A 144,179-nucleotide genomic window follows, 5' to 3' on the forward strand; every position below is an offset into this window, starting at 1 on the left:
ATAATCTTGTGTTTCCTGTACATTTCACATCAAAGTGCCATCAGGCTCCCCCATTATTGCCTGCAACACCTACTTTCTGTCATAACATATCTAATAGATAAAATGTCCAAGGTCAATACATCTTCATGGGTGTACACTGAATAAATGCAATACCTAAGAAACAACTGTTAATTTTCCACCCCCTTTTTCTCCCACTCCAAAATACATTTAAAGGCAAGTGACCAAGAATGATGTTACCATTAGGAAAGTCTTGGAAATATATATAGGGATACATACATAGCTCAGGTATAAAATAATCCTGTCAGGAACACTGGCCCACCATAGCCATGATTCTCAATGGGAAAGAGTTGTATAGCCCTTGTGGTGGGTGTGGTTTGGGTATACTCCCTAGTTCTTTCCCTTCTCCTCCTCTTTCCTCAAAACCTCCCTCAGAAAACTTGTCCAGTTCTATGATTCCTACAATTATTTCAATGGGATTGAATCTGAAGCCTAAGGCCCACATTTCCAAATGCTTGAACATTTTCACTTGTGTATTATACTACTAACTCTAACCTAAACCAGCTCCTCCTTTTGGTTTCCTCATGTCTTTTTATATCAATAACTATATTGGAGCAAACAAACTTTAAGCTAGTATTTATTTTTGGATCCTCATGCTCAGTCACCTCTCATACCCAAATAAAGCTGTCAAATCAGTCATTTCTGCCTTCAGAGGGTCTTTCATAACCTTCTCCTCTTCTCTGTTCCCATTGTCAATAGGCTTCATTAGCTTTCACCTCCAAATTCAGCTTCCTCTTTCTGGTATTCCCCCATTCCAATCTATTACCCATACTGCTATCATCTAGATAATCCTAACATGTGAATTAGTGTATGTCACTTCCTGGTCAGAAGCCTCCAAGTTTCCCCCTTGCTCACAGATAAAAGGCCGTACTTCTTAATCCAATATTGAAAGATCTCTTCACAATCTTTGACCTGTCCTTCTATCTCTGTTACAACCACCTTCTTATGCCCCATATGCCAGTTAAACCAGATTATAGTCTTTTGCCAAAACATCTTGTGATAGCAAACCAGTACTCTTAGGATCCTTAAATTTAGAATGTTCCAAAACTCTCATTATCATAGCTATAAATCTTTGATGTCCCAGAGCTAACTCTCCCATGAAGCTCTTCCCAACACTCTGACCTAAATATGTTCTAGCAATTCAGAACTTCATATACCACTGAATTAGTGCCTGTATGGTACTTCTCATCTAATACCCCTTATCCTCATATCATACCATTCTATATTAGATTATACTGCTTTGTTTCTAATTCTGTAAATATGACCTATAAGTGTACTGTTGACTCTTAAATTTCCAAAATCCAACACAAAGGTGAAAGCTCCCAAAATAGTAGGCCCTAAGAGATCAAAAGATCAAAGATGAAAAATATGACACTTGATTGAAAACAAAATGGAATCAAGGCAGCTGCAATTCTAATTCTGTAAGTAGAAATACAAAAGCCTTCTGTGTTTACATGGGTGGTGATACATTTATTTTATACTTTTTGCCATAATATGTTCTAGAAACTGGGTCATAAAGTATCATTTTCCCATAGGAACAGTGATGTTATTGGGGATTGTGCTTTTCAACAGAGACTCATTATCAAATAAATCATAGATAGGAATAACACGCAATAAAAGCAAAGATAACAACTGTAAATCCTTAACATTTAAAATGATAATATGAGCATTTTCAAATGGGCATCCGTATACTATGCATATTTGTTATGCCAACGGTTCCAAAATATCACAAATTATCTATGCTGACATAAAAATAGCTTTCATAAATCTCAGTGAAGTCAATATGCTAGCTATAATAAACCAAAGGTGAACTGATCATTTTATTTTCCATCTTATATTTAATAGGATGTTTGATGTTTGTTTTGGGGGAGGAGGGAGATGCAAATGACTTAGTCATACTTTCAAGATCAACAACAAAACCAACCCCCAAGCATCTCAAAATGGCAGAACCAATAATTTTCTCTTTATTTTTTTAATTTTTTAAGATTTTATTTATTTATTTTAGAAAGAGAGAGAATGAGTGGGGATAAGGCAGAGGGGAAGGGAGAGAGAATCCCAAACAGACTCTGAAGTGAGCATGGTTTGGCACTCAATCTCATGACCATGAGACCATGATCTGAGATAAAAATCAAGAGTCAGAGGCTCAAGAGACAGAGCCGAGATGCCCCCTCATTTTCTCTTCATTGATTTTATTGTATAATTCCTCAGACATTACAGCTATGTTCAAAGATAGTGCTAGATTTGGACAAGCCCTGTCATTTACCAACTGGGTGAGACACAGTCTCTGAGAATCTCAGTTACCTCAAAACAATGGCTACCTCACAAAGAAGAAAGAAAAGTCAAGAGACAATGTATCTTTGTTGTTTTTAAGCTGCAAAGTTTCATCAGGAATAAGTTATTATTGGGGCACCTGGCTGGTTCAGTCATTGGAGAGTGCAGCTCTTGATATTGGGGTTGTGAATTTAAGCTCCATGTTGGGTGTAGAAATGACTTAAAAATAAAATCTTTTTTTTTATTATTTTAAAGAAGAAACTATTATTATTAATATCATTCTTAATGTTGATGACACTTGGCTCACTATTAGCATGTTTAAAAGTGGAAAGTTGAAGAGGTATTTTGTCTCCTGGCCTTCTACCGCCTCAGTTTATTCAGATATACTTGTGTTCTTTTTAGTACAAAACAACACGGAGGTCACCATTAGTACTCTTCCCCCTCTCAAAGCTTATCTGATACCTTTCAGGGTACCTTGCATTGCACTGAAAAGTCATAAAAATAATTATTATATGTATTATATATATTATATAATATATATTATATAATAATATAGTACATATATTATATACTATATATATTTTTTAATTATAAAAATAATTATGTGCAAGAAAGGACATTTTGGTCACTATAGTGTGCAATTCGATGGACAGGACATTTTTCTCAATCAGTATAGAAGGAGAGAACTTTCTTGGTGTACAGGAGAATTCAATCTGAGTCTTTCCCTTCTAAAGAATGTACAACTTTCTTGAGATTGGTCTTCCAGGAGGGAAAGGCAAGCAACAAAGAAGGAAAGAAAGGCAAAGAGGTGTTAGTAAATACTGAGTATCACCATTTTAGGAAGCCAGAGTTGTGTTTTTGATACATCTGAAAGAGTAAGTGACAACTCTGCCCACCTAGCCTTCTCTACTCAGCTCCACACCAAGAGTAAAGAAGGTATTTGAACTGGATGGGAGAATCAAAGTGTGGGTTGGGGTACTTTCCTTGCTCCCATATGACAATTTTTGAAAAGAATAAGATTGTCCTAAGAGGAAGAAAAGATTTTAGAAACTAAGAGAGTGCAGAGGTGGAAGTCTAGAGCTGGTATATCTTCCCCCAGGATTAGGAAGGGCAGAGACTGCCAATTCCAGGAAGAGAGCCAATCAAGTCCACTGTCCTTACAGCTCCCCTATAAAGTACACACCTGGAAAGGGAGGCTAGACCTGGTACCCAAAGCTGCCAGTCTCAGTGAAGTTCCCAGATGCTATACCTTCTAGGAAATCATGTGGACTATCACCATATATGTTTTGCACCAAGCAGTACTTAAGGAGTTTCAGCCTCATTCACATAATCTCCATCAGTACCATTGTCAACCCCACTGCCAAATACCCAATCTAAATAAAACCAGTATGTTTTTCACATAAGCCCAGTTTCAATTCAGGTCATCTGGTTGCTTCCATCTAGATTACACCCAATCACAAACTGTTCCTAAGGGGAAATTCTTGAGCTTTCAATGGATTATCCAGCAGTGATGAACATAAACCAGTCTTCACCATATATCCTGGGACCTTTGTAAACCTGTGGATTTATTGTTCCACAACACAGTGAGATAGGGAGCTCAGAGCCAGACGTGGCAAAACTGATAATTATGATAGTAAGTTACACAACGAGGTATTTCTTACACTTAAATGGAGTGGAGTAAAAAATAATCACATGCAATATAATAATTGTTTAGCTTAAAATCTGTGTTTAGGCAACAAATATTTATGTCCTTCTTATATGTATTGTACTTTTATTCTCTATAAACATTTACTGAATTTAAAACCATTAAGCTCCCACTTCATTAGAGTCTAAGGAAAGGAGGAGATTTTTTGTACAGAACTGGAAGTATAATGGTACAAGGTCAAACCCAGTGGGGACAAGAGGCATCAGGAAGAGAGAATTCCAAGAAGGAAGAATTTCCACATGGAAAAAGAACTTCCACAAAGTTCCTCTGCTGTAACTCTATAAGGTTCTGTGTTCTCTTTTTCTAATAGAAGCCAATGCATTGAGACATTAGTAGGAATTTTTTACAGGTAGCTTTAAAAAAAACTCACAAAACTACTACAACAGGTTTAAGACAGAATGGCCTTGTGCACTGGAAGTCACTAAAGCAGAGGCTGAAAACTAGAAAGCAGTGGGTTAACTCAGGTCCAAAGAATTTTTTTTTTTTAAAGATTTTATTTATTTATTTGACAGACAGAGATCACCAGCAGACAGAGGCAGGCAGAGAGAGAGAGAGAGGAGGAAGCAGGCTCCCTGTGGAGCAGAGAGCCCGATGCGGGGCTTGATCCCACGACCCTGAGATCATGACCTGAGCCGAAGGCAGAGGCTTTAACCCACTGAGCCACCCAGGTGCCCCCAAAGAATTTTTTTAATGTGCACAAAACATTTATGGCAAATTTCAGGTAGGTGCCAAAAGTAAAAATCAGAAAGCTCACATAAAAATCTGTGATTTCCAGCTTTCTTTAAAAAATAGAAGACTGGACACATTGGGCTCCTGCATGTTTACCTTGCAACAATCAGCTGGACCAGGAAACTGCTAAACACTTTAGACACTGCCAGCTTACACCAGTCCAGCACCTTCAGTCCCTGTGGCCCACTCCATTTATTTTGGGAATTCACAGCCCCTGAAGGCATCTGAACTATTGAGCTCAGCTCCAAAGGAGAAGTGAAAAATAGTCATTAAATACGTGGCAACCAGAAATGAGGATGGCCAGAATTTGAAAATCAGCAAAGACTCTGATATTAACAGTCCTTTGCCCATTTTTTACACTAGCTATCATAAATGGAGCAGGCCCCTACATCAGTTTACTTCTATTTGGCTTTTTCCTTGCACTGAATTATCATGAATTATCATGTAAGACATATTTCTTCTCAGTTATTAATTTCAAAGAGATATTTAATGCATATAGTGACTAAAAGAACTGATTGAAACCTACCTCTCCTGGTTGTAATAGGTTAGACAGGTTGTTTTTAAATGAATGTCTCATAAAATGAATGTGTTCAGCTAGAATGATCATTTTCAGTTGGCCTCTTCCCATCTATACCATCTTTACTTATCTAGAATCTACTCAGCCCTCCAGAGATGTTCAAGTTCCACTGCTTCTACAAAGCCTTTCCAGACTTCTCCTTCCTTTAAAATTTTTGAGCTACTCACCACCACCACCCAAACTAGCATTTTCTAATTCTCTAATTGCTTTGCTTGGAGTGCATCAGTTCACTAGCCATATTTAAACAGAAAATTCCTTAAATAAGAAACTATATAGTTTAATTTTTAAATTCTCCACAGCATTTTACACTAAATAGGAATTCAATAAATTCAGTTTATTTGTTAATTATTTACTATGAATGAATACAGAAAATAAACTGTGTCATATATAAACTGGAAAATTTCCCAAGGAGCAACTTTCATCGGACCCCTCCAAACAAATTATCCTTATAAGGTAATAATTACCCTGATAAGATGGGCATCACAACTTGCCCATCTGATTCAGGCAGGCATAATGTGAATTATGCAATGAAGAGACAAAATACTAAATTACTGTATTACTTTGTACATGATCATTGCTTCCTTTCTTAGTTGAAAAACTCAAAAGGGAAAAAAATATAAACAAACAATAAGTCACTATAATAAGCTATTGCCCAGTGAAAGATGATGTTACCCATTAAAATAGGACATGAGAAAAATTTTCCCACCACAACTGAGAAAAGAAAATCAATTACTACTAGATGCTGCAGGTCAGACATTTGAAAAGTACAGTGAAAATCACCCTTGATCTTCTCCCACCCCTTGTTGTCATCAGAGGTTCTGAGTAACAGGAGACCAACATGACATGTGGGCTGGAATTTACCCACTTTCACAGGAAAAGTAGTGAGATACAGGTTCTATTTGTTCTGGTCAGACTCCTCCCCACCCCCCACTCCCCCCAACATTAAGGTTTTAGATATGTGGTCAGCAAATCAGTCCTTGTCTATTAAAGCACACAGGAGAAAAGAATAATTACGTATGAAATTATTTTTTGTGATTTTCTTAATTTCTTTATTCTCTATTCAATGAATTCAAGATATTTACACTTTAGTAAACTGACTTAGTAAATGTTAAACAGGTCTTAACAACTAGCAAGTTCTAGTGGATTGAAATTAAGTCAATTTTTAAAATGCGCTCCTGTGATGTAACCAACAGTTAATACAGATGTTTTCACTTAACCAATACTCTATGGAAAGAGAATTAGTTCTATAATTCATATTAGACACATTCAATGCTTGCGGTCTGAATCAAGAGGCAATGTAACCTTTAGGCTGGGGAAGGGATTGGGGACTTGGGGGGTGGGATGAATCATGAAAAACTTCACTTGGACCTTTCGGGAAAATCACAGCCCTATCCAATTTAAAAGCATGGGAAATACCGCTGAAATGCCTTTCAATTTCTCCAGGGAATGCCTATAAAACGCAACAAGGTTTTCAATCTGAAGGAAAGAACAAGCGTCTCAATTTTTCAAGTAGATTTTTTACACTGCCTTTTAACGGTTTCGATCCTTCCAATGGTTTGTTTTTATCTGGTGTTTTGAATCCCTGTTAATTCATCCTCCCGGACAGGAAGCCTGTCAGTCTACCCAAACGCAGCCTGAAGAGGGCTCTTGATTAGGCTCTCTACTTTAACCACGCCTACACAACCGAGCATCGCGAGGAATGGAAAGTATGCCCGGCCTCCTCACACCCTCACACCCCCATCTCCTCTACTTAGCCCCCAGTGTTTAAGCCCTATCTAGGTTTTCCCACATCCATGTCAAATAAAATGAGCAGAGATCAAACAGAACCAAAGAATGACAGGTGTAAATGTTTCTTTTGATCTAGGTCAAATCCCAGTTCTCTTAAATGGTCCTTTGAAAGGGAGATGCTCCCGATTAGCGAGCTCCAGAGAGACAGGATATGTTCCTCCAGGATCAGAACCAGGCATGAAAAAGACCTACGAGCGCAATTTCCTATAGTACTGTGCTCACCACAGCAAAGGCACGTAAGCCTTAGGCATAACGTTGTACTTAAAATGCTCCCCCATGTTCCAGCCAACTCCTAAAGTCTAGTAGGGTCGACTCACTAATTTCAAGGTTAGGGTGAAATGACGAAGGGTCCCACAAGCTTCCGCAACCGTCGGGGAACGAAGTCCTTACTTGGTCACACTTTTGGGTGGGAGGTCCTCCACTTCAAGGACCACGGGGAGTGGTGAGGGGGAGAGATTCCCTCCTCTGCGGACACTCCCCTACTCTCCCCCAAGGGGCGGGGCTCCGACTCCAGGTTAGCCGGCCAGGTAACCTGGACACCCATTTAGCAAGGGATTCCCCCAAGCTAGCCTGACCAATCGCGGTCGACGAACCAAGACGACCAAACGTGACGTAAGATGTGATTAAATTGGCGCGTCACTTCGACGTCAGCCTCCCACCTCGGACGTCCCGTCCCGGGAGCAAAACTCCAGCGACTTTGGGCCCCGCCCCCGTGAGAGTGGAGGGCGTCCAATGAAGGCGGTGCCGAGGGAGAACGAAGCCAATGAGACGAGGCCGGGGCGGGGCGCGGGACCAGAGGGTGGGGCGGGTGGCGGCGGTGGCAGCCCGAGGTCTGGCTCCGCGCAGTATATGACAGTACGTCAGCAGCGGGATGGCCGTAGCTGTGGCGGTGGCTGCAGAAGCCCAAGCAGCCGCGGCCGCAGTGGAGGCTAGAGCCCGAGCGGCGTCGGCGTCGGCACCCCGGGGAGTTTAAGATGGCGGCAGGGGGGGCGGCGGGTCTGCGGGAGGAGCAGCGCTACGGGCTGTCGTGCGGGCGGCTGGGACAAGACAACATCACCGTACTGCATGTGAAGCTCACCGAGACGGCGATCCGGGCGCTCGAGACTTACCAGAGCCACAAGGTGAGCGGGCCAGCCGGACAACCGGCAGGGCTGAGGGACGGAGAGAGCGCTCGTCGCCTCCCGGTGGCGCCCCCCCGGGGCTCGGGACAGCCGGCGCGGGGCCACGGAGCAGTGGCTCGCCTCAGCTGCCGTCCGCGTCCGCGGCGGCTAGGCTAAGCTGGGCAGGGCCGGGCAGGGTTGCTGACGCTGCCGTCCCGGATCGGCCGGGCGCCGGGGTGTTGGGAGGCGGACAGGCGGGCGGCCCCTGGCGGCAAGGCCGAGGCAGCCGCAGCCCGACTTGGGCTGCGCCGCCGCTGCGGGACTTTCCGACGGCGCCCGCGGGGTTCCTGGCGTTTTCTGTCCCAGGGAGGGAGGGGAGCACTAGAGACAAAATTGAGATGACTGCGCTGTCCGCGACGGGGGAGGGGGAGCGGGTGCAGCGTACCAGTAACGAATGCTGAGTATCGAGGGCAAGAGCCATCCGCGGTTGGGAGGTAACACATAGCCACCGCGGATCGGCAGGGACTCGGACACAGCAGCTCCGCGTATGGCGGTAGGACACACGTTGTACTCGCAAGGACTTGGGGAGCCAGGTACACCGCGTGGAGCGGGGGGGGGGGCACACCGTGTACTCGCGAAGGCTGGGACACGACGCTCCGTGTGCGTAAAGTGGGGGGACACACCTTGCGCTCCCAGAAATTCGGGAACACTGGCGCTTCGCCTTCTCGGAGAGGGACCAACACAGTAAACGGGGAAGGCACACACCCCAGAGCTCACCCGGGAGCAAGAGAAAGGTTCGCGGAGGCTCCTCGTACTCAAGAGACGCGCTGTGTGTCTCGGGCTGACTCCCGGCGATAGGGACATGGATCGAGGAAGATACACCGCGTCCAGGACAGAGCCCCCCCCCCACGCCCATCCAGCACCCCGTTCGGAAGAGACACCCGTGTATACACACAAACAACTCAAGTACAGCTAAGACTCGTACAGACGCACACATGCCACAATTGGAGAACAAACCCAGAAACGCTGGGTTTTTCCCCCTCGTTGGGGGGAAAAAATAAAAAAATTAAAAAGTTGGGGGTGGGGAGACAGAGAGCACACGCCATAACCCAGGGTTCACGGGGAAGCCGTTTACTAACGTGCAGCGTGTGGATGTAGAAAGGGAGGAATATATCATATGAGAGACGGGTAACATTTACTCAGAGAGGAGGGACAGTCGGAGGGATGTAGAATCTACAGGGCGTACCGACAAATAGCCTAGTCCAGTCCATACCAAGGAAGCATGCTTCAGTTAACTGAAACAGGCACAGAAGGCCAGAAGGACACCCAGACGCAGACTCTCGTAGTTACTCAGATAAAATTGGAGAACAGAATTAACATCTGTTGAGCTCCCACTAGTGCCAGGTACTTTAAATGCATAGAAGGAAGCCGGATTTGGAAGCAGAGCCCCGAGAAAGGTGTGAAACCTGGTTCAGTGGGAGCTTATGAAGCTGAGTGAGGAGAGACTCGTCTTCAGAGAAGTCCCCTACATAAAGGCACCCACAGAGGGAGGCACACAGTTGTACACAGCTTGGGAAGTAGGTGAGCTCATGATAGTAGAGATGTAAATAGCAGGAGAGACTCACAGAGTTGAACTTGCTCAGGAGGGCGCTCACAGGATTGAGTGACTGTGTAAATGTACATACACTTCAGGGCACAGGTGTTACCCACCAGCGTTGTGTATGGTGAAAAACACGCAGACTTAGGAGGGGAGGGCGGAATGTATGTACAGGGGGGAAAAATACCTTCCTACACACTGAAATCCCAGGGAAGAAGTCTCATTTGTGGCTGGGAAGTCAGTGTACACCCAGTAATAATGCAAGAAGATAAAGAAATGCAAACTGTATATGTCAGTGGCTGCTCCCAGACAGATGCACCTGCAGGGAAGGGACCAGCACCAGCATGGAGTAGGAGACCGGTATGGGGGAAGTCAGATAGGCAAACAGAAGGACAGAGGCAGACGGTGGAGAGAAACTCAGCCCTGCAAGATGGAGAGATAAGCTTGCCAGTTCCAAAGGGAGGGCGTGGGAAGGAATGATACTGAAGAAGGTAGGTCAGGGGTGTGAAGAGAAAAACACGCAGCCTGAAAAGGAAGAAACAAGCAGGAGAAACCCAGCTTTTTGTCAGAGAAAGACTGACACATAGAGGATTCGTAGATTCATCTCTGGGGGCAGTAGGTCACCAACCACCTGGAGGAAACAAGAGGCAGACTGTACAGTTGACTGCAACAAAATTGATAGACCCTATACACTTGGCAGGGAAGAGGTGGGTGAGGAGACCCACAATGAGGAGGGGAATGGTGCCCGGGGAGAGTGAAGTGCCAGAGGCCTCCAGTGCCCAATGGGCTTCTGGGCTAGAGTCACAAAGATTATTTGTTTTTCTACCTTCATTCTGCCTCCTAGATCTTACTGTGACATGCTTGGGATTAAGGTTGGAGTGCTTTAACTCCTGAAGTACTCACATTTATAAACCATTATCTTCCAAGAAATAGGAGATCAAAAATTCTCTCCCAAACCGCCACTTAGTTCTTCATTTTTTTCTCCTTTGTACTTTTTATAGTCAAAGGTACTGAAGTCCATGGCTTTTTTCACTAACTACTTCTCTTGCCAACTAATGTCATTACTACATTTTTCCATCTCTGTGCATGCAAATTAATGAGTCTGGTCATTCTGTACAGAAGCAGAGAAGAGAAAGGGAGAGGACTTTTCCAAGTCCTTCCATCTTTCTGAGCGTGGACCCAGGTAGATTGAGTTAATTCTGGTATTCCTTTTCTCCTGAAAAGCTGATTGTGGAAGCAGTGGCATGCAAAGAGAGGAAGAAGTAAGCTGACTTGGCCTATGCAGCTGGACGCTGCCTTGTCTCTGACCTAACCAGCCTCTCACCCCAGGCTCACTGTCATTTCAGCTACAAAATACTTTTTAAGGGCCTTGCAAAAGCAGGAATTGGGGTGAGAATGTTAATCTCCGGTGGCTAAGAAGTGGGAAGAGGTTGTAGAAAAACAAATGAGGCACCTTTTGGGTGACTACACTGTTGGTACTTATTGGTACTTATTGTACTTACTCTGGTGTATTCAGCTAAGTCTCCTACAAATGTGTTCTCGGTGTCCTTCCTCCTGGCTCAGGTCAGACCAGGCTTCCCCATCAGGGAGCTGCTAACAGTAGGCATATGTCTGAGCTTTCATCTTCCAGTTGGAAGATAACTTATTTGGTCTCTTATACCTTAGGCCCTTATCAGAAGTTGGGCTTATGACCTGAAATTGTACCAGCTGTTTGAAAATATGTTGACACATGCTGGCTAAATGGGAAGAAGTTTCTGGTGGTCAGGCCTCCTCCCCTTTGGGGAAGAAGGCTTTAATTTTCATATAAGACTGCTTTCACCATTCCTGTGCTCAGATGGGAAGGTTGATGCCTGACAAATGGCCTCAGTGGCTTTGGCCTGTACAAGGTTATGACTATTATTCCCTTTTTCCATGACCTTCTAAGAGCCCGAAATTTCAACAGTTTCCTAAATTAAGCATCAGAAAGCAATTTTTATCCAGATTACTTTGCCCACTAGATTATTTTTCTAAATTAATCCACTTGACTTAAGATTTCAGGGAGGTAAATTCAGGGATTTTACTAAACTTTGATTTAAGCATAATGCAGAAGTTCTTTAGATAGAATTGAACAAATACACGAAATTGTTAATGGTTCATAGAAACAGAATCTTTAATTGGAAATAATTCCTCAGGGGCACTTGGGTGGCTCAGTGTGTTAAACCTCTGCCTTAGGCTCAGGTCATGATCTCAGGGTCCTGGGATGGAGCCCCACTTCAGGCTCTCTGCTCAGTAGGGAGCCTGCTTCCTCCTCTCTCTGCCTGCTTCTCTGCCTACTTATGATCTGTCAAATAAATAAATAAATTCTTAAAAAAAAAAAAAGGAAAGGAAACAATTCCTCACTGTTTGAAAAGACAATCAAATCTAATTGACTATCATTATTCAAGTTTTCTATTTTTAGAGAAATGAAAAATGCTAACTTGAGAACTTTCCAAAATAGGGACTGGGTTGGGGGAGAGAGGAGGCATTGTGAGTCTAGGAATAGGAGTTAGAGTTGGAGTGAATACCTCCTAAAAGTTGTCTTCCACTCAATGTGAAAATAGAAACAGTTTCAAGTTGATTGTATATTAAAAAGTGTTAAATGGAAAGTAAATTTAGACATACTGATGCAGATATTTAGGATATATTGCAAAGCTACTTTTTTTTGTTAACTATAGATAATTTTAAATGAGAGGAAAGTTACTAAATAAAGTTACAAATTGTAACTTTGTGAAGTTACAACTTTATATTCATTCTAAATTGATGTATGTGATTGCATGGTCTATATAAGGGCTGCATACTTTAAGTGAACATATATTACTGTAATTATGTATTTCTCTCAGATGTATCCTAAAACTGTATTTAAAATTAAAACCCCAAATTCTACAATATATTTTAGCTAATTCAGTAATGTGTAGCTGGCTTAGTCAGACATTTTTAGTAACAAAAATCTTACCAAAATATTTTAGCAGATTTTGTCATTGCTGAGCCTGTTAATTTATTTTTTAAAAATTGTTTGGTCAAAGTTTCAAAGATGGTGGCTCAAACAATATCACCAGGTTTACCTATTACATAAAAAACCTTGCCTTGATATGTTTGGGGCAAGTCCTTTCATTCTCTGTGCCTAAAGATGAGAAAGCAGATGTGTTTAAGAAAGATTCTGTTAGCACATTCTCTTGTCAATCCTAATTATTGGCTTTAAATGCGTTTTCCTTCTTTGTTAAGTGTCTTCTAGAAAGATGATAGTGTTTTGAAAATTTGTACAAATACACTTATGTTTAATTTTGCATAAGGAACGGAGTTTCTCTCAGTGTTACCAGATATAATTATTTCTAATCAAAGCATAACTCTCCACAAAGTTACTGTCGTTCACAATAGCTCCCTTTGTATGTTACTTGGTCTTTTAGAATCACTGATTCCACAGGTCATGAGGTAGATGACTTCTCAGCTGGTCTATCAGCATTTGATTCATTGTGGTTAAGGTACAGAAAAGACTCCTACCTTACTTTTTCTTTATCTCCAGTTCTCTGCCTGTCCTCAAACAGTTTTGAGAATGTGTATGTGTTCATATAAAATACAGAAGACCCTGTTCTTAAGGCATCACTCAAGCATGGTCCAGACCTGTCAGCACAGAATTGCCACATAGGGCATGTTTATTAACTAAAACAAAGAGGTTTGCATTGTCAGATACTTTTTTTTTTAAGTTCACATAATGGATTAGAGAATACTACATCAAAAATTAATGATATACTATATGTTGGCTAATTGAACTGCATTGTCAGATTCTTTTTCCTGCATGTTTTAAATGTCATCAGGTTTAATTTTAAAACATTAATCTTACTGACTTTTACCTTAGATCCTTCTTCAGACTGAACTTGATTTTTAAATGCTTTTTATCAAATAAAGTCAAATTTGTACCTCATGTTGCAGTAAGTGTTCGAAACTTTTTATCAAATGATCAGGTGCTCAGTGCAAAGAAGGGTGCCCGTCCCAGTGAAAAGCAGTGGCCAGATTGCCTAAAAAGAGAGACAGGGAACTTTGGCACCCAAGTTGGAAGGAGAAAGAAAGAACATATGTGAAGGATTGGAACATGTTCAAGAAAAGGGTTTAAAAGGAAAAGGGCGTAGATTCTTGGAATGATTTATAGGAAAGCTCATGGAAGACAGTCACCAGACCCAGCCTTTCCATTTGCTCCATTTGCACTTAAAAAAACAAAAACAAAAACAAAAACCATGAAGGCAGTGCTCATCATAGTGCTTACTAAGTAATTTGTGGTAAAGCCAGCAGGGGAGGGAAATTAGAATTTCAGATGAACTAATCCTGGGTCATTTTTAACAATTTGCAGTGGCTGCAGAGAGGCTCAGCTGAAGAGCCTTGCACCAGCCCATGTATTTGCCCAGTGGGCCAAATGTATTTGGAGAACTTGAGAAGACGTCCCTAAAATGTGATGATATGGGCATTTCTATTTAAGATCAGCTAAGTTTTATAAAAGGAAATAGTGTATATAACCCCACATTTGACTGTCTTGCATACCTCAGTTCCATACTGCATTTCCCATGACTAATGCAAAAATGTAACAAAGAGGTCTGGAGTAGAATACAGTAAAGTAATGGCCGTATTTCCACAACCAAATTTAAGCTGAAAAAAAGAAAAAAAGAAAAAAAAGCATAACTCAGGACAAATGTACCCAGGAAAATTGCTCTTTCTTTTCTTTTGCTCTCTCCCTTCCTTTATCTCCCTATCTATAATTTCTGTTGTGGCATTATGGCCCTTGAGATCTATGTTAAATGTTGAAGAAAAACTGGTTTAAGAGTCTCCACTAATACTTTACTAGTAAAGGCCAAACTTAGTATTTCCACGGCTGGCAGTAATATAGGATATAAGAAGAGAGAATCTTAATTAATTAGGCTATATGCTCCTTAAACATTCATGAGTCAAATTGAACTCACCTGGAACTGAACTCACAGAGCATTTAGAAAACGTCCTCCGATCTTAAAGGATTTTGTAAGAGTTTAACAGGCAAGGACTGGATGGGAGATTACCTCTCCAGCAGAGGGAGGGACAGCTGTAGAAAAGTTAGGGTTGGGTCTGAGAATCCCATGGAATACAGTATTCTTAACCTGAAGTCAGTTGGCTTTAAGAGAGGGAAGGGAGATTAGAGCAGGTTAAATTTTATTCTGTCAGCACTGGGAAGATACTGATTAGAAATATAAGGTGATTTGAGCTGTGTTTTAGGATTATCCTGGCCTCAGTGTTCCATAATGAATATAAGGTGAATCTGGAAGGAAGTAGACAAGCTGAGAGGAGGTATGTGGTCCAGGCTAAAGATGCTTGGAGTCTAAATTAGGATGCTTGTGGGAGACATTAGAGATGAATACAATCTATAGATTTCAGCAGGTTTTGAAAGAAAATAGGATTGAATTGAGATTTCTAGCCATCAGCACTAAAGGTATTTCTAGTAAAAAAAAAAAAAAAAGGTCGGGGGGTGGGAATCAGAGGCAGTTGGGAGAGTGGGATGGAGAGAGGGGAGATAAAGATGATGGGTACAATTTTAGTATTTTGTTTGGTGACCAAGACACTTAGATTTGATTGTTTTTATATTTAAGAAGTTTATTTGGAGGTCTGAGGCTAGACTAGATCAGTGCTATACTGTTGACATGTTTCCTACTAACTCTGACATTTGGATGGAAATTTAGAATATTGGTGATATTTGAATGGATGCTAAAATTAAGTGAAAGAAATTTTTGCTTTTGTGTAGGGATTTTTTGTTTGTATTTTTATAGACTTTATTTAATAACCTTCTCTATAACTTGCACTTAAAGACCATCATCAGGCACAGATAATATGAAAATATAATATGAAAATATTATTTGAGTCTAACATGGAGATTAGACCTTCTGTGGTTTCTGTCTCTAGTGATTATTGAAACATTAAGTAACTCTATATAAAAGTGCCTGGATTTACATTTCAAGCCTCATTCTGAAATGAGTCTGGAGGCCTTGAAAGAGTCAGTGTCTTCACTTCCAAATTACCTCCATTTCTGTTTTGGTGTTTTGATTCTCCTCTTTTTGTTGTTGTTAGTTTCGTTGGGGAAAAAAAAATAATGTAACTACATAAAGCTTTTGTTATACATTGTAATGGACTAGGAATGGTGCTGAGTTCATGGCCCTTAGAGATAATTTTGTCTGAGGAATTTCCACTTGACAGTGAGCTTATTCAAAGGTGAAACCAGGCTTAAACTTACTGGTAAGATTCACTGAGATAATTCAGGATCTAGATATGCTTACCTGGAAACTTAAGTGTTAGCATATTTTAAAATACCTTTTATTTAATATCATTACTTTTGATTTCCATTATCAGAAATCATGATGCCTCAGAGGACCAGAAAACATATCCATGAGGTAGAAACTCAGTGGCAAAAAAAAACCTTAAGATTTTTAAGAGATTAAGAGGTAGGAGTCAGAATTATAATAACCAAATACTTATTTATTCATTTAGCAAACACTTGTTCTATCTGACATGTGCCAGGCATAGAACTACACACTGGAGATACTCATATCTGAGTAAGTCCTGGATGGTCCCTCCCATCAAGAAAGTGCTTGTGCTTTCTCATAGAAACAGGCAGCAGACATGTGAACACGTAATTTCAATAAAGTCTTTGTTCAAGGGGACACCTAAAGAGAGAAAGGTTACGTTTAAGGATGTTTCTGAAAAGCAGTGTCTGTTTCTTTACCTCATGTCCTCTGCTCATATCACTCTGGTTGGGTGGTCTCTACCGCACCTATGAGATTGCACCTGACTAGGTTCCTTCATTGGTCATCTCTCTGTTCCTCCCTTACCTGACCTTAGCAGCATTCCATCCTGTTAACCACTCCTTCCCGTTACGAAACACCTCACTGATTTTCCTCCTACCTCCTTGCCCATTCTTTCTCAGTCTCCTCTGTTGACCATCCTCTGTTTGACTGGTGTTTGAATGTTGGAGATTCTAACTCCCTTCTCTTTATCTGTTCATTCTCTTTCTGTATGCTCATTTAGTCTTATGGATTTAAATGTCATCTGTATGTTAATGACTTGCAAATACTGATCTCGAGCTCTGACCTTCCAACTCCAGGCACTTACTTACAATACTTCATCTCCTTATCAGAGTTTTAACAGTCTTCTCAGTCTTAACAAATACAAACAGAATTCTTGATTTCACTCATCAAACCTACCTCTTCAGAAATGTACCCCATCTTGGTAAGTGGCAGTATCTTGTCACCAGTTGCTTAGTAATTGACTAGTATTTCTTGACTTGTCTCCTCATTTCTTGACTTACTAGGTCAACAAGTCTGTGAATCTCCAAACATCCAAAGTCTAACCCCATCCTTCACGACTGCTCTAGTCCCAGTCATCTGTCAAGGATTTCCGTGGACTTCCAAGTCTTCCAGTCTTACCCCCCATAGTCCATGCTTCTCCACACAGCAGCCAGTGATCTTTTAAAAACATTTAATATATTCATGTAGTTTCCTGGTTTCAAGCCTTCTAATGTCTACCTTTGTAAACATGATTTAGATGGTTTAGTTTATAAATTTTTTCTACTTTAAAAATAATCTCAGTCTTCCATTCCACATTAATTTTACTGCTTCTCCTTATGTTCCAGAGATTCTGATCCCAAAGAAGAAATCTTCATTTGCATTTATAGTCAAATTTGACACATAAGCTTTTTATATAATCACAAAGCCTTCTCAGAAAAGAAAAAAAAAAAAAGACGGGATATTATGCTTCAAGTATTGTTATTTTAAAGCCTGGTTCACAGTAACTAACTTTTTAGCTGATTCTTCAGTTTAGATTTTGCCTTCCACATCTCTTTAAGAACTATTTGAAATAGTATATATATATATGTGTGTGTGTGTGTATGTGTTGTGTATGTGTTTTAATTTGGCCTGCATCAGATTGATACAGTTTTCCAGAAGCTATCTTTCAAAACAAGGATTATGTTGAATAAATTAGGTTTTTTTTACCTCTTCTCACTACTGTTTTGGCAATCCTTTTATATTTCATTCTTTTCTATGCTGTAGTGATAGAAGTGCATTATTCTTTATTGCACATGCACTGTAGTCTGGTTCTTCCAAATTTGTAGAGAAGTTTCTCATACGTGTGAGTTTGGATTACTCACAAAGCAAAATACTAGATTTTGTGAAACCTGGTGACTCTTATCATCTAGTAAAATTTTGGGGCAAGAAGGAGACACTGTTTAAGGTAGCTTTAGATTATCAATTATCAACAAATTTTTCATTTATGCTCTCATTCTAAATGTTACCAGCTTTTGACAAGAGCAAAATGTACTTGATTTCTTCAGAATCAAGTGTCTGATTTCCTACACTATTTACTGCTTTAGCTCCAATATTCTTTCTGTGTCCTCTTTCCCTGCCTAGATAATTTTTTTTTTATTACAGTGGTTAAAATACAATTAAGTGATTTTTGGTTTCTCTATCAGGTAATGTTTTAAGAACAGAATAAAATTACTTTCTAAAAAACAAACAAACAAACAAAACCACAATCACAATTTCTTAAACTGGTATAGTACTTCTTTTAAGAAAGAAAGAGGATCTTTAATAGAAAATGTATCCCAAGAAAAATCATAAATACTTTTTATTATTTACTTATATAAGTGACAGCAAATTCAAGTACCTGATACTTCCCTTAAGCTATAGTGCAGAACCAAAAAAACTATCAATGCTTACCAGTTCTTATTGATTCTTAAATTTATAACTTTAAGAAGTTTCGTATTTTATGTAACCATTGTTAAGGAGTGGCAGGAGAGATTAGCTGTGTAAAGTGGTGTATAAGACCACATTTCTTAAATTAAGACCAGGTTTGAGTCCCAAGCCACCTATTAGCTTTGTAATTCTCAGGGACTTACCTGAGAATTGGAAATAATAATATCTACCCCACAAAGATGTTCTCAGAATTACTGGAGGTGACAGTAAAAATGATTATAGTGTCTGACATATTTTAAGTACTCAACAAATCGTAACTAAGTAGCTGTAAGCAATTCCACTTAAAGCAATGACTTGACCCATCACCATTTCTAGAAAAACTTCTGGTTTTGGCAAAGTTCCAAAATTTATATTTGACTTTGGGAATTTTTTTGCGCTGTCTTTATCATGATTTATAATGCAGCTTAGGCACTCAGATAAATACCAAGTATTTAATAAATTCCTGTTGATTGAATAAATATTTGAAGTTAACTTTGAGTTACGTCAAAGTGGGTTTAGAAGGAAAACTGAAGAATATATCTAAACTGAGGGAATAAAGTTAGACCTTCCACAGTGTGTTTCTTAAAGAAATCACTCTTTTCTAGGCCCAGAATGCTATTTGTTATTTCTGTATATTCCTAAAACCAATGGTCGTTGATAAAGTCAAAGTAACCATAGATTTAATTTGTCTACATTGATAAGCAGTATGTAGATAATCAAGAGATAGTTATAATATCTTTTATAGGATAAATAACTTTCTTCTACTCAACCCCAGAAACCTTAGCTCTGCTCCTTCTCTACCACCCTCTATGTATCATATCAGAAATTATTATTACTCAGCAAAATTAAAATTACTTAATAATATTACTTAGAAAATTACATTATTACTTTTATAGTCCTGATAAATGGTGAGGAATAGTTTCTGGAAATAAATGGACATAGATTTCTTTGGTCATAGAGCAATTTTTGTTGCAGTAAAATTGTCTTGGAATGGTAAATGTCAAGAATGTAACAAAACTTGAGCAAAATGTATTGCCTGCATTTCTGTGCTTAAGAATGTCTTGCATTTCCCAAGAGATACAGAGGGTTAATTCAAGGAGCTCTAAAAACAGTGAAACAGCTAAGAGTTTAACAGAACCTTTTGACTACAAAACACCACCTTTATGAGGTTGTTGAAGCATTTGTCAAAAGGAGTTTCTCTAGCCATTTTCAGTCTGTGTTGTTTCTTGGCTGTATGAATATGCAAGATCATTCTTACTTATAGCTCAACTACTATTGAGTTAAACTCTAGAGTTACTTGATTTTCAAAAGAGCTACTTGGTGCAAATATTTAATTAAAGCTAAAAATCAAAAATTGAAGCCCTTGCTGAAACTCATTTGTAATGGGCATATACTTAGTTAGACATTTATTTTCAAATATACCTTATCACCTGTAATTATGTTATCTTTTAAAATTGAATTACAAATATATATATATAATGAGTTGAGGTCATGTTTGTGCAGTTAAACTTAGGCTAAAGAACATTTAAACAAGAAGCTAACATGCATGAAACATTTGCTTGTAGTGGTATTGACTTTTAGAATTTATTCCTGGTAGCTACCCTATTAACGTAGTGGTCAGATGCTTGATAAGTGGTATAGAATTCCAGCTGTTTCCTCTTGTTGCATTTTTTTTTTAAAGCATTCTAGAACTAGTAACATCTGGTAATTTACTAACATCTTCTTGTCTAAAACTGCATTTAACATCAGTAAAGCATTGGAGTTTCTTTCATGTATTTTTCTCTTCTGGATTGTCAGATAATCTTTTTTTTTTTTTTTAAGATTTTATTTATTTATTTGACAAAGAGAGATCACAAGTAGGCAGAGAGGCAGGCAGAGAGAGAGGAAGGGAAGCAGGCCCCCTCTTGAGCAGAGAGCCTGATGTGGGATTCGATCCCAGGACCCTGAGATCATCACCTGAGCCGAAGGCAGCGGCTTAACGCACTGAGCCACCCAGGCGCCCGGATTGTCAGATAATCTTAAAGGAGTTTTTTAGTAACAGAGATCTTAATCTATCCTGTTTGTCCTAAGCATCCATAACTATTCCATACATGAGCGTTTTATTACTTTTTAAATGAGGAACACATTTATATATGTTCCTTTGTTATACATGGTCCTTCTAGGAAAAAAAAAAGTTATTGTGTAGAGTTTATTTAAGCAGAAGCTGAAGTCTGGAAATTATAATGATTTTATGAAATTCATTTTCCTTGCAAACAAAATGCCACAAAGAAAAGAAAGGAAGAAAGAAAAACAAAAGAAAGAAAAGAAAGAAAGAAAATGCCAGAACTGAACTGAGCAGTCAAGGACTTTCAAATGTTCAGCACTGGGAAGTAACCTGTTAAGAGAGCCAAGAGAAGGAAAGTGTTCAGTATTTAGGATTCAGAGAGCTGGCTTTGAAGTCCAACTTTGCTAATCACTAGCTTGGTGTTCCTGAACAATACCCTTTACCTGCTGGAGAGCCATTTATCTCCTTCTGAAATGGGTGGTAATGCCTTCCTACCCCCCAGAGCTGGTTTTAGGAGGCTCACTTGAGACAGTGGATATAAAAATGCCCTGTCTACTACAACACTTACGTAAACAAAAATTATTTCTGTTGAGGAATCAAGAGGTACAGATAGAACTGTAAGCATATCAGGAGGTTAGGTTCTAAATTCAAGTCCTGAAACAAAAAACTTCTTAAAGTCAAAATTACTCTTGGAAATTCCTAAACTAATGTAAAGTGTGGTTCTATTATTTTGTCTATATAACCATAAATAGTAATCTGTAAAGTAGATGTGTATAGTAATATACTGCTCTAAAGTAGTATAAAAAAACATGGCCAAAATAATTTTAAAATAGATTTTTTCTTTAGCTAAGCATAATGTAGATAAATACTTTTAAGTTAATATATGTTAGGCCCTATCCTAACAACTAGGAGTAAGACAACCTATGAAAATAACATACCCCCCAATGTAGTGGAACCCTAGACACAGGCATCTGGAAAAACAATACTTAAGGAGAGTTAACTCAAAAGTGGGCATAGTTCAGAGTTAGCAAAATGGTGGCATCAGTGGTTTGGCTGGTAAAGGTTTCACATTTGAAAAATTGAATCCTTTTTCAGTTGGGTGTTTATTCCCCAGGTGCTTGATATTCCTTGTTGCTTTACATCAGTCTCTTTGACATTTACCTTCCTTGGGTCCTTAAACCCATTGAGTGTTTGATTCCTGATTTATCCAAAGAAAGGCCCACCTGAAGAAACTAATCTTAAATTAGAATGTTAAAAGTAAGTTATTAGTGTGGATTGACAAAATAATGTCTGGGAAGGCATACAGCTTGAAGGAAAAGAAGTAAGTAGAAATAGGAAGGAGTGCCTGGCTGGTTCTGCTGGTGGAGCATGTGACTCTTGATCTTGGGGTTGTGAGTTTGAGCCCCACGTTGGATGTAGAGATTACTTAAAAATAAAATCTTTAAAAAGATAGAAAAATGTTTATAAAACAAAAAGGGTTAACACAGCTGAAGCACCATTGGGAGACAGTGGAAGATGAAATTATGAAATTGGTTGGTCCTGTAGATGGAAGGTCTCTTTTCCATGTGGAGGAGTTCGATTTGCTCTGATAGAACCCACTGGGAAGGAACCTCTCCCAGCCTCATGACTGCTGAGGTGGTATTGAAGAGTTTCTGGTAGTTCTTTGAATGATGGGCAGTGTTTGGAAGGAACTGAAGGGAAGAAGGAAGGCTTTTATCTAGGTACTCAGTGATAGGGGCCTAAAACAGAGGTTTTCAAAATAGAGACTAAGAGCCTAATTCGAGGGAATCTGGAGCTGGCTGGCCAAAGATAAAGATTCAGAGCTGTGAAGTTACCTTTGCATCATTTTTCTTTGGTGCCTGATAATAAAGCTTTCAGCACATTTTATCATTCTTTCTGGGGAAAGTCTGCTCATTCCACCATCTCCTGTTTGCTCTGGGGAAGTCATATTAATTTAAGCCTTATCACTAGAGTATTTCTAAATAAAGCATCATCTGGAGCTGATGTCTAAATCCTTTTTCCTAGCCCCAGTCCATCTCTCCCTTTTTCTTACACAGGACCAAAGGAGCTGCTTTCCCTGAAAACACTTCTTTCAGCAACTCACTTTGTTATTCCAAAAATTAGAAGCCCCTTCAATTGTTTATCATGTCAAGGGCAGGACTTAAAGGCCATCCCTGAGGGAGTAATAGAAGAGATTAGGGCAGGGTTATTTTACAGGGTGATAAACCTTTTGAAATCCTGAGATCTAAAATTTAAATTACTGTCCTACTTATTCTGTAGTGTATAGAAGCTAAAACTGAAGACAAATTTTGAGGTCAAGGAAAGATTAGGCAGGGATGGCAAAGTCCAATTCTTATCCTTTGTGTTGTGTTTCAAATGTGAAAGAACTCTGTACACACACACACACACACACACACACACAGACCTGCCCTTTGCTTACACAATATCCATTCCTATCCCCTGGCTTTTCTGCTCAGGGCATTCCCTTTCCCTTCAGTTTGTCTTTTCAAGATTGCTGCTGAGATCCACTTTTCCATAAGCCCTTCAGCTTTCCTGTTTCTTCTAACCTGTATTCTTCTCTCCCTTTTTAGAATTCTTACTGACCCTCCCCAAAGTACTTAGCCTAGTATCTGATCATTCTCTTATGTTCCCCAGCTAACATGTGAACTCTCTGGCATGAAAGAGTAGGCCCCCATCATACTTTCGAGTGTCCCACAGCAGATGTGTGTGGAGCACAAGGCAGTAGAAGAAGAGCGGCATGGGAGAATAGGAGGATTGAGTCCTGGGTTCCTGGTTCCAGCTTAGTTACTAACGGCATGCTTGCCTTGACTGTATTATCTATGATTCGGAATTCTGTAATTTTAGCAGTGTATAATGGCTGAATACGGTTAGGGGTAAGGGAAAAGAGACTGTAAATTAATTTAAGGTTGTGAGCCCAGTAAACTAAAAAGATAGAAGTATGCTTGCCAGAAAAGTAGGAAGGAGGTGCCATTTTGGTTGAGGGAGGAGGGGGGAAAGGGCAGTTAGTATAGCGTTTGCCAGTTTTGCTGTCATTGAGTTTCTAATGCAAAATGTCCCTAGACAATGATAAGTACTAGGCTGTTGAGAGAAGGGAGTTGACAAATAGAGAAGAGATTAAAAATCCTCACCCAACTGGCAAAGTGAACCTCCAGGAGGGTGTGGATGTAGAGAGAGCAAAGTGAAGGGTGCTAGCTTTTGAAATGAAGGGCCTGATAGAAGAGCTAAGAGGACTGGTGTCTGAGTGTAAGGAATCTATGACATCCAGGGAGAAGTGAGCCATTTGACAATTGAGAAAAGTTAGCATTTGTTTGACTAAGAAGAATTGATGAAATTGATAGAGAATTTCAAATTCCAATGGTGAGCTGAAGACAGCTTCTGAGTTGCAAAAAGTCAGGGAAAAGTCAGGGAAAGTATAACCAGCCTCAAAGGAGTTTGGAACAAGCATTCCCCTAGACAAACATTGGTGACTTTGGATACAGGAAATCATGCCTGAGACTGTGGTAGATACTTACAGCATTTCCTCTAAATACACAACTCTGTGACAAAATATTAGTTATGAGGAGGACAAAGCTTGTTACAAAACAAAACAGTCTTCTAGAAATTACATTCTCCTGGTGAAGATCATATAAGAAAACTGGTAACCTGTTTGACCCTCCAGTAGAAACTAACCTATGATAAAATGGGAGAAACTGGAAACCACAGTTCATTATCAAATACTTCAATTTTCTATTTATAGTATCCTGTTGAGTTTTGTAAAGTTCCTCGAATTATCTCTTCCCTCCCTTTAGCCTTTTAAAAACATACTAAGAAACTAAGCAAGTGTGTTGTGTTCTTTTAATGTGAAATTGAGTTAGTATTATACTAATCATTTTTAGCCAAATTGTGTCATTTTCAAAAACCTGCCTACACTGCCCCCAGTGTACCTGTGGTTGTGTGATTCAGAAAAATGTCAGCAGTATGACCTGTTTATTAAGTCATCTTAATATGATGATATGTAAACCTAGTTACATAATGAAAAGTATTTTCATAGACTATGGCACTGAACAGATGCACAGATTTAAAGTTTAGACATTTAGTTCTGTGACCCAGTAATGAAGGTTGACTTATGTGTTTCTTATGTTTCTTTCAACAGAATTTAATTCCTTTCCGACCTTCAATTCAGTTCCAAGGGCTCCAAGGGGTAAGTACTCTTGCTGATTCAGCAAGAAAATCTAATATTCTTCTTACATACTATTATTTTTAAACTCTTAAAATTTGTTTTCACTTATGCCTCGATATAAGGTTGCTCATATTTTGTGAATTTTATGACCAAATGTAAATTTCAAATACCTTAATACACTTGAATTATCTTTTTCTGATTTATTTAAAAAATAATCCCAATGTACTTATTGAAGAATAGTTTTTTCCCCAAATCATGATTAATTGCATTTTTTACCTTTTTTTGAAGTATAATACGTGTCACAGTATTAAGAGAATTTTTTTTACAATTAACCGTAAGGAATTGCTAATTTCAGTCAAGTTATGATTATGTGATTGTTGTTACTGTTGATGAACTTTTGCTGTCTGTAGACTTAATTTGATTGTACATACTAAGAAATGTGTAAATAGAATATTGAGTTTTTCCAGTACGCAGAATAAATATTGTGTATCTTATTGCTGCATTTAGAAGTATAATAAATGATAAACTCCCAATAAAATACACCTATGAATTCTGTGTTTAAAATAGATGATAAACTTCATAGGAGTAGTGTCAGAATTATTTTTAAATTATTACTATTAATATTTAATATTAACAGAAAGTCTTAATCATTCCTTCCTCTAATATGCATTTCTGAATTTGTGTTTATATGTGGACTGTAGCATGGAGATTTGGAATATCTGTAAATGGATTTTAGAGCTCTAGGAATAAAAGCAAGCTGAGGGGAGATCATATTTCTGCTTATTATAAATCTACATTTGTGAATCTGTTTATTATGTCAAAAAATGCAAAAATTTAATGTAAATCAGTACAGTCTTTCTAACTTTATAACTTGAAAACATTTCAAGAGTGGAGTTTAACTGTATATCATTCAATACCATCTCTAAGAGTACTTCTAAATAATGCTAACTTGAAGGAGATGTTAGTGTGTGGATGTCAGAGCTCTGCTTCTACATGATAGCTTTACAATGCAGTCTTTTTTCTTTCTTCCCTAGTAACTGAGTGTTTATGAATGGGATCCTAACTGCAGCAAGCATCCTTCTTCATTTTGTTTTATCACTTTTTTTAAGAGAATTTTTTTTTTTTTAATTTATTTATCAGAGGGAGAGAGGGAGAGAGAGCGAGCACAGGCAGGCAGAATGGCAGGCAGAGGCAGAGGAAGTAACAGGCTCCCTGCTGAGCAAGGATGTGGGACTTGATCCCAGAACGCTGGGATCATGACCTGAGGGGAAGGCAGCTGCTTGACCAACTGAGCCACCCAGGCGTCCCATTGTTTTATCACTTTTTACGTAGTCCTTAGCACCTCCTGGCACGATTTTCGAGGTATTAGTATTGGTTATTTTCATCAGGCTTCTTAAGTTTTCTCACAAAATTTAATGGCATCAGTAATCTCTGAAAGGATGTTCCAGAGGCAAGCCTGAGTCTGTGATCCCTGGAGGGCCCCAGTGTTTTTCAGTAAAGGTTATCTGAAATGAGAATTCAAGACCTGGCAGACCAGAGTAAGGTTTGAGCTGCTTTTCCCTCACTAGCAGCTGTTAACCTTGCTTGGGATCTGCCTCTTCACTTAATTTTCTCTTTTCCCAGTTAGGACCTAAAGGCTAGGGAAATGCAAGAGAAGAACATTTTCTTAGGAGTACCAAGTTAGACTGAATAATGAGAAACCAACATGTGCAGGGTTCCAAACTCTTGATTCAGATACTCGCAGCTTTTAGCAGACTTAGAAAGAATATGGTTTTCTCTGGCACACCTTTCGCCCCCAAAAGGCCCCAGGCACCATTGCAAAGCTGGTGGTTGATATTTGAGACCTTGGAAGTCCTTTTCTCAATTCTACCTACCTCCCCCAGGCTTTCCTGTGTCACCTGTCCAGGCTTCCTCAGTTTATCTTCGCAAGCTTCATTCTCCCATCCTACTCCATTCCTTGCCCGGGTGTAGTTCACTGATAAAGATAACTTAGATGTAAATGACTGATAGGTTTAAATCTTAATGGGTGTTTGAATTTTAACAGATAACCTTTTTTAACCCAAAGGGATGGTTATTGTATTTAGAAAAGTGGGAGGAGGGGCAGGAGGCTATAGACTGAGAGCAATGGAATACTTGGCCCTACCTTCCTTACTTTGCTGGCCATCTCCTCTACACCACCCGAACTCCGCCCCCCCAGCCCCTTTTTTATTATTCTAACTGGGAACAAAATATATGGACTCAGCATTGTTTCTGAGCCTGCAGCTGCATTCCATCCACCCTTCCCCCCTTCTCTTTGCAGAGCTCTCACCAGCCCTTTGGGACTTAGTAAAAACAAAGAGTCATTACAGGGGAGAGAGTGGGTTGGCACAGCCTACAGGGAATATGCAGAGCCACAAATGTGAGGGTCTTCTGTACAGTACTCCTCTGTTATTCTCGAGAGCCATGATAATTTAACCTTGCCTTGCTGATTGCTTTAAAAGCCCTGAAGAAGTATGCTTACAGTATTCCTGGGTAGAAAATGTTCAAGACTTTTAAGAAGGTTTTTTAGATTTCCCACAAAAGTTAGTTTTTCTTAATAAGAAATTTTAATACACTGTTTCAGAAATTTTGAAAGTTTTTCTGCAAAGGATTTGGCAAATCTAACAAATTTACAGTCTTTTTACATCAAATGTGATCAGAAATGGACATTAACTATCATGATAGTCATATAGGCATATTTGAAACATAACTGGAGTACTGTTAAAAAATCATTTCAAAAGTGACCATTAAGAGACCTTTCAGGGTATTTCGTTTCCCTGATGCTAAGCACTGTGTGGTTATTGCTGTTTCTTGTTACTAATTATAGGATTTTTCTTGCTTCAGTAATGTCTTTAGAAGGTCAGAGATTGGGTCTTGGCAGGTTAGCTTTTAAGCTTATTTACTTTTGTGCCTGAACATGTTCTCTTAGGTTGAAGTTTTCCTCTAAATAAATGCAGCCTGGAACATTAAACAAACTATGGTGGTATGCTGTTAACAAGTGAAATCGGCTGAGAACCATTGACTCCCTAGATTTTTATCATTGCAGTTGACATGCAGCTTTTATAGCATAAAAAAAGTGTAAATTCTTTCACATTCCTGCTCACCTTTTTCCCTTAGTTGAAGACGGTATTCAGTAAATTTGAGTGGTCACTGAAGGCATTTTCTGGAATCTGAAAGATAAGGAAATATCTTGGGAGCAGTTGAGTATGACTTCTAAACTCATGAATATTGGGAGCTGAATGAATCAGCCAAAAATGCCTTGTGGACTCTCAAGGGTCAATCAGTTATCCTCACAGTCCTAATCACATCTAAGATACTCATAACTGAAGGTTTGGGGGATTATAAATTTCTATAGATCATTCTAATTGAAAAGGTAGCTGGTGAGATTCATAGGGCCTACAATAATAAGGTGTTTTGAATTACAGTGTTCAGGGGGTGTATTGGTATAATGCACCTGGTTTTCAGAAGCTGTCTCTTGATTGTCAGGTAAACTTTACACAAATCATTTGTATATTTACAGAAATATAGTTCTTTTCTCTTTTATTTTAACTATATACTGAAAATGTAGCAGGTGAAAATTTTCCAAAAATATATGTTCCAGTAAAATTTTTACAACTACACTCTATGTTTGCTGAGGCTTCTAGTCTAAAGACACAATAGAGACAGAGCTATAATTACAGTCTATGTCTTCACACTACCAGAGGAAAGTTCCCCTCAGTATACTGTACAGCTTGGAAGGGACAGGAACTGGAAGCAACTGAACTCATCATTTTCAAGTAATGGCAGTTGTTACTAGTCCAGTTATCTACTGACCTAGTTATTCTTTACAATAAATTATAAACCGGTGCCTAAGCAATGGTGTGCTAATAGGTTTGTTGTTATATTTGTTTCTTATTTATTTCGCAAACATTTTTGTAGTCCTTATTGGTGTGAAGTACTTTGCTAAGTGCTTAGTGTGTAGATACAGGGATGTGTAAGACATGGGTTCTGTCCTCAGGGCACTCAGAGTCTGACAAACACGTAGAAACTAGTACTACAGGAAAAAATTAATAATGTAGGACTTATCCAGAACTCACCACTCAGAATTTCTATGAAATGGCACTGTAAGGAACAAGGCTTATGTGTATTTCTGACTGGTATGAATCAGCATTTTTCCGCCAAGATTTTATTTATTTATTTATCAGAGAGAGAGAGCAGTGTGCGCACAAGCAGGGGATGCTGCAGGCAGAGAGAGAAGCAGGCTCCCCACTGAGCAGGAAGCCTGATAAGTGTCCTGGTCCCCAGGACCTTGAGATCACGACCTGTTTAACCAACTGAGCCACCCAGGCATCCCTGAATCAGCATTTTAAATAAAGATGTCAATGGATGCAAAATACATCCTGATGATAGATATGTAAAATTCCTGAAGGCCTATTAAAATCTGTATACACATACACAAAAAGGTAAATCTGTGGTATTATTTAAATAAAAACTGAATTTCAACAGCAAATAATGACTGCATCTGCTGGCCTTTTGTGGCCTTGCAGAGGGCACTTGCGTGCAGCCTCAGGACTCATGTCCAGAGAATGAGTGTCCCAGAGCAGTGAGAAATAATGTTAACTTTGTCACAGTAAATGCGATTCCAACCAGACCTCAGTATTTATGAGAATGTTGTTCCAGAATTTTCTAATGTAATTGCTTACTTCAGACTTAGCAATCCCAGAGTCTTTAGAAAATAGAAGTTTGTTTGGCATATATAATTTAGAAATTATTTTTAAGAAGAGGACTGAAAATAGAAAATATTTTCTGTAAGTACTATATAATGTCTCCTGTAAAATAGTGAGTCACATGTGCGTTTCCAGGAATGAACAAGGAATAACCAGCCAAACAAGTTTTAAATGTATGTCTGTATGTCTTCCAAAAGGTACTGTGACCTTCTGAAGATTTAGATCATCATTTAACTGCTAACTTTAAAGGCTTGAATAATGCTATAAAACTCTTACAGTAGAGTCATTAACTAAAAAGAACAGAGGGTTGCATTTTTCTTGTAACCATTCAGAAATATTTTGTCAATGCTTGGTTTCCTTTGCAGGGTTGGGGAGAAGATTGGGTCTGAAATACTAAATTATACAGTATTTGAAATTAGTAGGCAATTTCAACCCACCTACAGATGCTTTCTGCAGACTACCCTTCTCTAACCTACTTGATACCTGGGAAGCAAAGATAACTATCCGTTTGAAACAGCAGCAGAGATAAAAATAAATCCCCAACACTGCCATTCCTTCGTAGATGATATGCCTGCACTCTGCTTTCCCCTGTTGTTTTTGATTTGGCTAGCCCACTGATTTCGCCAATGGTTGTGTTTAGTCAGTCTGCTTAAAGGTTGCTGACTACTAATAGCTACCTTTAAACATTCAGCTCCGAATATAATTAATACTAGAAAGATTTTAGAATTATATCTTTTTGTAATGGCAGTTCTATTTTAATTTTTTTAATATTGCAGTGGTTGACATGTATAGATAACATTTTAATATTTGCATTGAATCATAACTTTTTAACCATGTGTTGATTTACTAAGGGGTCAAACAATAATGGCCCAAGTCAATAAATGGCCTAATTTGAAATACTTAACTTCAGTATATATCCAGGATGTAGCTAACATATTATAATTTTATATATCCTGTAATATATAACATATAATTTATATATATATATATAAAAGCTCATTCAGCCAGGAGTATGGGCTGACATCATAGGAACTCATTTTATCTCAAACAATAATTGAATCATAGTCTGAAGCTCCTGTAAATTGACCAGTTGGTCTATCTTATCCTCCTAGCCCTCTGCCCTCCTTTTCTTCTGGATCAGAACGAGCAGTGGTGTTTCCAAAGGAGAGCAATGAGCTAAATTCACCATCCATTGTTTCACACCTTGGCTAAGTTAACAGGACAGGCACCAGGGGACCAGGCCCCTCTTCTGCCTTTGGAAGACTGCAAAGGGCAGAGGGTGGAGGATGACTTGGCCTTTCTGTTTCTGCCTTCAGAAACTGTCTCAGAGTACTTGCTGAGCACACCTTCACACAAATTCAGTGTGGGCTACAAAGGACAGGCCTCCCAAAATATGATCACAAACAGAACCCGAGGCAATCTGCTCTGTTCTTCACCACACTGCAGTCACTTTAGAAGGCAGCAGTTGGAACTGTGATTGAAATCTGAAGCAGCCACAAATGCCATAAATTGCGTTCTTAGCAGTGAGTTAAGCCTACTGTCTACATTCAACAAGCATCATGAATACTCATTGTGTACCATGCACCATGGTTGACACTGTATAGACAAAGGTAAATAGGACTTTGAAATGTCAGCTCTTGTTCCTAACTAACAGTATCTGTTTGTCAATAAAATCTGCCACTGATGCCATCACCTTTTTGTTTTTCACCAAAAACTGAAACTTGTGAAATTGAGTCACCAGTGTTACAGAAATTGTCACTTTAATAGCACTCGCTTATTTAAGCTTGGAAAATAGTATTTTACCATTCTTTTTAATACCTTACCATGAACATTACTTAAGTATCTTTTGACCTCTAACTATGTCAAGACGCTGTTCTAGCTACATAAGATGAGCTTATGAAGACTTTTATTACAAAGGAAAGTCGAAATTTAAGTAAGCAGGAAAAATTTAGCAGAATATGCCGAAGCCCTAGATTTTTTTCGTTTAATGTTTAACGTCTTTGGAATTGGAGGGCATCTCATTATAAATGCATCTTAGTATTGTGTCATAGTTGGTCAGCATTTTATATTATGCAGTGGTACATAAAATCATAGTCTTAGCAATTGCTGGCATTGTAGAGTCCCTGAAATACAGCAGTGCAGTGGAAGTATTTAGACAGTCTGTGTGTTCTGTGATAAGATTTTATCTGAATAAAATCTTTTCAGAAGTTTTCTTTCCTGACCCCACCCTTGACTAGCTTACTTGGTTAGCTCCATATGTTAGATAATCTGGGAAAATTTACAGGGAAGATATATTTTTCTAACCATTCTGGAATTGTGATCTAACTGGAAAGAACAAAAGTATGAAATTATAATGTTCTCAAATTAGTTTTTAAGCTAAAACCTTTACTTATAAAAGTAACTTGTTTTAAAAACAAGTTTAGAAGAGTTTTATGGATTTAAAGACTTCAAACGTCCACAGACAGGACTTGAGGCTAGTGAATTTGCCCTTATCAGGCTAAGAAGTCTCAAATCTCTCTGCCTAGTCTTACAATTTATACTGTATTTAGCATAAAGGAACAGTTATCTATTCGATTATTTTGTTGATAGATTCCAGTTACTTTTCAATGATTACAGCTAAAATTAATTGAATATTTATGACATGCCAAGAACTCCGTACTTTACACACATCATTCTCATTTAATCCTCACAGGAATGCTGTGAAGCAGATACTCCCATTTTGCTGATGTGTATACATACCATACATGTATACATACCATACATGTATACATACATGAAGTTAGTTTTTGAAGCTCACACAGTCAGTGAGAGTAAAAGAGCCTACATTCCACTCTAATATCTGATTTCAGAGCCTGCTCTCATCACTACAGTGATCCCCAGCTGCCTGTAATAAATGTTCAATAAGCATTTTACTTATTCTCACATTCATGTAAACATCTGTTGAGTATCTCTCCCACTAGCAAGAGGAAGAGCAATGGTTAGGAAGGTCTCAGGGAACTAATGCTATTTGAACTGGGCTTTAACGGATTACCAGGAGTTGGCTGATCAAAAGAGGAAGAAAATGCTTGTCAGTCCAATAGTTAAGCATGAGCAAAGTGGTAAGCAGGTTTGTCAAACGTTCCCACTTTCTTAGTGAAATTGAATTTCACCTTGGAGATCAATACTTCTTTACAAAAATTTTCCCAGGAGTCTATGATGAGGTCTGGGAAGCACAACTTTAAAATATTTTCCCCTAGGCTTTCTTACGATAGCTAGGTTTGCTATAATTAAGAACATTATAAGAATATCCAGATATATAGATACATAGGTGTGTATACATTCTGTTCTCAAGAGAAGGTTCACAACTTTCATTATTTTCTGGTGGCACCTATTGCAGTAGGTGCTGTCAAATATATTTAGAAACAATTCATGGTAAGAAAAAACATTTCACATTATGACCCTCTACACTATAGGTATATACATTTACCCAGCTTGAAACAAATTTCACAACACAATATTGTTTCTTCATCATTAGAGTCTGATATATTCTATTTCATTTTAAAGAATCCTGGTCATAATCCACTAAATTAATGTCATGACCTTCTAGTGGATTACAGTCTATGGTTTTAAAAAGCACTGCAGGAAATTATCATCTATTTAAAAAATTTTACCCAGGGATTCATGTGGTCAGATTTGCATTTTAACATGCTTATCCAGTAGCTCCCCTAGCTTAGTCATTTCCTTTTATATTGGAAGGAAGAAAAGAGAAGAGTGAAGGATGGCTCCGTATTTATGATGAGCATTTGGTTGGATGATGGGGCTATTAAATCCGAAATAGATGAAAAACACACTGAGGCAGGAGGCATGGGATGTGTTTTGTTTGAGACATGCTGTACATGAGGGGGTTAGGTAATACTCTGTCTCTCATTCTGTCAAGATGGAGCTGTCCGGGAGGCAGTGGCACCTGGGAGTTTAGAGCAAAAGGATTTTCAAGAAACAACTCCAAAGGACAATTCACAGGATTTAATTATACATGGAAGTTTAGCAGTAAGAAGGGGAAAAAAAGTGTATTTACTGATGGAATTCTGATATAAAGCTGTATTTAAGGAGTTATTTTTTTTTTAACTGTTAAAAATACTGGTTGACTTAGGAATACTTAGCTAATGAATGTTAGTACTTTTAATTATTAACATTTAGGGAATTTAAAGCTCCTTTTGCCAAATTTTGTTCACACTAATTTAGAATAATGGCACTAAACTGTGCATACTGTTTCAGTGGAAGAATAATATAACAGTGGAAACTCAAGTGGGCAGAAGTCTGCACATGGCATCACAGTGTTTTTATAAAGTTGAATAATAAGCAAAACTAATACATTGTAGGTATATACACATGCAATAAAATTATTGAAAACAAGAAATGATCATCAAAAAAGTTAGAGTAGTTGTTATGTTTGGTAGAAAAAGGCAGGCATAAGGGATTGGAGTGGAGCACATGGTTTGATCATTGCTAATGTTCTATTTCTTAAGTTAGACAGTGAGTTCATAGGTGTTCATTAAATCATCCAGCTGTATTTATTTTTTAGAAATAAATATCACATAAAGATTGTTCTCATTATCATTAACTTCAAATATGATCTGTCATCTTATCCTCAGATAAGCCAGAACATATTTCAACGACACCAAAGGCATTTGATAAAAATTCATATAAAATCTGAATAAAAACTTAAGGAAATAAGTATATAGGGAATAGAAGATTTCTTCCTTAGCATGATAAAAAAATGAAACTATGAAACTAATAGCCAGTTATATACTTAATGATAAGACAATAGGAATATCTTTATTAATATTAGCAATAAAGTACACGTGCCCACTGTCCTCTCTGTAGTTTAGCGTTGTTCTGAGAATGCTCAGTAATGGATAAGAAAATGAAATAAAAGCTGTGGATAATAGATGTTTGCCAGTATCTGCAGATAATCCAAGTACACAAGTGAAAAACTTTAGGATTTCTTTCAGTAAGGTAGTCATTTCAGAAAGAACTTGTAAAATCACTGGCTTAAAATTGGGTGGCTGGTGTGACAAGACATTTCTCAAAATGAAAGAAAGAGCAGGATTTTTTTTTTTTTTTTAGATTTATTGGAGTGTACACTGGTGGGAGAGAGGGAGAGAAAGAATCTCAAGCAAACTACCCCCATACCGCCCCACCAAAAGTGCAGAGCCCCACAGAGGATTTGAACTCCCAGTTGACCCTGAGATCATGACCTGAGCCAAAATCAAGAGTTGGACATTTAACAGACTGAGCCACCCAGTTGCCCCCAAAAACAGGATACTTTTTATTTGATGGGAGTATGATCCCAGTAGAAAGCAAAAATTGATAATGTAGGAGAGAGGGAAAGATTTGCTGGAGCAATGTCCCTGAGTAGGTTGGAGAAATAGTATCTAATAAGAGACTGGCTTTAGATAGGAGCAGAGAAAGTTCATCTGTGGTAGCTAGTAAGAAGACATGTATATGAGTGCGGATTTTAAAATTATTGTTGTTTGTTAGACCACTTCTTTGGCTATATCTTCGATCTAAAGTCAAAACACATAGGCCAAAGTCTTAAATGTTAGAGCTTGGAAATGTGTTGGCATATGGAACATGCCCAATAAATGATAAGTATAATTTTTAAAAAATAACTGGCCTCCTTAAGCACTATCAGTTAGTGTTTCAGTGTAAAAATGATCTCATTTATGGTAGCAACAAAAAATTACCAAAATAAAAGACCAAAAATTAAGTATAGGTCATATTATTCTACATATGTCTAAAGAGCTATATTACTTTCCTGGTAGGTATAAGAGAATATGTAAGTGGTAAATGACAAGACTGTCCCTTTAGGTAAGAAACTTAAATGACAGATAAAACTGTCATTTCATCTCCTAATTAATCAGTAGGTAAAGGACATATATATACCATTATACTAATTTTAGAAAATATATAGAAACACAAATATAAACCTACAAAGTAAATATGAAATGCTCTAGACCAAAATGTCATTGCTGATAATCTGTATGAGATTTTTTTACATATATATTTGTTGGTCTCCATTCCTGATTGCTCTGTACACGTAAATGTTTTGAGATGCCAAGTTTAAATACGTAAAGAATCTAAGAGAAAGGCTAAATATTAAAGGCTGAAAAAAATAGGTGGACAGTGAAAATAGAGAAGGCAGGTCTTAAGAAGTTATCTAGAGCTAGACACGAGCTAAATATCTTGCTAGTCAAAGACTTGATAGAGCTGCTTTGTCATCTATCAATGGAGAAAGAAAGTTTTCTCCCCATCTGTGATCTTTCTCCCCATTAGAAGGAAGGCACAAGCAGAGTTACTGGTGTTAACAAGGATATGAGAGGAAAGGCCACTTTTCATATTGAGTAAACAGTTGACATTTTGAAGCAGTGTGGTATTGTGGTGTGCCCTAGGAATGGGTCTACTCTAAAAAGGACAAATTATGGGAATGAAAGTAGTAGTCAGCTGAATGTAAAAAGTTAAAATTCTTAGAGATTTATAGGTAATGAAATTCAGAATGCATAAAACTGATTAAGGCTAACTAAGTTGGGCCCACAGTACGAGGGTTGGTACTTAATTAGCCATAGAAAAGGGACAATCTTAAAATGCTTAGTGGTTAATAATAATTCAGTAAGTTATATTGGGGATATTTTAGACTGAGAATGTAAGGCACAGACATATTTACGAATGTGGCAATACTCTACAAATCAATACCAAGAAATTATTTGACTAATCTGAATGCCTTTTAGTTTTCTCTTAATCTAATTGTGCTAGTTAATTCATGAAAGTCAGTCTTCACAGACTAGAAATAAGGGGTGGCATTTGATGTGTTCCATTTCCACTGAACAGTAAGATGATGCTGTCTCTATTTCCACAGCTATTTAAAAGTTTTATATTTGGCTGTAAAGAAAAGCTTTGTTCTAGGGTTGCTTGGTATTTTTTTTTTTAAGGTAGTGTTTCTGTTCCTTCATAGAGAACTTGAAGCATAAGATAATTATGAATCCAGGATTAACTTTGGATGGTCTTATGTTTCACAATTTCTGATTCTGTAAAAAACCAAACCAAACCAAACAAACAAAAAAAACTTGTAATTTAAAAAAAAATATATTTAAGGTGATTGAGTCATGAAAGGCCAATGTCATAGTGATAATTTAAAATCTAATTATTTTTTAAAGCTGTCTGTTGTTTTTGATTGGAAAACTAATGAATGTACATTATAGAATTGTATGTAAAATACATACGAGGACAAAGATGAATAAATGTCTTAACAATGAAAACCAGCTAGTGTTGTTGGATTTCTCCTCTTTTTTTTTCATATTCACAAATACATTTTAAATACATTTTTTAAATTTAAATAAGCGTACTTATTGCTTTTTTATATTCTGCCTTTTTCTTTAGTCATCCTCCTATTACATAGTTTCTGTGTAACAGTTAACAGTAAATCTTGTGTGTAAATCTTTATTTAATTTCTAATGATTTCTTCAGGCTAGATTCCTAGATGTGGAATTACTAGGTCAAAATATGAATGTTTTAAAATTTTTTTATAACTGTTGCTGCTCCCCCATGCTCTCCTCCACCCTCAGAAGGCCTCTGCTGTTTATTTCGACAGCTGTTTGAAAGTACCCATATTTTTCCCTGGCCAATACTGAATACATGTTTTTCTTAATTTCAAAAAAATCATTTGCTAATGTTTAAAAACTGTTTGACATTGTGATTTGCTTGATAATATCTGGCATAGGTAAAATGCATTTAAGACATTGTTGAAGTATTGTCATGTTTGCTGTCTCCACTGATATCACTACGAGTGGTTTGAGTTTTTCATTTAATTATGTATTTTTCCCAATATAGTGGGCAGAAGTTTTTATTTTAGTAATTCTAAGACCTTCTTTGAAGTAACTACTCTATTCCTCTAACTTATTAAAATAATTACTCTTATTTCTCTTTGTATATATTTTACTATTTTGCCATTTCTCTTTACCACTGCTGATGGTCGTAGTAATTTAGTGTTTTTGAGTTTCCTCTCTCGTCTTTGGATGCTGGTCGTCCTTAAAAGAATATTTTGCAAGATTTTACAAGATTTTCATGAAATCTGCTTATATGAATTATCTTTTTTTGGGGGGCAGTGCAGTAAATTATTGGCAAGGGGATAAAAATATTTTGCTATTTGATATGGTTTCAGTGTTCTAGAGGAACTTACAGTGTGTGGTTCTGCCTCTTAGCAGAATTACATAACTAGCTAGAAGATAATTAAGCAACAATTTTGTGCTGTAAATTACCCAGATAGAGTCATTAATTTTCCATTGTCCATGGCAAAGGGTAAGTCTTTGCCCTTTCTTTGCCAACTTCTATTCCTTTATTTGAAGGCAGGTTTGTTGGCTTTGCCAGTAGCTCGAACATACTGTCTTTAAAAATGAATCTTTTTAGTCCTGTATTTCTTAAAATTATAAATCAGTTTATCTAAGAGACTTGACAGGTCCTCTTATTTACATTAGACTGCTAAGTCTCTAAGAAATCAGAGCTGCAGTTTCTAATTTAGCTCTTGATGCACTGTATATATCAGTAGTGTATCAGTAGCTTAACATGTTAAATAATTTTACTTCCTTTAGAGTCTGAAGAAAATTAGCACATGAATTTGACTTATGCAGATTGAGCAGAACTAAATTTTATGAATTGGACCTCGTATCAGAAATGCATTTTCAGGGTAGGTGTTTAGGAAGAGATCCATAAAAATTAAAATACTATATAGGCTTTATTCCTTTTTGGGGCTTCCTATAGATTTGACACTAAAAATCCCTACAAACTTTAAAATACTGTTTGAATTTATGAAGATTGTAAGCTTTCAAGTAACAAAATCCTTGTGTTCATGAGACCTCTTAATTCTGTTTGTTTCTTTGTTGTGCTGTAGCTAGTATCTAGGGCTCTGAAGGCAGCATATTTTTAACAGAGAGGGCACTAGGGAAGCACTGTTTGCTCCCCTTCTAGGGTAGCAGCTGGCATCTGTAATTTTTCAGCCTTCCATGGGTACTTGTAGCTGATTTGTTCTTGTACCTAATTTCTCTGTACTTTGAGTTTGAAACATTTAGAAATACTGCTAGTCTTTTTGGCTGTTTGTTTTCCCAGATAGTTTCTCTGATTTATATTTAAGCTAATGCTAAAATTTGACCTTGAAGGTTTCTAGTCTCTTACTTTTGTAAATACCGAAGATTCAAAATAAGTATTGTCAGCTTTTTTTCTCTCGGTATTATCAGCTTTTGATGATCCACAGGACAACGTCTCTGCCGTTTGAAAATTACTTCAAAAATCAAATACATCATTACATATGTGTTTGCATCAAACAAACTAAAATCAGACCTGGAGCTCCCCCAATAGTGTCTTTACATCACCAGAGCGAACATTTTGGGGCACATACTATGGGCCGTACATTGTGCCAAGCACCTTTAGAAGGGTTATTTCTTTAAATTTAACAGCAGTCCTGTTAGGTGAATATCGTTATCCTCATTTTGCTGATGAGGAAACTAGGGATTAATAAGGTTAAGTTTTTTGCCCAAGGTAACACAGATGGTAGAATCCAGAACCAAGTCGGAAACTGGGCAGCATGCTCCAGAACTGTAGCACACTAGATACACTGTTTGCACTGTTCCCTTTTGCTCTGTGTGTAAAAGAGTTCCACTTTTCACTTCTCAAAAACTTGAGGAAATCCACCTTACAACTGGAAATACAAAGGGATCCAATAATAAAACATTTTAAAAAGCAAAGAGAACAAAGAAGCAGAATACCATTTTTTATCTTTCGTATCCTCCAAATATTTGGCACTAATTCTCTTCAAAAAATGGCACATAAGAGTTCATACTTTGTACACTCTATTGTAATGTGACTAAAATTTAATTAATAAGATTATAGCCCCCAACTGTTCTACATCTTGTTGCTGTTTTTCTTTCCTTGGCATAGAGCCCTGGTTTTGTGTCTTGGGTCCCCAGAGCCTGGGGATTCTGTGATGTCACCACAGTGGCTGCTTCAGCAGTCCCAGTCCTTCATCATTCCTTTCCTCAACCAGAGCAATGCTGACTCTACCTGTAATACCTGGTGGGTTTCCCCATAAGATTATCCTGAAAAAGATTTAGCTTTAAAAAAAAAAAAATGATTATTCTTGGCGTTGAAAAAGAGAGAATTAAGAGTTGAAAATACTTCCAAATCTACATGAAAATAGTCCCCAGACTTTGATATTGTTTATGTTTTTGAACTTAATGAGCTTTCACGGTAACATTGATTGGTTTGGGATAAAACCATGTGTTCCATGAAATTCAGGGCGTTGGTCACTATTATTTGATGTTTATATTGATGTTGAGGATTCACATCTGCTAAGTACCAGTCTCCTCTAGACTTATACAGCTGTTGGTGATGGCCACGCATGAATTCTATTCTCACTCACATTTTGGCAGCAGTTCCTCCTGACATTTGCAAAAAGTGCTTTTTCCTTATGACTCCAGGAGAGCAAAAAGGAGAGAAGATTGGCGATGAATTTGGAAAATAACATTTATGTTTAAGTTTCTTTCTTTTCTTTTCTGGTTTTTTTGTTTTTTTTTTTTCCTTATAGAATTCAGGTTTGGGCTTTGTTTCTCAGAAACAAAGCTGCTTTTTTTTTTTTTTTTTTTTTTTTTTTTTAACAAAATTCTGCTTTCTACTTGACCAAGACAATTACTAAACTTAGAATTAGTGCGGTCTCCCTAAGTTCTTTAAAATGCAAAATGGTCTTAAAGACCGTCATATTTTCGAATGTCCTTTCGAAAGGACAGAGTATTCTGTGAGTATTTTAATAAAGATGAAGATACTTTTTAAAAAGAAAAATGTATAATGTAAATTTAAGTTCCACAAATCCAGGCAGCCACTTGGCCTGGGTTTCAGGGCTAAACATAGTACAAGAGAGGTCAGAAATTTTCTCATCCTGATGTTTGTACCACATAGCATGCAGCTGTGGGGACTTCTTTGTTTTCCTTCTTTCATTTTGTTATTTATTTTTGTGTGCTCCGGGGAGCACTGGTTTTCCACAGGCTATAGTGATCTATTTCAGATACATCTCTAATTTTTTAGTCTCCTTGGCATAAGCCTTCATCTAAATGAATGTGATCTAGTACCAAGTGAGAATGATCCAACAAATACTTGTTAGGTATCTGGTGTGTTCCAGATACATATGGAAGTAAGACCGTGGTCCTTGCCCCTCTAACTAACTAGTGAGGCAGAAGATACATAAGCAAGTACTTTAGCATGTGGTATAGTAAAGACAGCACTAAAGGTGAGCCCAGGGGTTTAGGGAGACCCAGAAAAGGAGCTTGAAACTTCACCGCACTGGAGAAGGAAAGACTCCCTGAGAGAACTGCTCCTGAGCTGAGTCTTAAATAAAGGGTAAGTTAGCACAAGCCAAGGCAAGAAGTGGGGACATCAAATAAAAGGTGGAGAGTGAGGGCCAGGTCTGTTGGGAAGGAACCTCATATGTCCTATTAAGGAGCTTAGACTGGGTGGTAGATGAGTGGTAGGAGAGAATCATGAAGATATAAATGATGCTTGGAAATGACAAGGTCAGACTGGCATTTTATGAAACTAGCTTTGGCAGCCAAATGCTTGAAGAAGGAGCTCGAAAACGGAGCAAAGTAGAGGCTGAAAGACAAGTTGTCCAAGCAAAAGGTGATATTGAGCCAAAGAAGAGGACAGAGATGAGGACATATATTTGAGAGATCATTTAAGAAGTGAAAGCAGTGTGCCTTGTGATTATCTGGATATTGAGGGACGTGGGGTGGTGTGAGAGCGAGAAGAGTCAAGGTTGACTCCCTAGGCTGCCAGTAACCTCAGTAACTAGATAAATGGTGGTTTATTAACTGGGAGATAAACATTGTGGGAAGGTGGGCAGATTTAGGGATAAGATGAGAATTCTTTTATACATAAGCACTGATTCTGTGGAATATATTTAAATATTAGAAGGGACTGGTTAATAAGAGGAAAATGAAAAGCAGTTTTATGATAAGAGTTCTGGAACTCAGTGGGAGATTTTAGTTTTTGCTGCCAAAGAAGGACTTTTGGATTAGTCCAGCCATGAAGTTTGAAAAAACTTAGATTCTCTCACTTTTCTTCTAAAAGCTTCTTTAACATTTCTCAATTTTTTAGTCATTTTTAAATCTAAATTTTCTATTCTGTCATGCTGCATAGTCCGTATACCTTTTCCTTCATACAGTATCTCCTCCAGTACCTGCTGTTTGCTTCTTTCCCCTGCCAATAACTGTCATCCCCCCGTTCTTCTTGGAAATAATCAGCTACCACCCAACTATACCCAGCCACCTGGTCTGTTCTAAATTTTTAACCATGAAGCTACAAAATGAGTCATAACAAAACTCAGTTTGAAGCCTCTTTTTAGTTGGTGAAACCAGCACTGGTCAGTTGTATTTTAGTGCACCTAGATAATATGAATTGGATTATATTAAGGTACTCATCATATATCAAAGATACCATACATGTGTATATGAATATACATATACACAGACACATGCACACTCCTACTCTAAAACAGTTCCATTCTTCCAGGGAAAAACACCTTGGTGTCATCCTTGATTTCCCTCTCTTTTTCATTCCTCACACTCAGTATATCTAGGAATCCTGCTGTATCTATCTGCAAAATATATCCTGAATCCCTCCACTTCTCCCTATCTCCTGATCCAACCCACCATTGTCTCGTTCCTGGATTTCTATACATACGTGCTGTAATGGCAGGGATCTTTGTAGCTTTTGTTCATTATTGTGTCACAGAAATGTAGACATAGTAGGCACTCAATTAATATGTTGTTGCTTACTTGTAACCAATTAAAATTAGTTTTGAAATGTTCCTGTCAATGATATTTTCCCCAAGGTGGCAATAAATTTAAAAGACTATGTTAGAGATGAGAATGCAATTCTCAGGAAAGATTTTTCTAGTAAGACTGTATGCCACAGGGGCACAGGTGGCTCAGTTGGTTAAGCGTCTGCCTTTAGCTCAGGTCATGATTCCAGGGTTTTGGGATGAGTCCCACATCAGGCTCCCTGCTGAGCTGGGAGCCTGTTGCTCCCTCTTCCTCCTCCCCTCCCCCTGCTTGTTCGCTGTTTCTCAGATAAGTAAATAAAATCTTAAGAAAAAAGGGGGGAAAAAAAAAAGACTATCCCACAGAAGTAATAGAACCAAGGAAGCTCAATATTGGCCTACTCTACCCTTTCATCAAGAACTTTTAAAGAAATTCTAATACTGGATCTTCAGCAGCTATATGAAAAAATATAAGGAAAACTATTCTACTTTATTTTTTTCTATAACATCTTGACAGAGAGCAAGAATGAAGGAAATAAATGGATTTATTTTGTCCTGAATTATTCATATTAATTGTTACATGGCCTGAATTTTTTGGATAACTGCCAAATATTTCTCTTTGTGCTAGATAAATTTAGCATTTTGCACTACTCTCCTCAGTACAGTATCTATCATGTGAGTATTTCGATGTTATCTAGTATGCATGGGATCTTCTCCAACCCTTGCTATTCCATGTCAGTAGGAATATTTAGCTGTTACTGATTTCCCTAATACGTTTTCTATTGCCAGTGAATGAGACCCTCCCCTCCCTACTCCCCCATATCCACCCAGGTGTTGGTTTTACATCTGGGTTGATCTGACAGGCTTTTTTTCTTCCCCTAACCCATAATGTTAGGCCTAAAGTCATAACTGCCTCTCTGGTTTGAAAAATAGGACTTGTGGGTTTCAGGTTGAAGTTTCTGTTTTCTGTTCTGATTCTAGATTATTCGTTCTGCCCCTTAACTCTGGAACCGTACATGCAAATACATTTCTGTAGCTAAACTGAATTTTCTAGGTTTTTAGGAAATCATAGAATCATTAAAATTCTTTTAGAAAGGATTTAAAAACAACAGAGCATCCTAATGTTTAAATGTTGGTAGCAATTTTTTTTTAATCTTAGCTAAGGCATATAGATTATATATAAGGAAATAATAGAAATATTAGTAATATAGTATTAAAAGACCGGCTAGTCCCTTAAGATACTAGAGAAATGGAGGAGGTAGGTTCTGAGGTTTTATAAAATGGGAAACTATTATTCAATATGAAAGGACCTACAAAGCAAAGATAGTTATTATTTTAACCTGGCATTTCCCAAATTTATTTCAGGATAGAACCTTCTCACGGAAGGAAAATTTTCAGCATACTTTGGAAATACTGGTGGAAAAAAAGCAGATACTTTGGTTCTAGTCCTGGCTCAGGCATTAGTCAGCATTTTAATTCATTCAACAAACATGTATGGAGTATTTCATGGCACCCACTATTTGAAATGTTGATGATATATTCAGGGAACAAACTAGAGAGAAGCCTCTGTCCTTCCAAGGATTATACTCTGGTCAGAGGAGAAAGACAGTAAACATAATCTGTAGGTAGTACAGTTACCTGTACTGTACAAGTGTTTTAGACAAACATGGAGCAGGGTTAGGGGGTCAGGAATACAGGGCTTGCAATTTTAAATAGTCATAATCTTGAGCAATCGAGTGTCTCTGTTTTCCTAATCTATAAAATGAAGAAATTCAACTAATTTGATCTGAAAGGGCCTGCCAGAACTATGGGTTTGCTTTAATTACCCAAGAGGTATATCCAACTGTGTTACTGCTGGGCCATGAGCATCTTACTAGGCATTTATAATCACCAAGGTTGGAAAAGTTTAAATCATTTGTTAATACCCACAAAAGAACAAAGCATTCATTCGTTTTAAATAAATGCAAAAAAAAACACAAAAAAACCCATGATGGTCCTGTTTTTAATCTAGCGTGTACCTTAATCCAATATTGAATACAGAGTACTCAAAGATAAGAAACCTCTGCTGTAAAGTACCAGTGGCTTTTAAGCAGATGTTAGCATATCTTTATGAAAATTTGCAGCTGTGTGCACATTGTGTTACTGCCCTACGTCTTTGCCCTAAATAAGGGGGCTGTGACTTGATGTTAAAATGACCTTCTAGACAATATTCCATTGCTGTATGCCTGAGCTTGTATCTCAGAATAATTAGAAGTTATGACTTAAACATCTTGGTATACAGTGTTTATGCTAATTATAAATGTCTGGAAGTTTTCTGAAACTTTGTAGCTTTTTATCAGAGACAGACTGGAATTTGGAAGGTGGGCTATAGATTGTGGTCCCAAGCCTTTGATTTTTAGCCCCCCATTTTTGGAATGAAAATTAAAATCTACTTTTCCAATTGCCCAGAATATGGTGGCATATTTTTATATTATTTGACTTAAATAAGAAACCATTTGGAATCATAGTCTTTGATAATTTTTTTAGGTAATATACTTTAGGCATTTAGCTAAAAATTTCAAGTAGACCATGTGTCCCTAAATATAATGGCATTCCATTGACCTACAGGAAAAGCCTACAATACTATAATTAAAATTGAGAAGTTCCTGTCACACAAACGGATGCCCTTCCAAGATTGTTTCTAAATCAGACCTCAGTATTTCTTTTCCTCATTCCCCAGAAGCTGACGCTAGGGCTCCCAGTAATAGTCATTTCATATTCATTCCCCCACCCCTTCATATTTCCTAAATTTAAAGGCCAGTTCATAAGAAAATGCTCTGTAACCATTCTGAAATAAAGAACTAACTACTGGTTCACTATCTAGACAAGCTGTGCAGTAGGCTCCTATATATCAGAGAGAGGAGTGATGAGTATCCCCAAGTTCCCCTGAAAGTCTAGTCTCTGAAATGGCTCTAGATTTGGCAGGGTCTTGAGTCCCACTGTAGCTGTGGCCTTTAACAGCCCCAGAGGCTCTGGTCCAGTAGGGGGTACCCCATAGTTTAGTTCTGAAGTTCCCACTTACCCACCCCCACCTGCCCTAACTGTCATTACACAACCTGCTCTTTTCATTAAGTCTCTTGCTTTACTGCCCATGGGGACCAAACTGTTAGGCAGATTTACCAGCTGTGAACATAAGAGCTCTTTTCATTCTTTTCATCCTTTTCATTCTTTAGAGCATAGTTATTGATACAAATAAAATTTGTATCTAATTTATACTACCTGCAGGAGATGAGGCATACTAAATCTATAGACAGTATAATTTAAGCTTTTGAGATATTAAAGATGTAAAAGTTGCTTGGCAACACCTTGTTCTGAGATCTTTTATAGGAAAAGCCTGAGATTAAGCCAGGCTGTACCATCTGCATTGGTGCTGCTCTGAAAACCACTGAGGAAAGGTGACACAGAAACCCAAAACTCTGTTTTGTCATCATACCTTAACCTCCAACCCACTGCAGCTCCACAGCTGGAAGAAATACTATGATATACATCAAGATTCACCTTTGGGTCCCAGATTATCTCCCTTCTTACCTTTCATTATGTTTTTGTTTTGATTATTTGCTTATTTGTTGACCTCATGACATTTGGAAATTGCAGAAATTCATTTGCAGTAGGTACTTTAATTGGGACTTTTTTTTTTTTAAGATACTATTTTTCCTTCTACTTCATTAATATTCAGAAATCACTGAAGTCGTTATTCTCGGTCTATTTTGAGATTGACCTATGTCTTTTTCTTTTCTTTTCTTTTTATTTGTTTATTTGACAGACAGAAATCACAAGTAGGCAGAGAGAGGCGGGGGGTGGAGGCTGGGGGGCAAGCTCCCTCCTGAGCAGAGAGCCCCACAACCTGGGGCTTGATCCCAGGACCCTGGGATCATGACCTGAGCTGAATGAAGGCAGAGGCTTCAACCCACTTAGCCACCCAGGCGCCCCAACCCACGTCTATTTCTAATCCATAGTTTCTCAACCTTGGCCCTACTGACATTTTAGAATGTCAGGGTAGTCCTTCGTTGTGGGGGCTGTCCTGCACACTAGAGAGTGTTGGACAGTATCTCTGCCCTCCAGGAGGTGCCAGAAGCACCCACCCAGATCAAACGTCCCTGGAGGCAAAACTTCCCCTTGTTGAGAGCAGCTGTTCTGATCTATGTGTAACACATGCTTCCAAACACTTCCGTGGAGATATGGCATGGGTTGTGTGTGCTTTTCTTTTTAACTTTCTTTTTAATCGGATTCTTTCCTATTTGGTTTGTGATATTTTTTAAATGACTGTAGGATTGGTTGGTTGGTTTGTTTTCTATTTCAAGACACTTTTAAAGAGAATATGAAAACCTTCAGTGTCCACCATCAAGCCAGACCCTATTACTTTGAGTAGTGTGCACAGTAATGCATACCAGATATTTTTGTATTTTGAACTTTCCAGATTTACACAAGACACTGTGTGTGTTTAAAATTTTTTGAAATATATAGGAAGATAATTTTTCACCTTAAAAAGTATAAGCATTACTTCAGAAGAATCCCAGTTTAGAGGATGAGAAAGGAAAAAAAAATCTACATTTAATAATTATAAAGGTTTGATAAGAGCTACCATGAAGTGCTCTGTTTAGTATATGTCTGAGCTTGAGAATTCCTATAATTAAAAGTTTTTAGTGAAAGAAGCACCCACCCAGATCAAACGTTTACAGAATTTGAGTAAAAAGTCTAGTCACTCTTAAAAATAAAAATAGAAAAAAACTCTACGATTCCACTTTTTAAAAATGCGATTTAGAATCTCCCGAAAGGGACAGTCTTCCATACTTTGCTGGGTGAAGTACTTCTGCATTTCCCAGACCTGAGCTGCACAGGAACGAGGACTTCAGACCTCCAGTGAAACCAGAGCCCAGCCTGCAGATGGGCCTGTCACCACTGTGAAAATCTCCCCGCCCAGGCTCCACAGCTCTGTGTGAGGGTTAAGGGGGAAGGAAAATGGAAGTTAAGTGAGTTAGAGCAGGAAAGGATTCCATTCAAGTGTTCACACTGTCTTTACCTGTCCACCTTCTCTCCTGAGTCTTCAAGGAGGCTTTAACTACAGAACACATTCCTTCTCTAGCAGCAGAACCCTGCTACTCTTTATAAAAGCAGACAAATGTCTGTGAGTGCTGTGACACTCAGAGCCTGAGGACGGACTTTTTGTTCACTTGTATCTCACACAGCATTCCTTTGGCTCCTGCTCTCCCGTACCTACACAGAATTAAGAAGTAAAACACAGCATTCTGTTTCACCAATGTATGTGTGCCAACTAGGCATTCATTTTGCACACCCAGTAATACAGCCTGATGAGTCCTCCCAGATTAAATTAAGACTTGCTCACAAAGTTCCAGCACTTTAGAACTAGGGCGAAATTTGAGAAATCAAAGTAACTTTAGGGAACAAAAAAGGTATAATTTATAAAGTAGATAATAAGTGTAGAAACTTATCACCCTAGCAATTTGAAACTAATTTAAAAGGAGGAGTCAGAGATAGTTTAAATTCACAGACAACGGAGGCTCTTGGAGTATAGTAATGTAATACTCAACATCTTTGGTAAAATTTGACCTTTCAAACTTTACATGCGTTTTCTGAATCTCCTCTGAAAAGTTGTTTTTCTTTGATTTATTCCTACCCCATATAAGTAAGATGTTTTTCTTTGACTTACTCGTACCTCATTCATTCCTTCAACATTTATTACATGTCTGCTGTGCACTAGACTTTTCAAATTATCTCCCTCTTGCCTTTCTTTTTTGTTTCGGTTTTTGTGGGGTGGCAGGGAGTTGTAGAATTGGTAGCTTGGTAGTTTCAATCAAAATTTTCTTCCTTAGGTCAGAAGCTTGATGTGTTTTAGTGAGCAAGTCTGAGTTGCTTGCAGGGTGTCCTTCCTGACCAAGCAGAAGTGACACATGTTTATGCTTACTAGCACATTCATGAATATATGTCTGTCTGTCTGGCAACCAGTTAGTTCTGAATCTTCACCTTACCATAATGGAAAGGGCAGATTTGGTGGGGAAAGAATGAGAACTGGGAAACATCCTTCCCCCCCCACCCCCAATTCCTACTCATCTCCTGAATTGCTAAGACTGTGTATTTGGGGGCTGGAAAGCAGGAAGTCGTATTTTTTATTCTCGCCAGTGAATCCTTTTCATAATTATCACCTAAACCCATGGTAGCCCCTGCAAGCCCAAGGGGAGAAAGGTCTTAGGAGCTGCAAAGGGTGGAACCATTGAAAGACAGTGAGAAGTTTTCAGTTCATTTGTTCACAAATGTTTAGTGAGACCCTACTATGTACCAGGAAAATGTGCCTAATACAGGGGCTCTGTGATCTAGAGCAACCCCATCCTTTCACTTTTGATATAGAAAAACTAGACCTTGAGTAAGAGCATAAAAAACATTTGCCTTGGGGAGCCTGGGTGGCTCAATGGATTGGGCCACTGCCTTTGGCTCAGGTCATGATTCAGTGTCCTGGGATGGAGCCCCGCATCGGGCTCTCTGCTCAGCAGGGAGCCTGCTTCCTCCTCTCTCTCTCTGCCTGACTCTCTGCCTACTTGTGATCTCTCTCTGTCAAATAAATAAATAAAATCTTAAAAACAAAAACATTTGCCTTTTCCACAGTGTTGTAATGGGCTCAGCCTTAGAGTCCACCGAATCTTCTCTCCAGGTTGTTGACCCTATTCTGTAAATATGAGGGTAGGAGAATCTTAAGGCATGAAGAAATACCCCTCCGCATTTTGCTGTGAATGTAACTATGGCATTCACCTTATGTTGCTAGTCATCTCCAAAACTGTACTCAGAGAAGCAAAAATGAAAATGAAATGTATATATAGTAAGAGGATGAAGTTTAGGATATAGTCTCTATCCCAGACATCATTTAAATATCTAGAAACTATTCAGTGGTGGGGGTGGGGAGGGGGGCATGCCAGCCAGAGACAGAACCTTGTGTAGCTCTAAAGTGGAAAAGCTTTTTACTTTTTAGAAAATTCACTAATAAGTCTTTTGTGTAACTAGAATCATTTGCTAGTTTGAAATGAAGAGGTTTCCTCTTTAAACTATTGATCAGAAGTGATTATTAAGGGTAGAAAATGGAAATGAGTGATTTGATTTTTAGACATACATGCTTGATTCCTTCAATGATTTAGTAATTTAAATGCTCAAGAGGGGTTGCCTATAAAATGAGTGTCACTTGAAAACAGTTAAGTCAGTCATCAGATCATTGTTTGTCAAATATATAATTTGAGATGTTTCTCTTTTTCCCTACCTTTAGCTTGTCAAAATTCCTAAAAATGATCCCCCCAATGAAGCGCATACCTTTAACTTCTATTTGTCAAATGTGGGTAAAGACAACCCTCAGGGCAGCTTTGACTGCATCCAGCAAACATTCTCCAGGTAAGTATGTTTCAAGATAATGCTGAAGGGAGAATAATTTTTCTTTGAGTTTTTTTTTTTTTTCACTTAAACAATAAAATGTATAGTAGTTATTCCATAAATGTTTATGAATTGAATTATAGAGTTCTTTTTTAAAGAAATATTGAGTACCTACTATGTGCTAACAGTTATATTTGTCACTGTGGGATATAATCATAAAAATTTTAAGGTTGTTGCCCTCAAGAACTTTTAAGATACAGATTTTTTTAATCTATAAAAAATGTTTTGTTTTGTTTTTAATTAAAGAGAAGTTTAAGAATTTTTTTAAAGTTTTTATTCACTGTATTTAAATAAGAGTGCCTTATTATATACTCAACATTCACACTCCAGAGTAAAGGAGTAAAAAAAATACATGTATCTTGTATATCCCTTTCTTTCTTCCCTGTGCAAGCCTTGTTTTAAGATAGATTTTCAGAAATTTTTATGCATAATGGAAACTAGAAATTAACCCCAGTAGAGCAGTAACTTCTAATTTTAAAGGGGAAAAAAAAAATACAACAAAAAAAAGGAGGGAGGAAGACAAGACTATACACCCACATCCCAGGGTACCATGGAACACTTATCTACTTAGGTCCTCTGTAAACAATGAGCTACTTGTTTGACTTGTCTTTGCTGTGGTTGTTTCTGATTAAAGAATGGGTCCCTTGAGTAGGGGGAGTTTGTTCTGCCCCTGGATAAAGACAAGGCCTTAGAACCCCCAACATCCTGAGAACATTGAAATGGGCCCAAAGTGTCCCAGGCCATGATGCATCCCTATATCTCATCTGTGCAGTACTTGAAACTGTGTAAGCGCTTGCTGTATGTGGGAGAAAGGAAAGGAAAGCTGTGCTGCAAGGGAGCATGGGAGGCAGAGATACAAAATAAGACACTTCACTGAAAGAGTTCTGAATTTCTACTCACATTTAGGGTGACTAAATAACTTTCTGTTCTATCTTAATATGCCATTTTCCTGAGTTAATGTTAATTTTGCTTTTTAAAAGTTACACACGCCTAAACTTATGTTTCTTGGTATAAATTGTGTACTGTAGATCATATAGACTTTTCTGTACTATCCCCTGTGATAGCTACTGGCCATATGTGGCTGTTAACATTTCAGTTGATAAAAGTGAAATAGAATTTAAAATTTCTTCATTCACATTTACCACATATTTAGGCTCAGTAGCCACGTGACTAGCGGCTATCATAATGGACAGGACAGATAGAAAACATTTTCACAATTGTAGAAAGTGGTGTGGGACAGCACAGCAAAAGATTACAAAAGCATCAAGTATGAGGGTCTCTGGTGATTGTGTAGTTCAGCCCCTTCGTTGCACAGATGACGTATTCATAGTTATCCAGCTGGTGAGTTGGTGACAAGGCTGAATAAAAACTGGGCCCCCCTAACTCCCAGACCAGTGTTCTTTACATACCATAGAGCACACCAATTTCAAATTGTGGTGCTTTCACTTAGAATGCTTGCCTTTAGAGAATTACTTTATTATAGTGAAAGCAGTTAGACCTCAAATTGAACTATGTCCCATTAGGAATTTTATTGAGAAACAGTCCCGTCTTCAAAACCAGTGATAGCACCATAGGTAATGGGTTTCTCCCTTAGATCATAAACACCCTTTGTGTTTATTCCTACCTTGCTTGTTTGGAAAAGGATTTAAAGTCACTTACAAAATGCTACATGATGCAGCAAGAAAAATGAAACAGTTATTGTGAGAAAATTGGGGCAAATACATTAGTACAAGCCAAGTGTGTTTTATAAAAGTGTGATCCAACTATAAATGTATGATTTAAGGTGCTTTATAAAATGGTCTTGCATGGGTATAAATTGAAATTGCCACTACGAAAACAAAAGCCCTGAAGCTCTCAGTTCTCCCTGGCAAGCAAGTTTGTTGTTGTTGTTTTTAAATAATTTCATTCCACCTTTTCTATTCAATTGAATTTTTATTTTTCCTGTGGTTCTTGTGTCTACTGTAGTTCAGATTCTCCCTGAAGGTCACTTTTATCATATCTAAAATGGAGGAAATCCCAAGGTTAAAATTACCTTTCAAAAATTCCGTAAATCTGTCCATTCACAGGCCTCTTAGAAATGCATGGTTCAGGGCAGATGGCCCCATAGAGTAATACACAGTCTACTGTAGGAAACTGAGCTAGGCTAGAGAAAGGCTCTAGGAATGCTTACATGTCAAACGCCAAATGCTTATATGTCAGAGTATTTAAGGTACTCTTAAGGTTCTTTTATGGTAACTCAGTTGAAAAGGGATGAGTAGACAATTCCAGGGAGTCTGTTCTTGCTAAACAAACAAAATAGCTAAAACAGGGTTTTAGCTCTATTTTGTTTAGTGGAAAGATGTTTTCTTGACTTTGAATGGTATAAGCTATAACTTCATTGTGATTGGCAAAGTTTAGCTTATTCTCACTATTTAAATTACTTAATGAGTAATTTGTGGGGGAGATGCTGAAATTCAAATTTCCTCCCACCAAAACTTCAAACTGTAGTCTCTTCTTACCACTTTTCCTCCTCCTCCATCCCACTTCCCCTTATGGGGTAACCCTTCCTCCATCCTTCCCTGCACTGGTCTTGCAGCATTCATACAGGTACACCTAGTAGCCTTGGTATTATCTTTAACTTGTCTGTCTCCACCTGTGGCTAATCACTTCTCAAACCCTGTCAATTCTACCTCCTCACTGTGTCTGGAATCTGTTTACTATTCTGCATTCACACTGCCCCACAGTAGTTCAAGCTCTCGCTCCTTGCCAGTAATCCTTCAGTAGCCTCCTGAGTGGTCTCCTGCTTTCACTTTTGTGCCCCCTACCTCCCAGTCCCTTCTTCATCAGATTGACCTTTTCACAATACAAATTAAGTATTTTCTCTCCCCAGTTTTCAGTCTCTCTTTATCTTGGGACAGAGTCTAAAATCCTCCAGAGCCCTGTATGATGTACTTTTCACGTCCTCTTCAGTCTCATCTGTAACTGTCCTTTCCAGCTTTCTTTGGCCAAACTGAAAACTTTTGCTTCCCCTGGGCCCCACACAGGTTGGTTCTCCTCCCAGAAACTTCTATCCTCCCCTGCTTCCACACACATACACACACACTCTGGAGACATTCCCTGTAGATCACCTTCAGCTTCTTGCCCACAATCCAGGTGAAGTACCTTCCTAGGGATTCCCTGCCTCCCTGCCATTTGTCACACTGTGTCATAAATTCCAGAGTGCTTGTCACCCATTAGACAGCTTCTTGAATGAGGGGCCACATCTGTCTTTGCCCTTGTCTCAGTCTGACCCTCACATATTGCCTGGTGTGCAGTCCCTGCCTAATAAATATTTATGAGATAAGTAAACTGGTTTATTTTCTTAAATAGCATTTGTACAGTTATTAGGAATTTACAGAAATTTTGTCAACCCTATTCTTAGCCTCATAACAAAGCTAGTTTGGAAATAGAGTAGCAAAGGTATAGTGACATTTTCGTTACTTCTGTATTCCAGTCTGTTTGAAGGCCATAGTAATTTCTTTTTAAAATACTGACATAAGGGCATCTGGGTACCTTAGTTTGTTAAGCGTCTTAGTTCCTTAAGTGTCTACCTGTGACCCCAGGGTCCTGGAATTGAACCCTGTGTCAGGCTCCCTGCTCAGCAGGGAGTCAGCTTCTCCCTCTTCCTCTGCCCCTGTTCATGCTCTCTCTCTTGCTCAGTCTCTCACTCTCAAATAAATAAATAAAATCTTTAAAATAAATATATGAATAAAATACCAGTGTAACTGCTACCAAGATCTCCTAATGTTAGCATAATACTTTGAAATGGAGCCATCTTCTAGGCCAAAGTTAATTTTCATGATTTTTTTTTAAATAAAAGTTTTTCAAAAAAGATTTACAAAAATTTCTTGTCCAGTATTTTCTTCGATATTTGCCACACAAATAGGTCATCTTATGTAGAGATTTAACAAAATAGCAAATAAAAGACTACAAATGTTTAGAATATTTGGGCTAATAATAAATCCTAATGTTCAGCAATATTTTGGCCTTAAAATTAATTATCTTATTAAAAATTAAAACATCATAGTGGGTCTGTTTCTTCTAGTCATTTCTAAAGTATGCATATTATGGTTACTCCAAAAGAAAGCTTTAAACATTTTTCATATCAGTGGTAGAAAATTTTTTATAAAATGAAAGTAAAACTACAGTGCTCATTGAGACTCCTCTGGTCTTCAATACAAATACTAATTATTTTCAGAATTTTACAGATTTGGTCTCTGAGAGTTCATTTTACCCATTCTATTCAAAATATGAATAAAACGTGATTTGAAATGAAGGAAAAGAATTTAAATATTTAGAATTTCAGCACTTCAGATTATTAATATTAGTTATTTCCAGATTGCAAGGCCATTATTTGGGCTACTGATTTTAAAATTATACATTTCTCATTTGCCTTTGTTCTGCAAAATGAGGGACATCTCTAACAAAGCCACCATCTTACTTGACAGCTCTGGAGCCTCCCAGCTCAATTGTCTGGGATTTATACAAGATAAAATTACAGTGTGTGCAACAAACGACTCGTATCAGATGACACGAGAAAGAATGACCCAGGCAGAGGAGGAATCCCGCAACCGAAGCACAAAAGTTATCAAACCTGGTGGACCATATGTAGGTTTGTATAGATATCGTTTTCCTTCTCAGATTGATTGGACTAATTCAAGACCACTATAGGTAAATACTGGTAATATTAGCCTAATGTTAACACCGAATTAGTTTACAGAACATTTTGAATAATAATAATGGTCGAAAAGTTTTACTTCTTTTATAAATCCCGAATCCTTTGTCGGCTGTTTGTTATTATTTTACAATACTGGGGTCTGGTTCATGTTACTTTACTATGTGAGGTTGCAGTAGTGGTACTGTTGTGTATTCTTGGACACTGGATATCATTACAATGATGGACAGTATAGGTTTTCTTTGGCATTTTTGTAGGATTATTTTTACAGTAAAATCTATTAGTAGAATTTCAGAGGATCTTTGCACATGGAATTTTTATTGCAAAATATAAAATATGCTTATAGCAAAGCATAAGTGTGATGCCTTTTTGGTACCTCAGTTGTGATATCATTCATAGATTCTCATCCTCATCTATCCATTAATTAAGAGGCTGCCCACCCCCATCATCTTTATCATCAGCTCACTCAAATATCTATCAGACTGAAGAAGTAAGACCGGATCAGCAAGACAAGTCTCTCCTTTATGAGCAGTAGCCCTAATAAATTTTTTAAGAGTTGATTGGCAGTGACTATTAACAGTAATAGGAAGAATTATCAAGAGTGAAGATGAGCTCTTTGAGGCTTTGGTCAATTTAATAACATAAGTCATCATAAGTAAATGATGAAAAGATAGAAATTTAGAAATGTAAATGCACACAAAAACAGTCTCATGAATAACCAGATTCTTTCATCAACCTCTTTCCATGGTTTGGTATAATTTTACTTCTGTATTTTCCCATTGCTGACCCAGCTATAGTACATTCAGCTTTGAGAATCTCCACTGGTGTCTTTAATAAGTATTTATTTGGAACAAAGCCAGTGCTCCTGGGACTTGGTGCTTAGCTTAGATACATTTAGTTTGGTTTAACAACAATTCATGGCTCCCCCAGGTATCTGTACCCATGGGGCGCAGTCCCAACCCAGTAAGTTACCAGCAGTGAGATTTTTCACCTTCCCTTTCCTGCTGAGTGAGGTAACAACTTCCAACCTCCTTTCTCTTTATTCTCATGAGTAACTTAACTTTCTCTGTAGTAGGCTAAATCTCAAATTGTTTTTAAAACACACAAGATCTGCCATAACTTTGCTGTCCCTGTTGCTTTGAAAGTATTCTTTTATGCTGTACAGTATCACCGTTTTATAAACAGTGAGGCAAGCTGGTGTGTTTGACAAAGGACTAGAAAACTAAACCACCAAAATAGGGTGCCTGGATGGCTCAGTGGGTTAAAGCTTCAGCCTTTGGCTCAGGTCATGATCCCAGGGTCCTGGTTTAAGCCCCACTTCTGGCTCTCTGCTCGGCAGGGAGCCTGCTTCCTCCTCTCTCTCTCTGCCTGCCTCTCTGCCTACTTGTGATCTCTGTCAAATAAATAAATAAAATCTTAAAAAAAAAAAATGATTTTTTTTTTTTTTTTGCCTCTTGGCTGAAAAACTTTACCTTGATTTATTCCAAAGTTTGCAGATCAGCAGTGATCACTGTACGTTTCCATTGAATGATCTGTGGGTGTCCCCTCGGTTTGTGTGTGTGTTTGTTTTGATAGGGTCAGGTGCAGTTTATCTGCACAGCATGTTACATGGCAGACTTGACACCCCCCAGAATCACATAACTCATACTATTCCTAAAGTGCAGGAATTTTCAAACTTTCGAATTTTCTTATAGGCACTACAGATAACTTATTTACATTTTTTAGGAGTGACCACGTAAAATCTGAGGTTATCTAAAGTTTAAATTTGAGCCAGAGTATATCCATGCTGTTCTCAGACAGGCTGGCCTCCCTCTGCGCACACGTACATTTGCCCCCACAGAGCTCTGCAGTGACCCTGCCAGGCTGCACATCCCACTCTGCTGGGTCCTCTGTGCTCTGGCCACTCGCCAGCACAGTACAGCGTTCTCTGGTCTTCAGTCTTGTCGATAACCTCTTCAGCCTTTATACTTTTGGTCGTATAACCCCAGCTCCTTTTAACTTTTCTTAAGATGGCTGTATCCCAACCTTTTAATTATTTTTATTCTCTCCTCTGGACTGCCTCCATTTCTTCAGCTCAGAATTCAAACCTTAAGTGTTTGATTTTTTTACAGTGCTTTGTTATGGTATGTTTTGACCTTTTGATTTTAATCTTATCCATTGCTAGACCTTTACCATATTTCTTTCCTTTTAGGTGGCTCTGTTTGTATCTTCCTGCTCTTTTAGTACTTCAGAACTATCTGACTCACTCATTTCTTTCAAATGTACTTATTTACCCTTCGGTACTAATATTACCAGAATATTAGTATTCTAGAGTGCTTGCTGTGCACAAGACACTGGTTAGCACTTTACATGCAGTTCCTCCTCTAGATCTCAAAACCACCCTGTAAGGGAGGTTATGATTACCTCTCCATCTTACATATCACCTTGTTGGTAACAACAGATAGCAAATGATATGGATTTGGCCCCTTAACAAGTTGTGTTATTTTCATAAGACAATAGGAGATACCTCTTCAGTTCATAATTGAATATATCATATGAAATAATGCCCGAAGCTCACCTTCGCCAGCTTAGAAGTACCTGCAGAACAAGGCTTCTCTCAAGAGTGTCAGCCTGGATGGAGGACAAATGGGAATAATGCTGGTCTCACTGAGGGGTTGTGCTGGCATAATGTCAGGCCAGACCTCTGGCAGCTGAATTAGGGCACAAGCCCTCTTGTGACTCCTTTGGGTCACCTGGCCTAGTCACCCAGGAATAGAAGCTTTTGAGCCCCTCTTATAGACTGAAAACAAAACAAAACAAAAAACAACTTATTTTGCCTGGAGAAGAGCAGAAGAGCCTTTAACCTAGGAAACATTATTATTTCTTCAGAATATTTATGCTTCTAGTCATGAAATTTATATCAGTGGTGAGCACTGTTGTGTTACAATCATTTCACTTTGTTTTTAAAAAAAAAGAAAAGAAAAAAAACCCTCAAGAATCACTTGATGGAACCACTGCTCCATTTTATCAGTATATCTGCTCACTGATTTTTACCTAAATTCTGGAATTTTATTGAATTGTAAATTTTTAATACATGCTAATATTTATTTAAATGTATAAAATAACCCAATCAGTATAATTTCTAGAATTCTTTCTCCAATTTTCCCAACTACTGCCCCATCCTCCTTATTTATAATGAGTTGATACATGTTTAAATGACCTTAGACAAATCATTTAACATCTGTGGACCTTAATGTTCTCAATTATTAGATAAGGTGTATTTGAACTGGGTCAAAGGTCCTTTGTCATTCTAAATTTTGTGACCATTATGTGTATATATATATATACACACACACACACACACACACACACACACACACACATATTTGGATAATAAACCTTTTGAAACAAAAGAGTATAAGTGCCAAATGGTGGAGATGGTTTCCACTGCAGTGGATTACGTATTTAATCATGACAGTCACCCCATCATCAAGATCCTGCCAGTGTTTTTTAAAGCATTGGGTTGGTGTTGCCAGGGCTTCTAGTCAGGTTCCACAGAACAGGAAAACCACTGCAGAAGACATCTACAGCTTCTGCTCTCTTTCTGATGTACTGATTTAACACCTTCCTTTCAGAGAGTTTAATCAGAACCACTAGACAGAGGGATAAATACTTCTACAATCTCATATTAAATGGAGACGCTAGAAGTGGACTCCTTGTTATGAAACAGCAGTTCAGATATAGTCCCAGATTACACAACTCCGTCAGACCCACTGCTGCTGTTTATATAAGGAGCCCAGGGAATTGATTAGCAGTTGAGTCTGGGAAGAGAATTAGGTTCTCCCACAGGCTTTATTAAAAGGGCTGTTCTGAGGCGAATGTGAAAAAATAAAAATAAAACCTTTCTTCTGCCAACTTTGAACCTCCTATATTCTTGCTTTACTTTTTTTTCTATTTTTTTTTTCTTTAGCATCTCAGTTCCATAACTGCTTAGGGCACTGATGTTTTCTTCATCTGTAGCCTGTCTTTTATGTTAAACCAGAGGACTTCTTCCTGACTGAATAGGCACAGACTGATGGGGAGGCAGCAAGCAAGTGATCTTTACATAAAACTCAGGGACCCAGTGTGTCTGGATTGCTCTGTCAGCACTTAAAAGAAGTGGGTTACTCCCACAACTGGCTGTTTAAAGGAAAAATGAGAGTGGGGCATCTGGGTGGCTCAGTAAGTTGAGCATGCAACTCTTGATCTCAGGGTCCTGAGTTCAAGTCCCAAGTTGGATAGAGCTTACATTTTAAAAAGGGGGGGAAAAATGAGTAAAGGAAAAATGAGATAACAGTAAAGGAATGTACTGGGGGTAGGAAATTCATGTATTAGTAACAGCCTACCTTTAGGCCCCAGGTGAGACTCCACTACTGTCATATCCCTGACCAGATTCTAATTTCTTGTCAAAGATCATACCCCTTTCAGGGGCAAAATGAGCCTCCCTTATTTGTCTGCCCTGCGCTTGCTTCAGGGAGGAGTGGTGGTAAACTCAGGAGACCTTGGGGCTCTCCAGAGACTTGAGGATCAGAGGTGGGTCAGACATACAGAGGAGGTGGGGCAGCCTGGAACACACTGGTAGTACTGTGGCTTTTTGTTTTTATTTTATTTGCCTTCCTTGCTGGCTTGAATTCATTCTAAACGATCAATCATGGTACATGTGAGCTTAGCTAAGAAACTCACTGTCTACTCCCCTCCCTAGAGAAGAGTGGGTGGGAGGGCTCGAGCTTTGTTTGGGGAAGTAAGTGTAAGCTAAACAGGTTTCAAGGGGGAGAGTGGAATTCATAGCGTTTCCTAAACTTCTGTGACCCTGACTCCCCCCCCCCGCCACAAGTCCCTATTAAAATTTCAAGGAAAGTACTGTTTGTTGATACTGTTACAACTGAGAAGTGGTAGATTGGAGGGTGTGCAGTTGCCACATTAGAAATTTCGGTGTTTCTTCAGACGCTGGCATCCTCGCAATGTGGGGACATACACACCACATTGATTCTGGCTCCTCTGCTGTTTACTTGTTCTCTCACTGCCATTCACTTTGACACTTTGCTAGTCATCAAATGCTGATTCAAAGTCCGCTAGTCAACAAAGTGGCTACAGCCTATGCATAATGGAGCTTAACCTAACAGGAAGCAATGGCAGACATGAGGCATTTGTTCATAAAACCTTTCCTACAAAGAAATACATGTAAGAAAAGTCACGTACTAATAACAGAACTTTCTAAGTGCTGAGTGAGCACTTTAGACCATTTGAGTTTATCTCCTTGAAAGCCTCAGTTTTGGGGCGCCTGGGTGGCTCAGTGGGTTAAAGCCTCTGCCTTCTGCTCAGGTCATGATCCCAGGGTCCTGGGATTGAGCCCCACATCGGGCTCTCTGCTCAGCAGGGAGCCTGCTTCCCCCTCTCTCTCTGCCTTCCTCTCTGCCTACTTGTGATCTCACTCTGTCAAATAAATAAATAAAATATTAAAAAAAAAAAAAAGAAAAGAAAGAAAGAAAGCCTCAGTTTTCTCACCTATGCCATGTGAGACTGCCGTGAGTGACCATGCCTGTTTCATCAGGTTACAGACTTAGTGTGTGTAAAGATCTTAGCACAGTGTCTCCACCACCACCACTTAATTGGTTCATGGTAAATATTAGTTCCCTGCCCATCTGGCACTAGGGTAAGCTATCTCTACATTAATAAAAATACAGAAACCAGATCTATCTCTAAAACTTTAATCACACCTTTAATAGCTTTTCCTGTTACTGGGCAGTGTTCCTTTAATGTTGAGTTCCTTTGTTGTGCAATATTTTGATCTGATATTAATAACTCGTTGCATCCAGACAGTAGAGAAATACAAGAGTCAGTGAGATATCTGTCCTTTCTCCTTTATTCCTAGGCAGGATTGTGTAGACAGCCCCTCTGGCTAGGCCTCAGGACCCCAGCATGGACAGAATTATTATTAAAGTTCCTGCCCGGTTAAGCTGTTTTCACACCAGACCAGACCAGACCATAGCACTTAAGATACTGCTCTGAATTACCCACTGTTTCTAGTTGCTAGTCTTGTTCCTAATGTACTTGCCCCACACTGCATGTCATCACCAGTTCTCCCCACCCATTGACCAGAGGGCACAGAGTTGGAGGTTTAGAGTGTACTAAAGGTGCTAAAAGATTTCACCTCAGAAATTATAAAATGAGGGTCTTCTACAGTGTCATTCCAAATTTTTTTTCTGGTTTTGTCAGTGATCAGCTATGTCCTGATGGCTCTGGGCATGCAGTATCCAGGTCACTTCAGCCCAGAGATACTTTCTAGAAGTAGCCACTTGCCACTTATCAATGTTAAGTTTAAGCAGAAAGTAGGTTAATTACCACATGGCACTTGCCTGGCAGGAATGATGTGAAGGCCTCCTTTTTACCATTTTTCTGTTGCTCTAATTCACCTGTGTACCCTCAGCCTTGCAGTGGAAGTGCCTGCTTGTCTGGCCCTCTTAGATTGTTTTTAGTTTGGTTAGTTTTGGTTTTGGTTTTTGACTTATAAAATTTGGTACGGCCTATTGAAAAGGAAAATGTCTAGTGGATGTCCTTCTGAATGTTGATCCCAAATTAGCCTGGACCCCCTTTTCGTGGTTCCTGAATCTGTGAGATTAAGATAATTCCCCAGCTCAGCCAAAAGTATGGTCTCAGTGAGAGCCAACAGGTATTTCTCATGTTTCACATTTGCTATATTCTGTCTGCCAAAGAAATGACATATAATATGTAGATAAGTTCTGTAAACAGCACAGGTAAACACAGAAATTATTAAATTTCCACTTAACATGAACTACCTATGACCTTAAAATTTCCAGTCTGTTGCTACAGTGTGTCACTAATGTACCATATGTAGCTAAGTGACCAGAATAATTCCATATGCATATTTATTCCAGTAAATAGTTCTATCAAAACAATTTCAAATCCATAATTTTAGGACATTTATTCAAAATGCTTTCTGTTTGTAGTTCTCATTAAAGTAAAAACTGAAATAAAAAGGCCTTAATTCCCTCCAGAAATGAAGAAGTACCTAAATCAGAGTTGAGGAAACTGAGATGCTCATTAATGTTCTTAACTGCAAATGTGTAACAGTGTCATTTCCACTGGACTTTAGGGAAAAGAGTGCAGATTCGGAAAGCACCTCAAGCTGTTTCAGATGCAGTACCCGAGAGGAAACGGTCAACCCCCATGAACCCTGCAAATACGATTCGAAAGACACATGGCAGCAGCAGTGTTTCTCAGCGGCCATACAGGGACAGAGTGATTCACTTACTGGCACTGAAGGCCTACAAGAAACCTGAGCTGCTGGCTCGACTGCAGAAAGATGGTGTTAATCAAAAAGACAAGAACTCCCTCGGAGCAATTTTACAGCAGGTGAGACACCTGGAGAGAGTTCCTTCTTTGTACTTTCTTGTTGAGAAGCTCATGTAAGAAGGCTTCTTGTGGGGTGCCTGGGTGGCTCAGTGGGTTAAGCCTCTGCCTTCAGCTCAGGTCATGATCTCAGGGTTCTGGGATCGAGTCCTGCATCGGGCTCTCTGCTCGGCAGGGAGCCTGCTTCCTCCTCTCTCTCTCTCTCTGCTTGCCTCTCTGCCTACTTGTGATCTCTCTCTGTCAAATAAATAAAATCTTTAAAAAAAAAAAAGGCTGCTTCTTGTTGCTATTGAGGTAGAGAAATTTCAGCATCATCTTGATCAATGGTATATGAATTATAAGTCTTAAATATTAAGTCATCTTGTTTTAAATATTTAATTAAAAAACTAATTGAACTGTAGCATTTATAGTAGGTTTTATAAGTTAGAAGCTACTGAATTGTTAATTTTTAAAAAAGTAAATTTCAAGTCATTATCTTCATTTGAATTAAACAAATTTTGCTCTGAAATTCCATAAAAATAAGTTTCTGTTGTCTCTTTTTGGTCTTGACTCACCTAAACTATTGCTGTAGTATTTATTCGTTTATATAGGTGAAGTTGTACAATTTATTTTTATCAGTCTTCTGTTGGTATAAGCTAGAATTTTTAATCTGCAAGTTTTAAATGTGTCTTGCCTTGCATGCTCTTTACACTGCCTTTTTCTACCACCGAGTATGCTGAGATCATTCACTTGTCTTCATTAAGGGTTAACTTTGATCAATTACCTTATAATCATAAGCTTAAGTATAAAAGTAGATCACTAGTTTTGTTGAAGTCACTAGTTTGTCAGACTTTAACTCTGTATACTTTTCGTATTGATTTTGAGTCATAAATGTTATAGCATTCAAATGAAATTTTTTCTGAAGCAGTAACATTTCCAAAGTTCTTAAATTTCGCCATTAAAAAATACAAACCTGCATGTTTTCATTAGTTACTCAAAAAAATAATACTTTTAAGTCTGTTTTTTCTTTTTTTAAAATTTTTATTTTATTTTATTTTAAGATTTTATTTATATATTTGACAGAGAGAGATCACAAGTAGGCAGAGAGGCAGGCAGAGAGAGAGAGAGGAGGAAGCAGGCTCCTTGCTGAGTAGAGAGCCCGATGCGGGACTCGATCCCAGGACCCTGAGATCATGACCTGAGCCGAAGGCAGTGGCTTAACCCACTGAGCCACCCAGGCGCCCCATAAGTCTGTTTTTTCATTTATTCTCCTATTATTCTCCTACTCAAGTCATGATACTAAATGTTATGAAAGAATAAAGCCAAAGTTTCCAGTTCTGGGTTAACCAATCTCCAAGTATCTTGGGCAGTCTCAAGGATCTTACTAAATTATTTAAGTACTTTCTGGAAAATCTTAATTTAAATCCTTATGTCACATAACAATTTTAAGAGCTCAAAAGAGAGGATGAAAGTGAATAAGGGTGAGAGTATATACGTTTCCAATTTTTTATTTGGGGAAGTAGGGAGGTTCAGGTTACAAATCACAAAATACCTGGTGACTGAATCTCCAGAAAAGTTGTAAGTTACCTCCTAGGCTAGAGGATAAGATGGCAAAATGGTGGCAGTTGATTGACACAGAGGATACTGGTGATGTCAGTAGTGAAGTGATTATGTATACAGACATGAAGATTTTAAAGTGTAGGTTTGCTTAACTCAGCAGCAAATGGGGCATGAGTGTCATTAGTACTGATCATTTGGCAGAATCTAGAGCATTGTCTCATCCTAACTGCATGTTAGAATCTTCTGTGGAACTTTAATAAAATGCCAGTGTCTGGATTCTAACCCAGATCAACTACATGGAGCAACTGAATGGATACTGAGCCGTTGACTTATGAGAGGGATGGCAAGGAACAAGTGTATGGTCAGCAATCGGGAATTCTGTCTGGAAGATGTCTGTTAGACATACCCAAATGGTGATAGATGTTCATTGGGTACATGTAAGGGACTGGTGTTCAGAAGACACTTGGAGCTGGAGTTATAAATTAGGAGATAGCAACATATGGACTGTCTACTGAGAAAGCTTTAGAGCTGGGGCACCTGGCTGGCTCAGCTGAAGGAACACAAAACTCTTGATCTCAAAACCATGAGTTTGAGCCCCACGTTGGGTATAAAGATTACTTAAATAAATTAAAAAAAAAAAAAAAAAAGATAAAGCCTAGGGCTGAATGAAATAATCTTAGGTGAAGATGATGACAGTGAAGAAAACAGAAAATAGCTCCTAAGCATCTAGCATATAGAAGAGTGCGTGCACACACAAACACACACACACGCAAAACAAAAGAAAAAAAGGGAGGAGGAGGAAAACAGGAGAACAGCCGAGTATGAATCCTAGAGAAGCAATGGGGTCTTAACTCTGTGTCGTCCCAAGGATAATAGGAAAGCTAAGCATTGTTGCTATTTTTCCACTTTGAGAAATCTGGTTGTGTCTCATTCTAATGTATTTGCAAATTTGAATCTTAAGCCTACCATTTTCTACTTTATAACAACATTAACGTTAACATTGTTAATGCTTTTCTTACAGCTTTCCTTACTGTAAGAAAAGCATAAGAAAAGCATAAACCACCATAATACATTTGATAGTACTTTTCTTTAGAAGGACACAGAAAGAAGTGAAGCTGTTAAAAAAAGACCATTCCAGTAGAGAATGACAGGAGAAATATCTTTCTGCCAGCCTTAAAAATGACTCTTGGTTTGGCACCTGAATCCATACATTTGTATTGTTCGTGGAATCGAGGCCTGGACACTCTAGGAATTGCAGTTATATGGTAGGAAAAGATTACACTTAAGAATAAACTGGTTGACTAGTAACAATAATTTGAGGGTTATTTCTTTTTATTGGTTTTTAGGAATTTCAAGGACTTTGAATAAGTGGTTCTTCAGGAGAACTGGCAGTCACAAGAAGCAGGCTTAGCAAGCCAAGAAAATGACAGACAAGGGCATTAGAATTGATACTATTTATGGAGATAATTTCTGCTGATTACTGAAGGGAAAGTTTATAACCTAGCATTTGGGAACTCTTTGGTTTCTACCTAATACAAATGACCAAGGATTTTTACTGTGATTCAAAAGTAATGGAGTTAATGACCAGAAGTAGATAATGAAGTTGTTAAACCTCACTCCTTATACTAGAAAAACTTAAATTTAAAAAAGTAAAAAAAAAGGGGCACCTGGGTGGCTCAGTAGGTTAAGCCTTTGCCTTCAGCTCAGGTCATGATCTCAGGGGCCTGGGATCGAGCCCCATGTCGGGATCTCTGCTCAGCAGGAAGACTTCTTTCCCCTCTCTCTCTGCCTGCCTCTCTGCCTGCTTGTGATCTCTCTCTCTATCTCTGTCAAATAAATAAATAAAATCTTTTTAAAAAATAAATAAATAAAAGTAAAAAAAATAAACTAAATAAACCTCCCTCCACTTTTTGCCTACTATAAGCTTTTTGAATAGAAATATGACATACAGTGGATATTCAGGGATAAAATGTTTAGCTACTTATATAAAAAGTTTAAATTTCCCAAATGAAGTCAAATAGCATTTATTGAGATCTGGCAAATGCAAAACTAGCAGTCCCTTTGGGGCCAATTGGTATAGTTATTCTCAGTGTAAATGCAAAATGCTGCCTGTTTTGGGTTAGGAAGTAGCAAAAAGATCTAATGCTCTGTTTTCATACCATGTACCAGGTAGCTAATCTGAATCCAAAGGACCTCTCATATACCTTAAAGGATTATGTTTTTAAAGAGCTTCAAAGAGACTGGCCTGGATACAGTGAAATAGACAGACGGTCATTAGAGTCAGTGCTCTCAAGGTAAATCTGGTTTTTTTCCTTAAAAAAAAGTTTTAGTCATTGTTACTTAAGTGTTGAGAAAAAACAAGGAAAAAACAAAGGTAAGCTTTTTATCATGAATATTTGAAAATTCTCCCCATAACTGGAACTGGTGTCTCCTTTACAGAAAACTAAATCCATCTCAGAGTGCTGCCAGCACCAGCCGTTCAGAATCTCCCGTATGTTCTAATAGAGATGCTGCATCTTCTCCTCAGGTATTCATAAAATTATATAATCATAGCCCTGAAGTGAACCTCAGGAGCCACCTAGTTCAGGTGGTCTGATTTATGCACGAGAAAATGAGGCTCCAAGAAGCTGCATAGCTTGTCTTCCCACAGTCACATAGCTAGTTATCATGGCAGAGCTCTGTCTAGAATTCAGGTCCCAGCTCACAGCGCAGGCCTCTTTTTCCCTACACGGCACTGCTTGTCAAAGTGCTTAATATCTGCTTTGCTTCTCCATATTTAAAGTTTACATGTGTTATAAGATTATCTACTTTTCTATTAGGTCACTGACTAGAAGACTTATTTAGTCCCATATCCAGTCTCAAATTATACAGAAAATTGAAGAGATTTAATATTATCTGAAAGATGTTCGAGAAAACTTTTCTTGGGGAAAAATGTTTCTAAAATAAGCAAAGAAAAAATTCTGTCATTTTCAGACATGTCTTTAATGTACTTTTTTCGGTTAGATCCCAGTCAGAATACTCCATTTAGACCTCACTTCTTCCAGCTTAAGTTCCCCCCAAGAGATTCCTTGGTTCCCTGGTTTGGGGCAGACCTATCTACCAGTGCTACTGACAAAGTGCTCCTCTCTCTGGACCGTCCTCCCAAGGACTGGGGAGATGGGACAGATGTGTGGAGAACGGTAAGCATGCGCTGGGCAAAAGGCTGTTCGTATATCAAAAAAAGTTAGAAACCTATTGTGAGTAACAGAGGAAGGACAAAATAAAAGCAGTTCTGTCCTTGCATGGACATTGTCTATACAAGCCTTACTTTTAGTGCCAACTACCATGGAGTTATTTATACTCTGATCTAATTATATAATGGCTGCCAAATCAATGATGCTAAACTGAAAACAGAATAAATTGATGGGATGATTAACTATTACTTTCCTCCAGGCTGAAGTTTAGGCCACATCATTCATTACATTGGATATATGCTTCATACTTTTCAACTATCGGAATTTTCTTTTTCATTTAAATATTACTGTTGCTGGATTGTGCTAGTATAAGCATAATTTTTAAAAATTTTTGAAACATTAATTCCATATCATTTTTGTGGACTCATTGTCATTAAGACTTCTTTTCCAGTCCATTGAAGAGGTATATTTACAGGGAAGAAATTGAACAGCATTTCAGCAGGGATGGAGATACTTAGAGAAGGTGCCAGCTGTTCTCATTTTAAGACAGGTGAAATAATAAATGACAGCCAGAGTATTCATAACTGGAGCACCTTAGCACATGAGGAGAGATTAAGTAAGTATAGGTTTTTATTGCCCCTTCCCTACCCTTCTTAGTCCTGACAGCGTGAAATGGTACAAACTGCTTTCTCCTCTCAGTGTAACTGGGTCAGCGGTGGCCCACAGAGGAAGGAGGGTACCTCTATTTAATACTCTCTGAAGTGGTAGAGTCCACATAAATTGGCATGGTCTCCCAAAGAACTTAGGGTATGGCTATAGGATCAGAAAGTTCAGAAAACACATTTGCCAGATTCTCCCTTTTGTTACTGTGGATTGTCTGTTCCTGCGTAAGCTTGCAGAGTGGTAGACACAATGCTGGTGATAAACTTAAGAATGAGTAAAATTACTCAGTTGTTCATATGGTAACCAGTGATGTTGAGGTTTCATACAAACTGGCTCATTTCTTTTCTGCTTCCCTCCTCCCCACAGAAACGGCTTTTAGATTCAGACTTCATCGATCCTTTAATGAATAAAAAAGCTCGAATATCTCACCTGACAAACAGAGTTCCGCCAACATTAAATGGCCATTTGAATCCCCCCAGTGAGAAGTCTGCCGCAGGCCTCCTGCCGCCCCCTGCAGCTGCTGCCATCCCTACCCCACCACCGCTGCCTCCAACCCACCTGCCTGTCTCCAATCCTCCTCAGACTGTAAACTCTAACTCCAATTCCCCCAGCACTCCAGAAGGCCGGGGGACTCAAGACCTACCTGTTGACAGTTTCAGTCAAAACAGTAGTATCTATGAGGACCAGCAAGATAAATATACCTCTAGGACTTCTCTGGAAACCTTACCCCCTGGTTCAGTTCTACTAAAGTGTCCAAAGCCTATGGAAGAAAACCATTCAATGTCTCACAAAAAGTCCAAAAAGAAGTCTAAAAAACACAAGGAAAAGGACCAAATTAAAAAGCACGACATTGAGATGACAGAAGAAAAGGAAGAGGACCTTAAAGGAGAAGAGGAAATTGCCAAGCTGAACAACTCCAGTCTAGATTCCAATGAAGGTATATTTTACATTCGTAAAACCAGCTGCGCGTGTTCAGTGAACGGGCAGAGCAAACTCATCATGAGTGTGAGATTATGCTGTTTATGATTACTAGTGCTTTTTTAGCCATTGACCTTCTGCTATTAATCTTACATAGTGTCGCAGTTTTGAGAGCAGATTTTCTTCTTGTATTTAATAGCAGTCATTTTTCGTCTCTTTTTAACCAACGATTAAACACAGTTTCTTGAGAATAAGATGGTAACATCTGAAAATGACTTTAATATCCTCCAGAGAGCCCATTCTAGAAGGTAGACTGTGTTGCGCTTTCCCATAACTGCCAGGGTACTATGCAACCTCGGCGTGACCTATTATTATGTGCCAGTCTTGAACTAATTTAACCAGACACACAATTAGCGATAAAAATAATTCTTTTCCTTCTTTGCCAAAGAAACAGGGTCACCCCTCCCTTAATTAATATTAACACAGGGGAAATGTCAAATTCTTTATAAGACAGGCAAGGTAGGATTGCATATGCAAATCCATCACATCATTGTTACTCAGAGTGAAAGCAGTCTGTCTTATGTAAGGCTATTGGCAGTTTGCATGACAGAGCTTAAGAATTCTTTTTTAATTTTAAGAACATTGTTTTAGTAAACTAGTATTAATTGTTAGCAAAATTTAACCATTTCAAGCTTTTGGAAACTGTTAAAAGCCAAATATGTAGAGATGCAAAGAAGCTTATTACAATGCTTTACTTCTGAAGAAAAGCTAATCAGGAGAAAGACCACTTACCTGAGGTATAATGATCTTTAACACGAGAGACAAAAACTCTATTTTTCTTACTTAAAAAAAGTTGTCCTCTAAAACTTAACGTCCCCCATGCCAGCACATCAGAGATTCAAGCCCATCATTTAGCATTGCCGCCAGTTTTAAACCCAGCTTAACTAAAGCAAAATTCCCTAGGAAAATACAACTTCAGAAAAGTTACTTTAATGAATAGAATTTAAGGAGTGTTGTCTTTCTGTAATTCGCCCATAATACTGGAAGTCTGTGACCCTTAGATTTAACTGACCATTTTTACCACATGAGAGAAACTTTGCAGAATAGTATGTTGCAATGCCTTTACTGACCTGGGTCGAGTGTACTACACATCAAAGCTGACCTGTTGAAACACTGAAATCCGTATGGTACTGTATAGTGGCCCAAAAGGTATGGGTAAGCTTTTTCCCTCGAGTACTACTGTACTTGAATTTGCCAGGTCAGGAAATGGCAAGAGGTAATGACCTTGTGTTCAGAGTTAGCAAGCCACGTTCCTGGTTCTATCCCAGCCTCCACACTTCCCACTCTGAGATGGTAATCCTGAGTCAGGCTGGTGTTGGAGCAACTGGGTCCCACTATTAGGAGACCTACAGCAGACAGAGTGTGAGTGTTCGAGTTGGAGGCCTGGAGAAGCAAACCTGGTCTTTGAATCCTCCACTGAGGATGTAGTACTTCTCAAAGCCATTGAGATTATCACAGAATACTGAGCGTAGATCCAGACCCACAGCCCTTGAATCTATTGGAATTGATCTGGTGTTTGTAGCAAAGAAGCCAGGTGACGTGCACTTGATGCCTTTTCCTTTAAGACTCAGGCTGTCATAAAAAAGACAGACTCAGGCGTGAGTCAACACAAAAACAAACGACCGTGAACAATAATCCCACAGAGTCTGCATAATTTATTTACTATACTTGGTCTTTTAAAATATTAAACAAAGAAATTATGAAATTTTCACTTTTGTTTTATATTAGACATGCATGTTTTGCCAGCAGGCAGGGTTAGGACTTGAGTTAGTAATTTAATTCTACTATAAATGATAAAAAATTACCCTATAAAGTCTAAACATACCCTCAGGAAATGGTGCATTCACACAAATAGAATACTGACTGAGGGATTTTACACACTTAGCATAGCCCTGAATGACTGGCAGTTTCTTTATTTGTCTATTTATTTTGTCCTTTTAAAAACAAATCTGTAGTATTATGAGGTATAGAGATGGGAGGAGTATAAATCGCGATTCAGTAATGCCTTATTTTGAATTACTTTAAATTGATAAACGGGAAAACTTCACTGCTTCCTCTGTCTGCATACAAAAAAGGTAGCAATAAAATACAGTGACCGCAGCAGTCTGCTACCTGACTTCATTGTCTCATCTGCCTTGTTTGAATCCTCTGAAAAGTAGATGTTGATGTAAAATTTGTATCTTGCATTGTCTGGCTGCATCTGCCACCACAGTCTTTGAATTGCTGGGCAGATGCCACAACTGTTGTGGAAAGAATAGAAGATTGACCTTGGGTTAAGATGGAATTCCTTTATTGTGCAGACACTGCAGTAGCCAGGGCGCTTTCAATGCCTGGCGTCAGTTCTGCTGGCCCTGGTCATAGGGCCTCTATTGTTTGTGTTCAATTGTATTCCTTGCTCACTGTTGCTTATTGAGATGGAAGAATAGAATTTGAGGAAGAGTGTTCCAGATGTTTCTGATCTATTTTAGAATTATAGGCATTTTATAACCATACTGTTTGGTGAAAGCTTGAATTTTTCTTCATTATAGGAGTTAAAGAGGGATGCACTGCCTCCACAGAGCCTTCTTCAACAATTGAACTCCCAGATTATTTGATGTAAGTTCAGACGTCTGCCAATGGGAGAGGACTGTTTAATTTTAGAAAGTTTGCAAATTTTTTTCCCATAATTTGCAAATCAAGAAAAGAAGTTCCAGAAATAGAGCCCTGGAGCCACCCCTGCGTTTGAAAGGCTGCCATTAAGCTTGCTCATCCCAAATCCACCCCTGTCTGCCTGAGCAGGTTGTGCCTCCCCCTGCTCTGAGCTCTGCTCCATGGCCTTTAAGTACAGAGAAGCCTGTCCTTTGTTCCGAGGCCAGTCCAGGCATTTGATTATGGAAGATTTCAGGGATCTGACTCTTCAAAGCTGACAGCCTGTCAATGCACATTCACTTGTTTCCCCCAAAGAGAGTTTATTACTGATAAAGAGCTTAAATCTCCACAGTTAATACAAAGTAGAGATAGACTGATTTTCATTTAAATAAAGCTCTGCCATCGAATTAATTTTTAAGAGGAGAGAATAGTAAAATTTGATCATTTAACTTTAGTACCAGTTATAATGTTTTTCTTGTTATGGCAATAAGTTGCTAAATGCTGAGCTGGGAACATTTTTGTAACTGGTTATCACAGAAATTATAACTTATACACATAATTCTAGCTTTTTTATAGACTCAGAGGCTTCTGCGTAAGAAGAAATAATTAAGTTGCAAGAGCCTGGAAAAATGGAGAGCAGAAGAGCGAACAGATAGGACTGCAGGATAGCTCTGAAAATTAACAAATGGACAAAATAATTTGAATGTAGATTGGAAAATGAACTCTGAGCTCTGTGAACATTTTTTCCTCTTAGTAGCATGGCGGACAACGTTAAGCTGTGCTGTTTAGCCCTCCATGTACCACGAAATGTTCATTTCTAAAGTGGAGAACATTTTATACTTAAAATGTGTTACTTTTGCTTAACAGTAGTGTGAAAGCTATACTTAACGGGGAATGATACAGCATGAAACCATAATGCTCGTTATCATCTCTTAACTGAAAAGATGCCAAGAAACCATGCTGAATCCTCTCTCATCTGAGATGGTGATATAGTTTTAGAGTTCTGAAAGGGAGTTTTGCAAAGCAACCACCACTGAACTGGCCCAGGAAGGGCTGGTTGGGGGACAGCGCCTGCAGGGCTCCACTGATGAGGGAGTTCACCTCTCCTTTTGCAAACCCACTTCTCCTCAAAAGTCTTGTGAAAGTTGCCCCCTCAGATGACAACTGCAGTACTGTGCCCTTGTTCTCTTGTGGTGGATTTTGAAATCCCCTTTTTTTGTAATAATGACACAGACTAGTTATATGTGACAAAATCATGTGGGGAGACTAAAAAATAATTCTAACCCTTTCCTCATGGATTCAGGATGTTGCTGTGTTTTGTCGACTTAAACCGTTAGTTCTATATTTAAAAACTCATTTTTAACTCCCTAATCTAAAGATGGTTGCTACATCTTCCTCAGCACGTTTTCATATGTTTGTCGTGTTTCTGGCTTTTAAAAATCATGAAAGTACGTAACCTCTGTGATTGTTTAACTTATTTTATCCCAAGACTATCTGATGTAAATATAGCAAATTTTCTTAAAATGGTGAGAAGGCATGAATTTTCAAAAACACTGAAATTACAGAACTTAAACTTTGGTTGTTTCAGAAGAAAACCAAAAAGATATACAATAAAACCTTAATGATCAGTCTCTGAATAATACATACTTAAACCACAATATTCCTAATTTTTGTATAATAAGAATACTTCTGTTACTTGTGGTTGTGAAATAGCCAAACCCTTTAAAATTTTACTCCATCCCTGCAGTAGGAACCAACTAGAGAACCATAACAGTTTTTTGGTTTTTTGTTGTTGTTGTTGTTTTTAATAGTGAAGTGTTTTTTGTTAGAATGCCAGTATAACCAAGTAATCTTCTATAATAGCAACACAACTGTTGGCCAGTTTGGTATTTTTCCCTAAGGAAATTATTAAATAAAATACCGAGGCTGTAGCCTCGTTTGTGATTTTGAGAAAGCAGGATATTTTATACAATAAATGAAGCCTGAGTTTCATGAGCAGTTTAGCCATTTTGCTTTCATACACTTATTCCCAGGAACCTCTTTTCCCACCCTGGGCTTCTTCTGGTGTGCAGTCAGGACAGCCCTGTCTAGGAGAGTACTGCTTCTCTGCTTGGCTGGCCCCATTCCTTTTACAGCAAAGACACCAGCAGGGCGCCCTAAATCAGCATACTACTGCTGTCTCAGTTACACTTAGAAAAATAAACCTCCACAGTGTCTAACTCAGCATGAATAAAAATATTAATGAGGACATTAAGGTTGCACAGTTGCATCACTTTTCTCACATTTCCAACTAGACATTTTGCCCTCTCATTTTGAATAAAACTGTTAAGGTTATCTGAATCCATTTTTGTAGAGGACTGAACACCAGGGTTTTCCCTGCACTCAAGAATATATCTGCATGCCTGAGGCATGCTGAGGCACCTGCTACTTGCCTGAAATTGCTTTGAAATCTCAATTTTTATCTCAAAAAGTCGAGGGAATTTTGCATCCCACAACAGGAATGGAGAACAGAGACCCAGGCCAGAACCTGGTGTGGTCCCACTTCCCAGAGTCACAAACAAATAATACTAACTTTGTTTTAATATCAAAATGCTGTTTTAATTTGCTTGCCACTGAATAAACTTGACACTCTGGGAAAATGGCCTTCACTTACCAGTTTCCTTAAGTTATTCACAACCTGAAGTAAAACAGAGTTATGGCCTTTTAATTAAGAAAGTAAATTAGAATGATAGTATACAATGATGTCCAGTTACACAGACTGTGATATTTTAATGTTGAAAAGAACTAGAAATATGCCCCTTTTTTGGCCATTTTTCCCCATTGGTCTCTCATTTCAAAAGAAGACAATTACTTTTTTGTATTTTATACATTTGCCTAGTCAAACGTGGGAGGAAAGAAGTAGAGGGAACAAGCCAGAGGCACCTTGCTGGCAGCAGGTGTAAACAGCCAAAGACAGACCTCCTCTCATAAAGCAGCAGATCTCCAGAGAGCTCTGACTTCAGCACTGAGTGACTATGTAACACTCTCCTGGTTTCATGTTACCCATGGAGGCCTTCTGTTTCCATGTGACTCGTGACAGACGGCTTGGCCTCTGCCACTAGTGTGGTAGTGAATTATTTTGGATAAAGAAAGATTTGGAGGGGCGCCTGGGTGGCTCAGTGGGTTAAGCCGCTGCCTTCAGCTCAGGTCATGATCTCAGGGTCCTGGGATCGAGTCCCGCATCGGGCTCTCTGCTCAGCAGGGGAGCCTGCTTCCTCCTCTCTCTCTCTGCCTGCCTCTCTGCCTACTTGTGATCTCTCTCTGTCGAATAAATAAATAAAATCTTAAAAAAAAAAAAAAAAGAAAAAGAAAAAGAAAGATTTGGAAAGCTAAATCTGTGTTTAGTGTTGTTTTCTAGTCACACTTCAGTTCCATTGCCACCATGTTTTTTTCACATTTACTTTCCTTCCCTGGAGGTCTTAAGCTCTCCTGTGGGATAATTTCACGTGAAAGTCATCTGAAAGGAGTGACATGGGGGCAAACAATGGCAAGGCAGCATTCAGTCTTGGGATACGTGCTTGGATATGGTTTCTAAGTTTTTTGTTTAAATATCAGGCTTATGCATCATGTTGATTGTAGTCTCTCTCCATTTATCTTATTTCTTTTTTCTCATTAGAAAATATATTGCTATCGTCTCCTATGAGCAACGCCAAAATTACAAGGATGACTTCAATGCTGAGTATGATGAGTACAGGGCCTTGCATGCCAGGATGGAGACTGTAGCTAGAAGATTTATCAAACTAGATGCACAACGAAAGCGGCTTTCTCCAGGCTCAAAAGAGTATCAGGTAAACATGTTTGCTTCTAGATAGGCTGACTTCCATATTTTACCCTCTTTGTTCTCTGCCTGGCCCATTCCCAGGCAATCTGCTGGCCTTCAGAGCAGGTCTTCTGGCAAACCAGGCTCTCTTCAGCTTTTGGTCTTCATTTAAAATTAGCTAGGAAACTAAATATTTGAACTAGTTCTCAAACCTAAGTAAATATAATGAACTATTTTCCTGTCAGTGAAAAAAATAACTTTATATGGCAAAGTATGTATAAAATATGTAATATATGCTTAATCTTTACTGTAACATACTAAAGAGAGTATCAAGGAAAAAAGCAAATACAACTATATAGGAAGAAAAGTTGGATTGGGGATTCATTGAAATATTTGATTGAACTGCCCACTCAGATATAGCTGCTAGTTCTGGTGCTGTTCCCCAAAATTGCTATTTCAAGTACATTAAAAAAGAAAAAAACCTCAATCTCGCATAGAATAAGGAAGATCCAGACATAAAATACAAACAGGGTTTAATACTCCAGAGATTTGGGGTTTAAGTGAAAAGTTTGGTATTTCCAGCTCTTCCGAAGCCTGACAGTTAATACATACTAATCTCTTTTCACTTCCCGACTTTAAGTGGTAGTGTTACCACAGCTGACAAACCAGTAGAAGCCAGCCAGACCTGTGTACTGGTTGTTCTCATAGTTAACAAGCAAAATGTTTAACTGTTTAATGTTTTAAATGAAGATTTCCCTCTTTGTGTGGGCCACATAACTTGTCACACTTCACAACCATAGATGGTGCCTTCATCTGGCCTACTACTGTTTTTCTGACAGGAATCTGCATTAGAGAATGAATGGGTTTCCCCCAGTGGGGAAAATAGCCTGAGAGCATCTGTGCTCACAGGCACAGAAAAGACTCAGGTCTCTTCCTCAGCTCTGAAAGACTCAGGTGTCTTTCATTAGTGGGCCTTAATCTTTAAACAGGCTGCCTAGAGTTACAGAAGATTTTTCAGAGGAATTCGTGTCTGAGGGTGCTCTTGATATGGTGGTTTGGGGTTTGTTTTTTTAGATATAGCTATTTACCCTTGTACCCTGATTATATTTAAACTAAAATGTAATTCCAAGAACTGCTTAGTGGTTAGGAGGAGGCTCCAGAGCTAGATTGCATGGCCTTGATTCCCAGCTGTACCATTTAATATTTGTGTGACTTGTGCAAGTTACCTTACTTTCTTCAAAGTCCCCCTCCATAAATAAGGTGATTATAGAGTTGTGCAGAGTAAATGTAAGCATTTGGAAACTGCTTAAATCCATAGTATATAAAGTTACATAAATATTAGCCATTTTCTCCAGCCACGTAATATCCCTCCCTAGAGGCAATCAGTAGTACTGGTTTCCAGTGTATTCTTTCAAAGGTCTGTGTATGTGTTTGTAAGATGTATATACACAAACAGATTCATGTATGTGCCATATGTAATTGAATTTAAGATGTCATCAATCGCAGTATATACCATGGTCTTCTGTCCCAGTAAGTTAAACTGATACATTATTTATCTGATCTCATTAAAATGAGAAAAAAATGGGGCGCCTGGGTGGCTCAGTGGGTTAAGCCTCTGCCTTCGGCTCAGGTCATGATCTCAGGGTTCTGGGATCGAGCCTCACATCAGGCTCCCTGCTCGGCGGGGAGTCCGCCTCCCCCTGCCCCCATCTCTACCTGACCCACTGCCTAGTTGTGATCTCTCTCTGCCAAATAAATAAATAAAATATTTTTAAAAATAACATAAAATGAGAAGAAATGTACATCTTAGAAGTAATGAAATTCTTAGACTTATCATTCTATTTCCCCCTTTAAACAACTAATATCAAATTGTATAAATCATTCTGCACTTTGCTTTATTCATTAAACAATACAATGTACCTTAGAGAACTTTATATAAATGCATGAAGCACTTCCCCTTTTTAATGGCCTCTTAGGATCCCTTTGCATGCATTAATGGACACTGAAATTTTGTGTACTGTCTTTTGCTTTACACATGCTACCGCAGCAAGTAACCTTGTACACACAGCGTTTCACTCAGTCACAAGCAAATCTGGAAGAGAAGTAGAGAAGTGCTGAGTCAGTTCTGCGTTTGCTGTTTTGATAGCAGTTGCCAAATTGCCTTCTTTAAAGATGGTACCAGTTTACATTCCCATCATCAGTATTTCCAACACCCTTACTGAGTGGGTCTTAGCTGTTTATATTGCCAAAAAGAAAAGTTGTTCCCTTCTGATTTTAATTTTTAATTTTGTAGAATGTTCACGAAGAAGTCTTACAAGAATATCAGAAGATCAAGCAGGTAGGATCATCACTGTGGGTTTTCTGACCCGTAGTTGGGAAGTATTACACATTCTGCAACCTAATTCCTCCCTGTTTTTTTCCTCTGCAGTCCAGTCCCAATTATCATGAAGAAAAATATAGATGCGAGTATCTTCATAACAAGCTGGCTCACATCAAAAGACTAATAGGTGAATTTGACCAACAGCAAGCAGAGTCATGGCACTAAATCTGCTTGGACCAGAAGATGTGAATAAACTTAAGCTTATTTATTTAAAATTCCAAATGAGTTGCTCTAAGATTCTAAAAAAAAAAAAAAAATGAAACTTTGCTTGTTGAAAGTTTCAGTATTAGCAAACTTGAGTTAATTTACTTTTATTTTTCCCCCTTTTTACTTTGCTTCCCTGCATTTTTGAAGCTGCTTTTTTCTGGTCCTTCTCCCCACCCCGACCCTACCCCCAAGACTTATGTTTGTCAATAGAAATCATGGTTTTTTTAGACATTGGGGATCTGGTGTCTATACTTCAAATCAATTTTTTTTCCTTAAAAACTTACATTTGTCATTAGAAATGATTTTTTTTTAGATATTGGGGATCCAGTGTCCATACTTCAAAGTTATGTGTGTTTAAAAAATAATAATAATGTGCAAGGTGAAATGCTTTTGGATAAACATAAGCCTATTTTCTGACCTTTCGTAATGCAAACTCTTTGCCTTAAATGGTAGAATATTTAGAAATTTGCACAAAATACAAAAAAAAAATTTAAACATTGTTTTGGTGGGTTAAGAAATAGAAAGGCATATGTGTATGTGTATAAATAAGCACACACATATGTACATACAGGCTGACTTGATCTAGACAGTGAATCTGCCCTGCAAGTTAACCCCCCATTGCAATGGTTGCCTTAAGGTGTTTGCTAGTTGTGTACATAGTGTGGTTAATCATTAGCTACACTGCTTCCCACTTGGTTAGAGCAATGGGAAGCATACTGTGGCCTACCAGCGTCTGAAAACGCGTGCTCGACCGGTATGTGTGCAGAGGTGGTGTGGATGTGGATGTGAGCGTGCATGGAGGACAAAAGCTGCTACTCTCAGTAGGCCAAACGCTCAGGTTAAACAACTGACGAGTGTTACTGTAGGGGTTGGTTTTGTTTTTGTTTTTGTTTTTTTTTCTGTCAAATTGCTACTTCTATTGTGGAAGACAAAAGCATTTCCATTTCAACAGTTTGTCAGCTTTATTAATGTTGGGCAAAATCAATATGTTATGAAAATGAAACAGATCTATAGTTTTGGGGCAAAATTATAAAATTAAACATGTAGGTAACCTATTTATATACTGCTATAAAGTATTTTTTGAAGAGAGATATGCAAAGAAGCTATTACCTACAAGAAATGTATATTTAAAGATTTTTTTTTTCATCCTGGGAGCCAGGAATATAAAAAAGAGCAGATATATTTAACCATAACATACTGTGATTCATCAAACAGCACAAACTTTCATTTCATGGAGTTTATCTGTTGACGTTGATTTAAACTATCATTTGTTTTATCATGTGGGAACATAAGTTATGTGGTCAAAAATACAAGGATTTTGAACTAATGTTGATTCAACTTGTGTTGTCTTACCGTATTGTCTTTTCAAAGTGCTGCCAGTTGAAAAGGGAAGCATTATGTTTACAAATCTGTTTTGAAATGTTTGCCAAAATTTTGGTAGTATCTTTAATAAAGATGTTTGTCTCCAGCATCCAAAAAATAAATAAATAAATAATAACTTTGTTGTGTATCAGTGTAAACCAGAAAATGTTGGTTTCTGGAAAACCAGAAAGAGCATATAGACGAACTTTCCTCTTGGCAATTCTTCTAAAACCTTAACTGGAAAGAGTAGATAATGTCGAAGAGTATACAAAAGTACAGACTGGTACAAGACTGCACTAGAACTCTATAACATTACTACAGAAATTAGATTCTGTGTAGCATGGACCTCTTAAGGAATTGGTTTCTTTTAGCATTGAGATCCCTGGTGCTCTTCCTTTTACCTCAGAATTGGAACAATCATTACTAAATGTTCACTGATTTCAAACTTTGAGTTGTAAAAAGATAGGAAAGGAAAGTTAATTGGGGATAACTTTGTTCCTCGTATTATGGTGGAGTTTCCTAAGGGATTTGTTTGTAGGTGATGACCTCACTGGTGTTATTTCTTGGACAGCTTGGCCTTTTAATCAGAGATTTCTGCTGCTATTTGCTCTGAGCAGTGTTTCTCAAAAGCAAGGTGCTTGGACCACTTGCCTCACCCAAATTAGAATCTCTGGGTATAACACCCAGGTATCCAGGCTTCGGTAAATAGCCTCCAGGTGACTCTTGCAAGGGAAGGTTTGAGAACCATTGGCTTAGATATGGCATGAAACCTTTGGGTCTCTAAATCTCAAAGATTTGAACTAAAGTTGAACTCTTTGCCTTTTTTTAAGCCCATCCCTGTCAGCAGGCACAAATCACTCTGCCCCCTACGTGATCTAAGGCACCTCTCAACTGTTTCACTGCCAGCCCTTATCTCAGAACTTGTTTATGAACAAGGCTTCCAGTTGGTTCTTAGCCCTTGGAGCTCCCACCCACATACATCAGCACATATTCTGATTTACAAATTGGGTAATAATGGAAACTGGAGATACATTATAAAAATTCAGCATTACACATCCATAGACTTGACCACGTATCTATAAAAGCCTTAATTTTAATATTTGTTGTATACACTGGGCAGATCCTTGCAAAATATGTATCTATCAGTTGCAAATCTGAGTTATAAATCTCTGAATCTACTATTACCTGAGGCTGCATCTCTTTTGAAGATGGGCATGAGTCTATTAAAATATTTATAATCGTCCTTTATCTCCTGCAAGATTTTTAAATTCTCTCAAATAACTGCTGTAGGAATGAGTGGCCACTTAGTACCAGTTACTCTGGTAGAAGAATTTATTTATTTAGTTGTTTTGAGAGACACAAGTATAAAACATATTATCAAGATGAGACAATGAGTTGTGTTACTTTTTGGGTCACATTTCATCTAAAATAATTTGAAGTACTTCTGAAAATTTCTTACCAACAGCAGATTAGGTCTAGATTAAATTAGCATCTGGCTTAATACAAACCAAAAGGAACATTGACTAGATATGCTTTTGTTTTTTGTTTTTTTTAAGTAGGGTTTCTGTTTCCTATCTTGTCATTTATTTCCCATGGAATATTTGAGAGGGGGTAATAACTTCCAGCTCTGAGTAGCGATAGAGGTTCAGTACTTGCTCTCACAAAGTAATTGGTACAATCAGTTTATCTCATTGCTCCATGCATACTGATCCGAAAAAATTCAGTATTAATTTCCTTTCATCTCTGATTGATCTTTTAAACTTTATAGTTTTCTTGTCCCTTAAAGTATTTCACCTTATTATGTAAACCAAACACATACTTGCATGTTGGAAGCGAGATGCTGAAATGAGGGTTAGACACAAGTGGTCCATCAGTTCTGACACTCTCATGGGTTGCCTTATCCCTTCCATTAGTGCAGTCAGTCTTTGCTTCTGGAACTTGGCTGAAACTCCTGGGCCAGTTCACGGTGTTTCTGGCAGTGTGAGTGTTGAGTCATGTACGCTTGGTATCCGCCCTCACTACTTTTGAAGTTCCTATGGTTTATTACTTGCCTAAGTGTTACTAAATCCTTTTCTTATGTATACTGGATGGGGGGGAAATTGTAGCCAGCATGTTGAGGAAACTTTTGTGAAAGGATACAAATTGATTCTACTAAATGAAGGCAACAGAAGATGTTATCAATGTTCTTTGTACTCAAACTAAATAAGGCTGTGAGGCTCATTTCAAAATATTTTGAAGTGTTAAAAATATATATATGTGTGTGTATATATATGTATGTGTGTGTGTATATATACATATATACACATATATATAATCTCCACACTGTTTCTTAGTTGTTCCACCCAAACCATGTTAGGACGCTCAAAGGTAAAATGTCGCAGGGACTTTTCAGTTGTAACTAAGCTTGGCAGCTGTGGTGGTCCCTTTTGTTCTACACCAATTTCAATTCAATAAAAATGTTAACTTTGCAATTCTGGCAATTGTTTTTCCTTTGTCTCATTTCAAGGCTCTTAAATTTCTCTAAGGAAAAAAAGAGAAGAACCCACAACAAAGTGCTCTCTGATGCCCTAATGGAAGTGATCCTCCTGGGACACAGATACTTATTGGTGACTCTAAGATGTAGGTGCTGGGTATTGGCTCCAGGATCCTGCCTGTTTCCTAAGTGTATGGCATGCCCTCCAGAGGCAACATCTACTTGGAGAACAATAATCACAGTTACCATGTAAGGGTTTCCTGTGGCTTACACACTTTGTGCATGCACTGTCCCATTAACTCCTCACCACAGCCCTGTTACACCATTTTATAGGTGAGTGAACTGAGGCTTAGAGAAGTTAAGAGACTTGTCCATGACACAGCTGGTAAACAGTGGAAGCTGGGAAGCCTGACCCCAGCGTCTGTGTCCTTCACCGCTTCTCCAAACTGCCCCTCTTAATACTGGCACCTTAGCGTGAGCTTCACACAGTGACCATTCCAGCAACACCACACAAGCTAGACAGACTCTAGAGTCAAAGGAGACTAGAATGTGAGGGGTGGGGTAATACCTAGTGGATTATTTTCAATGAGGTGATTTTTTCAGAAATGATGGATAAATGTGGAGAGGCCAAAATAATTTTTGAGAAAAAATAGGTTTCCTTTGTTTTCAAATGTGTGCAGTCATAACAAGGGGGCTATGTGAGCAAGACAGGGGCGGGGTTGCGGGGAGGGTGGGCTATGCAGATAGAGGCTCAGGGCAGGGTACAGTCCTAGAATCACACTAGAATCACTCTTTGTAGTAAAAGGCTATCTCAGTAACGGACTCCAGCTTAGGCACTGTCCAGTCTGAATTAGACAGACATAAGAGTATTTCTCCTAGCTGGGTCCTCAACCTCTGCTTTCTGCAAGTTTTCTGAAGGAATAATGGAAAGGGAAAAGATGAAGTCCTCAACCAAACACTGATACAGAAAACCTGGAATGATCGATCAGAGCCAGGGGTCGTTCTGGTTAGGTTTATGAGGAGCCTCGGGGATGAATGAGTGAAGTTCCTAATGTTATCATTGTGTCCTCAGCCCTCGCCCATGGGACATTTAACACACTCTTCTCAGCTGTAAAGTGGAAACATGCCTTCTTACTGAAGGCTTGGAAGAGGCTTTATTGTTGTTCGTAACGCACTGGGGAGTTCCGTGAAAAACTGCTCTCTAAATTATGGATTGTCCGCTGGCTGCAATAAGAGTTTGTCGGAGCATTAGTTTCCTGGTGAACCAATCCTTTTGGACTGATTGCTGAGGGGGCAAAGGCAGAGAGAGGCTTGACGTTTCAAGGTGGAGTGTTTGGGGTTTGTTTTATTGAATGCCGAGACCTACACAGACTTGCTCCACGGGTTTTACCTTTCTGAGGTTGGGACAGGAGGCTGGCAGTGGCAGGAAGTGGCTCTGATATTTTGTGATTGCTCAATTCTCAAGCTGGGGTCAGATGATCCTGCTCTGTGTGGAAGTAGAGATGTGTCTTTACAACTGCTGCCTGCTGAATTCAACCGGCCAGCCAGGCTGGTTTGTCTTAACTGTAATTAGATCCTTGGTACAATATGGGCATTTGTAGATGGAAGATAAGAATTCCATTTCTGGATTTGTGAAATGGATGAGAGTGCTTCCTAAAGATGAATCCACGTGATCACCCACCACACTTGGAGTTCTGAAGCTGGGACTTCTAGAGGAATGGCCACCTGCCTTTATAGTTTGTGGACTTCTAAGGGCTTACAGAATTCCACCGTGGTGTAGACAGATGGCATGGCATGCTCAGCCTCGCCAGTCTCATCACCTGCTGCACCTACTCTCTCGGAACACCAGTCACCTTTGGATTCTCCAGTAGCCCCCGCTCCTCCTATCCCAAGGTCTTACTCAATACTTGCTGTCTCTTCTGTACTACTGGATCCGTCCTCCAACCCTTCCTCACTTAGCTAAGTCCTCCTCACCCTCAAGATCTCCCCTTAACATCACCTTCTCCAGAAAACTGCCCTAACCTCTCAGACTAACTCAGGTCGTGCTGGTCTATGCTCTGTTTCATCTTCTACTTCTCCTTCATGGCATTTATCCCAATTATAACTTAACTACTAGTTGTATTAAGTTCCATGAGAGTGGAGACTGTTTCATTCTCTAGGGTGTTCCCAGCTCCTAGTCTAGTACCTGGCATAGAGAAGGTGCCCAGTAACAATTTATTCAAAGAAGGAATGAGGAAGGTTATTCATATATGTCCTACTTAAGATTCACGTGGCCAGAGGATTTGGATTACTGCAAGAGCCTGCTGTGTCATTTAGGTCTACGTGCCTTGCCGCTTCTTTCCAGAGTCATGATTTAGAATTTAGTTGCTGATGGCAGACTGACTTGCCTTTGGGAGTCCCTTTGCCATGATTAACTAACTGGACACCTTCAAGGGGATGTGTCTTTCCAGTTTGGCATTCATACCTCTAGTCACTTCTGGAACACGAGCATTTCAGTAGTCTGTACTGGTTTGTAATATAAAATTAAATGATTTTGAAAGTGACTTTTATTTATCATCAACGGATGGGTTCTGATTTCATTTCCTACGGTATTTTTTCTATAGCTTTTATCCCACTCCTCAAAGACGTGGTAGAGGACAGCAGTCTAGAGATAATGTTGTATCTCATTTTTCTATCTTCATTAAAGCATCTTTAGCTTAACATTTCTTTAAATTTGATTTTAAAAAGGGTTGGCACTTGTTTTATTCCTAGCATTTCTGTCCTCTTCCAAGCATAGACATGTTGAGGATAATCGAAGGACTGTGGGATTCCTGTAATGACAGAGCTGGCAGAGCCCATCCACTGATTCCAGAACAACTGTCTGGATTCCATAGACGATGAAATGAAGATGTTTAAATGACGGCCACACAGGCAGGCTGAGACCCTAGGAGCTTACAGACCCTCCTGGGTTCGGGGGGTGGGGGCAAGGACAGCCCAGCAGCCACTAATGGCAAACAATACAAAGGTGGAATCATAAAGCCAGACAAGACGCACCATACACACGTGGTTTGGAGCAGGCAAGCCAGACAGCCTGGCTTAGAGTCCCGCTCTTGCCACTCGCCAACTACAGACCATGGGCAAGTTTATAAAGCCCTGCAGCTCCAGCTTCTGAGCCACGAGTGGGCAGAGCCTTCCTCAGGGTGTTAGGATAATGTATAGGCAGGATGGTGCATGGCACTTAGTAAGTTTCCATATATATATATATTTATTTATTTATTTATTTATTTTTTGCTTATTTTCTAATTATTTCTTTCCATCTTTCATTTGGATTTGGAGAGTTCTGTTACAATAAACCTGACAAACAAGCAGCCAACCAGGACAAAGAAAGCATATGGGGTTTATTTAGATTTTTACATCACTGTGATTGACTACCTATGGTAAGATAAATACAATCCAGAACATTCTTAGGGCTCTGCTCATTACTGCTTTGTGAAGGAAGTTTTCTCTGTGAATCTTTCCAAGTATCACATAGCATCTCTTAACATCATGGCTACCAGTAACAGTGCTGATGCACTTGTCCCAAACTTGAGCTTCATGTCGACTATTCTATTAATTCTCTCTTCCACTTGTCTTCATAGGGGAATTTTTTTTTTAAAGATTTTATTTATTTATCAGAGAGAGAGAGAGAGAGAGAGCGAGCACAGGCAGACAGAATGGCAGGCAGAGGCAGAGGGAGAAGCAGGCTCCCTGACGAGCAAGGAGCCCGATGTGGGACTCGATCCCAGGACGCTGGGATCATGACCTGAGCCGAAGGCAGCTGCTTAACCAACTGAGCCACCCAGGCGTCCCCATAGGGGAATTTTTTAAAGAGCCTTGTGGTCTCTAAGCCTGAGTGCTTCTCGCCCATAGAGGTACTGGAGGGGGCTGGCACAGTTCATTTCAGGTAAGATGTTTTGGGGAAAATCCTGCTGTGGAAAGGACTCTCTTACACCTGTAAGCTTTTCCTTCTCTTCTCAAAGATAGAGTTCATTTAAGTCAGCCTTGTCAAACCAGTGCCAAGAGGGTCTCCAGGGGTCTTGTGGCCACCTGAGCCACAGAGCTCTGCAGCTGAGGACAGGCTGTAAGGGGACACTAGGGACTGTTGGCAAAGCCACCGCCTAGCCTCCCTCATCCTTCCTTCCTCCCTCTGCCCCTGATGAGAAGTCTTTATTGCGTGGTAGCCAATTATCGCCACCCCATCTGCTCCTCCCTTCTCTTAACTCACTGTTCTCGCCTGAATGAACTATTACGGCTCCTCCCTTCAGTTGAGATGTGTAACTTATCATTTCTCCTGTCTTCGGTTCCAGATGACTTGGCTTATAGATAACGAGAAGGCCAGTTCAAAACCAAGAACATGTAAACAAAACGTGAAAAGTCTTGGAAGTAAAATTGAAAATGCTTTGGTACGTGGTACAAAGAATAAAGAATAGAAGTACACCCTGGGTTGGAGTCCTAGTTCTGAGATTTACCTACGGGTGACCCTGAGCCATTTGCCTAATCCCTTGGCTCTTCCTTCCAACACCTCTGATGAACTAGGATAATACCTATATTCCATAGTTATGCAAGGATTAAACAGAGTGTTGCATTCAGTGAGAGGGACTGGGCGGGGCAATGATGAAGAAAACAATTTATTCTCACACAAGCCCCTGCAAACACACTTCGGTGGCTGTTTCCTTGCCGTCAGGATCTCTGGCAGGTCTCAATTCCTCCAGGACCGTTGTTCTTGATAAGTCCTGTGGTCACACCTAGCATAAGTTTCTTTTCATAACTAGGAAGTCCAGCCTTCTATAATAGCCAAAACTCTGAAATTTGTTTAATATTAAAGTCTCGGGGCTCATGGGTGACTCAGTGGGTTAAAGCCTCTGCCTTCTCTGGTCATGACCCCAGGGTCCAGGGATCGAGTTCCGCATCGGGCTCTCTGCTTGGCGGGAAGCCCGCTTCCTCCTCTCTCTCTGCCTGCCTCTCTGCCTCCTTGTGATCTCTGTCTGTCAAATAAATAAATAAAAATCTTTTAAAAAAAATTTTAAATTAAATTAAAGTCTCTCCCCCCCTCCAGCTTAGACTCACTGGAAGCCAAGTGATTCTTGCCAGGCTTCTCATTGGCCCGCCCTACAGCCACCCCTGGGTTGATGGAGGAGAGGGTGAGGAGGAGAGATTAGGGCCACAGAGATCCTAGCACCTTTGGAATCTGGCCTTGGCTTCCTGCAGGCGCCGTCAAAACCCATCCTTGGTTCCTCAGAAAGTGCCCCGCTAAGCTCCTCCAGTCTTTGAGGGTGTTAACAGGACCGGACCTCTCCTTTGGCCAGGCCTCCAACAGCACATGGGGGGGTGCGCGCGCACATGCATTCGCACTGTCTCGCCCCTCCTCAGGAAGGAAGCTAGTAGCTCAGGGCCTCTTTCTAAAGGACCATGCCAGCATGGTGACTTCAAGTGTCACGCCCACCCTCCCACCTCAGCCATGAACAAAAAGAAGCACTGAATGCATCCTTTACTGTACGGTAGGGGTGTTTTGTTTTATATGTATTTTCAGGCAGATACCAGCTTCTGGGCCCCCCAAGCTTGAGGAATCACACATCAGGGGTGTTTTAGTTAAACCACTTTATTAAAATATGACTCACATGTAAAAAGCTGTACCCATTTAATACATACAACTCAGTGAGTTGGGGGAAGGATACACTTATAAAACCATCACTACCATCAAACCATCCTCTCACATTATTTTTGTGTGTGTGGTAAGAATATTTAACAGAAGATCTCCCTCTTCAGAGATTTCAAGTACACAATACAGTACGACAAACTACAGGCACCGTGCTGTATAGCAAATCTCCAGAACTTGTCTACAGACACTTGATACCCTCTGACCATCACACCTTGTCATCTCCCCTTCCTACTAGGCCCCATGACCCCCCCCCATTCTGCTGAGCTTCTATGAGCGTCACTCTTTCAGATTATACATACAAGTGACAAAATCGAGTATCTTTCTCGGTCTGGGTCATTTCATTTAGCATAATGTGTCCAGATCTATTCATGTTGTTGCAAAAGGCAGGACTTCAATTTAAGGCTGAAATATTCCAGTGTGTGTATGTGTGTGTGTGGACAGCCCATTTTCTCTACCCATTCCTCTGTCTATGGACATTTAGCTTGTTTTCCTAACTTGGCTATTGTGAAAAGTGTGGCAGTGCCGCTATCTCTTTAAGAACTTAAGTTATTTGGATAAATACTCAAAAGTAGGATTGCTGGATCATATGGTAGCTCCATTTCTAATTTTCAAAAGAACCTTCCATACAGTTTTCCAGACCGGCTGCTCCAGCCTCCCCTCCCACCAGCAGTAGCCCAGATTTCCTTTACGGCACGTCCACACCACCATCTATGTGGTCTTCGTGAAGCTGCTATCGTCTCTCACTAGCCTGTGGTAAGGGGAAACCCTCTCCACCCTCTGGAGAAACCCTCTGATTTCCCACATCAGCGGACTTCTCAACTAAAAGCCCTTATGCCAGTGAGTGGAGCCAGAAGCAAAGGGGAGCAAAACTAGGTCTTTTTTTTTTTTTTTTAAGATTTTATTTATTTATTTGACAGAGATCACAAGTAGGCAGAGAGGCAGGCAGGGCAGGGGTTGGGGGGAGCAGGCTCCCCGCTGAGCAGAGAGCCGGGATCATGACTTGAGCCAAAGGCAGAGGCTTTAACCCACTAAGCCACCCAGGCGTCCCAAAACTGGGTCTTTTGACACTGTGCAGCCCTGTGTGTGTGGTCCATCATCTTGCTTTACGGTTGTGGGCATACAGCCACCTACTGCCTGGCGACATCTGCCGAAGTGGTCAGAGACCCACCTTAAACCCCATGATAATCTGTTGGTGGATTTTCAGCCCGAGCACTGGCGCGTTAATCTGACAAATATTCATGTGCATCTAGGCACTGTGAAGGGCAGTGAGCATCTACCACTGAACCAGACCCGTGCAAATGACACAAATTCTTTGATTCCAGCTGTGGTAAGTGCTGCAAAATGAAAGGGCAGCTATGAGAATGAATAACATGGGAACATCGGGCAGTGAGGGAATGGAGCAGGCGACGTGGCACGGAAACTAGTCTTATCTGGTGGTTGAGTAGGCACTGCATGAGGGGAGACTGTACCAGAAAGAGTGAGCATGTGGGAAAGCCTTGAGAAGAAGGCCTTTAGCTCTCACGGAATGCCTCTTTATCCAGACTGCTTCCATTAACAAAAGGCATTTCAAGTCTGGCTTTTTTGTTCTTGAACTTGTTTTCTCAATAGCTGCTTTGCCTTTACCAAGCATTTCTGCAGAGATGAAACCCAGACAAGATTCCCCACTGAAGTCTAGGCACTTGAAGTTACTGCCTTATCACAGGCATTGGGTTTCTTATCTGGTGGCCTCCTCACGTTGCTAATAGTTCTGAGGGAAGTTTCCGAAAGAAACTGTTACCAGTTTAGGGGCCTGCTGATCTCCGACCAGCTCCCAGAACTTTCACATGGCGGTTTGAGCTGGGGAGGTAAGTGACCGGCCTTTCCCAGAAATCAAGCCAGCCCACCCTCTCCCCTGAAGTTGGAGCCGAGTGCAGGATGAACGAATGCCTGGAGAGCCAAGCCTGCCAAATGCTGTGCACTGGTGGAGGTTTCTGGGCTGCAGTAAGAAGTTACGGCCACAGGGATAGAGCCCTATCAGCCTGAGGCAGTTTCTCTGAGAAAAAGATATAACACCTGGACTATTTAACATCGCCAGCCTTTTCTCTCTGCTGCCAGCAACCAGTCAGACCATCTGTGCGGTGTGACTCTGGGGAGCTAATTGGTGGGCAGGGAGGAAACCCAAAAGAGAGGGGTGGAGAAAGATGCCAAAAGGTCAAAGAAGCTGAAAAGGAGCACTTCTGGGAATCGATGTGAGCAGAAGTTGGGAAGCAAGGTGGATATTTTGAGAGACCACTTTATGGCATACAGTGCTTTGTGCCTCTTCCAGGCTTTTTTTTTTTCTTTGCACATATTCTTAATCCTCCCTTTAAACCCTTTTTAGCATGAGGTGGGATATCCCATTCAGAAAAAAATAGGCCTAGAGGGGTCGCATGGTGCCAGTACTAGGACAAGAATACCTGTCTTGTCCCTCTACTATACCCCACTTCCTGTCAGCACACCTCAGAAGCTTGCCCTCAAGGACTTGGTGCTGATCCCCAAGATCTACCTAGTTACTAAGGGGACCCAACCCCGCCAACTCAAGTTCTGCCTCCCTGAAATTTAGTTTCTCCTCTAAAAGTGCTGAAGTTAAACCCCTGTTTTTAGAAATTTTGATCCCCGTCTATGATCTGTCTTGGCTTCTTCAACCAGGTAAACATCTCAGTCTGCTATGAAATTGCCTCATTCTGGAACACCACCCTTGAGTTCAGGCCACTCCATATCACGGGTGTCCTTTCCAAGCTCCCATCCACTGCTGTTAACCATCCCCTCCTCCTGTTCTCTAGCAGGAGGCAGGATGCCCTCCATCGTAGCCAGAGTAAGTCTTCTGGCAATGGGAAGAGAATCTTCAAGGACACGCCTAGTTTCACCAGATTTTCTAACTCCCCATCCATGACTGTTATGGTCATCCAATGAAAAATTAAAATTTGTCCTTAGTCTTTTTCTTAATCTATGGTAAAACAAAACAAAACAACACTTCTTTCTATTCTTGACAAAAATTTCCAATAGTACATAGGAAATAAAATAAAAAGCAAAAGTCCCCTGTTCTCACTCATCTACCAGGCCCCAGAGGTAGCCACAAAAGATGCACAGTATCATGCACAGTCTTCTTTTTGGTTCAAATAGCATATCAAACTATAGTCTCTAACTTAATTTTTTACTTAATAACACTGCTTGACCATCATTCCATGTTAGTCCCTGTGGACTTACGTCATTCTTTTTAATAGCTGCATGGTATTCTAGCACTTGGGTTATAATTTCATTATCTCATCACTCTTAAGATTCCAAAGGATTATCCCTAACAGTGAAAAACTGAAATCACCAACGACCACATAAATTCTCTTAAAAAAAAAATAAAAGATTTTATTTATTTATAGAGAGAACGCACACAAGCAAGGCGAGGGACAAAGGGAGAGAAAGAATGATTCTCAAGCACACTGCACAAGGCTCGACCTTGTGACCCTGAGATCATGACCGGAGTTGAAACCAAGAGTTGGGCACTTAACCCATTGAGACACCCAGGAGGAAGGAATTCTCTGGAGGAAGAAATTCTCTTTTTAAACTGAATGGTGCGACATTTTGGTCAGTAACCTTGCTGACGGTCTCTACCTCACCTTGCCTTACTCACCAAATCCTCTTAAAGCATGAGAGAACTGTAAACTAGAAAGACTGTTTAGAGGATGTTCAGAAATCATTTACAAATGCAAAACACTTCAATATTATTGTTCATCGGTTTCTAAAAGTGATCAAGTCTTAAGTTCAACAACTTTTTTTTTTTTTTTTAAGTTCAATGACCTTTGATGGTAGCTGTGGCTCCATGCTATGAATGGGGAAAGAAGAAAAAAGCTAATTTCCCTAGTGACTATTTTGGACTATTCTATATTCATATTAAAATTTTATGATGTTGAGGAGTTACAGTAGTTACATTCTGTTCTTTAACCATAATTTTGTATATTTGGTTCAGTTCTATAATTAAATGATTTAAGACTACTTCTAATTCTTTGACTCTAAGCCTTTCCCATTCCTGAGACTTTATTTTGATTCATCTCATAGTTAACCAGATTTTGTTGTGTACTTTTTTTCCTCATTAAATATCTCCAGTGGGAAATTTGAGGTCAGTCTGTTCTTTTCTCCTTTGTAGGAAACATGCTTTTTCTGCCTACGTGCTCATGGGATTCTTATATTTTCCTTAAAGCTCAACTAACTTGACCATGTGTCTTTGCGTTAATCTGTTACAAGTTTCTTCCCCTTCAGATCTCCTCCAAAGCACACAAAGATCATATTTATTCCCGTGGAGTTTTCTTTCATTTTTGATATTTTTATTTTCTGGGTCATTTGTTCTGTTATATACTTCAGGAATACTGTCATCCCATATGCTGACTGACTGTTGTCTGACTGACTGTCATCTTAGTTTTTATTTATTTGGAGATTGTCCCCGCCAATAAATGCTATTTTATTCTTTTCAGCCTGACCTCTGCATCACTGAATAGGCTTTCAGCAACATCTGTTCTAATGTGATCTTCCATTTCTAGGATAGCTGTATTATCTTCAATTTCATTCATCACTCTTAGCTCACTTTGTCTTCTTTTGCCTCTTCTTCTTTGATCTAATATTTCACTTCAGGATTATTTCACAAAGACCTTCTGTATTTTTAAAATTGGGAGTGCGGACAAATACACGTCTGAAATTCCCTGGTTTGCTAGGATAATTCTGCTTAACAGTATTATTCTTCATTTGCCTTTAGGTTTTTGAGTTTCTCTCCTCATTTTTGTTTGTGATTTTTATTTGCTTTTGACGTTAATGACCTACATCTACTTAAAAACATAGACCCTGCTCTGCAGAAAACGTGGTTCTCTCCTGGCTTGCTCTTTGTCTGAATTATGGAGAGGAGTCGAGGGGTAAGATGGAACAGTGACAGGCTTCAAACTGGGTTTTTATTGGGCTTCAGTAGCTTTTAACCATATTTGCCATATTCTCTGACCTCTCGAGTGAGCGTATGGCCCTAACAAAATGTAAGCATCATGGGGGAGACCCCTAGCTCTCTAATTTTTTATTTGGCTGATTTATGTTTACCTGGAGCTGCTTATTTGTCTCAGTCGACCACCACTAAGCCGACTGCCACTTCCACCCTCTCCCCCTCCCTGCCTCACCTCCTAAAGAGGAATTCTACTTTGGGAAATAAACATATCTTGCCCAGTAACGTCCTTCCATCAGTCTGACCACCTGCTCTTCTCGGCAGTGTGGAACAAACTCCCTCAGCCCTTGCTCTAAGTAAAAGAGCATCACCTGGACCCTTGTAACACTTTACGAAAACTCAGAATCCTCATTGGAACCCAAGAGGCGGGTTTCAGCTCCTTCTAGCCACCCTTGACTCAGTTCAGATTCACCATTTGTAGGATAACGTACTTCGAGATTTTAGCTACTTCCTAGTTTTGATGCAGATGGACTTTTCCTATCAAAACTTCATCCATTTTGAGGATGCCTGGGTGGCTCTATGGGTTAAAAACTCGGCCTTCATCTCAGGTCATGATCTCAGGGGCCTGGGATCGAGCCCCACATCAGGCTCCCTGCTGAGAGCCTGTTTCCTTCTCTCTCTCTCTCTCTCTGCCTGCTGTGATCTCTATCAAATAAATCAATAAAATCTTAAAAAAAAAAAAAAAAAACCTTCATCCATTTTAAACTTCATGTTGTAAGTTTCATGGACAGGATAAAGACAACAGAACTTTACACCAGAACTTTAATCCCTGGCTTATAAGCATTTTGCTTCTCTTAGTTTCATTCAAAATCACTTGCTAAACATTTATTATACTATTGAAAGCTCCACTCCCTCAGCACAAATCATCGGTAGTAGAATTATGAAGTTGGCACGAATCATTTACACTACTAACTTAAAAATTTAGTGAGTAAATATTAGATGCAGAACAGTATGTAAGATGCTGCTTAAGATATAAAAATGAGTAAGACTCAAGACCTACTTTCAAGGAATACTATGGTATAACATGAGATGAGGATCTCGAAGTAACCATAGTAAGATGCATTGAATGAGGTCAGTGAATCATCTCTACTATTAGGACGTGATCGTGAGGATGGAAAGAGCTATGGAGGGTGTGATCACATCCAACTGAAGTGATGATGCAAATCAAAAGGAAAGAAGAAATGATGAGCAACATTCATGCTAAGTAACTTGAGGGAGGGTAGCATGACGGCAAGACACTAGGCTTGGGAGTCATACGGAGGTGGGTTCACCTCTCGGATCGTACAATTACTGGACTGACTCAGTGAAACCACTCCTCTGTCCGTTTTGCTTCGGTAAAATGCCCAATACCTCCAATCTGTTGTAAGGACTGAGAAGAATAACGCATGTCACAATCCCTGCACAGAGCCAGGCTCACTGTAGGTGTTTCAAAAACATTTATTTTCTTGCCGAATTAACTCTGTTCATGTTTCATCCCTTAATTGCCATAGCTCTTATATTAACTATTTAACACACAGGAAAGTTTTTTGTTTTTGTTTTTAAAGATTTTATTTATTTGTCAGAGAGAGAGAGAGAGCGCACAAGCAGGGTGAGTAGCAGGCAAAGGGCGAAGTAGGCAGGGAGCCCAATGCAGGGCCCGATCCCAGGACCCTGGGATCATGACCTGGGCCAAATGCAGACACTTAACTGATTGAGCCAGGCAGTTGTCCTGGAAAGTGTGTGTGTGTGTGTGTGTGTTTTAAGATGAGTGTTCTTACCCCTTGTTAATTCTATCTGCTATATAATTGCATAATTCTTAACTATAATCATTGCTCTATTAACTCTCTCTCTCTCTCTGAAAAATCCAAAGAGAGAATCATGAAAGTGTTCCACAAACTGTTAAGTAATAGCCAGTGTAAGGAAATAGTATTACTGTCGACCTTATCTTAGGTTCCGGCCTTTAAAATGACATCCCAGCCCCACTTTGAATGGGAGAAACCTTTAACAGACCTGAACTGGGTTTTACCCTGCTGCGCATTTAGACAATTTCTCTATTGATTGAAGGCTATTTCTCGGAGAATATTTAGTCTGCTTGAGGCTGGCTTGGGATCTTGCCAATGTTTTCCGTGGATATGCAACACTATACACACAAAAAGAAAATAGGTCAGAATCTCCTCTGGTTGTGCTGCCTCTTTCCTTAGCTAAAGGTCATTCTTAATCCTCCCCCAGCTCCCAGAATGCCGTGTGCAATGGGTTTTGAAATGTTCTGGGAAGGAAGTGGCTTCTATAAAGAAAAGCAGGGAACAGATTTTTCATGAGAGCGAAGGGCCCTGCGTGTTTCTCAATTCCGTTTAAAACGCTGTAAAAAGGAGTTCGAGGGAAACTTCATGTCGGTCTACTTGCCGTGGTTAAACTTCGAAGTTACATCCCTGGACAGAACCCTGGCTGGACGTTTAACCATGAGCCCTCCGTGACAGAGCATGGTAAGTGAGAGGATGCCACGGGCCGGTGTCACCACACCTCGCGCAGAGGGTGATATCAACACGGCCCGAGAGTTCCCACGAAATCCAGTGACCAGCACGCTGGGACCAGAGTGAGACGACAGCACTTCTCGGAAACCCAGCAATGAAGACAGATTCTGAGAATGCCACGCGGCATCCTCAGACCGCCACAGACGACGTGGGGTGGGGCGAGACACACACACGACAGCGAGGCCAACCTGGAAAGCCGCCTCCTTGCGTCCTCAGAGCTCCCACTGCTCGTGAGGACCACCAGCTGCTCCCAGATCTCTGCCTGCAGCAGCGGCCAACCAAGTCCATTTCCCAGAGACACTGGCAGGCCCCCCATCACCCTGAGTGTTGGCCACTGGCTAGACCACACAGCGGTCCCCATCTTAGAAAAGCAGTTATTTTCACCATTTGTTGTTCCCTGGGTATGAGCTCATTTCCACACTTCCTAAGGCTTCCACACAATTTGAATTCCCTTTTTCTATTCATAGCAGTTGCCTCATCTAGTTTTGACTCAGCCATTATCAAAGCACGTGTCATGCTCTCAGACATGTGTCTGGAAATACTATGTATGTGACTCAGGAAACAAGGAAACATGAGCACGCAGGTATCATCCCTTTGGGATGATGTCCTTTATTTTCCAAGAGTGATGTTTTCCAGGTATCTGCTAATAAAAACTATACCTACCTACATACATGCATGCATGTGTAAATACAGGTACATATTTATGTGCGTATATAAAATCTGGTTGACGCTAACATAATCTGTAACAATCATTCACGTTAAAAGAAAGCATGGTAGTAACATCTCCCGAAACAAAAATGATGAAATGGAAAACTATGTCACTGAAAAGATGAAACAGAGCACGTTATTTCTAGGATCTATTACATTCTTTTGCTTCCTTGAGCACACACTCTATATTGATGTTGCTAAATTGTGGATATCAGTACATCTCTGCCTCCTTTTAGCCACCTCTCCCTTCCCTGCCAAAAAAAACCCCAATTCTCCCAAACCAAGAAATGGTAGGTTTTGTGTTTACTTCCATTATATGGTATTTCCATTCATGCTGGGGAAGTGACTATGTATGTGTTTTGCTGTGAAACTGGTAAAAATGCCTGTGACTGCCCAGGCTTGGGGGCTAGAGTTCTAGGAGAATGCCCAGCCCAGGCTTATCTCAATGCCTGAGCTCAGACATTTCATACCTCTTCTACCTCTCACTTTCATGTCTCATCTTAATGTGGGCTTTCACTCACCTTCGTCTGGCTGTTAGCCCACCTTTGTACTAATCTCCTTAGCTTTCCTATGGGGTCTGGAAACACTCAAATAACATCAAGATGACCCTAACACTTTGTTTTGTCAAGTACCCTGTTGTAGGCTCCCTGTTGTAGGGATATCTGATCACCGTAGCAAAACAAGTATATATCGACTCTAGTTCCCAAATGAATTGTACCTTCATTTCTTGCCATTAAACAGAAGTATGGCATTTGGGAATGAACTGGGTAAGTTGAGTTTCATTAAGTAGATACATTGAGAAGACATAAGTAATGCTGCTCTTAGTTCACATGGCTGTCCTTTGAACCAAAGAAGCCACTCTGGCAAGGGGTGCTTACCCTTGGGCCCACAAACACCCAGAGGGCTCTTAGATAGAATTTCACCGGTATATACATTTGGAGGGAAAAACCCACTAATTTTCCAAACCTGAAATTTTGCTTTTCTTTTAATTATGAAGATAGGCAACAAACTATAATGGTTTCCTATGACTTTGTCACCATTAGTTGTTGCCAGTACCTTGAAATATCATTAATGTTCATCCCTACTTTCAAGGTGTAACACTTACTAAACCCACCAGATCTTATTTAATGTGTTAATAAAGAAACACCTATATTACTATACCACATCTGTTTTTAAAATTTTCGTCAACATAATTGGTTCCCTTAGTATCCTATGTTTTTTTTGTTTTTTTTTTTGTTTTTGTTTTTTTTTTTTTTTGGTCCTTGCAAGAACATCACTGGCTCAGTGGGTTAAGCCGCTGCCTTCGGCTCAGGTCATGATCTCAGGGTCCTGGGATCGAGTCCCACATCGGGCTCTCTGCTCAGCAAGGAGCCTGTTTCCTCCTCTCTCTCTCTCTCTGCCTGCCTCTCTGCCTACTTGTGATCTCTCTCTGTCAAATAAATAAATAAAATCTTTAAAAAAAAAAAAAAAAGAAGTGGTTCACAGGCTCCACCAGACTTCCAAACAGGGCCGTGGCTCAAAATCAAAGAACGCGACTCCCTGCGCTAGGGTTTCACAGATGAACTTGAGTTGCCGATTTATATATACATCATCCCAGTGGGAGCACGGCAAATGATAATGACTAATGCTCGAGAAATGGGATTTAGGCATGGGCTTCTAACAAGTGTTCAACCCTCCTGGGTCAAGAAACTTCAATGAAAGGGCGGAGAGAAAGAGAACCCGCTGTCAGCAAGCGTTCAGAACTGCAGAGCAAGCCATTGCATAACCATAGGCTGGATTCGCTGGTTGGCCTTCTTTGTCCAGCTTGCTGAGATGATGATATCCCGGTCTTCAAGAATGATTATAGGTTACGAGGCCTGCAGGTTCAAAACTGCCCTCTGCGGCTATTTGTAAGTTCCTCTGACTCTTCCTTTATTGCCTACTGAGATCCCTGGTTGTTCGCCCTAGAAGTTCTAGCTCATTCCTTTGACTCAGGGTTTCAATTAGACCTTTACAACGGAAGATGATTCTTCGTCTTCAAGAGAAGCTGACTCCATGGTGTCAGGTCCTGCCGGACTTGAGATGACCCCTCCCTTAATTTCAGTTGATTCATATTCTCCGTGGCTGACTCAGAGGCATGGCTCAAATAATGATGACATCATTTTAAACTTATAAAATTTGAAGGGGGCCAGGGACAGAAATAGAAGGGAAAGCACGTAGAATGGATGATAGGAATAAAAGGAAAACTGTATATGGAATGAATGACTGCCAGAGGCCCTTTGTCTTGGAATAAAACAGAAACTTAACTAATAATAGCACATAACTTACATGTGAGTGGGGTTTGTCTAGTCATTATTCAGTTCAAGGTCCTTCGAACCCAGCCAAGAGTTACAAAAACTGTATCTCAGAAAACATTAAGGACAGGACCCAGGCCCCATATTGGAAAGTGAGGCTTAAGCCAGGCCAGGGGGCTAGGCTCTCTACTCCCTACTCTTGGCAGGACTTCTCCACACAACACAAAATCTGAAAAGCCTAGAGTCCTCGGGGGTACTGCTTGAGAAAAACGAAACAAAACATAGAACTGTATACTGGCCGAAAACTAAATGAGACTCAGGAGAAAAACAGTAAACATCAGCACTTCCTAATGTTTATAACACTCGCCAAAGATCAAAAAGGACAGGGAAGCATTGTTGGCCATTTGAAGTAAAACAACAACGACAAAAGTGGTAATACATAGAGAGGACAGGATTTAGCAAAAGAAACTGGAGGTCAAAAACCATTGAGAATCTACTTGAAGTTATATTTCAATTTTTTAAAAGGTTACTGCTTATCTATTCATAGGTTTAGTTTTGGTTTTTTTTAAGATTGTATTTATTTATTCAACAGACAGAGATCACAAGTAGGCAGAGAGGCAAGCAGAGAGAGAGGAAGGGAAGCAGGCTCCCTGCTGAGCAGAGAGCCCGATGCGGGGCTCGATCCCAGGACCTTGGGATCATGACCTGAGCCGAAGGCAGACGCTTTAACCCACTGAGCCACCCAGGTGCCCCCATAGGTTTAGTTTTTGTTCATATACATTGAAGCATAATATATGTACATTGTATTATCCACAAGACAACAGGACCTGTGATACAAATAATATCTCCCATGGTTTTTAAGTACATTTCTTATATAGTTTTCTGAATAATAGCCAAAAAAATTATGTAACATTCTTGGGCTTTATTCAAAAATAAGTAAATAACTTCATCTTTGGGTTATTTTGTTTCTCATGATCTCTCACCCAACTACAGGGAAAGCCTGATGCTTGTAAAAAGGAAAACACACACACACACACACACAAACAAAAAGGAGGATGGAGGGCCCCACTGGTCTCTAAACATTGTGCACGTGAGCGGTTGCTACACAGGTTTCCAGATTCTGATTTGAATCTCAGGGGCCAGAGCTGTGTGTGTTCCACAAAAGGCCCTTTGAAACTCTGTTCCCTTCCTGGTCTGACAAAGCCCTAGATGGCTGACCTTTGAGGGACGGACAGGTTGGTTTGGCTTGGCCTCTGATCTCCGTGAAGGACTGTGAGCCATGCTCCTCTGTCTGGGAGCTGCCGACTACTTCCTCCATTATATTTAGCTCTTCGGTTATTTTCCTAATGAGCTGTCTGTTTGCCTCCAGCCTTCCAGCCAGAAAATGAATGTGTGCAAATTACAAAGTACTGAGTGCTTGAGACCTACAAGGGGCTGCTCTACACACTTTGAAATCCACCCGCTCTAGAGTTCTTGCTGGGGCTGGGTCTTTATTCCATTTGCCCCATGGCCCGACAGGAACATGACCTTCCAGTCCTTCTCTCAAATGATCACCTCCACAGCTGCCCTTCCCCACACCCCCCCCCCCAGCCTTGCTGGAGTGCTAAGGTAGCTAAGAGGCTGATGAAGCACGGGCTTACTGTGGCAGCAATTCAAGGACAAAGGAAAAATTAAAATGTATTTTAATCAACCTGGTAATTGCCATGGGAGAATTATTTACAATTATGACGTGACTCTGAATAGTCTATTTTGAATTATGTGCAGAGAGGTTGGAGAAGGAATCTTAAGAAGAAGGAATGGGGACTCTTAGGGTCATCATCAGCCTCTACTTCCTAGTGTCCTACAGACAGGTTTTTGACCTGCCCCACTCCTCCACGAATCTTCCACTCAGAGTCGACATGACTCAGAGAATTCAGTCCCACTGGAAATGTGGAACGTGGTGAGCCTCAATCTGCCTTCATAGGAACTTCTCCACTCCTGTAGTTGTACCCCTGCATGCCCCCAAGTAACTGGAAATTGTAGAAACTCACTACTTTCCATCTTCAAAGCCAAATGACATTTTGGTGGTGGCTTGGAATCTTCATTTTCAGGGAGTTGATGGACACCAAAATATATACATGGCTATGTCTTCACAGACAGAATATTGCACGACCCCCGCCTTTCATGTCTTACAAAGGACTTACGTGCACATTTTAATTAGGTCCCATTATATAAAATGGATGTTGATATTTTTAATTTTAAGACCTAGGAGGTGCTGTGTAACCAAGCTCTCTCTGAACCAGGAGAAGCATTTTGTACATTGTTGGTGGAAAAGCCCATCATCAGTATGTCTGTGAGAGTCAACACAGATGGACACATGGCTGCCATGCAAAAATCGTTTTCTGCTCAAGGTGAAACCAAAGAATAAATGACCTAGAGAAGATCTGGAGTTGATTTAGCAACTGTTAGATACTGCCAAATACTGAGACTTGATTTTTAAAAACTTATTAAAAGTATATATACATGTATATATATACATGGATAGTGTATGTTTTTAGAGGACTCACAACAAGAATTCTTGCGGGGGGGGGACCATTACCCAGAGCACTTAAAATACAGTGTAGGTTTTAAAAGTTAATTTATACATAGCTTTTAGAAATCGTTTTAGAAAAAAGAAAATTACAGGCAGAAGATCCCATGACTTAATTGGTGGTGACAATTTTTAAATTATATTTTCAGGGCTCAAACAACCAATACGTCCCACACCCCACGTATCCCTACTTTTCCCCCAGTAACTTTGTGCTGGGCAGGAACGAAAGGACAGCAGTTGCAGGGTCTGACTGACATTATGTGCCTACTACTTCTCCAGCCCTGGCAGGGCGAAATCATGGGGCTTGGGATTTTATAAACACGAGTTTCTTACTCCATGCTCTAGGGAAGGTAAACTCCAAGGCCTGGCAGACGGGGAAACGCCTCCCAGTTTCCAAAATTGGACAGTCAGGCCTGAACCATGGGATTCAGCTGCCCCAGAGTAAGCCTGGGTGGCCACACTGTGGCCACATCAAAGCAAAACACACATGCAATTTGGGGACATTCACCCTGCAAGTTTTGATGGGAATGTGAGTAGGAGGAGAAGGAGTGACAGTCCCTACCTCTTACTTCCAGGTCCCCCCTCCCCCTGGGACCTCTAGGATAAACTGCTCCCCTCTGTAGTCTGGGACCCTCACTTGTTGGACAAGGAGCTTGTTGAGTCTCACACATGAATGAGGATCAGATGGAGAAGTAAGCCTCACTGACACTGCTTCCCTGAGTGATTCCTCTCCCAAAGCCCTCCCCCACCAAAAAATCAATCTCCTGACCTTTAAATCTACCTTCTGTCCTACTGAGAGATTGCCAAGCACAAAGCATTATAGGGACTCCTATCACAAAACTAACAGGGCCTGAGCCACCGGAAGGAGAGAGCTGCTCTTTAAAAGCTTTTAAATGCTGTTATATTTTTACAACCACTTACTGAAGAGGTGAATTATTTTCTACTCCTCCTTCCCCAGAAGCACAGACATTAAGGTTACCTGGAAACCTGTCCAGGAAGCATGGGGCAAACAGTAACCAAGCCATGGAAACATCCAGATCCGTCATCGAAAAGGAGATGCTATCAACAAGGTCGTATCTGGGTAGAGGTGGACTGGAAATTTCATTAGTTTGCATGTCCTGGCTATTTGGGGTGTGTGGGGGGACGTTTACACATGCATTTGGGAAGGGAGTTTGTTCTTAGCTTGGCATGTGGGGGAGCTTGGTTAGGCTAAGTTGGAAAAGAGGCTCGAGACTGGATGCTACTCATACTGTGGACTATCCCAAGGAAGGAGGAAGCACAAGGAGAAGACAAGGCGTCGGAAGGCACTGCGTCTCATCTGGAAGAACTTCCAATCTGCTGGCGATGTGATGAACACAGAGAATGACCCGAGAGCCATCCTCAGGTTTCGGAAGCACAATAACATACCACGGAATAACGTCTCCTAGGGAGACCGGATTTCATACTGAAGGTGGTTTTGAATAAGATCTTGAGAGACACAACAGCAAAGATGGGAGAAAAGATGGGGTGGGGAGCGCCTGGCATGGTATGTTAGCCGGACGTGCGCACCGAGGACATGAAACAAAATGACGGGAAGAGGGTTTGAGGAGAAATTTACAGTGTTGTTTATTTTGAGGTTTTCATTTTCCTGACTGTATGGGTGAGAAGGGGGAAATGACTGTTCTGTCTCTTCATGACCTTAGCTACTGAGGAAAAGCCTTCACATTGTGAAAGCCGGGTTTTTCGCTTTTTTTTTTCTTCTTCTATTTCTAAAGAGCTTATTCCTAATGTGTATTTCATTTCCAACCAACACCCCGTCTATGTCAGATGAGGTGATAAAACGTGTAATTATAGAGAAGCAAAGCTGTGACTCAGCTCCTTCCCCGCGCAGCCTTGCCCACAGACGCGGGGCTTTGGGAAGTCCAGCTGGCAGAAAAGCAGCCGCGAGGAGCAGGGACACAGAAAAAAAGGCTGTGTGGCCACTCACTGCACCCATTCCCTTTTGCTCTACCCCCAGAACATGTCCTTTCTCTGATTCAGCATTAAGAAAGTGAACCAACGAAACTGTAATCTGAAAGGGAAGCTATCGGCAAACCCTGTTGTGAAAAATCAGCTGGAACCCTTAAGGCAAGCTGCGGGACAAGCCCTGGGCTTTCCACACCGAGTGCTTTCCACGCAGCAGCCCTCGGTTGGATGAGGGGCGTCTGGGCCTCTGGTGAGTCAGTAGAACATGGCCACGAATCTTGAGCAACCGTAGAGAATCAGACACTAAAAATACAGACAGGAAATCTCCACAACACAAAGAATTCTCAGGAAGGGAAAGGGGGTGAGTGATAAAACCCCAGCCGATGGGGCCACACACCTCCCCAATTACACAAAACCAAAGCTGTCAATCTGGGACTACCGAACGACATTCTCGCCAGCCTCTCGGCCTGCGTGTTTCACAGATGGTGGCTTCCTTGGGTAATAGGACTGAGAGAACACTCATCTGAGCATCAGGGAACGTAGCCATGGTCTCGCCAAACCCTCTTGATTGGTGGGAGACACCTGAGCTCGGCCCCTCTGAAAATGGAACGAGCACATATCAGATTTGCACCTGGTCTTCCTCACTCACCTCACAAAGGGGAAGTGGTGTTTAAAGGCATGAACTGGAAGCTGGGTACTTCACTGTACCTGTGATATCCCGTGGTCTTAAAAAATTCACACAAGCCCTCTCTGAGTCTTAGTTTCACCATCTCCAAAGTGATGTGAATTCACCTTACCTATTTTATTCTACAAAGGTCACATATTAAAAATGCCAGACCCGAGCATGTTTCTTTGAGTGAAGAACTCTTGTTTTCTGGCTTTATTCATATCTACTACCCTCATAACTCAGGATCAATCATAATCTCTTAGCAAAGTTTCCTTTTGCATTTGTTTCCTCTCTCGCATAAAACACATGCGCATGCGTGCACACACATACACACGCTAATAAAGATTCTGAATTCTTTCATTTTCTTCAATTTCCATACATTTCTCTGAGTGAGCAAGAACAGGAGAGAATTTACAACACAAGCCAAGAATTACTCATAATATTGCATATATCCATGAGAATATATTACACACACAAGCATCATTCTTCCCCTGTGCCCTAAGGGGTAGGGATGGGGTGAGTTTATTTAGACTAAGCTAAACTCTGCTGAACTTGGTTTTCAAGGTGTTCAAGCTTTTGTGTGCTTACTCACCTGAAATGTCCCTGTCCCTGTGCCTGGAAAGTGCTCAGTGCTTGCATCATGCTCCTCCCTCCTGTGGACCCCCACCCAATTCCACTAAAGCCAGAAACCCTGGGACAGCTGGTGACCCCCGCCCCATCCCCCACCAGTGAGTTCTGGAAGGAAAAAGGCAGTCAAGAGAAACCATATATTTCCTAACTTCTCCAGCCCCCAAAGATCATTTTTATCAGTAAAAACCTTCAAGAACCAAACATCAAAAGCCAGACACAAAGCCCAATTAAAAGCACACACACACACACACACACACAAAATTAACGAGGCATAGAGATTTCTGTAGGAGAACTTTGAGGGAACAATGAGATTTGAGATTACACAACAAGGTGGGAAAGGGGATTGGACGCGGGTCGGAAAAATCCCGGAGGAACAGCTAGCTGAAACTGGAAATGAGGACGTGGGTATCTTCTCTGGCATCTATTTCCCTCTAAATGTGGGAGAAGAGTCAGAGCAACACACTGGGGAGAGTCAGGTGAGAAAGTCACCTTTGTGTGGCTCAGACGCTACCTGCCTACCCTGTGTACCTTCATGTCCAGGCCAGAAGCTGCTCCCATCCCCCTCCTGCAGGTGAAAAGCCCCCCCCCCCCCAGCCCGTGTCTCCTCCCTCCCAATTCCAGTCAAGTTAATTCTCTTCAGGTGCTTCTGCTGCTGTAAATCCAGGCTATCATTCAGGCTCCCTGGTCACTGGCTCAAACCCTTCAGAACTTTCCAGGTCTGTTTTCTCTCTAATTCTAACACCATCTTGTGTCTCTTCCCCAACACCAAAATTCTGCCATAATCCTCAGTACAGATCAACTCTAGTCATCTACATTTTTTTTCTAGGTGCAGCAAAAAACAAAAACAAACAAACAACAACAAAAAAGAAACAAAACAAAAATCCCCCAAAACCAAAACTCTGGGCGGGTTCCCCTCAGTTCATTTCCCCTCACCCACATTTTCAGCTCCCGCTCTGACCAACTCACCGTCTCCAAGAACAATCCCATCCTGGGCCTCCTGCCAGAATAATGTTTTTACAGTTTTCACTTGAATTTCTAAACAGCATACTTCTGAACACACAAATAATAGACAAGGCAGACCTATTTTTGGAGCTAAGAGTGACAAAAATCTCAAAATACAAATCTGTCCCAAGTTGGTTTTAAAAAAGAAAGTGCCCCTTGAAAAAATAGCTGTGCTTATGAAATACTCAAATATATTCCACGAGCACAAATAGTAAGCGTCCAAAGCGAGGGGAAAGGGTCAATGCCGTCTGGTTTACAGAAAGTGAACCTGAGTCATGGTGAGGTCCTGAAATTCCATGAACTCATTCTGCCTGTAAATGCCCCAGAACCAATGGTGAGCAAAGCAAACTCTGGCCAGGCAAGCAGAAGCACTTTGTTTTCCACTACGCGGTGACGCCAGATCCCCCGTGCCTCTGACAAAGGCCCTCGTCAAGCCGGTGTGTCATCACTTGCGTTCGCCACGGCTGCAGCTCAGGGCGCACGAAAACCCACTTCCCGACTTCCCAGTAACTGGGTTGCCTCCCCGGGAGCGGGGGCCGGCCGGCCGGGATCGCGCGGGGTGCAGCGCCATCTGCTGGACGCCGCCCGGAAGAGCCGCAGCCGAGCTGACCTCGGACTCCCCGGAGGCCCTAGGGGTGCCCTGTTTGCTTTGAGGCAAGGACCGAACCTGACTGGAAGGAGAACAAAAACACTAGCAGAAAGACGCACTCTTGATCCCAACCCACCCTCAGAGGCTCACGCGATCCTTTCTGCACTATATTATGGGGCGTGGTGTGTGTGCACACGCCTGTGTGTCAAGGTTTGATGTGGTTGTGCATTTGGGTGGGTCCAGAGGTGATCTCTTAAAGGTTGGGAAGGTGTATCATCGTCATCCTCCGTGCTGGATCTGTGAGGAGCTCTATAGTGGGCAGCTACTCTCACATAAATTACCTCCCTGAATCTCCTACTACTCTGTACAGGGGATAAAACCCTCTCACCCCGGCTCTGCTCTAGCAGAATTACTTATAACCTCACCTGTTGACAGCAAACGAATGAGTTTTCCCCCTTCTCAAGCGACTTCACCCGCATGGAGGCAAAGACTCACAGTCCCTCAGCCAGGTGGTACTGGCCATCACTGTGGAGGAGATCCAGGGCACACCCCAAGGGGAAGTAAACTCCAGCCAGCTGTGTGAAAAAATCTGAAGTCAAAACTCAGCCACTTCCAACAGGCTGTGTGTCAGAAAACCCGTGCGTGTGGGTCTTTGTCAGAGATATACTCACATATGTCACAATTATGAGGTGACTTTCCCTCAGAAGTTCCTGACCTAAAGCCGTGGATATTTGTTGAAGCAGGAGGCCTGAAAGACAAAAGTAAAGGTGTTTCATGAAGAATGCCACTGTTTAGCAAGATAGCAGTGTCTACCAACAGTTCTAGAAACACCAGGGATTGACCCAACAGACTGAGTCTTCTGGATTTTCCTGGTGACTGAATAATACAAACAATAGTACGGCGAGGGCTTCCTTATGTCTGGCAGTAGGATAAGTACTTCACCTTTTCTTTTCTCCTGTAATCCTCACAACTACTCTAGGAGATAAGCACTAGGCTTAGCCTGCTTTACACATGAGGAAACTGAGACTCAGAGAGTTTGAGGCCTAAGTTTACCCAAATCAGGTGTAAAGGTAGGACTCAAGCCCAAATGTGTCTGGCCCAAAGACTATGTTCCCAATGTTTACTGCTTCCCAGATGTTAGTGCCGTACGAGGCAGTGAACTATAGTATATTTTACTTGTTATTTCAAGGCCAAAAATGACTCATCAGCCACATGACCACACCAGTCATTTTCAATGACCCCTGGACTACCCAAGCAGGGCCTGAAGAAAGAACTTTCGTTCATTTTGTTTTGAGCCAGGATGACAGACCAAGAATGGCTGGAACAAATAGTTCTAGGTCAGAGGTCAGAGGACAGACCCAGACTCCCAGGGCCAAAACAAACAAGGCTCTCTGTGCCTTGTGGGGGCCCACAGGCTGGGTCTGGCACCCATGTCTTGGGATGGGATGACGGGGTGTGAAAGGTGGCCTCCCCCATTCTTAGGCAACTGGGGTGGATGAGGAAAACATCGTCCTGCCTTCAGCTTCCTGTTCTGCCACATACCAGCAGGGAAGCTGTGTGACGGCCAGGAAGGGCAGCCTTCGGCAGCGTCATCTCCCAGAACTTCACAGAGGCCAAAGCTTCTCACTCTAAAGTGGCATTAATGACTTCCATGCTGAACTGTCATCAGGTCACGCGAACCAGTGTGTAAGAAGGTGCTGGTGGACCCCAGGGTTCTGCAGATAACAGTGAACGTATGGTTATCGGTTTCACAGCTAAACAAATATTTTACTAATTCTTGCATGTGCTTTTTGGAGAAATGGTAAAGAGATATTATCTGTGCAGTCTTTTGCCCTCTGATAAAAATTCTGGGTAGTTACACACTTGGAGGTTTCTGTGAGGCGGTTTGACCTGCCCGGCCAACCCAGGTGACATGTTCATCAAAAGCGTCCTATGGGGCCCAAGTTCACATCTAACAGCAGCGCTATCTTCCCCCATTGAGCCAAACAGTCTTAAGAGCAAACAAAAATAGTGCCAGGTGTACATAAAAAGGCTCTGAATCATTGAACACTACATCAAAAACTAATGATGTACTACAGAGTGGCTAACTGAACATAGTAAAATAAATTTTAAAAAATAAATAAAGTAAAATAAAAAATTTTAAAAAATTAAAAAAAAAAGAAAAAGGCTCTGGGGAGCACTAGAGAGACAAAGTGAAGAGGGGAGTGAATGCCAGAGCCCAGGGCCTCCCTGTGGAAGCAGGGCACTAAACCCTAGCTGTTCTCTCCTAGCCCTCCTAAGAAGGCCCAATTGGCCCATCAGTGCAGGGCAAAAGGACACTGGAAGTCTAGGCGACACAAGCCTCAAGACTTCTGACAAGTCTTTTGTCTAGGAGGTGCTGGGAGATGCCATACAACATATTTCTTTCTAAATTGATTTTTTTTTCCTCCTAAATGTTATCTAAGTCCTGGAAAGCTATCTCCATGAGCTGATTTTAAAATATCATAAGGTATTTTAAAATACCTTATGATACGTGAAAAACTGCCAGCAGCAATGAATGTCTACCATGAGGGGAATGGTGAAGCAGAGACTGGTGTAGTCTATAATGTTTACAAGAGCTTATTAACACAGAGAGAAGAGCCATAACGTAAAGGAAGGCTTGTGTCAGGCTCTAACAGAAAAGCATAGAGAAAAGCACAGGCGGAACTATCTTACAGTGGCGTCTGATAGTACGAAAGATAAATGATGACGGTGATCGTTATGATACGGTAATGGTGGACGCATGAACTTGTGCGTAAAAACCCACAGAACTGTATAACACAAAAACAAACCTTAATGTGAAGAAGGCAGTTCAGCTAATAATAGTGTTTCAATATTGGTTCATCAATTATAACAGCTGTACACCTCATGCAGGATATTAATAACAGGACGAATTGTATGCATGGGAAGTATGTAGTATTGGTTCAGTGTTTCTGTGACCCTAAAACTGTTCTAAAGAATAGTATTTCACTTTTGTTAGCAACCTAAAAAACAAATAAATGAAAACCCAGAAGGAAATAATTAAAATGCTAACAGTACTGTTTTTTGGATGGTGAGATTATGACTAGTTTCTTTTTGTTGTTGTTATTTTTACTCTTCAAATTTTCTACATTCTAACTTTGTCTCTTTTTACCTATGTATATCACTTTGCCAACTGGGAAAAATAAATGTACGGTTTTACATTCTTGTCTGGGTGGCCAGTCTCTGTGACAGAAAATGTATTTGCTCCAAGTGTTTGGTTGTCTAGTTCTTATACACAGTAGGAACTTAATAAATTTTGCTTATAAAACATAAGCACCTTTAAATATGTCGTCACCTCTGTCAGCCCTGGAGCCCGAGAATTTGTTGCCTCACAGCTCAGAAGACAGCAGATTAAAATAAAAATTGTGAGAGAAAGGGCTCAGAGCCTTGAAGGATGAGCTGGATGGGTCTCTGTGAATTGAAAGTCTCTTTCCGGGGCGCCTGGGTGGCTCAGTGGGTTAAGCCGCTGCCTTCAGCTCAGGTCATGATCCCAGAGTTCTGGGATCGAGTCCCACATCGGGCTCTCTGCTCAGCAGGGAGCCTGCTTCCTCCTCTCTCTCTCTGCCTGCCTCTCTGCCTACATGTAATCTCTCTCTGTCAAATAAATAAATAAAATCTTTAAAAAACAAACAAACAAAAAAAAGAAAGTCTCTTTCCAAGTAGCCAGAGGCCTGTTCGGGCATCTTTAGAAACACCCAGTAAATGGCATTGACTGTCAGGAGAGTAATGGGTACTGAGATAAGACAAGATCCCAAGATGTTGTATAATTAAGCAAGGAGAATCATATAGAAATTAGTCGTAGTACTGGTTTGAGGACTGGGGAAGGTTAAGCCAGGAAAGCTCTTCACTAAGTTCCTGATTCCTGGCAAAGCAGTCAAAAAATGGTAACTGGTATTTGAGAGCATCAGAGGAGTTTGTTATATTCTAGTTTTAGAGCAAATCTTCATCGTAGAGGTGTTTTGCAGTTTACAGTGAATCTTGGCATTGATCTCATTTCCTGCTTTCATTTATTCATTTGCCATATGACCCTTATGTGACTATGAGCTTCTCGAAGAGAGAGCCATGTGTTACTTGTTTTTGTATGGCCTATATTTGCCTGGCCCATTGTTGGATTAAAGGTAGCTGCAAATTTTTTGACATCTCCCACCAAGAGGTGCAATCTATTTCTCCTTCTTTAGAATCTGGGTTGGCCTATGACTGCTTGGAGCAATGGAGTAGAGTAGAAGTAGCATTATGCCAGCTCCAAGCCTAGTCATAAAGAGAACTTGGTATCTTCAAGCCATGAGCGTTCACATACAAAATCCAGCTACCCTACTGGAGAGGGAGATGAGCCCAACTGAGCCCGGCCTTCCAGCTGAACCTGCCAAAAAATCAGACAAATACAAGGCGCCATTTTGAACTATCCAGGTCAGATCAGCCACCATCTGCCTGTCCCAGGGGACCTCAGTTGACTCCACATAGAGCAGAATAATTACTCAACTAAGCCCTGCCTAAATTCCCAGCTCATAAAACCATGAGATACAGTAAAATGGTTAATTCAGTCACTAAGCTTTGGGGTAGTTCATTATGAAATAAGAGATAACTAGAATAGGTCTTAATAAATGTTTGCTGCTGGCTGGCTGGCTGGCTGGATAAATGGGTGGCTGGGTGGATGGATGGATGAATGGATGGTTGGATGGATGACTTAAAGGGCCATTGTCTTTCCTAGAGAAATAATGCTCAGAAAGCTAAAGAAACTTGCCAAAGCTATCAAAGTGCACGTTTGTCATTCACTCTCTTCCTCCAGGATTTGAACCTCCTCCTTCTTTTGGAGAATCCCCTCCCATTTGAATGTGGCTGGAATACAAGAGTCTAAGTTGGAAGAGGGCTGCTCCATTTCTTGACTACCTCCAGTACTGCTGTGAGAAGTCGGCTGCCATCTGACTCTTGCTCCTTTACAAGAGGGTAGCATTTTTACTAGCAGCTTTGAGACTTTTCTTTTGCTTATAAAACTTTTCTTTTGTTTATAAAACTTTTAATTGCTCTACAATTTGTCTGGGTGTGGGTTTTTCTTTATCTCTCTGTGTGGTACACCACAAGTCTAGTTCATCTGACACCTTTAAAGTTCTTTAATTCTGGGAAATGTACCACCTCCATGATTTCCCCAAATATTTCCTGTATTTGGTTTTTAGTTTTCTCTTTTCTCTGGAACTCCTGTGGTCTGGATGTTAACATCTTTACTTCTTTCTTCCTAATGTCTTAGCTTTGTTTTTATGCTATTGTCTCTTTACCCTTTCTTGCTCCCTTCTAGGAAAGTTCCCTTAACCTTATCTAATTCATTCTTCAACTCTATTTATCCTACTATGTACCTTATATATTGTGTTATTTCAGCTATTTTAATACTTAACATTTCTATTTAGTTCTTTTCATGATCTCCTATGCTTGTTTCAAATTACTAATATATTGTCGTTTTCTTCAGGATATTTATATTAAGCTCATTTTATATCTTCCTTCTATTCATTTTAGTATTTTTGCTTGCATAGTATGTATTGTTCAAATTGGGGTACTTTCTGTCCTTTGAGCTCATACTGAAAGGGGGAATCAGCTATCCTCTGACACTGCATATCAGGAATAGAGTTTAAGGAAAAGGAGGCATGCACCCAAGCACTAGAACCATTGCCCCATTCCCATTTGCAACCCCTTTATGGAGAAGCACAATGGAGGTGGGTAGTTTGTTCATAATTTTTAAAATCTATGTTTCTTTCTTGCTTCTGTAGTTTCTTCAGGGTTGATCTGGGGCAAGGAGCTTCAGCCATGCCAGTTGGGCAACTGTTAGGAAGTTCTGATTCCAAATAAATAATTAATTTATTAATTAATTTCAACTAAAAGGACAATTAAAAGAGGAAGAACTCACATGTGAGGCAAAGCTGGTTCCCAGCTCATGGGGGCGTGCACTGTTGGCTCTGAGTGTCCCTACTGTCATTTTTGCCATATAGTCACCCAGTGGTCCCAAACCTGGCCTGCAGAAGCAGCTGATCTAACCACAAAGTAATGACATCTAGAGTCCTGGCCTCAGTGACCCCGTCCACATCTGTGTTTGAAGTTTCTGTAGCACTCGGAGACAGATTCAAAATTGCCGAAGACATTTCTTCATTGCTCATTTCAAACACATGCCACAATTGCCCAAGCAAGTAGGAAGAGAGGGAGGACTGTCAGCTATGGGGTGGACTTCACCAGGGAAAGCCTGGCTTGGCCGTTGCCACCGTAGCAGCAATGGGCCAGGTGGACAGGGACAGGACACAGAGCTTCATGTTACACAGAATAGCAGGTCTAAGAAACAATAGCCTTGTTCTGTATTGCTTACTGAGAAGTGTCCTCAATATTTCTTTGCACTGAGAAAGTCATTTCCTTGGTAACAAAGGCACGTCCTTGTGTGCTGTGCTGAGAGTCTACAGCAAAAGGCCAAGGCTATGACGTGTGAGTGCATGCCAATGCTGAGATTTTGAAACAGGTTTTTTGCAGATGCTCATATACCAACAAATGACCTCTGAACCCTGTTTCCTTAAAGAGTTCAGAGTTAAAATTTTCTAAGGTTCATAAGTTAGAAAGAATCAGAATGAAAAATCTTTTGAATATCAGTGTCTGACCCTGAATTTAGGCCCTGAAATTTTAGTCTTATTCCCACAGGTCAGGATCAAAATCTTATTATCTATTCCTCTCCATGCTAAAGGAGGCTCCTGTTCCTGCTCCTGAATACGACATCATACTTTCAATTTATTTTTTAGAAAGAGAGCACACAACCGTATGTGCATGCATGCATGGGATTGTGGGGGTAACCATAGGAGGGCGGGAAAGCAAAAGAGAGAAATTTATGTACGACCCATGTGCAGTGTGGAGCCCGATGCAGGGCTCCATCCCAAGACCCTGAGATCATGACCTGAGCCGAAATCAAGAGTTGCATGTGCAGTAGATTAAGCCACCCAAGCACCCCATACTTCGAGTTAGAAACATTCTACCCTCTAAAGTCTACGCATTATTATTCATGTAAACTTTCAAAGAGATATAATTAAAATATCTCAGTGACATGTTGTTATTATACACAAGATGACAGTGAGTAGATAAGATATTAACAGTTGTCACATATCAGTGCTTTACATACACTTATTTATTTGTGCCTGTCATCAAGTAAAACAAAGGCCATCAAAGGTAAGGGGCACAAGGCTGGCTCAGTGAACATGTGACTCCTTTTTTTTTCTTAAGATTTGTTTATTATTTGAGAGAGAAAGAGCACGTGCATGTGCATGAACATGCGCGCACGTGCACACACACACGCACGTGAGCAGGGAGGGGCAGAGGGAGAGGGAGTCCACTTGAGACTCCCTCAAGTGGACTTGAGCATGGAACCTGATGCAGGGCTCAGTCCCACGACTCTGAGATCATGAGCTGAGCTGAAATCTAGGGTTGGACTCAACCGAGTGAGCCCCCCAGGTGTCCTGAGTCTGAGACTCTTGAACTTGGGGTTGTAAATTAAAGCTCCACATTTGATGTAGAGATTAGAGATGACTTAAAAATAAAATCTTTTAAAAAAATTAAAAAAGAAGACCATTAATAAAGTAATAAAGAAGTGGAGAAGAGACGGATAGATGGATGGATGAATAGATTAAAAAAAAAAGCTAAGTCTACTGATTTGCCAGACAAAGGAACACAGGCTAGTGAAAAAAAAAAAAATTCACTGAGTAAGTCAAGGTTCACTAAGAGGGAAAAATTAGAGTTTTTAAAGTCCTGGGGGAAGGGAGGTGTTCCTGTAATTGTTGCTGACTAAGGCATGAAAGCTAGTACTCTGGAGAGGACAGAAGGAATCCACGGAGTTTAAATACAGTTGGCTGAAACAAACCATACTCCAAGCTCATTGCTTAGTAAAGCCTTCAGTTAGGACCACTAAGAGTCTGGGGTCTCAAGGTCAATACAAGGTCCTGGTCCTTTATCAGCTCCAGCTGGTCAGAGCCAGCTGTGAGAAAGACACTGGGGTTTGTGATTCTCCTTCACCAGCACCACGGCGGGCAGAACATTTTCCTACATGTTCTTCACCACAGCCTTTAAGACAGTGCAGGTCTTACTAACACCCCCCGCCCCATTTTACAGAGCGGTAGATGAAGGTACATGAAATGTTAAGGAATTTGCCCCAGGTCAAGACAGAATTTGAACCTGGGCAGGAGAGTTCAGGACCAACATGCTTAACCCCTCAACAGCTGAGCACAGATCTAAAATCAATATTGATATACGTTGCTTATGTAAAATAATTCAGATTATTTAAATTATATTTACCAAACTTATTTCCCCATCTCATCTAAACTAAACAAACAAATGTCAGTTCAAAGAGTGCCATGAGTAATACTATGACCACATGCTAGATTTAACTTGGATCTGCCTTTAACCTTGAAAAACTGCTTGGTACAAGTTGAATATTCTATGAAAATAAGAAAAGGATATATTTGCCTTTTAATTTTTGCATCTTCTGTCACCATAGGAACCAAGTCTATCTCTCTACAGTCCTATACCTTATACCAAAACCATCCTGAAGTAGCAGGGGTCCCCTTTATAAAGACTTTCTCACAGACATCCCCTCCACCCATCCCAGACTTAACCACTCCACTAGTTTAAAACCTCATATGAGGAATATTATCTTTTTTTTTCTTTTAAAGATGTTATTTATTATTTACAGAGAGCACAAGTAGGCAGAGTAATAGGCAGAGGGAGAGGGGGAAGCTGGGTCCCTGCTGAGTAAGGAGCCTGACACGGGGCTCAATCCCAGAACCCCGGGATCATGACCTGAGCCCAAGGCAGACGCTTAACCCATTGAGCCACCCAGGTGCCCTCAGGAACATTTTCTAAGTGAAAATTAATTGCAGTTGTTTGCCCTTTTATCCTTTCCTTGCATCTTAAACTCCAACAAAAGTGAAACATCTCTTGGATTTAGAGGAAATATTAACATTGTCTTCTCATTTGGGGAGATTTAGTTTTTAGAAATAGACAATCTCTGATTAATCTGATGACTGAGAAAGTTGGCTAAGCTGCCTAATGGAGTTTTTAGCTCCAAAGGAGTGTCACCCAAAATAATGTAATGTGACTTTCACCTTACCAGTGAAAACTGTTAATAAGGCAATTCCAAAAGAGAAGCCCCCAAAATTTAAAGATCAGTGATATGCCATTGGAATAAAGGAACTGCCTCCCAAGATGATTTTAATGATAATATTTAGGTATACACATGTCAGTATGTTTGTTAGAAAACTCCATGTGATGCAACTTGAGTCATACCTCAGATGTACATTGAATTCAAGCTTATAGACAACCGCATGGCTTCCCTTCTTGCCAAGTCTATGGGTTATAAACCTAAATATAGATGACCAAGTAAGATTTCACTAGGATAAAGAGTTCCATGGCCAAGAAAACAGTAAGTAAAGGACTGCAGTATCTTTAGGGCCCTTTACAACACAAAGATTCTAAGATTCAATATTTCAAAAGAGCTTCTGGCAGCTTGAATTATTTTTCAGCAGTGAGTTCCCACTGAATCAGCTATATTTTTTCTCCAAATTTCTCTTGTAAATGATGATGTTCATTTATAGGCTGGTATTAAGAATCTTGTCACTGAGAACCCTTTCCTTAGACTCATTAGCACTGAGCTCCAGGCAACTGAATTAATTAGTTTGGGAAGTAGCTTCAACTCCCACTTTTCCAGGACCCAAATAACCAGAGAGCTCAGAGAACCAGATTTAGTTTTTGCACACAGCTTTGCTAGAAGGAAATGAAAAATGTCAATATTATGACTATTCCTAATACTGCTACTATCAATAATCATAGTAATGGCTACTATTTATTAATAAGTACTATTAAAGATTTTATATATAATTTTTTTCTTTATTTGGATATGTAGCATATTACTTGCCTGAATGCAAAGGGTATAAAAAGAAATAGCATCAACAAATTAAACATCTGTGTCTGTGTGTGTGTGTGTGTGTGTGTGTGTGTTTTCTTCCTTCCCCCCAATCCCTTGGTTCCTCTCCTCGGAGACCACCAGAATGACTAGTTTATTAGATATTCTTCCAGAATAACAAAACAAACATGTATTGCTGTGTCGTACGTAAATCATACACATACACATAAAATATGTATGTGTGTATATATAGATACACAAGTGTATATATATATATATACACACACACATGTATGTATATATGTATTTCCATATATATGTATTTTTTGTTTCCCATGTGAAATACAGCATTCCAGTGATACTGTTCTACATCTTCCTTCTTTTAATATTTCTCAAATATTTATTTGAGAAAATATCAAATATTTATTTTATAAATATTTATAAATATCAAATATTTATTTCTCAAATATTTACTTGAGAAAGAGAGAAAGCCTGCATGAGCAAGCAAGACCGCAAGTGGGGGAAGGGCAGAGGAGAGAATATCCAAGCAGACTCCTCACTGAGCACAGAGCCCGACATGGGGGGCTGTCGACCCCAGGACCCATGAGATCAGGACCTGAACTGAGACCAAGGGCTGTACACTTCACCAGCTCAACCATCCAGGCACCCCTCTTAACTAGCACTTTCTATAACCCTCTTTCTTTAATGGTTACAGGGTATATTATTTCTGGATGTACAGATTTTTAAAAATAGAAACGTAGATGAGATAAAAAGTGTTTTATATATTTTTACAATCTGTCGCATTTATAGCACTCTATAACAATAACTAGCGTTCATTATGATGACACTCATCTGTTCTTGGAATTATCAAGATAAAACTAAAAATTATGTTTATATATGTATATATATTAGCATATATTACATATATAATCTAGTACGCTTATTGTAATTTTGCTTAAAATCATATTCTCAGCAGAATTGTTTTTGGAGATCAAAGATCCCTAAATGCTACTTATCTCGCTCTCCAGCCTTTGGAAAGATTTCTCGTAGTCATTCATCTCACGCACACTGTTCCTCACCACCACTAGATGGCGCTCACACATTAATGTCTCTACCTGAGCCTCAGGGACACTTTCACCCTAACACATTGTCCTAGGTTAGGCCCCACACTGGACAAGGCCAGACCTGAATGAAATTGCACCGTATGAAGTATGTTTTTAAGCCCCATAAAATTCACCCAGATCCCCAGAGTGAGGACGAGAGTGGTAAGGCCCTCTCGTCAGAAGAGCGGAAGTCTCTTTCATGGGGGCGAGGAAATGACTAAGGTGGGTGGGGTACAAGTGACTGGCCCAGGCTTTTTCCTCCTGGTGAGGCTTTCAATAGTAACTTAATCTCCCACTCCAGGAACTGGCCCAGTGAGGCTGAAATGTGAGGCCAGCACCCAGCTCACAAAGACCTCTTCCGTGACCTTCCATCCACCACAGCCCGGCTGGCCTACGCACAGGGGGAAAAAAAGCTCTAGACAGAGCACCACGCGGGGCCCTCCAGCGTGCTGGTCCTGCTCTGCCCTGGGAGGTGCTCCGGAACAGTCAGCACAGGAGACTTGCCACAGAGGCAAAAATCCATATTTCCCCAGTCTCTGAACAAAACTTCTCTCCACAGTTCCTGCAGTTCTTTCCATTACATTCGGTTTCTCAAGCAACTCTTGAGCCACTTCCCAAAAGAAACACAAGCATACACCAACTTCCCTGGAAGACAAATCCTCATATCCAGGTCAGTTTGCAAACACGGGGCAGGGTGTGTGTGGTGTGTTCCCAAATGCTAATGGCGCACAGAGAAAGACGGGATCTGCACGGGCCGGGGTACTGACAGAGTTTCATGAGAGGTGGCACTTAGAGTAAGAGAAGTGTCATGTTTGGAGCTGGAAAGGCCTTGGCAAACATCTACAGGAAAGGGCGGTGGGTGGGGCGGGGTCGTTCCAAACAGTCCCTCAGAGTCCGAGAGCTTCAGGGACTTACCTCAGGTGCCTCCTGTGAGGCCGCGTTGTGTGCAAGCTACGTCGGAACCAAGCACCTTGTCACTCGGTTTCTGTTTTTGTTTGTTTGTTTAAGCTGGAACCACTGGTCTCATCCAAATTGCTCATTTTACAAATGAGAACATTGAAGCAAGCTGGGGGCTTGCCCTAAGTCACACACTGTGAAGACCATTTTGGATTGGGACAGAAGGGAAAATGAGGAACAAGAAAGAATCAAATTTCATCTGGCGCATGGGTTCGAAGGAAATATGTATCAAGCCATGTGAACCTAAAGGCAGTTTATATTTACTTGCCTCTCAAGTTCAATTAAGAGATACATTTCCTCTTACCAGAGACAAAGACAGGGAGCAATACATATTTCAAAGTTACTAAACCCAAGCCCACACCCACAGAACTTGAAAAGTAACAGAATACTCAGACCCATTGCCCAGACACACTTTTTTTTTCCATCTTTTCACTTGCTCTCTTAAAGCCATTTCCTACTCTTTGTCAAAATACAGTTAAGAAAAAGGCAACCCTCCCTCCTGGGAGGCTGATCCAAGCCCACTCAAGCCCCGGATCCAGACTTGGCAGTCGCTCTGCACTAGTTGATGTTGGCAACAAATCCCGTCTCATTGTAAAATGTTTTCTCTTTCTCACCAACTTCTGTTTCCCCTTATTTCACAGATGTGAAATTCATTTCAGACTAGCTTCAAGAACTTAAGTCAAGAGGTGGGTTGGGAAAACCAAAAGTGAGCACGGAAAGATCAACTCTTAAAAAGCGGTAGGAAATCTATGATCTGTGTCATGAAGAAAAGGACCCTATTGCTTTTCTACTCCCCTGATGAAGAGAAAACAGAAGGTGTTTCCTGCTGTATTTAGGTGAAGAAAGCCCACCTCAAACCAACTTAAGCAAAAAAGGGAATCCGTTAGCCTAAACGATGGAAAAGTCCAGGGGTGGGTTATGCTTACCCGGACATAGGTATACAAATAGTGTCTTCAGGCATCTATTTCTCCCTCCCTTGTCTCCTTTATTCTTTATTCTTGTCTCCACCTCATCCTCACTCAGACTTTCCTAAAGGGAAGGCAAAATTTCAGAAGTTGCAGGCATAAAGCCTGCCAAGGAAAGAACACCCATGTCCAAATGGCTCTAGGTGTTGGGAATTGCATCTCATTGACTTGGATGGTACCACATGCCTCTCTTTGAACCATACTGGTTTGGTTCTGATGGGCCAGCCTGTCTCAGATGCCCACTCCTGGCACTGGAATTTGAGAACTAACCAGAGGTCATGTCCCACGAGAACGGAGTCCTAAAGGATAGAACCCAAACCAAGGGCCAAGCATAGGAGTGTGGTCGTTTTCCAAAGGAGAAAGAGAGGTTCTGGCGCTGGAAGAAGGGATGTGGAGCAGGCAGAAACCCTTCATCTGCCCAGCTCCACTGCTCTCCGTGAGGATGGGAGAAGACACATCTGGTACCCGTGGTCTTCTACAGATCAGTTAACTAACAGCAACGGTTAGCTAAGCTACCCCGCCCATTCAACAAATGTTTATTTGTAGTAGGTTCTGAACTTGGGCTGAGCTCATGCAGGGAGTGTCATTGGGTAAACTGGCTTCCAGAAGACACTGTGTCAGGAAGTACTGCAGGCTGATCAGGTCCCTAGGGTTACATTTGGAGCCTCAGCTGACGTCAGCTACCTTTCTTCCTTTCTGCAGACCCCGGGTTACCAGCCGTTTTGTTTTTCTGTCTACTCTGTTTCCTGGGAGTTTTTTCTTCTCCTAAGTTTGAAGAGGACTAGGACACATCCTTCCAGCTACCTCTGATACTCCTGAAAATGAGGAGCAAGATTTTCTTCCTCATTAGACCTAGAAGGGCACAGAAGACTGGGGGCAGTTCAAAGATTCAGAAGCCTTTCAGGTTCCTCACGCTTATTTCTGATCATCACCCGTTTCAGGTTCCTAACCTTAAGGAGTTCCTAAACCTTCATGACATCTCTGTCTCCTCTTACACTCATGAAGTGGAACCCACCCCCAGAATCTCTCCCCCGCCCCCATGGATGACCAGTCCCAGCTACCACTTCCTGTCATGTAATTCTCACCCCTCCTCTGAGGGGGTGGCCATCTTGCTCAATCTAATATGGGCACATCAAGGAGGACACTGGGGGCTGGAGAGATGAAGTCATTTGCCTGAATTCACAAGACCGGTCAGTGACAGCACGGGACCGAACCTAGGTCTGCCTGACACTGAGGCCCTGCCCTTGACCATTACACACCGTCCTCCATGGCCTTCTGCTTCAGAAAGCCCTCTCACAGCCTGGAAGCCTGAAGGCACAGAACAAGACCCAACAAGGTTGTCCTGGAAGACTACTCAGGAGCCCCCAGACTCAAGAGCACCATTTGCATCTCCAGGGGTCTCAGGGATTTCAGTCTCCATGTCTGACGAAGCATCCTTTCCCCACAGCCAACATACACAGAAGACGTTATCGTAACAGGGGTTTTCTCCACATGTTACCCACCCCTGGTACCTAACCAGAATCACCTCTGTCTTCTGTAGTTGAGTGTTTCTCAACTTTATGTCATCCACGTGCCCTTCTGATAAGTGCAAACTTCTTACTACCAACATCTGGGATGGTCCAGGGTGGTTTCTTCCCTTCCATTCTGTCCTTTGCATTCCTCCATCTCACCAGCCAAACCAGTTCCCTGAACGTCACTCCCTGTAGTTTGAATTACAAGATGGATCTCCTTTTATAGTCTCCATGTATAAAACTATTTTGTGATAGTGAATATGATTTTCAGAATATGCCCAGCCATACCTAAAATAGTTAACAACCAGATGGCATGAGCTCCAGCCTATCAGAGCTGCTGCTGGCCCTTCCAACTCCCCGGGGACCACCACCAGAACGTCAGCCCACCCAGCCAGGAGTCCCTGCCGCACTTCCCAAAGGCACGTCTCCCACCATCACAAATGAGAAAAACTGAAGTAGGTCCCAGTGTTTCTGCGAATGTTGCCACCAAACCACCAGGTGAGGAAGAAACAAAAATGGAAATTGTGTAATTCTCTTTCTCCTTTCTTTTGCATACAACTTCCTTCCTAACCAATTTCTTCTTATACAAGAGCAGAGAATTTTCAACCATGATTAACAACAGCCCAGTAGGCTACTGAGTGTCAGAGTGAGGACCTAGAGTCCATCAGGTGGCGTCACCCCACTACTCATCTCAAAATGCAACTCTTAGGAAACACCAGGCTCCTATCCAGCAGCCACCCACTTAGTCCTCCCAAAGGAAGCTCCTGAAGTCATGAGGGCGTGAGGTACGTGGTTTCGTAATCCATGAACATTGACCCAGTCCTGGACGAACAAGACAACACCCAACCCTGAATACTTCTGCTTTTTCTTTTAGTAGGGAGGGACTGTGGTGACATAGCAGGGAACTTGGAGGACCCATGCCCATCGGAAGAACACAACTCCCGGCATAGGGTTTCTGGGTCATGTCAGAAGTGCAGAGTGCTGCTTGGCCCAGCAACGCAGCAGAAGGGCCCCAAAGAGACAGGACCAGAGTCAGAAGGAAGGTAAAAAGTTTCACGGATATACTGTAGTCACTGAAGGGATTTATCATTAAGTGCATGTGAAGAACCCTCTGTTGATTCCCAGAAATAACTGGAAGGTCTTCACAAGGACCATTTCTCCACTGGAAGATTCAGAAAGGGGGGGAAAAACACACACACAGGAATAAAAACAGTGAAACAGTGGGGCACCTGGATGGCTCAGTGGGTTAAGTCTCTGCCTTCAGCTCAGGTCATGATCCCGGGGTCCTGGGATAGAGCCCCGCATAGGGCTCTTTGCTTCCCCACCCCCACCTGCCTGCCTTTCTGCCTACTTGTGATCTCTCATAAATATAATAAATAAATAAATAAATAAATAAATAAAATCTTTTAAAAAATTTTTTTAAAAACCAGTGAAACAGATGTTATATTTTTGTTCACAAAAAATACGGCATATTTAATTTGATATTTAATTCAATCAAATCGTATGGAGAGCCTGTGATAAGTGAGTAAGCACTGCCAGGATGGAAGGCGGGCTTCCATCCTCAAGGTCCTACTGCAAGCCCATTAGAAGTGAGTTAAGATATTTCTGGATTCTGGGGAAGCAGAAACCTGAATGAGCAGCTCTTGAGATCTCTTGAGGATCACCTCAAATCTCAATACCTGAGCTGAAAAAGCTCCCAAATTCCCCAGTATTAACAATTTCTGGAATTAATCTCTCTCGGTCCTCTGACTACGGAGTGCCTTCCAGCCATGCGTGCAACATACAACCTCCCTCTCAGTTCCAGGAGAGAACACACTCACAACACAAAGAATTACACTGTAACAGTATGTGCAGACTGAAACAACCCAAAACTTTAGCTGTAGGATGTTGGTTTATGTGTAGTGGCACATTCATGAAATGGAATACTAAGTAGCATTTACAAAGATGAGTGGGAGGGGCAGAGGTAAATTCGCTGGACCATTTAAGAAAAAATACATAAATGACTATCTCCAGAAGCATGGTTGCATTTGAGAGAGGAACATGAGGCTAGAGATCAAGAAGAGGGGGCTGTTGGGGCGCCTGGGTGGCTCAGTGGGTTAAAGCCTCTGCCTTCGGCTCAGGTCATGATCTCGGGATCCTGGGATTGAGCCCTGCATCGGGCTCTCTGCTCAGCGGGGAGCCTGCTTCCTTCTCTCTCTCTCTCTCTGCCTACTTGTGATCTCTCTCTCTGTCAAATAAATAAATAAAATCTTAAAAGAAGAAGAAGAAGAAGTGGGGGGCAGCATGCCTTCCAAGGTGATTTTGGGTAGCAATGACCCAGAGTTACTTTGAAACATTTCCAGTGAGGAAGAAGGGAGAGAAGAAGCTGCCCACACGACAGCATTAGGGCACAAGTTTCAACTTCACTGAAGATGTCCTGGAGAAGGCAGAGGGGGGGCTTTAGATCCACACCCCATGGAAAACTGCAGAGATTTCTGGTCCCATAGTCCCTCTTGGAACACGTGCTCCCAGGAGCTCTGCTGCTGGTTTCTCCCAATCACACAGTCAGCTCTGCAGACCCTATTCATGTTTTCTCCTTTCTCCACACACCAAACTTCAATTCTTCCCCCTCCTTTAAAGCCACTAGATGGAAACTTTCTTCTTCAATGACCTAACGGTAAACCAGTAAATCTCTGTGTGTGGTGGGAATCATTCCACTACCCTAGAGCCCAAGAATTCCCACCATTGCTTAGTTTCTCCAAAGAAAATGAAATCCAGCTGTCCCCAGCCACACTGCTCCCGTCCCTCCTTTGGGATCATCAAAGAACTGTATAGTTCTAAGGTTTCTAGGATCCAGGAATATGATGCAGGGGCCCTGGATGCGTCGTGGTCGCCGTCCCCATCTCCTGGCCCATGGTCCAGCTCCCCAGCTCCTCTGTAGGCTCCTCCTCCTCCAGACCATGTGAGACCCATTGCTCACCCCCAGGTCTCCACCAATCCCTATGCTTGATTCCCACTGGGTGCATTACAGCTCGGGATGCTGGACGAGAGGCACACAGGCCCCTGATACTCAAGACTGACTGCCCTCTCTCTGTTGTCAGCGCCAGGCCACTCTCTTCCCTTTAAAGTCAAGCCCCACCCCCCCCCTTTTCCAGCTCTTCCTTACACTGCAAAACCAACACTTCCATCAAAAAAACATGGTAGGGCTTAACACTGACGCCTTCCCTACCCAGAACAAGACAACGCAGAGCTCAGAGCACCAAGGCCTGTTTGTCCCGTCTGCAAGGGGGAAAGAGAATTTACCCACACCACAGAATCCTCCCCATGGTAATTATCAACCCACTACTCTCTCATACCTTCTGCTCAATAAATCTTTGTGCTTTATAAAGGGGAAATACTTTCCATAAATAAATACAGATACTTTCAAAGGGAGGTAAGGGCACTTCTTAGCCAGGGTAGCTGAAGTGCTTTTTCTTACACTTAATTTACTATTGATTTAGGGAGAGTAGTTTTCATAGGAAAACAGCACCTCACAATGCAAACAAGCTTCCCAAGCTTTGGCAGATGAACCTGGGCACAAAGAGGACTTTCCCACCTCCTGGCCAGGACATATGTGTGTGTGGGTCTTCCTCTGTGGAAGGAAGGTCTTTGGTGGAAGCATCACCCCAAGGGGTTCTGACTCAATAAACCTAGAGTGGGACCCAGGCAGGTATTTTTTTTTTTTAAGATTTATTTATATATGTATTTATTTATTTGACAGACAGAGATCACAAGTAGGCAGAGAGGCAGGCAGAGAGAGAGGAGGAAGCAGGCTCCCTACTGAGCAGAGAGCCCCATGCGGGGCTCGATCCCAGTACCCTGGGATCATGACCTGAGCCAAAGGCAGAGGCTTTAACCCACTGAGCCACCCAGGCGCCTGCAGGCAGGTATTTTTTAAAGCTCCCAGGTGCATCTTACGTGCAGACAGGACTGAAAGCTGATCACACATAGGCCTGTGGCTGTAAATTTCCTCCAAGCTATGAAATTGGTTCCCTAACCCCAATCTCTGTATCTCTGTGGCGCGTCCTCAAATAATAATCATTCTGTGTGTGTTCTCCAAGTATTCGAGCTCTGCACAGTCCCCAGATCAACATGTGTAGATGTCAATGTCCCCTTCCTCCTCCTGGGTCTCCCTTGCAATAGCAGGTGCCAGAAGTGGAGCCCGCAGGCACCCTCATTAGGGTTGAAGAAAGAGGAAAGTGGAGACCCTTCTGGCTTCGGAAGCCAGAGAGAGTGTGGCAGGGCAGAGAGGACATGCCACAGCAGGCTTTGGGAACGCTGCACTTGAGCGATCCCAGGTTTGGATAGCCGAGTGACACAGTCTTGGCTCTCCCTAGTGGGCAAGGCCCAGATGCCCACTTCTTTTTTTATTTTTATTTATTTGTTTGTTAGAGAGAGAGAGCGCACGAGCACAGGCAGACAAAGTGGTAGGCAGAGGCAGAGGGAGAAGCAGGCTCCCCGCCGAGCAAGGAGTCCGATGTGGGACTCGATCCCAAGACGCTGGGGTCATGACCTGAGCCGAAGGCAGCTGCTTAACCAACTGAGCCACCCAGGCATCTCCCGGATGCCCACTTCTGTGCTGCACTGCCTGTGACCATGGAGACAGGCCAGAACTCCATCTCCCTCCCCTTCTTTCACCCGTTCCCGCTAGCTGTGAACTCCACCACCACTTTCCTGCTGTTGACATGAGGCGACCTCTTACTCTTGAAGCAGTGAAGACCTAAGAAGGGCCTGAAGCCAAATAGGCTGGTGGAGAATGGCAGCGTCCTTCAAAGTGTCCCTCTGGGTCCACCTGCAAATGGACAGGCCCGGTCCCACAGCTGGTCCTTCACCTCCCCTAATGAGGATGCTCTGCACCAGTATTTCTAGCCCATCGGCTGTAAAAAGCACATCTGGCCAGGTTTGAGGAGGGGACTCAGAAGACTAACATGCCGCATCTCCAGGCCCCTGTTCTCAGCTTGCCGTGGGTCTGAGGAGCCTCAGGATGCAGTTGGCGTCAGGTGATGCTCACTTGGGGGCGCAAGAAAGGCCTCGAAGGTCAGGTCTGTAAGACATTTCAGCATCCTGGCCCCCAGCCACCAGCCACTCGCACAGCATCTCCGTTTGAGCCGAGGTTCAGACGTTCGCTCCTCTGGGATGAGATACTCCTGCTCAGAGAACACCCTGCACTTCTGAGCACCCTCCGTTGCTCTCACATGCAGACTGGCCTTTGCCACCCCACGTCCAACATGCTGGCCCACCTCGCTGGGCCACAGGGCAGCCTCACGGGCCAGCTCAGGCATCACCAGTCATGGGGTGACCATCTGCCAGCTCCAGAAATAGTTCGAGTTTTTAGTAATTCAGAGTTCAAAAGCAAATCCTTAAAATTCCGCATCCTGAAAATTGTAGAGAAATGACTCGTCCATGGCCCTGAGAAGGCTGGAGTTGGTTTCTCCCCACTTCCCATTGCCTGCCAGCTGCCCAGGGGTTCCTGCTATTTGACAAGGACTTTGTCCCCCCGCCTCCTTACAGCTCCCTGGTAGCCCCATGGCTGTGGAAGTGAGGGACGTGGGCCTGGGACATTCCCTCTCTCTTTTATGACCCCTCTGTTGGTCCCTCCCAGCACACGTGTGATTTACTAAATGGGGGATGTGTCCCCTCTTGTCTGTACCTTCTGGTCCTCTACATTCCCAGGAGGGTACCAAGAATGATCACACCACTTTCATTTTTGGCCCTTATTGTTTCTTTTCTTTTTTTTTTTTCTTACATAAGTAAGATATGAAGACCTCCTTACTGTACAAGTTTCAAATAATATATAAGTCTATGGAACGATGCTGAAAACCTGCACCATTCCTCCCATGGCCACTTTCCCCCTTAGAGACCCCACTGCCCACCATTTACAATGCATGCTTCTAGCCCCTTTTCTAGGCATTAGGGACATCATATGTAGTACACGGATCTATGCATCTGTATCATTCTTTATTTCTCATTTAATATGCAAATATTATTTCACAACTTTTAAAACTGGATAAGTTTTTCCCTAGGAAATCTTTCGTGTTAGGATATGCAGATACAGCTCATTCACATGTACGTATATATATCACACGCACACATAGAATACTCTCATAGCCTACATTTCTATCTTCGTACAAAAGACATTGTCAGTATACAGGTTTCTGCAGTTGGACTTTCAGACCCCTGAGGGGTCTCAGGCACTCTTCGTATTAACAACTGCATCCTGCTCCATCATTTGGATGTGCCAAAATGTACTAACTGGAAGCCCACTGAAGAACACACTTACTGCAAATATACTTGTCCCCTGTCTTCAGCCAAGCCTCACGGTCTGTGGAGGAATCACAGAACCAGTGGGTGGCTGTGTGGGGGCAGAAGCAGGGCTAAACGGGTAGGGGGGAGGGCTCCTGGGGCAACTGTTTCCTCTTGGTTCACCTCCTAACGCTCCTGGAGATTTTGTTCTATCGGTACTGTCTGCTCAGATCTTTTCTTTTTCCAGTTTCCCTTCTTTCCGCTTTACCTCAGACACTCAGGACCGTCACTCCCAATGGCAGCTCCACACACTTGTGCCCAGTGACGGTCTCCAGCTGAGACCCGCGGTCCTCTTCGTCACAGACACTCTGTCCCTGTGATTCACGGCTTTTGATCTTCTCCACTCAGGTCTAAGGACTGTTTTTCACAAGCAGCGGCACCTGCAGGTAGCTGGTACTTCTGCAGAAGACAGTTGCTGTGCAATTGGTAATCTGAAAACACGAAGTTGAGATTTGGATGCATTGGAATGACTTGACCTTGGTGGTTAGTGTTCCTCCAGCGCTGCCTACCTGGAGACGCCGACTTCGGACCTCCGTTAGTTATAGGGTCACTGTGGCCAAAGTACAGTTGCGCTTCCCAAGAAAGATTTGAAACCGCTTTTTTGTTTTGTTTGTTTTTGTTTTTAACTTTATTTTGTTTCCAAGCTCTTATTTGGTCACACAGTCAATCATCCACCAAGTGCTTGCCTAGGAGCCTGAATTTCTTGTCATGGAGCATAACTTCTTTGTTTTTGTTTTTTAAAAGATTTTATTTATTTATTTGACAGACAGAGATCACAAGTAGGCAGAGAGGCAAGCAGAGACAGAGAGGAGGAAGCAGACTCCTCTCTGAGCAGGGAGCCTGATTCGGGGCTCGATCCCAGGACCCTGAGATCATGACCTGAGCCGAAGGCAGAGGCTTTAACCCACTGAACCACCCAGGTGCCCCTGTTTTTGTTTTTTTTAATATGATTTTTTAATCCCTGCTGCTGAACCAATTTTTCAGTTTCATTTGGCCATCAATTCCTCCCATTCTGCTCTTTCGTGATCTTCTCCTGGAGCCCAGCCTGGCCGTTTCAGCCATGCATACATATGGAAGAGAGAAGATTGGCTTCAGTTTCGGTCACACTGAGGCTAACACTTCTTAGGAATCCCCAGGAGGATCTTCTCAGTAGGGAAAAGCTGTCCATTCCTGAGGCTTAGGAGAGAAGTCTAGATAAGAAAAATAAACGTGATACTCCTTGGCAAACAGGTGCTAACTGGAGCTACGTGGGCAGATGAACTCTTTCAAGGAGGGTGTGTGCACAATGACAAAAGGATCAAGCCACAGGATATACCACATGTGTGGGCAAAATTCTTGAGCGAGAAATCTGAGACAGAATATCCAGAGATACGGGAAGAATTTAAAAAAAAAAAAAAGCAAGTTGCAAATGACCTTTTGAAGAAGAAAGTTTCAAGAGGAGACGGTGATCTATGTGGTCAAGTCCTACAAAAGGGGAAGCCAGGAAAAAGCCTGAAATATGTTCATGTGTGGCCAAATTTCCCCAGCCCTCATCAGCCTATGGGTCCACTCAGGGGTCACACAAATAGTACCAGCCACCATTTCACACACATCACTGGCTCGATGCCATTGCCAACCGTCTGCAGAGCAGGACCTCCACTCCCTGAAGAGAAGTCCTTGCTTCCCAGTATTTCTCTGAGTGCCTGGAAGAGCAGTGTCCAGGCCCAAGAAGAGGTGTGCTTCTCCACACACACCAGCATCTGATATCCACCACACTTGGGGACCGGGCCTCCCCACAGCCCGCCTGAGATGCCCCCGAGATTAACGGGTTCCATCTCTTGAACTGCCAAAGCAACGCACCTTCATGATTCTGAGGCAGCAGAGTATTCTAAGCTCTGACCTATTCCCTGAGCTGAAGCCACAGCATTTTCTGAGAAATGAAAAGGACACCCCCCTATTTGTCATCTGTTTGTGCTCCATGCCTCACAGAGTCCCTCAGGAAAATGCCTTCTCCAGGTCTGTGCTCATCTGTCCTAAGGCCTCAGACACCAGTCCATGGGGCTGAACTGTGGAGCAGACCACAGAGTCTCCCCCTACCCCAGGCTCTGCCCTAGGTACCCAGACTCCCAGGGGACCCTGTGTGCCGAGATCTTTTGGGAAGTTTACTCCACCAGTTTACCAAAAACTCCACACCCACACTTGTGCATTAGTCTCTCAGGACACCTGGCCACACAATGACTTAGCAAAAGAGTTTCGGCAGAAGAGCTGATAAGGAGGTCAGATTGCAATGCGGTGAGGAAAGAGTGGGAGGTGGAGAAACTACAGATGGCAATTGGCAATCAGAACAGCTTGACACTTGACAGACACTTGGTTGTGGGGGAAAGGGCGTGGGCAGGAGAGCAGGGTCGAAGGAGATGAAAGGTGGTGGTTTTCAACCATGAGGGACTTGAACAGAGTTGCACCTGGCAAAAAAGAGCCCCAGAGAGGGGCAGGCGAACCCCAGGCAGTGGGAAGACAAAGGCTCTGAGCAAATAGCCAAGTACAAGGCCTGCCAATGAACCTCAGACCCAGGGAACAGAAGGCGGCACCCCACTCCCCTAGGTCCCTGAAGAGACTGGGGGCCCCGGGGAGGAGCCTGGCCACAGGAGCAGCAGCAAAATGAAGGAAGGAAGTGGGCGGAAATGGTGAGAGAATCTGCTCTGTGCTTGGGCAGGAGGGACGTGAAGCCATGGGCTGGGCGGTTCCCAGCCCTGAGTGGGACAAGCTGCCTCAGGCCCCCAGCCCCTAAGCACATTCTTTTTGCTGACAGAGATCTCAGTAGCTCCCTCTCTGTGACTCAAAATCTGGGTTTCTCATTTTGCCGTTTAATTTTAGTAATAGTTAGAGCTGCTTCTGGGAGTCCATCTTCTTCCCTCTGTGAATCGTACGATGCCGGGGATTCCGCTGACATGACAATCCAAGGAAGGGTCCCTCGCTGGCCCTAGCCCTACCCCTCCTGAAAGAGTTTCAGTGTAAAACTTCTTGCAGAAAAGAAGGACTCACTTTTAAAGGTGGTGTTTCTTGGATTGTTTGATTTAACTGACTGTATTCGGTGGGGAGGGGGGCGTCAGAACTGAACCTAGAACAGAAGACTGGTCCCCCCCACCAGGGACTGTGGGCCATGCAGGGGAGAACATCACAGTTTCCGGTGCCACAGACCCTGCTTGAGGTGAATGCCATAGCCAAGTTATTACACCACTTCATTCCCAAACACAGAAAACAAAGGGGCACAAATGGAGGGTTAAACAGAGAAAAAGACCCTCCTTGAACCTGCAGTTTGAAATCGGGGTGTGTGTTGGAATCTGCCTTCATGGTAAACTGATGTTCAGAGGTCCCAAATTCAAATGCTTATTGCCCTAAAGCAGCAGGTGTCCGGGAAAACAGGAGCTCCCCAGGGGCCTATAGCAAATGGGAGCCACTCCCATCGGCCCCTAGGAGAGGGTGCTGCCACAAGTCAGTGTGACCCAGCTTTTCAGAAAGAGGTTGCAAGACCAGATCCTTCTGTGAAATCTCCAGATTTTTAAGGGTTGGGAACTAATTCCATTAAAGTAATCACAACCACAAACCACCCATCCACCGGGCCAACCCAAATGCCCTGGGAGCCACGTCAAGATGGAGGCAAAGTCCCAATTTCAGTTTCACTTCCTCTGAGGGGATTTCCATGTTTCATGAGTGATTCTGTTTCCACGTGAGCATCGGTGGGTCTGAGAGGGAAACCAAAGACTGGACTCCTAATAAGTCACTGCTGGCTCAGCCCTCTCCCCTGGGGCTGGTCTGCACATTGGATGCTTTACCGAAGGGTGCTTTGACTACACTCTCTGCCAAAGGGCGGGTGCTCCTGGAAAAGCTGAGGACAACACCGACACCCTGGACATAGCTATTGATGAACAACAAGTATGCCGTCCTCGGCATCTCCAGCTGGTGAATCATACTGGAGCTGTCTCTTTAAAACCCCAGCACGCGCCGGGGCAAACTCCTCCTCCGGGGAGGTTCCTTTAAATGCGAGCCAGCTGGCCCGGCCACCGCTTTACACCCCAGCAGTACCGGCAATTGAGGATTCCTCCCCAGGAGGCAGCCTCCTGTCAGTATGGCTCAAGAGTTCGTGAACAGCAAAATCCAGCCCGGGAAGGTGGTCGTGTTCATCAAGCCCACCTGCCCCTACTGCAGAAGGACCCAGGAGCTCCTCAGCGAGCTGCCCTTCAAACAAGGGCTTTTGGAATTTGTCGATATCACGGCCACCAGTGACACAAGCAAGATTCAAGACTATTTGGAAACGCTCACAGGAGCCAGAACGGTGAGTTCTCAAAGGCTGGGCAAAGGGTTCTCAGATTCCCTTTTCTTGTGGGGGCTGTGCAGGGGATCCGCCTGTGCCTTTCTCTAGGACACCGCTAGGGCTCCCTCCCTCAAGGCGCCACCGGAGGGCTCTGCAGGGTGGGGGAGGGTGACGAAGAGAAGACACTGCTGCTCAGGGGACCGGGCAGCTGGGCTGCAGCCAGAGGTCCTCACAGACCTTGTGCCGTGCATCGGCTCCGCGGGCCCAGCAGCTGTCCGGCAGTGGGTGAGCTATCTGGAGTCTTTGTTTCAAGCATTGCTGGGAAATGACAGTTTGCAGCTTGCAGGGCTGGGGTTGGAAGGTGGGGTACAGGGGCCCCGGGTGACCTGTGCGTTTCTGTTACTGAACGCAGGGATCCTATGCACTCTTCCTTCTGGGTTCACCTGGCCAAGCAGGATTTGCTGTCCTTCAATCTTTTCTCTAAGCTTGCTTTAACCATATAACCCAATTAGCTCATTCTTCCTTATCTTATCTAACTCCACCCACTGGAAGAATCTAAAGGCTCCTGATCTGCCCCTTCTTCTCTGAGATGCTTCCAGGCCTGTGCTAGTAGGGAGTCCAGGGGCCAGAGTTCCAGCATGGCTCTCACAAGGGCTTGCAGTGTGATCCTGTAAGACACTACCTAGGTGATCCTCAAGGACCTCCCCCTATGCAAGACCAGACGAGAGCAAGAGAGCAAGGGACCACCAAGTCCCCTTCATTCTCAATAGACCATGAGCCCCTCTAAGAACTGCTTTTCTCTACCTAAAAAGGCTTCCTCTGCCTCGGCACCCCCAGCTTCTGGAGCGATGGCCAGCCAGCTTGCCTGAGTCCTCTGGTGCTGGGTGGGCTGGGGGCCGGCCCCCCAGCTCACCCCAGCCTGCCTCAGGATGCACGTTCTTGGATACAGCGTTTGCAGAAGCACATATCCTGCTTCAGTCTGTGTTGGACTGAAGGCTTCTGTCTGGGTTCCGGGCATAAAGCACCGGAGGCTGTTTCTCCTTGCCTCTCCAGTCACAGACAAGTATTTTGGCACAGATGGAGGCTAACCTGTTACCCTATTGCTTCCAGGGCCCCAGCTGTGAGCTGAGGACTCCAGTGTCAGAGGGGTCCTGCAGCAGAGAACACAGTGGTCAGAGACTCCTGCTGTCCACGTCCTGAGAGCCAAAGGGCAGGGCAGATGCTGCCAAGGACCCCGCTGGGACCCCTCTCAGTCAGCGGCTCCTAAAGCTTGCTGCACATTGGCACCATGGGGAGCTTTTTAAGAAATCTGGATGCTCAAGTCATTCTCCATATCAGTTAAATCAGAGTTGGGAGTGAGGCATCAATAGTTTTAAAGATTCCCAGGTCAAAGGGTACAATCTCTGAATCATAAGACAGGGAAATTCTAAGGATATAGTGGACAGCAAGATGACTAGTTAATAATACTGCACTGTATTCTTGAAGTTGGCTCTGAAGGATATCTTACATGCCCTTGCCACACAGAGACAAAAGTTAACTATGTAAGGTGATGGGCCTGTTAATTAACTTGATTGTGGTGATCATTTAAAAATGTGTATGTATATCAAATCATAGTGTTGTAGATCTTACATATATACAAATTTGTCAATTATACCCTAACGAGGCTGGAAAAAAATAGTTCCTTTCCTACCAAAAGAAGAAAAAAAAGATCCCCAAGTAATTCCAACATGGAATAAATTTTGGAATTCCTTTCAGCCTGGTAATATCTCTTCTTTAGAGGGGGAAACCTCTTCATGCATTCATTTGGCACATTTTTTCCCCTATCTCTCCACAAAGAAAAAACTTGTCTTCTAGTCTTTTAAGTTTGTTTCTGAATTCTTAAAAAGACCTTACACAGGTTCTTGAACCTGAATGCATTCCTTCAAGGGGAAGAACAGATCCTTTCATGGGGTCAGCTTCAGGTTCCCTCCCAAGGAAGGGTTTACATCTGAAGAAACAAGAGACTTGTAAGTCGTTGCTCTTACTTCCCTGTAATGACCTATAGTGATGGGCACATAGTAGGAGTCCAGCGGGACCTGACTGATTCCAGAAACTTATGTCTTCAGTCAGACCGTGTACTTAAAGAAATTGTTTGGGTTTTGCCATGGCCAAATCTCGTAGATCAGTACCTTCATCTATTCTCTCTCTCCTGCTCTTCCTTTATGTGGTTCCGAGTTTCTGACCCATATCATATTCCTTCTCTCTAAAGAACTTCTTTGAACATTTCCTGCAAGGCAGCTCTGTTGGCAACAAATTTCCTCAAATTTTGCTTGTGTGTGAAAATAATTTCTCCTTCGCCTGGGAAGAATAATTTTGTTGGGTGCAGCAGTTTTTTTAAGCACTTTCCCGGACCTTGGAAAATCGCCAGGAACCAAACAAAAACTCTTGCCTTTGAGGAATTTACATTCTAGTAAACACAAAAAGTAAAATGGTTTGTTGGAAGGTGGTCAGTGGTAAGTGCTAAAGAGAAAAAACTAGGTAGGAAAGGGAGCTGGACACTTGGCAGCAAAGGGCCGGTTTCAAATGAAGCCATCAGCGCCTTACTGATTTTAGATCTCTGATGATGGTGAGAGAGCAATGAAGGCAGAAATTTCGCGGTACAGTGTTCCAGGCAGTGGAAGGAGTGAGTGCAGAGGTCCTGTGGTAGAAGTGCGCCTGGCAGGGAGGCTTGCGTGGTGGGAGCATCATAAATCAGTAGGAAAGTAGGAGGAGATGAGGTTGAAGAGGTAATAGTGAGGGCTGCGAAGGCTTCTCAAGCTGTTACAAGGACTTGTGAAGTGGCTTGTGAAGTGTAATGTGATTCCACTGAAGAGTCTGGAGCGGAGGCGTAACCCAAACTGACTTTGAAAAGGGCCATGGCTGTGGGGAAAAGTGAGTGCCGGAAAGTCAGCCTGAGGTCTGAAGCTGGGAGACACCTGGAGGCTATAGCAGTTCACTCAAATGAAAATTAGTGTGGGCTGTACCTGGGCATAGCCAGGGATGGGGTGAAGAGTTTGGGAAATAGCTGAGTCCTTGGCTCCGAGCGAGCACCCTAGAGTATAGGAGAAGCTGCCTAGCTGGGGCCAGGTCTGGAGAACGGTATGCCAGGCCAGTCCAGGCCCCAGGATCAGAAAGCTTGTTTTAATGATGGCAAGTGTCTTCCTGCTCCTTGACCATAAGAGACTCTCAGGTTCCTGGAAGGGGTGCTGGGGCCAGGCGGGGAGGACACAGGGCACGTGCTCCTTCATCCTTCCTCAGCTAGGATCAAGAGGTAGCCGCTGGGTCCCCACAGTTCCCCACATGGCCCTGTGCAGCCTGTGGTCCACCTCCTTTCAGAGGTTCCAGGAACTGCCCTGCTGGAAGCGGTTTTGCTGTTGCCTAGCCTAGAGGGTGGGCGGGAGGGCAGGGGGCCTCTCAGCTCTCAGGCACACCAGCCTCTTTGCCAGGTGGGGTCTAAGAAGAAGACTCCTTGCTCTTCAGGGCACCCTGTCCGACTAATTCAAACCCTCTCAACCCACAGCCCAGCCGAAGGTAACCATCACTCAGTTCTTTTAGAAAATACAGACGTTCAAGAGTGAATACATCTCCTCCTTGTTTAAAGCTCAGAAGATTTCGGGGCACCTGGGTTCTTGGTTTCAGCTCAGGTCAAGATCTCAGGGTCATGGGATCCAGCCCTGCTCGGGCTCCATGCTTGGCAAGGAGCCTGTTCGAGATTCTTTCCCCCTTTCTCTACCGCCAACCCCCATCCCGCCCCCGACACATGTGTTTGCTTTCTGTCAAATAAATACACTAATAAAGCTCAGATGATTTCTACTTCACTAGGCAATGCCTTTAACAGAAGGAGCCGTGCAGCATAATTATATTGAAGTTACACCGGGATTCTGTTCTGGTTACAGCTACCCTGACCACAGCCGGGTGTTCCTGGGGTGATAAAAGCCAAAAGACCCCCCTCCCCCAGTAATTTGGAGGAGTGGGAGCTTTGTTTCCAAAATATTAGAAGGACCCAAGGGAAGACTTAGATGTCTGACCTCCTCTTTCCACAGCTATCCTGGCAGCTGATACAAATGATGCTGCCTTGATGGCCATCCCCATGTACGGGGTCCCCACGCAGCCATGGGGCAAGTAGGGCAGGCAGCACTGTGTGTGACTGAAGAGGAAGAGGACACGTGTGCCCTTTCTCTCTGACGTGCAGTTTTCCGTGCTATTTCCCAGTCTCCAGACACAGGAGATAGCCACGGAAATGTGGTGCAGATTCACTTACTAACTGGCCTTCATTTTTAAAGCTCACTCCCACCAAAACACCTTCTTAAAAACACTGCAAGAACTTCCTGAAGTAATTCAGCTCTGTTTCTCATCTCTCTTATGCTTGAAAAGATTCCCTTGAATTGGCATGCCTTCTGAGGAAAATCCAATGCTTTGAAAATATTTTTACCGCCTATCTTTCATGTCTCCTGCCCCTTGTGGTAGGTTGTTATTAGGGTTCAGGAAGAGGCCCTGCTTGCTTCTCACAGTCAGGTGACCCGTACTGTTTGTTTCTTCAGGGCCAATCAGCCTTTCCTTAAAAGTTGGCCTGGAAGTTGTCTGGGCCACTGGGAGAAGACTTCCTCCTCCCCCCAGGACTCTAAAAACACTTGGGAAGCTAGTAGCAGGGAGGGAGCCCGAGTGTGACTGGAGAGGATCTCAGTCAGCAGGGGTAATGACTCCGTCAGTCTGGCTCGCCTTGGGGGACCAAACCAAACCCTTACTCCCATGAGCGATAGCCCTTGGACAAAGGATTACAAGGGAGGGACGGAAAAAATGGAGAGTCACATGCCACCACCGCTTCCCCAGCAGAGGACAGAGCTCACAGCAGAGAGAGATGAATCTACTGCGAATCAACAATAGGGGACCAGACCCAGAACGCAAATCCTTTTCCAGCTGTGTTTAGAAACCAACTGACCTCTGGTGGTCCTGGCTCAGCCTCAGGGCTCAGGTGTGGTCCCAGCTGCAGAGAAACCAGAATTCAAGCAGGGTGGTCTAGCCAGGGTCAACCAAAATTCTTTCCCTGAAATGTGTATCTCGAGAATGAAATTTTTAAGTTATTTTGACAAGTCAGACAATCGCACGTACCACATTCGCCATAGGAAATACATCTTGGTTTACCAACATTCTTCAAGGAATAATTTCATGCTTGTAACTGAGTTCTGACCTGAAAGAAATACGTTGGAAAGTGACAGTAAAAGCTTTGGATCATGGGAAACTTTTAAAGGAAGGAAAAAATGTCATTCTTCCTGATCCAGTAATGAAGGTCCTCACCTATCTTAGCTTGTTTGCTTTCCTAGGTACCTCGCGTCTTTATCGGTAAAGATTGTATAGGCGGGTGCAGTGATCTGACGGAAATGCATCAGAGTGGGGAACTGCTGAAGCGGCTGAATCAGATCGGAGCTCTGCAGTAATTCTAGGTGAGTGAAGGGAGGGATGCTGGCCAGGACACTGGGAGATGGCGGCATTCTACTGGATTTTATTCTACTCCAGAGAGGCAGTGCAGCTAGAGAAAGAGTGTTGCGGGGTGATTTAAAGAACTGTGAGGTCACTGAGGAGTTTCCTGTTTTACAAAGAGGTTGTGTGGATAGGAGGAAATCCTGTCACTTGACCTTCATTTAGCACATCTTTATTGAGCACTTACTATGTGCAGACAGTGTACGAGCCACCAGGAATAGGGAGAGGAACAAAAAGATGGTGTGGAACCACCATTCCAGAGAAGGAACCCGACCAAAAACAAGTAAGGGAATAATTTCTGAAACAAATTAATAGAATAACGTGATAGGACGAGGCAGGGGGTGGGGAGCCAATTTAGAGCTAATATGGTGAAGGAAGGCCTTTCTCAGCTGGTGGAGCAGAGACCTGGTTGACAAGAAGGAGAGCCATGTAAAGATCAAGCCAAAGAGCTTTTTGGACAGAAGAAATAGCAAGTGCAAAGGCCCGGAGCTGACAAGTCTGGAACATTCGAGGAAAGGAAAGTGAGCAAGAAGAGACTGAGTGAAGTGTGCAGTGAGAAAGGAAGGTAGCAAGAAATGTGGGTGGGGGCCCAGGCACAGAGGCTGTGGTAAGCCATTTGGATTATTCTCCGTGCAATTTTGAAATCAAAGTAATTTTTGTATTACCTGTGTTCACATTGCAAATCAATTCAATCTCATTGGGTTCCCAAATGTCAAAACAAAGTTTTCTGCAGTTATCACCCAGAAGAGATCCTTGGCTGAATAGAAAGCCATAGGGTGATGAATTCTTCAAAAATGAACCAGGGTAATTTTGGGGTCTGATGAGCTCTTCTTTCCCCCAGATCTCACTATTGCTAGTTAGCTGCTAAGTAGGCCGGTTTCCCTGACTTACAAGCAGAGAGATTCAGTGTTTTTGTTTTTGTTTTTGTTTTTGTTTTTGTTTTTAGTTAAAGGAAACTTTGACTAATACATGGTTCTTAGACCAAAATATTCCCTGAAGGATATTTTTTGCCCACTAATTAATAGCTTACCCTTGAGTAATGTCTGTATATAATTTGTGGCGATTACTCAAAATAGCAGTAGAAGTTAAAAAAGAATTTCTGAAAAAGTATAACTGAATACCTTGGAATGAAGTAGTCAATACCACAAAACTCCTAATCACAATTCCACGACACCCTCGCAGCAAGTGAACACGAAGTCTGTTTGTGGCCTCACGCAGCCCATTAAAGCACTCAAACCCCACTTAACTGTGATGCCAAATGTTTTCTATTCCAGAAATTTAGGTTTAGATTAAAAATAGACGAAAACAAATGACCTTGCTGGGAAGTCAGGAAAGACCATTTCCCCAGCAACCCCCGTATCGCGGTCAGTGTTAGTGGCCCCGTTTTCACTGTCTTTCAGCATTCTACAATCTCAGTATTTTTTGCTGCCAACTGTTTCTGAATGAGTCTGTGTTCTGGTCATGGGAAAAATAAGGGGATTTACCTTTTCACGAAAATCCACGTCTTTGTATTTTGTTTTTCTGGCAGAGCTGATCCCAGGACGCTATCCCTGAGAGCTGGATGCCACTTCAGTTGATAAGCACACTTCCTGGTGTAGTGGATCATGTGGTGGATGGAGCCGGGGCTAAAAGCCACAGCAACTCTTTATTTAAAACTCTGAAATATGTTAACAAAGAAAGGGGTGGGGGTTGGCAAAAAAGAGCTTCTTCTTCTTTTGACTCAGTATTAAAAGTGGACCAACTTGCCCCAACCCACAGGTCTGAGAAGGTTGGTGGATATCTTGGGTTTCTTCTTAATTGGCCCTTTGGGTTCCAAAAGACCCTGACTGCTAAGTGGATTAGGATTCACTCAGTGACCCAAAAGGTCTTCTTTCTCTCTGGCACATGTCTCTTCCTAACTGCTCTGCATATGCTAGGACACCTCTACCTCTAAGCCAGTGTTTCTCGACCAAGGTCCCCTAGGATGAATCTGTAATTGGTTTTTGGCTACTGCCGGAAAGGTACTTCACTGAGATTGACTTATAGAATTTGCATTACAAAAACAGTATGTCGTTTGAATGTACTTTTTCAAGATACGGGGGTCTCCTAGTCATGAACCCCATCCCACACCATCCTATCTTGAGAATCACTGCTCTGAATCCGTGTTTTTAACCTTGGCAAGTCACAGACTCTCCTAGGGAATGTTCAGCAATGTCTCTAAGGGTCTTGAGAACCTAATTTGAGAAACACCACATGAAAACGGGTGCCAGAGAGATCACAGCTGCTGCAATCATGGGCACCTCTGTTATGTAAGATGGCATCCAGGTAATCCAGAATAACGGTCTATTAACTTATTTAGATTATTAACAGAAGTAAAATACAACATTGAAAATGCTACCACAGGGGCACCTGGGTGGCTCAGGGGGTTAAGCCTCTGCCTTCGGCTCACGTCGTGATCTCAGGGTCCTGGGATCGAGCCTCGCATCAGGCTCTCTGCTCAGTAGGGAGCCTGCTTCCTCCTCTCTCTCTGCCTGCCTCTCTACTTGTGATCTCTGTCTGTCAAATAAATAAATAAAATCTTAAAAAAAAGAAAGAAAGAAAGAAAGAAAAAATGTTACCACAGAAAACTTACAAACCCCTCCCCCAAGAATAGGTCTGTGGAAGTGGCCATATTCGAGAAACAAGGTCCTAAATGAGTTTCTCTCTCTCCTTTTTACCTCCACTCTATGAAAACTTGAGTCCCTTATTAAAGTGAAGTTTGTTCTAGAATTGCAATTTTAAGTTAATTTTCTTCTGCAGTCTCTAGTATGAATGGTTAATGGACAGAGATTTTTGTCTAACTATTTTCTATGTTCTCAGTATCTTGAGGAATGGTATTAATGTGAACTACACCATATTAAAACTTTATTTGTCTTTGTCCCTTACCATTATAAATAAAGGTACATGCAATTGTCCTTTACGGAGTACAAATGGTTGGTGTGATTTTAAATTTCATACTGAAATGACAAATAATTGGGATATGTCAACACGGCACTGAATTATATTTAGAATCCTGTAATAGTTTCATTTCACATTCTATTTTTCCATTCCTTACCTAATACCCTTCAACCAGATGGCTGTGGACGATGGTGCAGGTTATGTTCTGCACAACATTGTGAATGCCCCTCTGGGGGTTGTGCAGTGTGCAACCTGCATAGTCTCAGTCCCCTCCAGACCATTTGCTCACACTTGCTTTCACACTTCATCCTCAGACACCCTTTCTTCGCCTTTACTTTCAAACTTCTCATTTGAGGCCTGATTTACAGTATCTCTTACCCTCTCCCCTCACTGCCTTTGTACCAAAAAAACGCCACTGCTCTCTCTCTTGTATCCAAAAGTATCTGCATACAGGGACTTCAAAACTCTCATAAGGTTGAACTGCAGTTAATCCTCTGTACTGGTCTCTTGCCAGATTCAGAAATACTCCAAGGCAAGAGTCTCGACTTACACATCATAGTAAGCCCAGTTTCAAGCACAGATTTTTTTTTTTTTTTAATCAAAGCAACACATGCACGAGATTTAAAATGCCAAACAATACTGAAAGTTCTTCCTTTTCCACCCATCTACAAACCCTGTTTTGACCACACATTTATCAGTTTCATTTAAGCCTCTTAAGAAATGTAAGATAAGGCACGTGCGTGGCTCAGTGGGTTAAGCCATTGCCTTCCACTCAGGTCATGATCTCAGGGTCCTGGGATCGAGTTCTACATCGGGCTCCCTGGTCAGCAAGAAGCCTGCTTCTCTCTCGCCCTTTTCCCCCTGTTCTCACTCGCTCTGCACTCTCTCTTAAATGAAAAAATAATCTTAAAAAAGAAAAGAAAGAAATGGGAGATACATTTGACCTATATAAGAGAGTGTAGAATGCATAGTTCTGTAAATGGCCAGCCATATATCTGCCTCCTAGGTTAAGAAATGAAACCTGTCTCTAAGAGAGTCATTCTAAGGTCCCAATAAAGCACCAGAGAAGCCCGCGTGCCCCTTCCCAACATTCCCCCTCCTTCCCTCCACAGAGGTAACCATGAGCTCATTTTTGGAATAATCGTTCTTATGCTTCTCTAGAGTTTTATGCCCTAAGTATCTCCAAGCAACACATTTTAGTTTTGAAAAGCAATAACAAATACCAACCCAGCTGTGTAAGGCAAGGGCAATAGTATGACAATCAGGTCAATGGCCCCAGGAGAAGATAAGCTGAACAGAGGCTCTGAGTCTTCAACTGGCTTCTGTTTCCCTCCAAATTTACTAGAGGGGTGACCCCATGAGTCCTTGGGAATCCCAGGTACCCCCTGGTTGGGAAAGCTAGTGCAGGAACAAGTACAGGGCATCCCCCAGAAACAGAGTCCATGGACGTGGGCTGCTCTGCATTCTCTCCTTCCACAGCGCCCCTCCGGCCATCAGCAGCAGGTCAAAGCACGCCACTTGTGTGGGAATGTGGCATGCCTGTACCCTCTCAGCTAGCGAAATGTGTGCTGTGAAGAATGAAAACGTCACCAGCACATAGCGAGCCAAGTACAGATAAGGATCTGCTTTGGGTTCATTTGGGCACTCTCTGTTCAAGTTAGGGGGAAAAAAAAAAAGATACAAACTTGAGAGCCATCAATGGCTCCAGTCTGGGCTGGCTGCCCTCTATGTCTGGGCTCGGCTCTCTAACTGGGCTCTCTCTTCACTGCCATACTGCACACTTAGTTTCTCTCCTGGGCTGGATCTCCTGTTTCCCTCTCTCCATATTTATTTGTTACAGCTAAACTGCTTTAACAAAGACATATGCTCTCTATCCTGACAGCCAAGAGGCAGGCGGGAGGCTTTGTCCCACAAGGTCAGAGCCAACCCAAAGGTTGTGTGCACCACTGCCGCTCACATCTCATTGGCCAGAACTCGGTCTATGGCCCCAGTCGGCCGCAGCAGAGGCTGGGTCATGGTGTGCCCACTGGGAAACCCCTTGCCCAGCGAAAACTCCAAGAGGCCTATACCAGTTGGCAGATTGTGTCTTTCTCTTTTTTAGTCTTCTTTTTTATTCTGGAAGACCCTATATCCTCCAAGGTTTTTAAGAAAGCATAGAAGGTAAACTTTTTGAATCCTGGCTTGTCTAAAAATGTTTTTATCCTACCCTCCTATTTGACTGATAGTTCATCTAACTACAGCTTCTAGTTGGAAATCATTTTCCTCCGGAAGTTTGGAGACAGGCTCATGGCTACCAGTGCTGCTGCTAAGTCGGAAGCCATTCTCATTCTTGGTCTTTTGTAGGTGACCTGTTTGGTTTTCTTATTTGCTTTATACTCTGGAAGTCTATAAAAAAATCTATAAAAGTCTATAAAAACCTTCTCATTAAGCCCCAAGTTCTGAAATATCATGGTGCGATGCCTGGGTTGGGGTCTATTTCTTTTCATACATTTTGGGGACTACATGGAGGTTTAGAGTGTCCATTACTAGTTTTATTGGATTATTTGATAATTTCCTCCCCTCCATTTTCTCTGTGTTCTCTTTCTCCAACTCCTAGTGGTCAAATATTGGCTTTTCTGGAATTGTCCTTTAATTCTTGTTCGATTTTCTCTTAATTTTTTTCTTATTTTTTGAGGTTTACATATCTTTATCTTCTTATTTTTCTAGTGAGTTTTTAATTTCTGATATCAGGTTCTTAATTGCCAACAGCTCTCCAGTATTATTTGTACCTTTTTTTAATTGGGATTCTTTTTGTCTCATGAATGCAATATCTTATCTCTCTGGAGTTATTGTGATTTTTTAAAACTTTTTTTACTGAATTTTTTTCCAACTGTGATTTATTTATTTTTATAATTAAAAATTTTTTAAAAATAAACATATAATGTATTATTAGCCCCAGGGGTACAGGTCTGTGAATTGCCAGGTTTACACACTTCACAGCATTCACCATAGCACATACCCTCTCCAATGTCCATAACCCCACCACCCTCTCCCTACCCCTCTACCCCTGGCAACCCTCAGTTTGTTTTGTGAGATTAAGAGTCTCTTATGGTTTGTCTCCCTCCCGATCCCATCTTGTACCCTCCAAACCCCCCACGTTGCATCTCCACTTCCACATATCAGGGAGATCATATGATAGTTGTCTTTCTCTGATCGACTTATTTCGCTGAGCATAATACCCTCTAGTTCCATCCACGTCATCACAAATGGCAAGATTTCATTTCTTTTGATGGCTGCATAGTATTCCATTGTGTATATATACCACCTCTTCTTTATCCATTCATCTGTTGATGGACATCTAGGTTCTTTCCATAGTGTGGCTATTGTGGACATTGCTGCTATAAACATTCGGGTGCACGTGCCCCTTTGGATCACTGCGTTTGTATCTTTAGGGTAAATAACCAGTAGTGCAATTGCTGGGTCATTGGGTAGCTCTATTTTCAACTTTTTGAGGAACCTCCATGCTATTTTCCATAGCGGCTGCACCAGCTTGCATCCAACTATGATTTATTTCCCAGAGCTCTTTCTTGTTCTTAGTTGTTGTTGTTTTTCTCCTTGTTCTTGTATTATAAATGCAAACAATTTTTCCCCCTTAATCTCTCAAAGATACTAGCTATACTTGGGGCTTTTCTAAAAGCTGTCTTCTGATTCCTGCCTCATCTCTTTTCCCACTGAGTCCCTATTTTCTATTTCTGCTTTATTCCTGCCCTGAACATTTGAGATCTGGCTGCACCTATTTAAGAATGAGGTACCAAAAACTGGTGACCTTCCCCATAGTCCTTGTGCAGATGTCACCATCTCAACAAGGCCTCTGGTAGTACCCTGTTTAAAATACCACCTGACATTCCCTACCCCTCTTCCTTGTTTTATGTTGCTTTATAGCATTACTTACCTAAAACAGTGTGCAGTTTATTTTGTTTGCTGTCTTCCCTAAAATGTAAGCTCCTCAAGGCCAAGAATTTGTGTCTGTTTATTTACTGCTATCTCTGCAGCATCAAGAAGACTAGTTGCACATAATAGGCATTTGATAAATATCTGTTAGGTGTTTGGATGGATGAATGATGAATGATCAGGCGAGGCTCACCCAACAGTTAGTTCTGGATGTTTTTCTTTTAAGCCATTGGGTTCCCCAGTTTCACAGCTGAGGGGTTGGGTCTTGTCTCCAGGTTCTGGCAGCCGAGCAGGGGAAAGGGATTTGGCAGCCCCCCTGGACCAGTGTGCAGTCTCTCCTGTGATTAATCTCCTGTTTCCCGTCAGCTCCTTGCTGAGTAATGCTGTATGATAAGCAGGGATAGGAAGGAGTATCATCCAAAGGTTACTGAGAGATTGGCACAAGGTGCTGGCAGGGAAAGCAACAGGCATACCCAGGCAAACAATTCAGAGCCAAAGCTCTTCTCCTTCTGTTTACGTTAAAAAGAAAGTAAAGATTTGATCTCCTCCACATGTCCCATTTTAATAACGGCCATAGATCTGCTGCTTCCAGCCTGGCTCCTCAAATGGGACAACAAACAGCTGTCCTTCCAAGTTCAAGGCTGTCCAAAGATAGCCCATAAGGGGAAATAACACCTAGGATGATAAATGGGTCTGTGTGGTCCAGCTCATGCTATTTATATCCCTAGTGAACATTATTAGGCCATTATCTTAACATTTGGTTGTAAGGGAGAAAGCCAAGCTCCCTAATTCACTGTACCATATCTGCTGTTAGCAGGTTCTGGGAAATTCGTTAAAGAACCGGCCTCCTGAAATGTGTTAAGACAAACTTCTTTCTTATATTAATAGCAATCTTTTCTTATTAAGTACATTCAACATTTGGATGGGTAATATTTGCTCTTACTAATGAATGGAAGAGAATTCTAGCCTGGTCCGTTTAAACATAGGTGATATTTAGACACAGGTCTATATTTACACACAGGTTTGTATTTGCTGTCCCCAGGTGACTTTTCTAGTGAGCTGTGCAAAGCTGAAGGGAGGAGGGGGAGGAGAGAGAACAGGGTATTTGGAGAGGAAATGAAAGTGCAGAACTCTGTGTCACCTTCCTAGGGTTACACCCACCACAGCTGGGGGTTGGTTCTTTCTGGATCTTCCTGCCCAGTCAAGGTTCTCCCCCACTGCCAGCAGGGCTGGAGCCCCTGGGAGCCCATGGCCGAGCTTTCTCAAGAGAGAGCAAAACTCTCAGGAGAGAGCCTTCTTGATTTTCTGTGTGCCTTGTGAAACTTGGCATACTTTATACATAACATTACAAATTGTTTTTAAGGTGAGGGTTTTCTACTGCCTCTCCTTATTATTCTTCCAAGTCATCCCGAGGATCAGGTATGAATGTTCTTTAATACAGTCTTCCCTGACTGCTACCCAGAGGTGTCAAACAGAGACCAGAGGATCCGCTCTGGCAAAGAAGAGCCGTGTAAAGAGCTCCTGGGAAATCAGAGAATTGAGCCGGAAAGCCGGAAGCTGTGGCCACAAGGAGGGCAGGAGGGCCATCCCCTTGCATCTAGGATGCAAACGCCATGTGCAGCGAAAGCTGACTCCAACTGCCTTGAACTAGCCACTTGCTTGGAAGATGTCACTCACAAACCCAGTCATTGGGTGACTGCAGAGGGCCACAGAGTGCAAGGGAAGAAAAGGATGGTTTACGAGCTGTCTCCCAAAAGGGCAGAATGTGGGGACAGCCTGAGACAGACAAAATGCACACCGACCAGAAAGGAGCTGTGCTTCTTTTCCCAATCCGGGAAACCCAAGGCAGGCAGCACCACAGACGAGAAAAACGTGGCTCTGGGCCACTTTTGAGGAAAACTTACCCCACTCCTCGGCACCCAGGTATGGCCCAATGGCTGATAGACTGTTCCTAATATGACAGAAAAATTCCCCTTGTCCAAATGGGGGATGGAGCCATGAATGCAAGGTGCCCCCTCAAACACACCCCGAGCTGGCAAGAGAAGAGAAATCCTCCTTTATAGGAAT

General features: G+C 41.3%; 2 protein-coding genes and 1 long non-coding RNA gene across 4 annotated transcripts; 2 read left to right on the forward strand and 1 right to left on the reverse strand.

Moving 5' to 3' along the window:
* The first annotated feature begins 7,915 nt into the window (after positions 1-7,915).
* Positions 7,916-81,112, forward strand: ELL2 (elongation factor for RNA polymerase II 2). 2 transcript variants are annotated; one of them, XM_004769927.3, is made up of 12 exons: positions 7,916-8,248; positions 24,775-24,822; positions 49,670-49,791; positions 54,297-54,460; positions 61,656-61,915; positions 65,621-65,745; positions 65,891-65,978; positions 67,654-68,224; positions 70,794-70,860; positions 74,549-74,720; positions 76,986-77,030; positions 77,121-81,112. In XM_004769927.3, exons 1-12 carry the CDS (start codon positions 8,102-8,104, stop codon positions 77,235-77,237), a joined length of 1,926 nt encoding a protein of 641 aa, XP_004769984.1. In that variant the 5' UTR covers positions 7,916-8,101; the 3' UTR covers positions 77,238-81,112. The 2 variants fall into 2 exon arrangements, with proteins under 2 accessions (XP_004769984.1, XP_044930441.1); XM_045074506.1 differs by lacking the exons at positions 7,916-8,248; positions 24,775-24,822; positions 54,297-54,460 and having other exon boundaries at positions 49,675-49,791.
* Positions 81,113-93,463: 12,351 nt separating this feature from the next.
* On the reverse strand, positions 93,464-106,512 carry LOC106003547. The gene is made up of 4 exons (XR_001176099.2): positions 106,216-106,512; positions 105,345-105,421; positions 105,099-105,248; positions 93,464-93,900 (listed from the first exon to the last, which is right to left on the reverse strand). It is a non-coding gene; the product is annotated as an uncharacterized LOC106003547 (long non-coding RNA).
* A 22,738-nt stretch (positions 106,513-129,250) lies between these two features.
* GLRX (glutaredoxin) lies at positions 129,251-138,199 on the forward strand. Its single transcript, XM_004769926.3, has 3 exons — positions 129,251-129,791; positions 135,110-135,229; positions 136,795-138,199. The coding sequence occupies exons 1-2, from the start codon at positions 129,585-129,587 to the stop codon at positions 135,221-135,223; spliced, it is 321 nt and encodes a 106-aa protein (XP_004769983.1). The 5' UTR covers positions 129,251-129,584; the 3' UTR covers positions 135,224-135,229; positions 136,795-138,199.
* Positions 138,200-144,179: the final 5,980 nt, after the last annotated feature.

The sequence above is a fragment of the Mustela putorius genome, unplaced genomic scaffold (assembly GCF_011764305.1).
Source record: "Mustela putorius furo isolate JIRA1106 unplaced genomic scaffold, ASM1176430v1.1 tig00537350_pilon_pilon_pilon, whole genome shotgun sequence".
In the NCBI taxonomy this organism is placed as follows: Eukaryota; Metazoa; Chordata; class Mammalia; order Carnivora; family Mustelidae; genus Mustela; species Mustela putorius.

Coding starts and splice junctions, on each gene's coding strand:
- ELL2 (XM_004769927.3), top strand. CDS start 8,102: ATGGCGGCAGGGGGGGCGGCGGGTCTGCGGGAGGAGCAGCGCTACGGG. Junction 8,249..24,774: donor AGACTTACCAGAGCCACAAG/GTGAGCGGGCCA, acceptor TTCTTTCAACAG/AATTTAATTCCTTTCCGACC. Junction 24,823..49,669: donor AGTTCCAAGGGCTCCAAGGG/GTAAGTACTCTT, acceptor CCCTACCTTTAG/CTTGTCAAAATTCCTAAAAA.
- GLRX (XM_004769926.3), top strand. CDS start 129,585: ATGGCTCAAGAGTTCGTGAACAGCAAAATCCAGCCCGGGAAGGTGGTC. Junction 129,792..135,109: donor CGCTCACAGGAGCCAGAACG/GTGAGTTCTCAA, acceptor TTGCTTTCCTAG/GTACCTCGCGTCTTTATCGG.